Source organism: Enhydra lutris, unplaced genomic scaffold (genome assembly GCF_002288905.1).
Source record: "Enhydra lutris kenyoni isolate GAN:26980312 unplaced genomic scaffold, ASM228890v2 scaffoldscaffold10, whole genome shotgun sequence".
In the NCBI taxonomy this organism is placed as follows: domain Eukaryota; kingdom Metazoa; phylum Chordata; class Mammalia; order Carnivora; family Mustelidae; genus Enhydra; species Enhydra lutris.
In genome coordinates this window covers 7646977-7759371 of record NW_019154094.1, presented here as the reverse complement: position 1 = coordinate 7759371, position 112395 = coordinate 7646977, and the positions used below count along the sequence as shown (strand labels likewise).

At 45.9% G+C, this 112395-nt stretch overlaps 6 protein-coding genes across 13 annotated transcripts in view; 4 read left to right on the top strand and 2 right to left on the bottom strand.

Moving 5' to 3' along the window:
- The window catches only part of LOC111144250 (dystroglycan 1), a 66970-nt gene extending 60584 nt beyond the window's left edge, over window positions 1-6386 (bottom strand). The window contains exon 1 of one of the 3 annotated variants that reach the window (XM_022498470.1): window positions 6266-6386. The gene's annotated coding sequence lies outside the window, so the exon portion shown is untranslated. Of the gene's footprint in view, window positions 1-6083; window positions 6123-6265 lie in introns of those variants that run through there. The other 2 variants (XM_022498468.1, XM_022498469.1) reach the window with 2 other exon arrangements.
- A 31830-nt stretch (window positions 6387-38216) lies between these two features.
- LOC111144025 (nicolin 1) lies at window positions 38217-42260 on the top strand. 2 transcript variants are annotated; one of them, XM_022498092.1, is made up of 6 exons: window positions 38217-38698; window positions 39870-40046; window positions 40315-40428; window positions 40873-40944; window positions 41281-41385; window positions 41460-42260. In XM_022498092.1, exons 1-6 carry the CDS (start codon window positions 38567-38569, stop codon window positions 41499-41501), a joined length of 642 nt encoding a protein of 213 aa, XP_022353800.1. In that variant the 5' UTR covers window positions 38217-38566; the 3' UTR covers window positions 41502-42260. The 2 variants fall into 2 exon arrangements, 1 of the variants encoding a protein (XP_022353800.1); XR_002640358.1 differs by having other exon boundaries at window positions 38508-38698; window positions 41291-41385.
- Window positions 42261-42658: 398 nt separating this feature from the next.
- On the top strand, window positions 42659-48103 carry LOC111144024 (aminomethyltransferase). Of its 3 annotated transcripts, XM_022498089.1 has the most exons (9): window positions 42659-43438; window positions 43540-43707; window positions 44204-44284; window positions 45171-45302; window positions 45712-45790; window positions 46122-46267; window positions 46351-46531; window positions 46903-47058; window positions 47159-48069. In XM_022498089.1, exons 1-9 carry the CDS (start codon window positions 43349-43351, stop codon window positions 47335-47337), a joined length of 1212 nt encoding a protein of 403 aa, XP_022353797.1. In that variant the 5' UTR covers window positions 42659-43348; the 3' UTR covers window positions 47338-48069. The 3 variants fall into 3 exon arrangements, with proteins under 3 accessions (XP_022353797.1, XP_022353799.1, XP_022353798.1); XM_022498091.1 differs by lacking the exon at window positions 43540-43707 and having other exon boundaries at window positions 47159-48103; XM_022498090.1 differs by lacking the exon at window positions 45171-45302 and having other exon boundaries at window positions 47159-48103.
- A 319-nt stretch (window positions 48104-48422) lies between these two features.
- On the bottom strand, window positions 48423-51749 carry LOC111144028 (T-cell leukemia translocation altered). The gene is made up of 3 exons (XM_022498095.1): window positions 51324-51749; window positions 50945-50999; window positions 48423-49830 (listed from the first exon to the last, which is right to left on the bottom strand). Exons 1-3 carry the CDS (start codon window positions 51544-51546, stop codon window positions 49788-49790), a joined length of 321 nt encoding a protein of 106 aa, XP_022353803.1. The 5' UTR covers window positions 51547-51749; the 3' UTR covers window positions 48423-49787.
- Window positions 51750-51966: 217 nt separating this feature from the next.
- On the top strand, window positions 51967-103242 carry LOC111144026 (ras homolog family member A). 2 transcript variants are annotated; one of them, XM_022498093.1, is made up of 6 exons: window positions 51967-52154; window positions 56702-56779; window positions 92717-92873; window positions 95648-95768; window positions 100745-100875; window positions 101988-103242. In XM_022498093.1, the coding sequence occupies exons 3-6, from the start codon at window positions 92718-92720 to the stop codon at window positions 102159-102161; spliced, it is 582 nt and encodes a 193-aa protein (XP_022353801.1). In that variant the 5' UTR covers window positions 51967-52154; window positions 56702-56779; window position 92717; the 3' UTR covers window positions 102162-103242. The 2 variants fall into 2 exon arrangements, with proteins under 2 accessions (XP_022353801.1, XP_022353802.1); XM_022498094.1 differs by lacking the exons at window positions 51967-52154; window positions 56702-56779 and adding an exon at window positions 83817-83835 and having other exon boundaries at window positions 92799-92873.
- Window positions 103243-104282: 1040 nt separating this feature from the next.
- LOC111143890 (glutathione peroxidase 1) lies at window positions 104283-105444 on the top strand. 2 transcript variants are annotated; one of them, XM_022497932.1, is made up of 2 exons: window positions 104283-104607; window positions 104887-105444. In XM_022497932.1, exons 1-2 carry the CDS (start codon window positions 104356-104358, stop codon window positions 105244-105246), a joined length of 612 nt encoding a protein of 203 aa, XP_022353640.1. In that variant the 5' UTR covers window positions 104283-104355; the 3' UTR covers window positions 105247-105444. The 2 variants fall into 2 exon arrangements, with proteins under 2 accessions (XP_022353640.1, XP_022353641.1); XM_022497933.1 differs by having other exon boundaries at window positions 104294-104469.
- The last annotated feature ends 6951 nt before the right edge of the window (window positions 105445-112395 follow it).

Here is a 112395-nt window from a genome sequence, read left to right as displayed (position 1 = left end):
GAATGTTGAAAAAGAAAGCCAAAGTTGGTGGCATCACAATTCCAGACTTCAAGCTCTATTACAAAGCTGTCACCATCAAGACAGTATGGTACTGGCACAAAAACAGACACAGGGATCAATGGAACAGAATAGAGAGCCCAGAAATAGACCCTCAACTCTATGGTCAACTAATCTTCGACAAAGCAGGAAAGAATGTCCAAAGGAAAAAAGACAGTCTCTTTAACAAATGATTTTGGGAAAATTGGATAGCCACATGCAGAAGAATGAAACTGGACCGTTTCCTTATACCACACACAAAAGTAAGACTCAAAATGGATGAAAGACCTCAATGTAAATCCATCAAAATCCTTGAGGAGAACACAGGCAGCAACCTCTTAGACCTCAGCCACAGCAACTTTTTCTTAGACACGTCACCAAAGGCAAGGGAAGCAAGGGCAAAAATGAACTATTGGGACTTCATCAAGATCAAAAGTTTTTGCACAGCAAAGGAAACAGGCAACAAAACCAAAAGACAACGGACAGAATGGGAGAAGATATTCGCAAACAACATATCAGACAAAGGGCTAGTATCCAAAATCTATAAAGAACTTATCAAACTTAACACCCAAAGAACAGGGGCGCCTGTTTGGAGACCTTAAACTACCACCCTTTTAAAATATATATACCGGGGGCGCCTGGGTGGCTCAGTGGGTTAAGCCGCTGCCTTCGGCTCAGGTCATGATCTCAGGGTCCTGGGATCGAGTCCCGCCATCGGGCTCTCTGCTCAGCGGGGAGCCTGCTTCCCTCTCTCTCTCTCTCTCTCTGCCTGCCTCTCCATCTACATGTGATCTCTCTCTGTCAAGTAAATAAATAAAATCTTAAAAAAAAAAATTTAAAAATTTAAAAAAACACCCAAAGAACAAATAATCCAATCAAGAAATGGGCAGAGGACATGAACAGACACTTCTGCAAAGACGACATCCAGATGGCCAACAGACACATGAAAAAGTGCTCCACATCACCTGGCATCAGGGAAATACAAATCAAAACCACAATGAGATATCACCTCACACCAGTCAGAATGGCTAAAATTAACAAGTCAGGAAACGACAGATGTTGGAGAGGATGCGGAGAAAGGGGAACCCTCCTACACTGTTGGTGGGAATGCAAGCTGGTGCAGCCACTCTGGAAAACAGTATGGCGGTTCCTCAAAAAGTTGAAAATAGAGCTACCCTACAACCCAGCAATTGCACTACTGGGTATTTACCCTAAAGATCCAAATGCAGTGATCCAAAGGGGCACGTGCACCCGAATGTATATAGCAGCAATGTCCACTATGGAAAGAACCTAGATGTCTATCAACAGATGAATGGATAAAGTAGATGTGGTGTGTATATATATACAATGGAATATTATGCAGCCATCAAAAGAAATAAAATCTTGGCATTTGCAACTACGTGCATGGAACTAGAGGGTATTATGCTGAGCGAAATAAGTCAATCAGAGAAAGACAATTATCATGTGATCTCCCTGATATGAGGAATCTGGGAGGCAGGGTGGAAGGTTTGCAGGGTAGGGAAGGAAAAAAATGAAACAAGATGGGATCCAGAGGGAGGCAAACCATGAGAGACTCTTTAATCTCAAAAAACAAACTGAGAAAAAAAAAAAAAAAAAAACGGGGGGTTGGGGGGGGGGGTGGGGGGGTAGGGACAGGGTGGTTGGGTTATGGACACTGGGGAGGGTATGTGATATGGTGAGTGCTGTGAAATGTGTAAGCCTGATGATTCAAAGACCTGTACCCCTGGGGCAAATAATACATTATATATTAATAAAAATAATTTTTTAAAAAAGGTCAGACACTTAAGCAACTGAGCCACCCAGGCACCCCCAATTTTTTTAATTCTTTTTTTTTTTATTAAGTAGGCCCCACGCCCAGCATGGAGCTCAATGCAGGACTGGAACTCATGCCCCTGAGATCTAAACTGCAGACATTTTAAAACACACTAGTTCTCTACCCACCAAGTGGGTCAACAAATCATGGCTTCTCCTCCTGAGTACATCCCTTTCTTGCCATCTCTTTCAACCACCCTTTCTACTACCTTCTTTATACCTCTACCTTCTACCTCCTTCAACTGCACTCCTGCAAGACTCAAAACTAGGGCACAAGCACTATCCCACTCAGAACTTCCAGGGACACCCCACTGGCCCAGCTCAGTCTTCAGGTCAGACTTTTGCCCCACCTTCCCCAAGGGACACTTCCTTTGGCTTTACTCCTTGGTCCTCAGGCATGGCCTGATCTTTCGCTCCTCCACCTTCTTCGGGTCACCTAAGGACAGCCCCTCATCTTGCCTGCCTGCCACAGACTCAGCCTTCCCCCCATTTTGCTGTCTAGGCGCCCCGTTTATTCCAAGTCTCTCAAGTCCTCACCAGTATTTGGCTGATGCTGCCTTATATTCCACTGCCCCCTCCTGCCCCTTCGATTCCATGGTAGATCCCTGATGATACCAGCACCATTCAGGCGCCTAATATCTGCTGAACAGTCTCATCTTGAACCTTCCTTCTCTCTCCTCACTCCCCTGTTGAACACTGTCCTTGTTTAGATCACCTACCTCCTTACTAGACCACAGCAGTAACCAACTTGCCTCCAGTCCAGTCTCCATACTCATAATAGGGGCTTTTTTTAAATATATATTTTTTAAATGTTTTTAAATAAACCCTATGATATGCCCAGCATGGGGATCGAACATACAACCTCAAAAGCAAGAGTCCCACATTCCACTGACTGAGCAAGAGGCACCCCAAAGTCACTTCTTAAAACCACCACAGCTGGGTGCCTGGGTGGCTCAGTTGGTTAATCAACTGCTTTCATCGCAAGTCATGATCCTGGAGTCCCAGGATCAAGTCACAGATTGGGGGGGGGGGGTCCCCTGCTCAGCAGGGAGTCTGCTACTCCCTCTGACCTTCTCCCCTCTCATGCTCTTTCTCTCTCTCTCTCTCAAATAAATAAAATCTTAAAAAAAAAAGTGGTTAAAAAAAAGAAAAACAACCACCACAGCTGTGCTCCAAGTTCCTTCTGGTTCCAACCCAACCTTCTAGAACATATAGAAAAGGTGCCCAGTCTTTTCTCTCACCCCTTGCCTCTGCTCACTTTTTTTCCTTCCAGAGTTGAGACCTTCCTGCCATCAACTCCTTCACCAATCAAACCACTACCCTTTCCTGAAGGTCCAGCTCAACTGAAGTCCCACCCTAAAGCCTGCCCTCCGTACTTAGCCTAGGACCCAGGCTCCTCGGCTTACTTCAGTATGGTGCCCAGAGCACCAGTAGAGGCCCCAAGAAGGCTCAGATAAACCCTAGTTTCTGAGAATGGTCCCTCACAGCATGTTCCTGGAATTCTGCGTGGAGTCCCTGATCACTTCTCCCATACTGCCCTAGCATTGTGCCCACCACCAAACACCTGGGCTTGGTCTTCACCAGAGAAGCACCCAACCAAGGCTACCAACATCAGTCTGATGCAACACAAACTTAGGAGGGCACAGTCAAATGTTCAACCTGTATCCAAATCCAGACTCTGCCACATGATGACAAGTTGTGTGACCTTGGGAACATTCCCTCATCTAGGACTCTGCTTCTTCAGTCAACATAAAGGATTCTCATAACCACTAGCAATAGTGCACACAGAACAGAAACAGAAAGCCCATGACTGTGGCTGACGTAGTCTATCACATCTCTGACCTAGAAAGCAAGAAAGGCCAGAACAACTGTAAGGTAAAGGATTGTACATACTCTCATCTGCATCGAGAATGAACACACCTGTTAAAAAAAAAAAAATGAACACACCCGTACTCTGAGACCAATACAACAGCCCTGCCCAACAGGAAATGCAATGCCTCAAGTTCAAGAGATAAGATTTTTAACAATCATATGCCATGCCTCTTCTTTCCTGAACAATTTCAGTCCAAGTGGCTCCAGGATCCCCCTCTTACTGCACCATTCTCAGTGTTTTAACAGACACCAGCGAACTCACGCAAGATAGAGTTAAATCCTTGGTCATGTTACTCTTCTGACCCACACATTCCTGAATACAGACTTCTTCTCCTTGTCCCCAACCCCCCCCCCCCACAACCCCAGCTTGACATTCCCTCTGCTCAACGTTTTCAGACTCTCAGCTGGCTCCTCCTCCCACCTCAGCTCTCCTCTCTACTGGCAGACCTCACAGCCGGAGGTCCTGAACCCCTCCCCCTCCCTGACACTACCTATGTGGTCACCAGCAAGATCTTTCTAAACACAGGTCTGGACCATGCCACTCCAGTAATTTAAAAGCCTTCTCAGGCTTCTGCACCCTGAGAATAAAGTATGAACTACCCAGCACAATGGGCCTAGAGAAAGGCCTAGAAAGGCCTAGAGATCCCACTGGCCAAGCTGGAGGACTCACAGGTGCTATTTTAGGAGCTCATGTACATGTGGTTCCCTGCAGCCAGACCTTGCTGTCCCCCAACTAATTCCTGCTGGCCCTGCAAGCCTCAGCTTAGGAATTCCCTTTCCTCAGGCTCCCAAAGCACCATGTGAGCACACTTACTGGGCAGATACTATCAATCACAGGTTCCCTAATTCCCACTGTCCCTGAAACTTCGTTCCTTAAGGCAGAACCAGCCTCTTTTACATGAGTCCCCTGAACCTACCACAAAATTAGGCAAGGAGTGATGCCAAATATTCATTAAATGAATGAATGTACTTTGTCATACCAACTTTTCCAAAACAGTAAAGACTTGCTCTCTTCCTCTTTCAACCAAGGCTCGTATCAACAAGAGCTTTCATATTCCAGCCGGGTGTTTGCTGCCTGTACAGTACTGCTTACTCTTCCTTTCATACAGTATCCCACAGGCTTTGAACAGGCTCACACTATGCACCTTCATCTCTCCTCAAATCTGCTTTCTCCAAGAAATGGCTCCTCAGCCTCCTTTAAACATGCAGACCATGAGCTCTTATTCCTTGGCTCTACAGCAAACAAAGTTCAATTCAACTTCTCTAAGGAGTCCAACTAGAGATTTGTATGCCTCCAAGGTTGAATCTTTTTAAAAACAGGGACATTCCAAAATTATCATGTCTCTAAACACTCACCATAGAACAACCTGATAAAGTTACAGTATCCCATCTACAGCAGACTCAAAAACACCTGGTAGCAAATCCAACTCTTTATCTGGGCTCACGTCCTATAAACACCACCCTCCCTGCGCTGAGTCTGGGTTCCATGCCAGGAAACGCTTCTCTTCGCTTATTTAGGGAAATAGCAGGCCCGGCTCTTAAGTTAGAACTTCAGGCTATAAACGTGCTGTCCCAGGCTCTAGCTTCCACCAAGGCAAAAACTTCATGCTCATCATTAAAACTAATTCTGAAGTAAGTCAGTTTACAAACCTAAGAGCCTCACATGTCATAGAAATTAAAATATGCATTTTTAATTAGCACTTAAGTTTGTATGAAATTAACTTGGAATTTTTGGCAGGATTCTAAGCAGAGAGAGCATTTTCTCCAGAGACACTTTACAAATACACCCGCTGGTGAATCCGGTTTTCCAAACACCAAGTAAAAAGGTGAAAAGGCAGGAGGCTTCCAAAGAAGCTCGAGTTGGGGGGTGGGAGGGTGACCCCAAGGCTCTCTGAGCAGCTCAGGTCCCAGCGCCTGCGGCGCCCTTCCCCGCCTCCTGCGGGGGGTCAGTACCCCATCCTCCGGCTTCTGTCCAACTGGGCCGCGCGACGACCCTCTTTGCAAGCCCAGGGGGAGGCCCCAAGGCCGTATAAGCCTGTGGCCAGCGCGCAGGCCCCGCGTTCCCCGGAGCGCGGGCCGGGCTGAGGCCTGGCCCATCGCCGCGGCGCGGAGCCCGGGCCCGGCCGCGGAACGCCCTAAGCCTTCGCCTGAGGGGCCGCGATGAGGGGGGCAACTCTCCCCGGGCCGTGCCGCTACCTCACCCGCAAGGACGTCCGCAACCGTGTCCCCACCCCGGGCCAAACCGCGAGCAGCAGCAGGTGTTCCTCGGGAGGCTCGACCGGCCACGGGGATGGGGGCCTGGGCTGCTAGGCTTGGCGGCAGGGGACGGGCGGCGCACTCACCGAGCGCCGGCGGGCGGGCCGCGGCAGGTGCTTGCTCCTCCCGGCCGCAAGATGCCACGCCGCCGCCGCCGCTCCCTGGGGACTCGGCGCCAAGCTGCCGTCGCCGCCGTCGCCGCCGCCGCCGCCGCCACCGAGCCCGAGGACCGCGAGCGCCGCACCGCAGCCTCCGCGCGAGCACGTACCGGGCGGTGAGAGGGCGCCGAGCGCGAGGGCGGGGCGCGCGGCCGGAGCCTAGCAACCGCCTGACACGCGAGTGCCGCAGCCAATCCCGCCGCCAGCTCCGCGCGGCACCGACCAGCAGTCCGCGCGACGCCCGCTTCTGCCTGCGTCCGCCGCCCCGCAGCGCGCCGCACCCGCGCGCAGGCCCCGCCTCCACCCGCGCCGCTTTGCTCATTGGCCCGCCACGCCCCCGCCCGAAAAGACACGCCCCTCCCTGGAAGCCCCGCCCCACGGACGGCCGGGTCCGTCCCCCGAACACGCCCCGGCCGGTAAGGGTTGCCCCTAGTCCTCTGGCCTGGCCGTGGGGGAGGGGCACCCCACCCAACCTCAGGCCTTCCGGCTGTGAGACTCGTCCAAGGCACCCAGGGTGGTCGGGCTCGGGAATTGGCTCTGCCACAGAAGGCCACCTATCGTTTGGCTCTCCTGATTTCTCTCGAATGCAAATCAAGAGGTATTTCTAAGCCATGAAAACGATCAGGAAGCCTCCTCTGAATCGCTAAGGATGACTACCCTCTTGCTTGGCCCTTACACGGATCGGGAAACTGAGGCGAGGGCCGGAAGAGCGGGAAGCTGGCCTCTCTCCAAAGGCCTAGCCCCTAGCAGGCGAGGTCGTCCGGGAAGCGCCTCAGGCCTGACCCTGTCCCCTTCCCCTGCCCCCAACTCCGGAATCCGATGCCTCCTCTGGCGCTAGAAATAGCTCTGACCCGCTGGCGCTGGTCACTCACTACTTGTAGCCTGCATTCTTTCAGGGGGTGGGGGAGTAAGGAGCGGAGGTTACTGCTGAGGTCCTTCTCCCTTCAAGGGGAGGGTCCTAAAGGGGCTCTCGCTCGTCCCAGGGCTTACCTATGGCCTCCAACCGCAAATGCCCCAGAGACCTGAAAAATCAGTGGATTTTTCCACTGGGGATGGGATCCATGATGGACTCTGCTCCCTTTCGCTCCCAAATCCTGCTCAGGATGTGTCCATTCCCTCCTGGGCCTGTGTCCAGGTTGGAATTCCAACACAGAACCTTTGTCAGAGAGCACATTCTTTTTTTTTTTTTTTTTTTTTTGTCAGAGAGAGCGAGCGAGCACAGGCAGACAGGCAGGCAGAGTCAGAGGGAGAAGCAGGCTCCCTGCCGAGCAAGGAGCCCGATGTGGGACTCGATCCCAGGACGCTGGGACCATTACCTGAACCGAAGCCAGCTGCTTAACCAACTGAGCCATCCAGGCGTCCCCAGAGAGCACATTCTGAACACAGAGCTGGCTGCTGCCTGTTGGGCTGTCCTCCCTGAATCCATACAGGTGTGAGTCTCCCCTACCTTCTCCCCACTCCTTAAGGAGTGTCCTGGAGAAACAAATTTCAGAGAGCCAGGAGGAAAGTCATCTTCCAAATGCACATAGCTGTTTGTGATTTTTTTTTTTATTAAGATTTTTGAAATGTATTTGACAGAGAGAGAAAGCACAAGAAAGGGGAGTGGAAGAGGGAGAAGCAGACTGCCTGCTGAGCAGAAAGCCCCAGGAGGAGCTCTATACTAGGACCCTGGGATCATGACCTGAGCCAAAGGCAGACACTTAACCAACTGAGCCACCCAGGTGCCCCTTGATTTTTTTTTTTTTTTTTTTTTAAGTAATCTCTACATCCAACATGGGGCTCGAACTCACAAGCCTGGGGTCAAGAGGCTCATGCTCTACCAACTTCGCCAGTCAGATGCCCCTTGATTTTTTATACTTAAATGCATAGGCTCCAAACTTCATTCACACAGACTAGAAAAGGAACTGAAATCCAGGGAAAGGGCCCCAAACCATCTTTCAGATGTTAAAACTAAAAAAATTATTGGCCTCTCAAATCCAAATTTAAAATTCTGCTGCTTTGAAAAGGCTAAGAATGTGAAAACTTACTTGGGTTTCTAAATAAAATATATTTTCTCATTCACTCCTTTATTAAGTTTCCTTACACACCCCACCCCCAACCCAACATACACCAGGCACTGCTTTGCGACCCCCAGGTTCTGCGGGGTATTTTAGTGCCTGACTGTATAGTTATATACATATGTTTTTCCAAAACAAAAGATATCAGTGGGTACTGGCCTCCTAAAGTACTTCCCTCCTACCATCTACACAGAAGCTGCTGGCTACTTCTAGTCCTCACTGATCATCCATGGGTCCCAGAGTAACTTCCCTTCTTCCTTTTTAGCACTGGTCTTCCTAGATGAAGCACCAGGCCTCATTCTGGCCTCCAGAGTCCCAGTGCCCCATGCCTAAGCAGCCCCCAGATTTCCGACCAAGGAAGGGGCCTCAACTAGTTGGTTCCAGAAGATGGGGTAGTCCTGGAAGGAGGGAACAACAACCAGAGTGTGCCTGAAGCCCTTACAGCCAAATCCTTTCCAGTCCTTGCTTCTCTAGGTTTGGGGCTCCTTTGGAGGCACTGTGGCCCCCAGGCTGGCCCTAATGTTCTCCCCTTCCCTACTCCTTCACTCCTGACAGATCTCACATGTTTTCTTCCCCCCAGCCCAGAATGGCTCTAACCTCTGGATGTCATTACAGGCTTTTTTCATTTTTGTTTGGAGTTGGAGTTCTCTCCATCCTCCCTATTCCAGGCCTAGAAGGACGAAGGACTGGCTGGCCAGAATTGACCAGCCTTCTGGGGCCTAATTAGCCCCAGCTGGAGCCCAAGCAGCTCCCACGGAGCCCATAGGTAAGTAAAGAAGGAGGTGGACAGCCATCTTCATGGGCCCTTAAGTTAACCAGGGGCTATAAAGGGAAAGGCCTGTTATTCTCTATAGTCCACGAAGTCAAAGCCTTTCTCCTCCCACTGCATAACCCAACCTAGTGCTCAGCACGAGATCCCCAATGACTCACCCTTGGGGGCTATTCTAGAATACCAGGAGGGCCTAGGCCACCTGGGATGGTGATCACAGCCAGTTGGAGGGAATAGCCACAAGCAAGGCCCAGAAAACACCCAAGAGGAGCTGCCTATGGGGCCCACATGGTATGGGCTGGGGGAGAAACTGAGAATAGGACTCTTTAGACCTACAGCCTTCAACTCTCCAGGCCCTTCAGCCTCCAAAGCTTCCTCCACTTAAACCCCAAGCCAGAGGCTCCAGAACAATGATCTGATCTGGGTTTGTCTCCCCCACTGGAGCATAAGCCCTTGAGGCCAGAGACCAGTCTGCTTGACCCCATATTACAACCACCACCTAACTGCCTGCACATCGTAGAGGCTCCATTTCTGTTTGAGAAGGAAAGAATGAGATGTTGCCTGCCTCACTTCCTGGTTGGTAGTCACCACAAATGTTCCAAGCCCTGTGCAAAGCCGAAGGCAAATGCCTCAGTGTTTACCTGGGGCTAAAGCCTTGGTTCCAGCTCAGATAAAATCCAGCAGATACCAACATGGACCAAACTTTCCTCTGGTCCTAGGATTGATTCCAGGACTTTTTACTCTGGCATATTCCCAATGAATTGAAGGCTAAGGGCTGGTGCCCAGCTTCAGACTCTTCCAAGGGAAAGGAGGTTCCTGCCGCTGCTGCTCCCCCGGGCCCAAGGAAGAGGGGCAAGGGGCAGGGCTAGCTGAGGATGGAGGCTCCTGACCCAAATGCCCAAGCAGGGCCAGCCAAGTCAGGGCAAGGGAGGGGTCCCTTTTGTCTGGATTTAACAGAAGGAGGATTGTCTGGTAGCTCTGGCAGAAAGAAAGGGCTGATAAGTTCATCCGGGAGAAACTGCCAGTAGGCGTGTTTGCGGGTCACCACCAGCCTTCCCAGAAGCCAGTTCATTCTCTTGCGGGGCCCTCCACTCCAGTACTTCCACTAGACCCCTTTCTACATGTCTGGCACAGGCCCTTCCTCCAGTCAGCCAGCAGGTTCCACACCTGTCCAGCTACAGGTATCCAGTCCCCTGGGGTCAGAAACCCCACAGCAAGAATAAGTGTTGAGTGAATGAATAAAAATCACCTCTCCCCCCTGGGTGGACACTAATGTCTCGGCCACTTTCCACTCCCTGCTGGCTCTGAGATAAGACAGTCCTCCAAGGCTGACTTTGGGCGACGGCTCCTAAAACACAGAGCTTACGGCCTTGAACACTGGACTAAACACCAGATTATGTCTGGTCTCGGCCTGGCAGCCGGTGAAAGCCAGTAAACTGAGGGTTCTGTTTGTTCATTCTCTTCAGTCACTGACCAGCTAGCCCCAACCCAGCAGTGGGAGAAGTTACCCATACCGTTCTGGTTCAACCAGATTGGCAGTCCCTCTCTGCTCTCAGTCGTAAGTCTGGTTCTGGCTCGGGGATCCCCCACTGACTTCTCTAGTACAGAAACACCTCTTCCTCTCAGAGCAGGCCTAAGATCTGGGCCTGTTTGTTTCATCAGCCTGGGTTCCCCTTAGTGTCCCTTTAGTCAAGAGACATAAATGGGTTTCCCAACAATCACTGATTCTCATTCTGTTATCATGGCTGTTGGGGAAGCCCTCGGAACACTAGAATGTGTTGGACCCAAACAGACAGTCTTTATCCTAGGCTGAGTGCTGACAGAAACAGGCAGAGCCTCTAGGAGCCCTAAACTGTGGTCTGATACTCCCCAACATTTCTGGGAGCCAATTTGAGGGAAGCTACTAAAAAGACAAAGAGTGAATATTAGCCCCTCAGCCAAGCTTCCCATTGTGTCCACATGAAGAATAAGTCCCCGCTGGGACCAAGAGCCAAGTTCACTGTGTGATCTTTCATAAGCTGTTTGCCTTCTCTGAGCCTCTTGGTCAACCCACCATCAAGTGACCCCATGTGTGTGGGCTTCAGACCTGCCTGCTCACTGAGAGTGACAGAAGACCACTTTATGTGGCTGAGTCCGGACCAGGATGAAACACCCACCACGTGTTGTCAGTCCACAGATATTTACTGAGTCTGTTGTGCGCTGGACACAGGGAGGGATGAAAGGAACAAGCACTGCTGTTGTGGAGCCCAAATTCAAGTGTAACCAGATAGAGACTAAATAAGTAGGTCAACCAGGGGCTGGGATCAGTAGGGAGTCAGTCAGTCCCCTCGATCAGGGGATGGGAGGGCAGGACAGGAGCTGCTCTGTGATCCAGTTCATCAAGGAAGTAAGTCCTGCAGGAGGTGAAGGACGGAGCCCTGGGGTTTTCAAGGGAAGGAATAGCACAAGCCTAGGGAATGGCCGTGGTAAAACAGAGGAAGGAGTGGGCAGGCAGATCTGAGGAACCTCAGAGCTAACCATGGCCTGAGTAGTGAATGGAAGAGTGAACAAAGGACAAAGAACGACTAGTGTGAGGATAGGCGCCAGAGCTGGATTTAACCGGGCTGGGGTTTGCCAGCACAGGATCCCAAAAGCAAGGGGCATGGAAGCTGAAGGCTGTGAGCAACCAGGAGGGGAGTGGGAATGGTGCCCTCGGGCCTCCTGGAAGGAATGTGGTGGGGTGAGGAATGAGGGGGCAGCAGCCTGGCCCCAGCCCTGGAGCTCCCCTGCCTCTGGTAGGTGGGGAAAGAGAGTGAGAGAGCAAGCAGGGGTAGGGACAGAGATGGGGTCTTGTGTGGGAGGGACAGCAGGCACCACAGAAGTCAAGTCAGAACAAGCATTTAGAGACAACATTTCTCAGTTTCTTTGCCTCCACCTTCCCCTGGAATGCAGAGAAGTGGCACCCCTCCTCCCAGCTCCAGAGGAGGAAGGAGAAGGGGAGGGAATATCCATTCCCTTGGGCTTGGGCAGCTCCTAGTAGGTGTTACAGGTTGGGGCTTAGGAGAGACCCTGCAGAACCCACCGGAGAACAGAGCACCTACCACCAGCTCCTGGTTGGAAGGAAATCCATGGGCTGGGCCAAGGTGGAGGTGGGAGAGAGTAGGGGGATAGTGATAAGTGTGGAGTAGGTGGAGGGTCCTGCCCAAGACAGGGTCCAGGGCAGTCCCCTACCCAATTCCCCTGAGGCTGCTGCCAGACAGAGGTGCAAAGAAGGCAGGTAGGGTGATAGGTAGGGTGTCATCTGGTAGGCAAGGGAGGCCTTGGTCAGCTGATCCGTCCATCTCCCTCCTGCTTACTGCTCAAGGCCAGTGACCTTCAAAGGTCCCTCCCTGCAGTTGCCATTTACCCAAGCTGGACTGAGGTCCTTGGCTGGGGTCACCTATGAATGAGCAGGAGAGGGTCTATGTCCATCAGTAGGCTGAAACTGACAAGGGACCCCAGAGACCAAGAAGGCCTGGAATGGGGAGCACTGGAGGTTGGGTACAGTATGGACACTTGAGGTAAGAGAGACCCCAGCTCGAAGCCAGAGCTCTGAACTTCTGGGTGTGGGCATGGCTGGCAGCAAGCATGGTGATGGCTCCATGCAGAAGCATTGACATGCCCCATACAAAAAGATGATGGGTAGAGAGTTTTTCCAGAAAAGGTGAAAACATTTCCTTCCTTCCTTCCTTCCTTCCTTTATTTTTTTAAGAAACGTTTCATCTCTGCCTCCCCCAGCCCCATCCCCATGTCCCCAGGCACATAAGTGAATGTGGCAGCTGGCATAATACAAAGGTGGGGACATGGGGGTGGAGGGAAGGCTGCTTCTGAAAGGGATATCCTGGACCTCAGAGCCAGGGCCCAGCAGCTGCTCGTTTCATGTTGGAGGGGCCCCAGGAAAGAAGGCTGGCCTCAGCTGACCCTCTACCTTCCTTCTGCCTAAAACTTCCTTGTATCCTGCTTCCTGGGACCCTCAGGGATTAATTCAATGTCAGCAGCCCTGCTGTTGAGGTAAGCAGAAAACTGGGCCTCTTTACAGGCTTCTTTGCTGCACCCACAAATAATAGGACCAAGCTCACCCCCACTGAGTCCCCTCAGATCACAGGAGGCAGGGCCTGGGGGTACCCCAGGCTTCCTTGCACTTAAGGTGGGTGGGTACTAGTGGGAAGTCCAGGGTTGAGGCCCTGAAGGCTGGGTGCACACAGGCAGGAGCCCTGGCTCCTGCCTCTGACTGACTGGGCACTTGGGCAAGCCCCTTTCCCTCTCCAGACCCTTTCCCTTTCTGACCCTTGTGGTCCAAAGTTTTACAAAAGGCCCATAGTTGTTTCCTCCCCTTCCTAGAAGGGCCTGAACACAAGAGCATATGAGGAGCTGAGGAGGAGAAGAGAGGGAAAAAGTAACCCAGGGACTTGTGTGGGCTGGGGCTCCAGAGGGGTCCCATGGGAGACAATGCACCCCTTGGAGGAGGATGGACTTTGGGAGAACCTCTGGAAGGGATAGGAGAGCAGTTGGCTTCCTCCCAAGCTCCCTTCTCTATCCTAGCATTTCCTTCCCTGAGGAATTCCAGTTGCATCGAAGGGGCAAGCAGATGCTCCCCTTCCCTTCTCCCCCCCCACCCCACCAACTCTTCACTGGCTGTCATTCTCCATTCCCACGGCCCAGCAACCAGGGAGCTTCCTCACCTGTTGCTGCCCTGCCTGCCTCCCTCTTCCGGGCCCGCAGCTGTTCCCTGACAGCTGGACCGCTGTGAGGCTCTGCCTCAGGCTGAACTGCCAGGACCTTCTCCTCCCCTGTCTTGATGGCCCCAAGGCCCACCCACAACCCTGCCTTTCAAATGTCCCTGACCCCTGGTCCTGGAGACCCACCACAGCTGTGGGCCATCTGCACCTTTGCAGAAGCAACAGCTGCCTTTTCTCCCAGGCTCCTCCAGGGCCAAGGTCCCCTTGACTCCTGTCAGCCTGAGGGTGAGGTGCCTGGCCCCTATCCTGCATATCTCCCTTGTCTTCTCAGGCCTTGGTCTTCTGAGGATCTTCTTCCATAAAACAATGAGAGGGGGCTTCGGGGAGAAAGGACTGTGGGGCCCCATCCTCCGCTGGAGGCTGCCTTTACACTACCCACTGAGCCAGTCCTCATGTGGGAGCAGCCAGAGCCGACTTGCAGACCAACCTACCTGTCCTACTTGGGACGCTGCCTGACTTCCTACTGCTGGAGGACACAGACTTTCCCCCTCCCCTAACATCCCTCTCCCCTACCCAGCTTGACTGCTCCCGTCTAATACCTTACCTCCCACCTCTCCACCCTGTATCCTCCCCATACATCTCCACTTCCGCTTCTCTCAATACCTACTCCCAGTTCTTTTGCACCCCAGTTTTTATTTTTATTTCTTAAGTAAGCTCTATGTCCAGGGGTGCCTGGCTGGCTCAGTCAGTAGAGCTGGGGACTCTTGATCTCAAGGTGGCAAGTTCACGCCCCACACTGGGCATAGAACCTACTTTTTTTGGTAATATATATTTATTTAAGTAATCTCTGCACCCAGTGTGGGCCGTAAACTCACCACCCTGAGATCAAGAGTCCCCTGCTCTACTGACTGAACGAGCCAGGCACCCCATACCCCAGTTTTTCCTTTGCGCGTGACCCGGGTGACAGGGAACCTCTTTCAGTTGCTACAAACACGCCAGGCATCTGCCAGCTCCTCTGGAGCCCTCCCACTTGCAACCCTTCACCCGCAGCATTCTTTTTCCACTTAGCCTACCTCATTCCTACTCATCGCGGTCTCAGTTTCTGGCCTGGGCAGGTGTCCCTGCTCTGGATCCCTGCTGAGCCCACCATATTATTATGTCAGATTTAAAGTTTATCCCTAGCACAGACCGGATGATCTGTGTCAGTCTACACCCCTCCCCCCCCAACCAACCCCTCCATCCCAGGAACCTCTCCAACTTGAGGCAGGGCCTGGCACTTAAAATGTACCTAATAACATTGGAATGAATGAATGAACATTTGATTGGAAATAAAGTCTCCTGGAGCCTTCTGGAGAAACTTCCCCACGAGTCCAATTGGCATTTCAGAGCCCAAACTCCAGAAGCCAACCCACCTTCAGGATTTCCAGCCACCTGCAGAATAAATTTAAGCCCCACCCTATACCACCGAGGGCTGTCGGAACCTGCCTTACGCTAGTTGAAACCCACCAGTCTCAACCCTTCTTCCCAACTCTGGGCAGAATACCACCTGTAAGGGTCCCTCTTCTTCCACCTACCCAAGTCCTGCTTATCCTACTCAAGAACAACACCCACAAGCCTTCCCAGCATCTGACTTCCCATCGTCTCCAGGAGACCCCAAGCTACTAGAGGGCAAAGACAGCCCTTGATAATAACATCTACCTTCACCGGGTTCTGTTCTCACCCCTGGACACACAAAATTTCTCCATGCCCCCAGACAACGTTGCATGGCAGTTACTGGCCCCATGTTGCAGATGAGGAAACTGAGGCCCAAGATTTAAGTCACTTACCAAAGATTATGTAACGCAGGAAGTGGCCAAGCTGTGGCTCTGTGTTCACTTTTACAGCCTTCACTGTGCCTGCCCCAGGGTAAGGGACTCCACTGGCACTTGCTGAATGAGGGAACAAATAGATACAGTTACATCGAAACTTCAAGTAGCAGGACCCAGGAGCCCAGAACACAGAGGCTTGGACTCAGGAGAGGGGCTTCCAGACATGGAATAAACATGACCTCATCCCTGACTTCCCTCCCCACTTCTGCACATAGCCAGTGGCCACTCGGCCTCTCCTTGACAGAGTCTTGACACTGTTGATCTGTGAGAGTAAGTCAGGAACCAGTAGGGGAGGGAAGAGGTTGCAGGATAACTTCAGTAGGGAAGAAAAGGCAGAGGCCTCCAGGTCAGCCAGCCTATTTCAAAGAGCAGCAAAAAGGCCTGGGGGCCAGTGGTTGGACAAAGGTATTCTCAGGATAGCCCAATTATAAATTTCTGCAGGATTATTAGATTACGAAGTTCTGGCATGTAATCCAAGTTCACTTCAGTACTGAACTGGAAAAGGGTAAGAAACTGGGTGGAGGGCAGGGAAGTGGGCAAGTCAAATCACAAAGCCCTTTCTTTACTGAGCATCTACTCCATCCCCAGACATGCAAGAAGGCTCAAAGCAGAAAAGTATAAGTCACAGCTGGGAAACTAAGAAGCTTGTGTTTCAGCTCTGCAGGGGGGAATGCTGCACATAGGAATCAAGGTGTGTGGAGGGGAGTCAAGCAGCCTGCTTGGGCTGAGGCGGCCACCTGGAGGAGGGGTCCCTGCAGCTGAGTCTCTGGGGAGGGGAGCCGCTGAGTTTCCTGTTGGCTTGCTAAATTCCCAGGAGGGTTTCAGCAGTAGCCGAGTCTGTCTAGGCCTGCCCAGATGGACAAGAATCGGGCAAAGGTGACTGCCCAAGCAGGCCCTGACCAGGCCTCTTAGACTTTGCTGGAACTTGCCTGGCTCTGAGCAGAACGACCTAGAGTGAGGGCCAAGTAGGGGGAGCCCAGGGAAGGAGATAGGGGCACTAACAAGATAGGCAGCTGGACTTGCATTGCCCAACACTAGAGTCATCTGTTCCAGATTCCTTTCATAATGGGATAAAATGTACCAACAGTGAGGCCCAGAGTGGGGCCTGGTAGAGCCCAGTGACTACAGTGGCAGGACAATTGCGTCCCAGGAAAGCCAGGGAAGCACACACATTCCTTGGCTTCCTGTCCCCAGCAGCTGCAGGAAGCTGTTCCAAACTCCCAGCTGTGCCCAGCAGCCCCCATGGACAGGAGAAAGTCTTGTTTCTTGCCATGCCTCTGATTGGACACAGAGAGTCTGGGATGGTGTGGCTGAGTACCCAACAGCAGGCCTCAAGGGAGAAGGTGGGGCTGCCAGTCAACATTTGGAGAGGCAGCTTGGGTCCTGTCTGGGACCGAGCCTGGGAAGGGGGTACCATGGATTTCATTCCCCATGGCCAGGGTCCCCAACCTTCCTTACCTCCATAATCTGAAAAAGCTATCAACACTTTCCCAAACACTCCTCCCACACACAATCTTGCCTATAATTTAAAAGGGTCCTGGGGCACCTGAGTGGCTCGGTGGGTTAAGCCTCTGCCTTCGGCTCAGATCACGGTCTCATGGTCTCAGGGTCCTAGGATCGAGCCCCGCATCAGGCTTTCTGCTCAGCGGGGAGCCTGCTTCTCCTTCTGTCTCTGCCTGCCTCTCTGCCTACTTGTGATCTCTGTCTGTCAAATAAATAAATAAAATTTAAAAAATAAAATAAAATAAAAGAGTCCTAAACATCTGGCAGCGCTCGGAAGGACTCCAAGCTAGGAGCCCCTGGAGTGTGCTGAAAGTCGGTGAAATTCCAGTCTGTTTCTGCCTCTGCTGGCTGTGAGTCGTGGGCCACCTCCTGGCCATCTTGACTTGCACTGCCCTCTAGAGCCTGAGGAGTTGACTAGGGGAGCCTCAAGGGGCCCCCCAGCTCTGCCATCTCCTTGGAGCTATTTCAACCCATCCTACTGGAGACTATAAAAGAAAGAACAGCTTTAAAACCAGCTGAGAATCAGGGAAATACAAATCAAAACCACAATGAGATACCACCTCACACCAGTCAGAATGGCTAAAATTAACAAGTCAGGAAATGACAGATGCTGGCGAGGATGCGGAGAAAGGGGAACCCTCCTACACTGTTGGTGGGAATGCAAGCTGGTGCAACCACTCTGGAAAACAGTATGGAGGTTCCTCAAAATGTTGAAAATAGAACTCCCCTATGACCCAGCAATTGCACTGCTGGGTATTTACCCTAAAGATACAAACGTAGTGATCCGAAGGGGCACGTGCACCCGAATGTTTATAGCAGCAATGTCTACAATAGCCAAACTATGGAAAGAACCTAGATGTCCATCAACAGACGAATGGATAAAGAAGATGTGGTATATATACACAATGGAATACTATGCAGCCATCAAAAGAAATGAAATCTTGCCATTTGCGACGACGTGGATGGAACTAGAGGGTATCATGCTTAGCGAAATAAGTCAATCGGAGAAAGACAACTATCATATGATCTCCCTGATATGAGGGAGAGGAGATGCAACATGGGGGGTTAAGGGGGTAGGAGAAGAATAAATGAAACAAGATGGGATTGGGAGGGAGACAAACCATAAGTGACTCTTAATCTCACAAAACAAACTGAGGGTTAATGGGGGGAGGGGGTTGGGGGGGTGGGATTATGGACATTGGGGAGGGTATGTTCTATGGTGAGTGCTGTGAAGTGTGTAAACCTGGCGATTCACAGACCTGTACCCCTGGGGATAAAAAGATATTATATGTTTAAAAAAAAAATAAAATTATAAAGAGAAAAAAAAAAAAAAAAACCCAGCTGAGAATCTAGACCTGCACTCATCAGAGGTGGGCTGTCCCACTCACACTAGGCTTCACCAGATCCCCAAGAGTGTCTGCCGCCCGCCTACCTTCTACCCATGCAGATGAGTCTGGAGGCCAATAGGTGGGCCTCTGGGAGCTTTTGACGTTCTGGGGTTTCATTCACATATACACTTGAAGGTGTGTTGATAAGTGTATATGGGAATAAGAAAAGAAAAAAAAACCCTGTCATTCACCACATTTACCAAGCACCTACTGTGTATCAGGCCTCGGGCTCCAGGAGGCACAAGTCCAAATCATGCCCATACTTCTAGGTCCTGCCTGAATCGCATGTCCTCCCAACCTTTGACCCTACCCTCCACTTCCCCAGTGCAGCCTTCCCAATTGGTTTCATCTCGAAACGAAGTCTTTCTTTCACTAATGTGGGGCTTTAGTAAGCTATCCAGGTGTGGCCACCTCTAGGCAGAGCCTGCCCTTTTTATTCATTTCTTATTATCTCCTGCTGCCAACTGGCAACTTTGAATCCATAATAGGAAGTAAGGAAAGAACTCCCGTTTGCCCTAGGATCCAGGGGACCTTTAACAAAGTACCCTGGCTGAATCCTGGCAAGAGTATGTTGGATGTGGGGTGCCTGGTTGGCTCAGTTGGTTAAGTGGCTGCCTTCGGCTTAGGTCATGATCCCAGGGTCCTGGGATTGAGTCCCATATCGGGCTCCTTGCTCAGCGGGGAGCCTGCTTCTCCCTCTGTCTGCCTCTACCCCTGCTTGTGCACGTGTGCGCTCTCTCTCTGACAAATAAATACATAAAAATCTTTTTAAAAATGTATAGGGGTGCCTGGGTGGCTCAGTGGGTTGAACCCTCTGCCTTCGGCTCAGATCATGATCCCAGGGTCCTGGGATCAAGCCCCGTGTCTGGCTCTCTGCTCAGCGGGGAGCCTGCTTCTCCCTCTCTCTCTCTCTGCCTGCCTCTCTACCTACTTGTGATCTCAGTCTGTCAAATAAATAAATAAAATCTTTTAAAATTTCAAAAAAAAATAAAAATAATTAAAAAGAGTATGTTGGATATGTCTCTTGCCATTTTGTTCAGAGTGCTTATCACTACTAGACATTATATGTAAACTGCTTTATTTGTCTTATCTTCTCTACTAGAATGAAAACTCTATGAGGGCAAAGATTGTTTACTGCTGTATATTTCTGTGAAAAAAAATGCTCAGTTGGGGAGCCTGGGTGACTCAGTCAGTTAAGCATCTGCCTTTGGCTTGGGTCACGATCCCAGGGTTCTGGGATCCAGTCCCGCATGGGGCTCCCTACTCAGCGGGGAGTCTGCTTCTCCCTCTCCCTCTCCCTGCAGCTCTGCTGCTTGAGCTCTTTCTCTCTCTCTTTCTGTCCAATAAATAAATAAAATCTTATTTTGGGGCGCCTGGGTGGCTCAGTGGGTTAAAGCCTCTGCCTTCAGCTCAGGTCACGATCCCAGGGTCCTGGGATCGAGCCCTGCATCGGGCTCTCTGCTTAGCAGGAGCCTGCTTCCTCCTCTCTCTCTGCCTGTCTCTCCGCCTACTTGTGATCTCTGTCTGTCAAATAAATAAATAAAATCTTTTAAAAAATACTCAGCTAGTATTTGCTAAGTAAGAAAGTTCATAAGGTTGAGACCAGATTCTATATACAACATGGTATACTTCTGCCAGACTTGAACCCCAGTACAGCAACTCACTGACAGTATGGCCTTGGGCAAGTTCTTTACCTTTCCACTGAGTTTTCTTTTTTTTTCTTTTTTTTAAGATTTTTATTTATTATTTGAGAGCAAGAAAGAGAGCATGAGTGGAGGAAGGGGCAGAGGGAGAGGGAGAAGCAGGCAGCCTGATGCAGGACTTGATCCCCAGACCCTGGGATCATGACCTGAGCTAAACGAAGGCAGTTGCTTAACTGAGCCACTCAGGTGCCCTCCACTCAGTTTTCTTCCTGCAATCTGAGAGTACTTCTGATTTCTACCTTAAAGGGGAGTGGGTGGAGTGAAGAACACGAGCATCAAGAGAACAGTGCTTGGCACATAGTAAATGCTAAGTAAGTGCCAGTGATTATTATTATCATCGTTACTATTCTTTTTTCTTTTTTTTAAGATTTTGTTTATTTATTTGACAGAGATCACAAGTAGGCAGAGAGGCAGGCAGAGGGGCAGGGGGAAAGCAGGTTTCTTGCTGAGCAGAGAGCCCAATGCGGGGCTCGATCCCAGGATCCTGAGATCATGACCTGAGCTGAAAGCAGAGGCTTAACCCACTGAGCCACTCAGGAGCCCATCTTCGTTACTATTCTTATCCTGATTTGTTCGTTCAACATTGCCAGGAGCTTTCCCCACCTGGATCAGAAAGTTGATTGCTATCAGAGACCCACTATGCTGTTGGACTGCGGGGCCATTCACTCAGGACAAGTTTATACAGACTCTTTCTGAATCCCCAAACATTACAAGCAAGAACAACTTGTATATGGGAGAGAGAGAGAGAGAAAGAGTGAGTGTGTGTGTGTGTGTGTGCAGATATACACACACACAGCACAGTCTTGGAGGAGGTTGGCTTTCAGCAGGTTCTCAAAAGGCCTAAGTTGAACAGAAGTTTAGAAGGACTGGACAGAAAGTTGGCTTGCAGGAGACTCTTCCCAGCAGCTATTTCCAGAGTTCAGGTATGGATTATGCAGTGAGAAGCCCATCATGGTCTTGTTTCTGATTATCCATGAGATTCTCAATACCATAGTTGTGTTGGGGGACACCTGGCTGGCTCAGTCAGAGAGGATGAGACTCTTGATCTCGGGGTTGTGAGTCTGAGCCCCACATTCGGTGTAGAGATTACTAAAAAAAAAAAAAAAAAAAAAAGTTTTAAAAAAATAGCTGCTGTGGTGATACTGACAATGTCTAGAAAAGACCTTTGGCAAGTTGAAGGTCCAAGGCTCTAGTGAAGAATACCATTTTGGGCATCCAGAACCCAGCTCCAGCTTGTGCCAGTCCCACCAGCCTGGATGGAGGGAGCCTGATTCTAATGGAAGCGAGACTCACTTCCCAGCAGGTGGCGCTGCTGTCCTGTGTGTAAGGGTTGCAAGCTTGGCGCTGTTCTCATAAGGTTGGTACCTACACCAGGCACAGAAGACAGTGCCAAGGAGGGCAAAGCCATTTCATTCTCTCATTAATTCAGCAAACACTAATTTAAAAAAAAAGATTTTATTTATTTATTTGCGAGCGAGAGAGTGAGCACAAGATGGGCAGAGGCAGATGGGGATAGGGGACTTCCTGCTGAGCAAGGAGCTGGACACCACCAGGCTCCATCCCATGACCCTGAGATCACAACCTGAGCCAAAGGCAGACACAACCGACTGAGCCACCCAGGCGCCCCTCTTTTTTTTTTTTTTTGAAGACTTTATTTTTAAGTAATCTCGAGCCCGCATGGGGCTTGAACTCATGACCCTGAGTTTAGAGTCACATGTGTCACCGACTGAGCTAGCACTGCTCCCCAGCATTATATTTCTAGTGAACAGACACCCTCTGTCCCAGAGTGAATCAGACAACATACAAACTAATAAACGTGCAACACGGTGTCAGATTGGGAGCTATTGGGGCTGAAAAGTGACAAATGAGCAGACAAACAGGTGGGAATAAACACGTGAGCCTGGGGACTATGTGGAGGCCAGTGTGGTCAGAGTAGGGGATTGAGGAGTATAAGGAGAAGAGGGCCAGTGGTACAGTGTGAAAGATCATTGCTGGGTCACCTGGGTGACTTGGTTGATTAAGCGTCCGATTGTTGATTTTGGCTCAGGTTGTGATCTCAGACTGGTAAGACCAGCTGAGCCCCACCTCAGGCTTGGTGCTCAGCAGGGAGCCTGCTAGACATCCTCTCTCCTCTCTCTGTTCCTTTCCCCCCAGCTCTCTCTCTCTCAAATCAATAAAAATCTTTTTTTTAAAAAGGGGTGCTTGGGGGCACCTGGGTGGCTCAGTGGGTTAAAGCCTCTGCCTTTGGCTCAGGTCATGACCCCAGCGTCCTGGAATTGAGCCCCACATCTGGCTCTCTGCTCAGCAGGGAGCCTACTTCCCTTCCTCTCTCTCTGCCTGCCTCTCTGCCTACTTGTGATCTCCATCTGTCAAATAAATAAATAAAATCTTAAAAAAGAAAAAAAAGAAACTACTTAAAAAAATAAAATAAAAATAAAAAAGGGGTGCTTGGGTGGCTCAGTCAGTTAAGCGTCTGCCTTTGGCTCGGGTCATGATCCCAGGGTCTTGGGGTCAAACCCTGCATCAGGCTCCCTGCTCAGTGAGGAGCCTGCTTCTCCCTCGCCCTCTGCTTGCCTCTCCCTCTGCTTGTGCTCTCTCTCTCTCTATGTCAAATAAATAAATAAAATCTTTTTAAAAAAATCTTTAAAAAATTAAGGATATGCATTCTCCTATAAGCATAATACAGCAATCAGAAATAAACCCTAGAGGGGCACCTGGTTGTCTTGGAGGAACATGTGGCTTTTGATCTTAGGGTCCTGAGTTCAAGCCTCATGTTGGGTGTAGAAATTACTTAAATAGGTAAATAAACAAATAAATAAATACTTTTTAAAAGGTTTTTATTTATGGGGCGCCTGGGTGGCTCAGTGGGTTGAGCCTCTGCCTTTGGCTCGGGTCGTGATCTCGGGGTCCTGGGATCTAGCCCCACGTCAGGCTCTCTGCTCGGCGGGGAGCCTGCTTCCCCCTCTCTCTCTGCCTGCCTCTCTGCTTACTTGTGGTCTCTCTCTCTCTGTCAAATAAATAAATAAAATCTTTTTTTAAAAAGTTTTTATTTATTTATTTGATTTGTTAAATTTATTTGACAAAGAGAGAGAGAGAGTACAATTAGGCAGAGCAAGAGGGAGAATCAGGCACCCCACCAAGCAGAGAGCCCAATGTGTGGCTCGATACCAGGACCCTGGGATCGTGACCTGAACCAAAGGCACATGCTTAATTGAGGCACCCAGGCACCCCATAAATAAAAAAATTTTTTTAAAAAGGAAATAAACCCTAGAATAGTGAGTCTCAACGTTTTTAATCACAAAACAACATTACACTCTTAAAATTACTGAGGCTTAGAAGGGATTTTATGTGAGTGATATCTATGGATGTTTATAATAGGAATTAGAACGGAGAAAATTTAAACCATTTGCTTATTTATTTTTATTTTATTATAATTAAATTAAATTCAAATAATTTAATTTAATTTTCTTAAAGTGTACACTCATTCTCTCTCTAAAAATAAAATAAATTAAAAAAAAATAACACTTGGGGCGCCTGGGTGGCTCAGTCGTTAAGCGTCCGCTTTCAGCCCAGGTCATGATCCCATGGTCCTGGGATCGAGCCCCATATTGGGCTCCCTGCTCAGTGGGGAGTCTGCTTCTCCCTCTCCCTCTCCCACTCCCACTGCTTGTATTCCTTCTCTCTCTGTCTCTGTCAAATAAATAAATAAAATCCTTAAAAAAATAAAATCAAAATTAAAAAAAAAAACACTTGTAAAGGTAATTCAATAAGTATGAAAGCCAGCATCATTGTATTTTTAGTTTAGTCTTTAACTTCTCTTTTTTTTTCTTCTCTTTTTTCTATATGATTTAAAAGGCAGAGCTGCCTCTGCCTTCAGCTCAGGTCATGATCTCAGGGTCCTGGGATCAAACCCCGCATCGGGCTCTCTGCTCAGCGCAGAGCCCGCTTCCCTCCCTCTCTCTCTCTTTGCCTGCCTCACTGCCTACTTGTGATCTCTCTCTCTGTCAAATAAATAAATAAAATCTTTAAAAAAAAAAAAAAGAGGCAGGGCTGCTTTGGTCAACTCATTTTTGATAAAGCAAGAGAGAATGTCCAGTGAAAAAAAGACAGTCTCTTCAACAAATGGTTTTGGGAAAACTGGACAGCCACATGCAGAAGAACAAAACTGGACCATTTCCTCACACCACACACAAAAATAGACTCAAAATGGATGAAAGACCTAAATGTGACACAGGAAACCATCAAAATCCTAGAGGAGAACACAGGCAGTGACCTCTTTGACCTTGGCCACTGCAACTTCTTACTAGATACATCTCCAGTGGCGAGGGAAACAAAAGCAAAAATGAACTGTTGGGACTTCATCAAGATAAAAAGCTTCTGCACAGGGAAGAAAACAATCAACAAAACTAAAAGGCAGCCTATGGGATGGAGAAGATATTTGCAAATGATAATATGGGATAAAGGGCTGGTATCCAAAATCTACAAAGAACTTACTAAACTCAACACCCAAAAAAACAAATAATCCAGTCAAGAAATGGGCAGAAGACATGAACAGACATTTCTCCAAGGACATATAAATGGCCAACAGACACGTGAAAAAATGCTCAACGTGATTCATCATCAGAGAAATACAAATCAAAACCACAGTGAGGGGGCACCTGGGTGGTTCAGTGGGTTAAAGCCTCTGCCTTCGGCTCGGGTCATGATCCCGGAGTCCTGGGATTGAGCCCTGCATCGGGCTCTCTGCTCAGCATGGAGCCTGCTTCCCTCTCTCTCTCTGCCTGCCTCTCTGCCTGCTTGTGACCTCCGTCTGTCAAATAAATAAATAAACTCTTAAAAAAAAAACACACAGTGAGATACCACTTCACACCAGTCAGAAGGGCTAAAATTAACAAGTCAGGAAACAACAGATGTTGGTGAGGATTTGGAGAAAGGGAAAACCTCTCACACTGTTGGTGGGAATGCAAGCTGGTGCAGCCACTCTGGAAAACAGCATGGGGTTTCCTCAAAAAGTTAAAAATAGAACTATAACCCAGCAATTACACTACTGATTCAAAGGGACACATACATCTCAATGTTTATAGCAACACTATCGACAATAGCCAAATTATGAAAAGAGCTCAAATGCCCATCAACTGACAAATGGACAAAGAAGATGTGGTATATATATATATATATATATATATATATATATATATATAATGGGGTATTACTCAGCCATCAAATGAATGAAACCTTGCAATTTGCAATGACATAGATAGAACTAGAAGGTATTATGTTAATTTATTAAACAAATAATATTAAAATAGTATTATTTTATAATATGTTATTTTATAAATAATATATAACACATCATTTTCTTAAATGTCATTATTAATAAAATATTAAGTTTAATATTAAATAATATTAAAATATTGTTTTTGTCAGAGAAAGGCAAATACCATATGATTCCACTCATATGTGGAATTTAAGAAAGAAAGCAGATGGACATAGGGGAAGGGAAGGAAAATTAAGATAAAAACCGAGAGGGAGACAAACCATAAGAGACTCTTAACTTATAAAAAAAGAGAGAGAGAGACTCTTAACTACAGAGGACAGGGTGCCTAGGTTGCTCAGTCGTTAAGCATCTGCCTTCCACTCAGGTCATGATCCCAGGGTCCTGGGATCGAGCCCTGCATCTGGCTCCCTGCTTCTCCCTCTCCCACTTCCCCTGCTTGTGTTCCCTCTCTCACTGTGTCTCTCTTTGTCAAATAAATGGATTAAAAATATTTTTTAAAAATTATAGAGGACAAGCTGAGGATTGCTGGAGGAGAGGTGGGGAGGAGGGGCTAAATGGGTGATGGGCATTAAGGAAGCACTTGTGATGAGGACTGGGTGTTATATGTAAGCGATGAATCGTTAAATTCTACTCCTAAAACCAATACTACGCTACGTGTTAACTAACTTGAATTTAAATAAAAACTTGGAAGATAAACATATAAATAAATAAATAAATAAATAGCAGGGCCCTGGCGGGCTCAGTTGGTAGAGCATGCAACTCTGAATCTAAGGGTTATGAGTTTAAGCCCCACATTGGGTTTAATAGTTTACTTAAAAATAAAATCTTGGGGCGTCTGGGTGGCTCGGTTGGTTAGGGATCCCACACGTGATTTCAGCTCAGGTCATGATCTCATAGGTCGTAAGATTGAGCCCAGGGTTGACTCTACACTCAAGGCAGAATCTGCTTGAGATTCTCTTTCTTTGTCCCTCCACCCAACTCACATTTGTGCACGTGCTCTCTCTCAAATAAATAAATCTTTTAAAAATAAAATATTTTTAGGGCGCCTGGGTGGCTCAGTGGGTTAAAGCCTCTGCCTTTGGCTCAGGTCATGATCCCAGGGTCCTGGATTGAGTCCCACGTCGGGCTCTCTGCTCAGTGGGGAGCCTGCTTCTCTCTCTCTCTCTGCCTGACTCTCTGCCTACTTGTGATCTGTCTTTCAAATAAATAAATAAAATCTTTTTAAAAAATAAAATATTTTTAAAAGAACAAATGCATAAAACAATTATAAATTTATGTCAGCAGTCATAAAGCATATAAAGATATTATTTTCGATAATAACAATATAAAGAACAGAGGGGTAGGAACAGAGATGTATAGGAGTAGATTGCTTATAAATTTGTTGGAACTAAGTTGGTATTATTTATTCATGTTTTAAGATTTTATTTATTTATTTGACAGACAGAGATCATAAGTAGGCAGAGAGGCAGGCAGAGAGAGAAGGAGAATCAGGCTCCCTGTTGAGCACAGAGCCCAATGCAGGGCTCGATCCCAGGACTCTGGGATCATGACCTGAGCCAAAGGCAGAGGCTTTAACCCACTGAGCCACCCAGGCGCCCCTAAGTTGGTATTATTTGAATGAACTTGTTATAAATTTAAGATGTCAATTATAATCCCAAGTTAGCTATCAAGAAAGTAGTTTAAAAATATACAAGGGGCGCCTGGCTCGCTCAGTTGATAGAGCATGATACTTGATCTTGTGGTCATGAGTTCAAGCCCCACAGTGGGTGTAGAGCTTACATAAAACAAAACAAATATACAAAAAAGAAAATAAATACAAAAAAGGAAAGAAGGAAAACAAAGTAGTACACTACAAAAAATTTTAACTAAATTTTAAAAAGCCGGAAAGGAAGGAATTAAGGAACAACAACAATAAACATACAGAATACATACAGCTAAACTAAATGTCACAAGTAAATCCTTTATCAGGAATCACATCAAATGTAAATGAATTAAACTTTACTAGTAAAAGTTTAGAAGATTGGAATTTAAAAGCCCAGATCTATCTATGTGCTATCTATAAGAGACTCATTTTAGATAGAAGGACCCAGAGAGGTTGAAAGTAAAAGCGTAGAAAAATATACTCCATGCAAATAGTAACCAAAAGAAAGTTGGGCGGCTATGTTATTATAAGACAAAATAGACTTATGTCAAAACAGCTTATAAGGGACAAAGAAATATATTTTAATATTTATGTATTTAAGTAATCTCTACTTAAATCTCTACCTTAATCTTAACGTCTACCCAACATGGGGCTTGAAATCACAACCCCAAGATCGAGCCACATGCTCAGGGTGCCTGGGTGGCTGAGTTGGTTAAGTGTCTGCCTTAAATTCGGGTCATAATCTCAGGGTTCTGATATGGAGCTTGGTGACTGGCTTCCTGCTCAGTGGGGAGTCTGCTTCTCTCTCTCTCTCTTTCTCTCTCTCTTTCTCTTCTCTCAAATGATTAAATAAAATCTTAAAAAAAAAAAAGTCACAAGCTCTACAGACTGAGTCTGTAAGGGCCCATTTATCTAGAGAGATTCCATCTTGGATTAAATAGTCATTTTGTTGTTTATGCAGTAAACTTAAACTGTCCCTGCACCCCTTCCCCCCAGGGGACTTACTTAAAAACAAGTCCCGGAAACCAGTCCAAGGTAACAAAGCCCAAATACAAGGGTGGGTCAGGTCAAGTGGAGACATCCAATCAGTGGGGGGGCACAGTATGTCTCCCTAGCTACCAAGGAGTATGGGCCCACCTTTAGGGCGCCAGTTCTAACCAAGGTGATAGGCTAGTTCAAATGTCTACTAGGGTAAATTGTTATTCAATTGGTCATTTATGTGTGACCTAGCATGACGGTGCAGCTTTCTCTGTGTGTTATAATCTCATTGGCCACCGGTGCATGGCCAGGCCCAACCACATGGCCTTTGCCCTTAAAAGCTAGTCTGTAGGGGCGCCTGGGTGGCTCAGTGGGTTAAAGCCTCTGCCTTCGGCTCAGGTCATGATCCCAAGGTCCTGGAATCGAGCCCCACATCGGGCTCTCTACTCTGCGGGGAGCCTGCTTCCTCCTCTCTCTCTGCCTGCCTCTCTGCCTACTTGTGATCTCTGTCAAATAAATTAAAAAAAAAAAAATCTTTAAAAAAAATTAAAAAAAAAATTAAAAAAAAAATTAAAAAAAAAAAAAAAAGCTAGTCTGTAAGGCAGAGAGGGGTCGCCCTCTCTGTTAGAGGCACGGCCCCTGCTGGTCTGTTTGATTCTTGATGCTTGGCGTGAAGTAAAGCTTTGCTTGACCTTCGCTTTGTATCAGTCTCACTCCTTTAATCACGGACCCAACATTGGGGGACCTTTCAAGCCAACCGAGCAACCCAAAGGAAGAAATAATATATTTTTTAAAGATTTCATTTATTTATTTGACAGAGATCACAAGCAGGCAGAGAGAGAGGAGGAAGCAGGCTCCCTGCAGAGCAGAGAGCCCAATGTGGGGCTCGATCCCAGGACCCTGAGATCATGACCTGAGCTGAAGGCAGAGGCTTAACATATTGAGCCATCCAGGTGCCCCAGGAAGAAATAATATTGATAAAAGGGACAACACAGCAAGAGGATACAATTATAAACATATACACATCTAACAACAAGGCCCGAAAATACATGAAACAAAAATTGACAGAATTGGATGGAAAAGTAGATAGTTCTACAATAATAACTGGCAGCTCCAATACTTCACTTTCAATAATGGCTAGAACAACCAGACAGAGATCAACAAGGAAATAGAGGATTTAAACAATGCTGTAGACCAAAGTAGACCTAACGGTGTGAAGATTATGTAAAAATAAAATCTTAAGGGAGCCTGGGTGGTGGCTCAGTCAGTTAAGTGTCTGACTCTTGATCTCCCTTCAGGTCTTGGTCTGGGAGGCGTGACATCATCCCCTATTGGACTCCATGCTGGGGGTGGAGTCTATTTAGAAAATAATAACAATAAATTTTAAAAATAACAAAACCTTAACAAACAAATAAACAAAATACTCTGTGATGGTTAATTTTTATGTGGGCCACAGAATATCTAGACATTTAGCTAAATATTATTCTGGGTGAGTGTGTTTGTGAGGGTGTTTCTGGGTGAGATTAATATTCAAATAGACCGAATAAAGCACATTTCCCTCCCTAATATGGATGGGCTTCATCCAATCAACTGAAAAACTGAAAAGAACAGAAAAGTTTAGTAAGAGGAAACTCCTCCTGCTTGATTGAGCTGAAACATTGGTGTTCTCCAGCCTTTGGACTGGGACTGAAATATCAGCTTTTCTTGGGTCTCGGTCCTGCTGGCTTTGGACTAGAATTTATGAGATCAACTTTCCTGGTTCTTGGGCTTTCAGACTTGAACTTGAACTGCACATTGGCTCTTCTGGTTTTCCAGGTTGCCACCTGCAGATCTTGGGGAGGTCTCAGCCTCCCAAACAGCATAAGCCAATTCCTTATTCTCTTTCTCTCTCTCTCTCCATCTACATATAATACAACATGCTCAGAAAACAAAAACAAACCATGGGGTGCCTCACTTGCTCAGTCGGTAGAATATATGACTCTTGAACTCAGAGTTGAAAGTTCTAGCCCCACATTACATAAAAATAAAATCTTTAAAAATGCTCCTCATTTCTCTTTAACTTTTAATTTTTTATTTACTTTGTTTTTTAAAGATCTTATTTATTGATTTGACAGGAGACCCAGAGAGAGAGGGAACACAAGCAGGGGGAGTGGGAGAGGGTGAAGCAGGCTCCCTGCCCAGCAGAGAGCCCGATGTGGGCTGGATCCCAAGATCCCAGGACCATGACCTGAGCCGAAAGCAGATGCTTAACAACTGAGCCACCCAGGCGCCCCAACTTTTCATTTTTTTTTTCCAATTTTAATTCCAGTGCAGTTAACATATGGTGTTATATTTGATGTAGGAAACAAAGGCAGGGGGCACAGGGCGGGGGTTGCTCAGTTAGTTAAGCATCTGCCTTTGGCTTGGGTCATAATCCCACGGTCCTGAGATCAAGTTCCGCATAGGGCTCCCTGCTCAGCCAGAGGCTTCTACCACTATCCCTGCTTGTGTTTGTGCACTCTCTGACAGAAAAATGCATAAAATCTTTTTTTTTAAGATTTTATTTATTTATCTGACAGTCAGAGATTACAAGTAGGCAGAGAGAGAGGAAGGGAAGCAGGCTCCCTGCTGAGCAGAGAGCCTGATGTGGGGCTCCATCCCAGGACCCTGGGATCATGACCTGAGCCGAAGGCAGAGGCTTTAACCCACTGAGCCACCCAGGTGCCCCAATGCATAAAATCTTTAAAAAAAAAAAGGAGGGGGGATACTTGGGTGGCTCAGTTGAGTGAGCATCTGCCTTCAGCTCAAGTCATGATCCCAGAACCCTCGGATGGACTGAGTCCCACACTGGGCTCCTTGCTTAGCTGGGAGCCTGCTTCTCCCCCTGCCTGCTGCCCACTCCCCATCCCCACCGTTTGTGTTTATTCTCTCTCTCTCTCTGGCAAGTAAATAAATAAAATGTTTTTTTTTTAAAGATTTTATTTATTTATTTGACAGAGAGAGATCACAAGTAGGCAGAGAGAGAGGAGAGGAAGCAGGCTCCCTGCTGAGAAGAGAGCCCGATGCGGGGCTCGATCCCAGGACCCTGAGATCATGACCTGAGCCGAAGGCAGCGGCTTAACCCACTGAGCCAGCCAGGCGCCCCAATAAATAAAATCTTAAAAAAAAAAAAAAGTGCTCTTGGAACTTCCTTTATCTTTACTTCTCCCAACCCCAGGGTATATAATCACTTGCTCATCACAATCTCCGGGCATCAGGGAGCAGTAGTCAGCAACAGGCAGAAACTCTGCCTCTGGGTCCTGTCCCCGTGCTTTAATAAAACCATTTTGCACCGAAGAGGTCTCAAGAATATTTCCTTGGCCATGGGCTCCAAACTCACCAACACAACACAGCAATGTCCAAAAAAACTAAATTCATATTGTCTTCCTCTTTCTTGAACATTAATATTGTCTTCCACTTGTCTCCCATTTCATAGGGAATATCATGTTCGAGTTTTAATGTCCTTGTCTATTAACTCTAGAATTGATTATTTCTGGGTCTGTTTCTCTTGTTTGATTTTTCTTTCCATTATAGGTCATTTTTTTGCTGCTTTACATGATTGGTAATTATAATTTTTATAATTTTTTAAGTAGGCTCCACATCCAATGTTGGGCTTGAACTCCCAACCCTGAGATCAAAAGTCAGATGCTCTATCAACTGATCCAGCCAGGTGCTCTGTGACTGGTAATATTTAATTGGATGCCAGACTTTGCAAGTTTTACCTTTTTAAGTGCTGATACTATTGTGTTCCTATAAATATTTGTGACCTTTGTTCTTGGATACATTTAGGCATTTTGATCATTTTGAGGCTCGATTTTAAGCTCTTGTTAGGTGGTGTCTGAGCAGATTTTAGTCTAGGGCAAATTTTTATGCACAACTGAAGCAATTTCTAGGCACTGTGCACAATGAATTAGTGATGGAGGCAGACTGGGTCTGAAGACCCAGAAGGGGTCCTGAAGGACTAGCTAAGAGGGTCTTGGCTTCATGAAGGATGGAAAGCAGAGTTTATTGAAGATATACGTATATAGAATCATACGGACAGGGTGCCCAGGAGACTTGGAAAGAACATGAGTTTCATTTTTGCTTGGGGCCTGGGGTTTTTATTGGAGATTATGGTCTGGTGCATGTGTCCTTTTAAGCATCAGGAACTGGTCAGAACAAGGAGAAGATCCAGATGCTCTTCAGAAGTCATTTATTTCCTGAAGTTAAGCGTCTTGGTGTCAAGGTGTTGGGAGTCAGTGGTCTTGGAGAATGTTTATGATGACCCTGCCCCATCACTCCTTAGATGCGATCTATTGCGCTAGAAGACTCTGAAGATATCACTATCTCTCTATCCCTTACAAGGAAGACATATGCTATTTGAATTACTAGGTATGTGTAGAGTAGGGTGAGGTGCTCATTCTAGTAACAACAGAAGCCAGAGCAGAGGTCCAAAAGATACAAATGTAGTGATCCACAAGGAAACCAGCACCCCAATGTTTATAGCAACAATGTCCACAATAGCCAAACTATGGAAAGAGCCCAGATGTCCATTGACAGATGAATGGATAAACAATATGTAATAACACACACACACACACACACACACACACACACACACAGGAATATTACACAGTCATCAAAAATGAAATTTGCCATTTGCGGTAACATGAATGGAGCTACAGAGTACTATGCTAAGTGAAATAAGTCAATCAGAGAAAGACAATTATCATATGATTTCACTGATGTGTGGAATTTAACAAATCAGAGGATCATAGGGGAAGAGAAGAAAAAATGAAACAAGATGAAACCAGAGAGGGAGACAAACTATAAGAGACTCTTAATCTTGGGAAACAAACTGAGGGTTGCTGGGGGGGTGTGGTAACTGGGTGATGGACATTGGGGAGGGTATGTGCTATAATGAACACTGGGTGTTATATAAGACTGATGAATCACCGACCTGTGACCCTGAAACACGTAATACATGTATGTTAATTAATTGAATTTTTTAAAAAAGGAAGCTAAAGCAAAGGAAAAAAATGGCTATTTTTATGGGGTCCCTTCAGCTTCCCTGTCTCATTAGCATTTTATTTTTGTTTGGTTGGTTTTTTTAACTAATGGTTGATGGGAACACAAACTTTCTGGGTCAAAATAAGATTTGGTGTTATCACCTTTTAATTCTTTTGGGTAGTTCTTTGTCTGGCCTTGGGTAGTTTCCTCACGTGCATGTGCTGATCATATTAAGCTGAAACCTCAAGGGGATCCCCCCTAGGGATCTCTGGAGTCATCTCTCTCTGCAGCTCTGTCCTGTCTAGCTTCTAGCCATCTTTGCCTCTCCAAACTCCCAGTTTTGTCTCCTCAACTCAGGGAGTCTGACAGACTCCGTCTCAGTTCCTCCTCATTATATTTGGAAATTCTTTCCAGACAGTAAACTGGGATAATCATTGAGTGTTTTTTTGTTGTTGTTTCTCCTCTTTTAGGGATCACTGTTCTGTGGTGTCTGATGGACAGTGTCTAAAAATGATTGTTTCACATATTTTGTCTGCTTCTTTAGTTGGCTCAGGTTGGCAAGGGGGTAAATCTTTTCCCAATTCCTCCATTTTAGCTGGAAGTAGAAGTCCCTAAAATTGAACAATTTGTTCATTTGGATTGTATTTATTGAGCACCATCTATGCCCAGCATGATGCTAGGAGATGTGGGATACAAGGCAACAGAATAAATTCCTGCTCTCCTACCTCATGTAGCCCAGTGTGGGAGACAGGCTTTGGGGGGATGATTACAATAAAATGTGGAAAGCCTCTGACAATGTACAAGATATAACTGAGTCCAAGAGATCAAGAAAGTACTCTTTAAAAAATCAAAATCTAAAGCAGGAATTGAAGGGTAGATAGGTGATTGGTGGTAGGGCAGAAGTGATCTAAAGAATGTTCTGTGAACAGGCTAGAAGGAAAAGAGAGGGCACCATGTGGGAGGAACTCAAATGAAGGTAGCAGCGTTGGGGAAGGTTTTCTTTTTTTAAGTTATTTTTGTTTTATTTGTTTGTTTTGTGATCTCTATGTCCAACTTGAGGCTCAAATTTACAACCCAAGGTGGAGAGTCATGTGCTCTTCTGAATGAGCCAGCTAGGTGCCCCCAGGGAGCAGGTTTTGAGTAGCCTGTGGTGGGGGCCATTCATGCCTTGAACTCATGGACTTACCAAAGAGCTTTTGGATTTGACCTTGAAGCAGAAGGATTCCAGGAGGATTTCATACTGAAAAGGTTGTCTTGCCACAGAGTAGGTAATGGATTGGAGGAGCTGGAGTGGAGGTGGCTATCTACCAGGGAGATATGAGGCAAGACCCATCTGCAGGGAAGGACCACACAGGTCTGTGTCTGCTATTGTAACTGAATAACATGAATTTGCTCCTTGATGAGTCACAGAAACTACACCGGGAGGAGTTGTTACACAAAGGAAATGTTATGTGCAGCAAAGAAGGAGATCACAGGAAATAACTTCCAACCTTGACTCCCAGAGAAAGGGTGAATAGGTTCCCTTAATTAGGGTTAGGATGAATATTTATATACTGACTTATTTTATATCTTTTTAAGATTTTATTTTTAAGTAATCTCTACACACACTGTGGGGTTCAAACACACGACCCCGAGATCAAGAGCCAGATGCTTTTCTGACTGAGCCAACCAGGTGCCCCCTCGGGTTAGGATGGATAGAAATAGGAGCCTTGGGGTACTGGCTGGCTTAGTCAGAAGAGCATGTGACTTTTGATCTCAGGGTCTTGTGTTTGAGCCCCACAGCAGGTGTAGAGATTACTAAAAATAAGTAAATAAATAAACTTTAAAAAAAAAAGAATAAGAAATGGGAGCCATGTCATTGGATGGAGAAGTAGGCATAAGATCATGTATGTGCCTTAAGGAAACAAGCCTATCCATACCTTACATGTTATGTAAATGAGGCTTGTGCTTCGCCTTGGATGGAGACTTCAGTATTATGAAGAGGTAAAGGTACCTGTCGGTGACTCCATGGGTAACTCCAAGGTCCATCCGCCCAGGCATGAGTCAGGGGTTCAGCTCAAACCAGTCTGGGATATCTGGGCTGCCGGAGCTCTTTATCCAAGCAGGCATTATTGCTTGAGGGGTAGTTTTGGTTTCCATCACAGCACATTGTGTCCCTGGGGTCCTTTGCCTGAGTTAAGAGATAAGCTGGAAAGGAGAGCTTAGGGAAAAATGTGGGACAAAATTTGGTGGGTACTAATAGGCGAGTAGTAATTTAAGTCTTGGGGTCTAGCTGGTGACACTGGGCCTATGCTTTCAGAGTTGAGTCCTAGAGCCCAGAGCTTGTAAATATCCTCCTGATTTCCAGGGGGCCTGTTATCTTCCGGGATTTGGGAAAGCTTCTCTTGACCATGGGATGGTCTTCAGAAAGAGGAAACTCTCAGGAACTGGAGGGACCCAGGGAGTGAATCATTAGTCTGAGTCCAAATGGAGACAGTGATGGCCAGTCCAGGAGACCCACAGATACAAATTATTTTCCCCTGGGGGTGCCTGGATGGCTAGTCATTAAGCGTCTGCCTTGATCACGTGGTCCTAGAATGGAGCCCCATATCAGGCTCACTGGAGCCTGCTTCTCCCTCTCCCTCTTCCTGCTGCACCCCTACTTGTGCTCTCTCTCTCTCTCTGTCTCTCTCTCTGTCAAATAAATAAAATCTTTAAAAAAATTATTTTCCCTTGACAACAGCTAATGAGAAGACGAGAAGACAGGGAATGTTTTCTGTCCCTGGAAGTCTCTGGGGGCACCTGGACTAGGAAGGCACAAGTCTTCCAGGCTGTTCCTTGGGCGGGCCTGGAATCCTGGTTTTGTGTCTGTCTGGTATCCCACTTTGAGAGCACTATGGGTTACACTGGGCCTGTGTCTTCGGGTTCCTCAACAGGCCCGAGTCACCAAAGCTGACTATTACCTGGAAGGTTCTGACCTGTGAGGAAGGAGCCCAAAAGAGTAGAGCCCCAGCTCTACTTTGTACTGCTTTATTGGCTTGGGAAATCACTGGAACACTTCCGGCCTCAGCTTTGTTATCAATAAAACAGGCTTACCTAATGATATCTGAGGCACTGTTTCTACAAGTGCCTAGAAGGATGGTGATGATGATAAACATAATGGTTAACATTCATTTTTTGCTTTGCTTTTTTTTTCTTTTAAAATCATGTTTATTGAGGTATAATATAGATGCAGTAAAAATGCACAAAAATTGGGGCACCTAGCTGGCTCAGTCTGTAGAACATGTGATTCTTGATCATGGGGTTGTGAGTTTGAGCACCAGGTTGGGTGCAGAGATTACTTAAAAGTAAAATCTTTAAGGCATCTGGGTGGCTCAGTTGGTTGGGCGAAGACTGCCTTCAGCTTAGGTCATGACCTTGGAGGCCCTGGATCCAGTCCCACATTGGGCTCCATGTCCAGCAAGGAGTCTGCTTCTCCCTCTGACCCTTCCTCCTATTTATTTATTTACTAATAAATAAATAAAATCTTTTTAAAAATAAAAAATAAAATATTTTTAAAAATTCATAAATCTTAAGCATTCAATTTAATAAGTTTTTAAAATTGTCTATACAAATGTAACTATCACCACAATCAAGTTTTGAATGCCTGGGTGGCTCATTCACTAAGCATCTGCCTTCAGCTCAGGTCATGATCCCAGGGTCTTAGGATCAAGTCCTGCATAGGGCTCCTTGCTCAGCAGGGTGTCTGCTTCTCCCTCTGCCTGCTGCTCCCCTTGCTGTGCTCTCTGACAAATAAATAAATAAAATCTTTTTAAAAAATTACAAATCACCAAAATCAAGTTATAGAACCTTTCCATTACCCCGAAGTATTCCCTTGTATTTCTTCATAGTCAATCCCTTCCCTCCTCTTTCTGCCCCAGGAAAAACTGTTCTGATTTATATTACTATATATTAGCTTTGCCTTTTTTACAATTTCATGTAAGTGGTATCATATACAATGTACTCTTTTGGGTCTGACTTTTTTTTTTTTTTTTTTTAAGGATTTTCTTCATTCATTTGAGAGAAGGAGAGAGAGCAAGCATGACCTGGGTAAAGGGCAGAAGGAGAAGCAGACTCACACCAAGCAGGGAGCCTAATGAGGGACTTGATCCCAGGACTCCAGGATCATTATCTGAACCAAAGGCAGACGCTTAACCAACTGAGCCACCCAGTTGCCCTTGGGCCTGATTTTTTGGCTTAACATAGTACACTTGAAATTTAATGGTGCTAGTGTGCATACTAGTTGTTTACTTCCTTTAAAAAAAAAAAACTTGGTATTCATAATATTTACCATTTTACTCATTTTAAGTGTATAAATCAGTGGCATTAAGTATATTCATAGTGTTGTATAATCAACACCACTATATCCAGAATTTTGTTTATCATCCTTAACAGAAACTTTGTACCTATTAAACAATAAACTTGTTTCCCCTTGCATCCTTGGCAACTCTGTTTTACTTTTTGTATGAATTTGCCTATTCTAAGTACTCATGTAAGTGGTATCATAATATAATATTTGTCCTTCATGTCTATCACTTAACATGATGTTTTCCAAGTTCACACTAAAGCATTTATCAGTTTCATTCATCTTTAAGGTTGTGTAATTTCATTGTATCTATATACCACAATTTGTTTACCCATTCCTATGTTGATAGATACTTGAATTTGTTAATTTCTTTTTGTTGCTAACCAGTGTTCCATTGCATGGATACACCACAATTAGTTATCCATTCATCTCATGGACATTTGGATTATTTCCTATTTCTGGCTATTAAGAACAGTCCTCGGGCGGGCCTATGCAGCAGTCACTTCTCTTGGGTAAATATTTAAGAGTACAATGGCTGGATCATATTGTAGTCATGAATTTAGTTTTTAAAGAAATGCCAAACTTTTTCGAAATGGCTGGAAATTATCAAGGGATTAAGGTCCAAGCACTCCAAATTCTTGCCAGTCTTTAATTTTAACCTGTTCGGTGGGGTTGTGGGAGTTCTGATTAGAACGTCCCTGATGAATAATCGTATCAAGCATCTTTTCATGTGTTTTTTCGCTATTTATATTCTTTTGTGAATTATCTGTTCAAATCCTTTGTCCATTAAAAAGGGGGAGGAGTGTTCACACTATTTTTGCGATCAATGTCTGCCGGGCCCTATGCTCATTAGTGCTCTTATATGCTTTAACCAACCACCGCCCTGCACAAAGGTACTAACGGAGCAAGATTTGGCCCGCGGAGACCGGCCAGGATCTCTTCCATTCGGCTAGTCTCAGAAGTTTCTGGGCAGGGCTCACCGCTCTCGAAGGCTCGCGCCATGATTGGCTGAAGGAGCACTTCCTCAAGCACTTCCGACTCCCGGCCGGCCCAGAGCATCAGTAATTGGCTGGGCTGACTCAGCGCGAGTCTCTCCGGGAGTTGTAGTTCTTGCGGGCTCTGCTGGGGACGCCGGGAAGGGCCAGTTACTGCGGGGGCCAGGAGCGGCAGTTGGGCTTGGTCAAGGCAGCTGAAACTATGTCCCGCGTGTCGGTGCCCTGCCATGTGAAAGGCACCGTGGCCCTGCAGGTGGGCGACGTGCGAACCTCCCAAGGCCGGCCTGGTGTGCTGGTCATCGATGTCACCTTCCCCAGCGTCGCGCCCTTCGAGGTGAGCAAGCCCTGTGGGCGCGACCGGGGCTCCTGGGCGGGGCTAACCTGGGAACTCGGGCGTGTTCCAGGCATTTAATTTTTTACCGAAAGCCTCTGCAGTGTCCTGGCCCTTGCAAATCAGTTAACCATTTATTTATTACTTCAGTTAACACATATTTACGAGACTGCCGTTTTCTGTCCTGTTCTCTTCAACATCTCTTCCCCATGTCCAGAACAGGGCAAGCGTAGAAGTGCCAAGGAAGTAGGATGATGGTGGAAATGCAATTGTGAACCAGGGAGAGGTGAAAGATCATTTTGTTCCTGGTCACTGGGGTGGGGATCATTAGACAATGCGTTACCCCAAAACCTGCCTCTTGCGCGTTCCCTACAGTCCCTGCTGGAGGTCAAGTAAAGCGCATTCCTCATCGGGATCATCCCAATGGCTCCAGTTTCCAGTCTCCAGTTGCCGGTCCACATCTGCTGGCTGACACTACGAGAGTGACTGACACTACAAGACCTCAGCACAGAGGACAAAGTCCACTTTCTAATGGCTTGGCATTTGGAGCCATTTGTGCCCTGCCTGCCTTTTGACCCCATGCACTTTGTCCTGTGTGTGTGGTCCTCTTCCAAGCTGTTCTTTACCATAAGCTGCGAAACTTCACTATAGGGCTCAACCCTGTAAATATTGATTCAGTAGGTCTGGGGTGGAGCCTGTACATCTATAGTAAAAACAACAACTTCTCTGGGTGACTCTGATGAATGTGCAGTGATGAGGATTGCTGTAGTCAGGCTGAATCACTGTGGTTTCAAGAGTGGGCCAGGTTTCCTCAACCTTTGGTGCCCCTTTGCTTATGTTACTTTTACACTCTCTCTTTTCCGGTCCACTTGGTGAACTCCTCCTTCCTGAGGCCTCATCTGTACGTTTTTCTGCCTCCTCCAGAGTTAGGGTTCTGGCAGCATCTTAGACCTGTGAGAAGATTTACGGTCATTGATTATTTGCATGACCTGCTCCTTTGGACTGTGAGCTCTTCTAGGAGAGTGCAATTGTCTTTGGGCCCCAGTGGATGCTTGTTGAAATTGTTAGATTGGTGGAAGAATACATTCCCAAGGGGAGGAGAAGATGGTATGTTTGAGCCTCTCAGGCCCTGGGCCTGGGTCTGATTTGTCATGGTGGGTTGTGTGCGCTCTAGTTACAGGAGATCATGTTTAAGAATTACTACACAGCCTTTCTGAGCATCCGTGTTCGCCAGCACACCTCAACGCTCACCCCACCCAAATGGGTGACCTGCCTGCGGGACTACTGCCTCATGCCAGACCCACACAGTGAGGAGGGAGCCCAGGAGTATATATCATTGTTTAAGCACCAGGTCAGCTGGGACTCAGCGTGGCTGGGGAAGTCCAGAGGAGGGCTCACAGGGGGATTGGGGATTGGGCCAGGATACCTGGAGGGAAGAAGGGAGGCAGGTCTGGCCTGGGCTTGCACCTTGGAGGGATTACTCGTTTTTTTTTTTTTTCCTTCCTAAAGGCCTGGGGAGGCAGCATCTTGGCTCATTGCTGGTTGGGAGGCTCTTGGGCAGTGAGCTCGGGCCTTGCTGGGTCCTTGTGTGTGTGTGTGTGTGTGTGTATCTATGTCAGATGCTGTGTGACATGGCCAGAGTACTGGAGCTGCGCCTGATTCTTCGACAGCCATCACCACTGTGGGTGTCTTTCACAGTGGAGGAACTGCAGATTTACCAGCAGGGACCAAAGGTAAGTGACTAGCTCATAGCTGTTGGTTGGCCCTTTCCCTAGAAGGCTCTTAGCTATGGCTAGGAGAGCTGGGTGTGGGGTCGGGAGTGGACAACAAGACTCAGAAGGAAATTAGCCAGGAGGGAATACTGGAAGCTAAGGGTGAGAGGAGAGGTCATGTCCTCATACCCCTGAACTTTTGAGGCTACCTACCTCTCTCAGAGCTGAGCCTTCAGGTACTGGGAGATACTTCTGTTCCTGGGGCCTTCTGCATTGCAGAAAAGCTTAAGTAGTCTCTAAGCTCTTAGGTAGTCTGATGGCCCCTTGGACTTCATGGACCTCTGAACAGGGTTTTCTGAGTATCTGAGGCTCAGGTGCCCTTCTGTCTTCTCTGAGGACCAGGGAATCTGGTCTTTGGGCTTTTCCACTCTGTCTCCTTTAGGGGAGTATGCCTTTGCTTTGCAGAGCCCCTCCATGACCTTCCCCAAGTGGCTCTCCCACCCAGTGCCTTGTGAGCAGCCTACTCCCCTCATTGAGGTAAGCCCTCATCGTGGGTCAGAACCATGTGTGCAAAGCACTCGTGTCCAGCACGGGCTCAGGTGGGCCTCTTTCTACAAGAATCTGAGTCTGGACCCAGGGCCCTTCATTCACTCTGTGCCATCTTCCTCTTGGGTGGTCCATGGGCTTTGAGGCATCTCTCAGTGGGGCTGGGCAGCCTCCCGCACATTGGGCCCCAACCTCATGTTTCACAAGTCATCTGGGAATGGTTCTGGTCTCCCTTGGTGGGCCGCATAGCCCAACTTGGCCTCTCTGGAGCTTTAAGGGCACTGCTGGGGAGAGACCCATGGCCACTGACCCCTCCTTCTGGAGCAGGGTCTCCCAGACCCCAGCAGGGTATCCTCCGAGGTGCAGCAGATGTGGGCGTTGACAGAGATGATCCGGGCCAGTCACACCTCCACAAGGATCGGCCGCTTTGATGTGAGTGATCGCTTCCCTCTGCTTCGTTCCCATTGCTCTGAGCGGGTCAGATCTCATGGTCTTTTGTGTTGCAGGTGGATGGCTGTTACGACCTGAACTTGCTCTCCTACACTTGAACCGTGGCTATTAGCCAAGACGTTGGCCTTCCGTGCCCACCCAGACCCAGTTTGGGCCACCAGAGGCTGAAGTGATTTCTCTGTGCATTCCGAGTGTTGCCTGCATGTCCACTGGGTCTGGGCCATGTTCACAGATTCAAGATTCCTGGGGGCTCACTGTGTTGCTTCAGCATGAGCTCTTGGCAGAGGTGTACCCTGTCCTTATCCGACTGCAACCCGAAACTCCTTTTACTACCCTAAAAACACTTCAGTTCTACTTACTAAGATTCTCCTTGTGTCCTCTGCTCCTCCGGCCAACATGCACACTCCAGTCTCCTGCCTGCTGCTTCACCCTGAGTGCACTGGGTTGGGGTGATCTACTAAGCGTGCTGTCACTATTGCTGGAAGGCTGCTACAGCCTTTACACTCACTTTGCAAACGAGGGAAAAAACAGGAGCCCATTTCTTCTTTCTGCGCCCTCTAGTGGTCTTCTTTCCCTTTGTGTTATGCCCCTAAGAAGAAATTTCTGGTCTTCACTCCTGCCCACCTAGGGAGCAAAGCTGGAGATTTGGGCAGCCTGAACCCCTTGGTCTCTGAGCTGGCTCCTCGATGTGTGTCCAAATGGGTCTGCCTATCCAAGCTGGGCAGATGCCTCCGGCAAGGCTGAAGTCTGAGAATGAGTTCTGTGACCTTTGTGCCCAAAGCACATCCTTGTCCATTCTCCCAGCTACCCCCTTCCAGGAATCATTCTCTATGATAAAAGAGAGGTGTGGGTCCAGGTGAGCGCTGTCCCTGGTGTCTTTTAAGAGGCTGAGTTCTGCTACAACCCCATGCCTGCTGCTGAACAAGGCAGGCTGCCCTTACGAGAAAAACTGCCTTTTCCATTTTTTCCTGTCTTTGCCCCCAGGGGCTATGATGCAGCAGTACTGTTACTTGTGCTAGACCTGGAAAGTTGGACATTTGTGTGGCTCAACAGCTTTCTGGAGGAAGATCAGACCCCTTCTGGTGGCCACTCTCTGCTCTTACCAGAATTCTTGCAGGTGTTGCCTGCAGCGTGATTTACTTAGCCCTGTTCAGCTTTTGCTAAGAGGGTAATGACCACAATCCTGTGCTCAGGGAGTAGCAGCCCTCAGAGAGAGTGCATGTGTGAGATTGAGAGAATGTGTGTGTGTGTGTGTGTCTGTGTGTGTGTGTGTGTCTCTAAGAGAGAGTGGGGGGGGGAGGTCCCTAGGGATATAGTGTGTAAGAGTGTGGGGAGGTCCCTGGGGTTGGTGGCAGGGACTGCACTTCATTGATACCCAGCATAGGCCCTAATGTGCAGCAAGATCAATAAATACTTGTGGAATGCGTGACTGCTGGCTGCCTGTGTCTTCCCAGTGGGAAAGCTGGAGACCCTCACTAGAGGCGGGATTGCTGAGGTGCTCAGCCTGCCAGGCTAGCTCCACCCTCCTGTGTCCTCTCCACCCCCTCCCCTCCTCCCATGTGACCCTACACTCCTCTTGTCCTGAATATGCAATTCAGGCCTTTTGGCCCTTGATAGAACTTTGACCTTTTGGAGGCAGGGCTGTCCGCAAGGGGAGGCCTAGCCCCCAGCTCTGTCTCTGAGCTGCTTAACTGGTTTGGACAGCCTAATCGGCCCTGGAAGATCAACTAGAAGTGCCTGGGGCTCTTTCCCTACAGCTTTGAGTCCCTGCGCACTGCCCTAAAGCCCCGCCTGCCCTTGGGGCGGCCTGCCTTTGGGGCTGCCCGTCCCTTCTGATCCCCTTTGTGGGAGAGAGACCTGTCCAAGCAGAGCTGGGACTACATCTCCCAGCGTGCCTGGCAGCGTGGTGGCCTCTGTGTGCCGGCTGCACCAGTTGCGGGCAACAATGCAGCGGGCAGTGAGCATGGTGGCCTATCTGGGCTTGCGGCTGCAGGCGCTCCCATCGGCCCTGGGCCGTCCGTTCAGTTGCGCACAGGTGGGATCGAGGGTGCCGGGGGAGGGTGCCAGTTTTGGAGGTGGGGGAGGGAGGAGGGTGGAGGTCGGGACACTGGTGGCCCTTAACCCAGCCACCCGCAGGACATACTCCGCAGGACACCACTCTATGACTTCCACCTGGCTCATGGCGGGAAGATGGTGGCGTTTGCAGGCTGGAGTCTGCCTGTGCAATACCGGGACAGTCACGTTGACTCACACCTGCACACACGCCGGCATTGCTCGCTCTTTGATGTGTCCCACATGCTGCAGGTGAGCCAGGGGAGCACGCCGGCTGCCCAGTCAGGGCTTCCTCCCCATCTACAGTGGAGCAACCCTCGGCTTTTGTGGGGAGCCGGATTCCAAGGGCCACCATCCTCGGAGAAGAGGTGGAGGTCTCCGGTGTCCTAGACTGTGGCCCCCAGGAAATTAACTCAGCGGGTCTCTTGGTTGTCTTTTCTTTAATCTCTTCAGCCTGCTCCCACTCAGAGGTGTGACTCTGTGTCCTGGGTTCCCCAGGGCTGGCACCCATTCCCATCAACTCTCCTGGGTGTTGGTTTGGAAAAAGGGTAATTCAGGGTGGTTCTGGACCTTTTCAAGTTCCCTAACCTCCTCCATTGCACCCTCTCCTGTGTTGGGGGACGTAGGGGAGTCAGGTGGGGCTCTGCCACCTGCAGAGTCAAAGGACTGCTCAGGCATTTTGGCTGGGTTGGACGGGACTGTGGGCAGTCCTTGCCCAGTGGCATGAGGCTTTTGATCTTTTTCCCAGACCAAGATACTTGGTTGTGACCGAGTGAAGCTAATGGAGAGTCTAGTGGTTGGAGATATTGCAGAGTTAAAGCCAAACCAGGTGGGCCCCTCTTCTCTTGTATTTCTGCTCAGTGGGTGTTCTTAGTCTTGAGCCAGCAAATGGGAGGGGTGGGGGTGCAGCAGTGGCTCAGACACAGCTTCCCCGGGCTTGTGGTCTTGGGCGATGGGGTCCCTGGGTATGTCCAGACGTCCAGTTATCTGCCGGGAGGGGGCTTATTCCATCCTTACCAGATCAGGCTGGGAAGCCAGAAACCCAGGTTTATGCCCTGGTTTGTGGCCTTCCATGCTGTCAAACGCCTTGCAATGCAAAGGTAGCCCCTAAATTAGCAGCCTCGCCATCACCAAGAGTTTTTAGGAATACACTCAGGCCCTGCTCCAGACCTGCTGAATCAGAACCTGTGTTTTAACAAGATTCCCAGGTGATTCATGTGATCTCTCAACCTCAGGCTCCATCCATCCAGTGGGGCGGCTTGTGAGGCCAGCCTCACAGTATTTTGGCATATTGCTGTGGCACTCATGGTATCATCAAGATGGACTTTGAAGTCTCCGTGTTGGGGTTTGGGGCATGGACTGAGTTGTCTCAGGTCTGGGTGGGATGAAGCAGCGAGTCTTAGATGCCCTGGATTAAGTGTGAAATGGGGCTCTCAGTACTGAGTGGGGAGAAGTGCAGAGGCCCCACCAGATCAGGGAGGTCTCCCAAGATGGGGAAGGGGTAAAAAACTTTGTTGGTGCATGAGGATCCAAATCCTGGGCTGGGCAAGGGCCTGGGCTTACCTAGCCTTCCTCCTTGCCCCTCCTCCCCTCCCAGCCCTTTGCCTGAGGGTTCATGAATTGGTGGTGGCTGTGTGTGCCCAGGAGTGAGTGTGACTCATACTTGACCTGGGCCTCCTGAACCTGGAGGCAAAGATGTTCCACTTTGGCACTAGGGGACACTGTCGCTGTTTACCAATGAGGCTGGAGGCATTTTAGATGACTTGATTGTGACCAGCACCTCTGAGGGCTACCTGTATGTGGTGTCCAACGCTGGCTGCTGGGACAAGGACTTGGCTCTCATGCAGGTACAGCCCCTCTGTTTCTAGGTACCCTGTCTTCTTTGCTCACAGAGCAGCATCCTTGCTGTCCAGAACAGATCTGGCAGGGACAAGGGGCTTAGATCATACCTCTTTGAGTGAGTGAATAGCAGGCCAGAGTGGGCCCTCCATGGAGAATGCCAGGTTTCAGTGATGGGGGAGTAGAGCAGGGAAGACTGGCCACGGCTCCCAGGCGAGCATCCTCCGGTGAAGGTGGAAGCCAGAGCCCAATGTGAACATGGACAGACCCGGGCTTGGGTCATTCCTACCACTTAGTTATATAACTTTGTAAGATGGGAACCAGCTTACTCTGCCCAGCTTTTCAGCTCCCAGCCTGCCGTAGGTGCTCAGTAAGCGGTTCCAGAAGCTGATGCGGTGTTTGTGTCTTTCCTTTCAGGACAAGGTCAGGGAGTTTCAGAACGTGGGCAGGGACGTAAGCCTGGAGGTGGTGGAGAATGCCTTACTAGCCCTGCAAGGTGAGCAGGCCAGGCTGGGGTTGGAGCCGACCTTTGCCTCACTGGCTTTTTTGACTGCTCAGCACAGGGGCCATTCCAGAAGGAATAGCAGGCCAGGTGGGCCCTAGGTATGGATGGTGTGCTATTTGTGGGCCATAATTCTAAGTTTGGAATTAGGCCTTCCCTCCACGTGCTGTGGGCCTCAGGGGCTGTGGGCAGGAGCATCTTCTCCCACCTTGAGCCCTTAGTAGGACTTGCTCAGGTCTTATTCTGGCCCCTGAGTAAAGGCTGTGGTCCAGCTTTGAGGGGAAACGGGGACCTGGACTCTGGGTCACTGGTTCCCTGGGCCCAGGCCCCACAGCGGTGCAGGTGTTGCAGGCCGGCGTAGCAGAGGATCTGAGGAAATTGCCCTTCATGACCAGTGCTGTGATGGAGGTGTTTGGTGTGTCCGACTGCCGTGTAACCCGCTGTGGCTACACAGGAGAGGATGGTGTGGAGGTAGGTCAAGAAGTGGGTGTAGGGTATTGCAGGGGACAGGACTGTGGAGCCCTTGCCCACCTGCTCTGTGGTGTCTCATGCAGATCTCGGTGCCGGCGGTGGCGGCAGTCCGCCTGGCAACAGCTCTGCTGGAAAACCCAGAGGTGAAGCTGGCGGGACTGGCGGCCCGGGACAGCCTGCGCCTGGAGGCAGGCCTCTGCCTGTATGGGAATGACATCGATGACCACACCACGCCTGTGGAAGGCAGCCTCAGCTGGACATTGGGTGAGTTGGGCTGGCACTCAGGGATAGAATCCTGGAGGCTGGTGTGGCCAGCCCATGACTGCTCCCAAGGCTGTGTACCCTGGAGCCCGTGACTCAGTCTCCCTAAGCCTCCTTTCCCTGAAGGTGCCACTACACCTTTGCCCATTACACGCTGAGGATCTTCAGCCGGCTGAGGTGGGCAGTATAGCCTCTAAGATCTGGGGACAGGACGTGGGTGGCTGACTGCATGGCAGGGAGGAATTGGGCTTTGGGGAGCCTGAGCAAAGGGGTCTCACTGCTGGCTGGATGTTACTTTGGGGTCCCTGTCAGGAAGACCTCCTGTGGCCAGGGGTCTATGGACTGTGGCTTAATCCCGGTGTGTCATGCTTCAGGGAAGCGCCGCCGAGCCGCCATGGACTTCCCTGGAGCCTCGGTCATTGTTGCTCAGCTGAAGGGCAAGGTGCAGAGGAGACGTGTGGGGTTAATGTGCGAGGGGGCACCAATGCGGGCGCACAGCCCCATCCTGAATACGGAGGGCACTGTGATTGGTAGGTGGACCAGGGAAGTTGGAGAGCCCTTGTTCCTTCCCCAGGAGGGTGGGCATTGGACTGGCATGGTGATGCTGACATACAGCCTCTGCTCACACAGGTACTGTGACCAGTGGCTGCCCCTCTCCCTGCCTGAAGAAGAATGTGGCCATGGGTTTTGTGCCCAGTGAGTATAGCCGGCCAGGGACCCCGTTGCTGGTAGAGGTGCGGCGGAAGCAGCAAGTGGCCGTGGTCAGCAAGATGCCCTTTGTGACCACAAATTACTATACCCTCAAGTGAAAGTGGCTTGGGGCAGGGCCTCTCCCATCTAGGAGCCTGGACCTAGAGGACATTCTGTAAGGGTTAGTCACAAAACTGAGGCTGAATACACTGGGACGGAGGTTGATTCTAGTTGTCTGGTTGAGGGGAGCCCATCCCACCAATCCTACCCCCTCATGTGCCTCTCCAACTTCGAGACCCCATTTCTGAGCAAGGGACCAGCTCATGCAATGTTAGCCTGTGCCCCCACCGACCCCATTCTTGTCTGCCTCCCGGAGGGTTACGAGAAGCTTTCTGGCATCTCTCCCTTCCACTCTGCCAGGTGCTGGCTGTGGAGCAGAGGCTGACATTTAGGGAGGGGATAGAGCCTGCCCAGCCTACCTCACCATGGTTTCTCACGCTGCAGAGGGGTTATTACATTGGGTAGTGCCAGCCATCTTGTTCAGTTTACTTTCCATGAATGCAAACCTCTGCCTCACCCTGGGTAGGAATGATTCCTGACTCACCAAGGGTTGGCCCTGTAGGGCTGCTGTGCCTGTGTAAACTCGGGGACAGCTGAGGAGGCACAGACTCACTCTTCCACATTCCCAAGTTAGCCCAGCCTGCTGCCCAGTAGCAAACCATGCCGGGCTCACCACCTGTCCTGAGCCCCAGGGCTGTTGTAGGACAGGCAGGGCCTCCTCCTAGACTTGACTTACCCTGGCTGACCTTTGCCCCCGGGGCCCATTCTGGACTTTGCTGACTTCTAAAAAACAAAAACAAAACCAACACATTAAATGAGCTTCGTCCTCTTCTTGCTTGCTAGTCTCTAGCTTCATTGTCCTTTGGCTACATGGTTCCTGGGGTGCCAGCCCAGTGCCTGCTTACCTGGCCTCTGAGGCAGGCTCAGAGTGGGTTCCCCCTGAGAGGGGCGGGTCTAGAAAAATTAGTGAGGATAGTGCCGCTCCCTGTCAGGCACTCACCACCGCTCCTCCAGGGAGCTGAGCCTCTCCACCTCTGCAAATCGTTGCATCCTGGGTGCTGAGGGGCAGTAGCCCCCACTGTTCCCGCTCCAGTTTCCCCTGTGCATGCGCACCCTTGTCCTGTCTGAATAATCACACAGCCAGTGTACTTCCATGTTTAATAAGCCACAACCTCAGTGAAACCGGGGGTGAAATGTGAGGCCCTGATTCTGTGAGGTGGTGTCAATGGGTAGGGCTGGGGCTGCAAAACGGTCATCCTAACCAGCCAGGAGGTAGCTCCTGAGTAGGTCCACGTATACCAGTTCAGTGTGGGCCTACGTCCAGTGCACCTCTGCTGCCAAAGTGGCCTAGCCAAAGACTGCCGGATAGAAATGTGACCTCTAATAGAGAAAGCAGGCGGCGGGACACTGAGGTAGCTGGTGGCCCAGCAGAAGCAGGTTGGGAGTGTGGCCTTCAGGAAAGGAGGCAGTTCTAGCAATACGCTGCTTTCAGAAACTTCATTGTGCCACCCACACCTTTGGAAGCTCCCGTGGTCCACTGCGTAGGTGGCAGGCCTGTGGCTCTTTCCGGTTGAGGGTTCTTGGGAGCTGAGATGGTGCTTATGGAGAGGAGTTGAGCCTGTGGCTTCTTAGAATGGAGCTCCTTTAACTCCAGGTCAAGATGGGAAGCAATGAAGCTGCGGGGCACAGTGGCGCAGGATCACTCCTCCTTAACTGCTCAGTATCTCCCTGGGAGGGGGCAGGGTATGACCCCATGGGCACTTCAAGCAGTGGGGGTGGAAGGTCACCCCTCGAGGCTCAACCTCTTTCAGGCACCCAGCTTGCCAACAAGGATTGAGAGGACTATGAATGAGTTCATATCCAGGAAGAGACCATTTCCATAGCCTGACTCATCTGGAAAGCTCTGGATGGGCCAGGGAGGTGCATGTTTGGTGCCTCCAAGTCCGGGCAGCGCCAACTCTCCCTGCCTTACACTGGAATGGCCAGCTAAGTAACGACAGAGGATAAGGCCATGTCTAGTCCAGAACTCCTTGGCTCCCTGCCAACAAAGCAAAAACAAATTCAAGAAACCTAGAGCTTAGGGGAAAACAGGCTTCCCTTAACAAATTCCAGAGCTGGTCAATCTCAGGTTTCCTCTCAGGACGAATTTCTATGGGGTCACATCCCGGGGGATGGGAAGGGACAAGAACAAGCCACAGCAGAAAATGGACTATTGGCCTCCCCAACCCAGACGCTTCTCCTGAGCTGACCCCTGAGAGAGGAGGGAGGAGCATGCCTTCTCCTTAAGGCACCCAGATCAGGGTAGAGGCAAACTTTACTGGCCCAATGCCTGGGCCTGCTGGAGGCAAGGCCAAGGGCAGTGGAGGCCCAGGCCTGTAAGCACTGGGGTACTCCCTGCCCCCAACCCTTATCTCCCTGCCGTTGTCTCTTGGGTCTGGGTAGCAGCAGAACCCAGTGTGGGAACCAGCAGACCCAGCGATGTCCCTGGAGATCCCTCTGCTGCCTTCCCTTATTCTCTGTGGGTTTTGAGAGGTTCATTTGCTGTTGTTTCCCTAAAAATGATGGAGAGAAGAGAGGGGTTATTCCACAGGCAGCCCGACAGTCCCTAATTGGCTCTTTCTAGCCCTTTAGTGGCTGAGGGGGGCTCAATAAGGCCACACTACAACCTAGACCACTCTACTGAGTTCCCATATCCCACACTGGGTCCCCCACCTTTCTCCTCTGACACGTTCTTCCTCCTAGTTCCTTGCCTTATCATGGTGTTCCTGTCTTTTTCCCCAGTTGCCCAGGACCTGGGAAGTGGCAGGCTTCTTAACTAGACTCATGCCTTCTCTATTGGACCCCATTTATTGGCATTTATAAAGACAGATTTGATCAGGCCATAGCCTTCTGAGTCCTTCAGTAGCTTCCCGAGATTTAGGATAGGGTTTCATGGTCCCTTCACGTCTGACTACAGTGTCCCAGCCTTGTCTAGTCTTCCAGTATGACACGCTTGTTCTTGTCCTGCCTCTTGTGCTATCCATTCTTGGCCTGGTACACTTAACCACTCCCCAGCCTTTGCCCTCAGCTTAGCTGTCTGTTTTGGAAGAAAACTCTGACTGGCCTCACCCCTTGCTCTTCTGCCCTTCCCTTTTATTTTTTATTATTTATTAATTTTTTTTGCTGCCCTCCCTTTTAAATCTCTGGCTCCCCCTGTAAACAAGGCCTGGGTTGTCCTTGTTCTTTGGACCTAGTGTGGCTGCTGTCATATGGTAGGAGCTCAGAGATTAGTTGAATGAATGCTCTGATTAGTGATTTGATATTTTACAGATGACAAGGCTGACCCTGATGAGGCCAGTCAGTGCAATAAGGATAACGCAATAAGGACAGAGGCTCCTATCTTCCTAATTGAGGGGCCTGCAGCAGAGTGGAACCCAACAGACTTGCCACTTCATCTCTGAGATCACTACCAGTCTCACAGGTTGCCGAACAGCCTACTGATGGGCTGTTCACAAACTGGTGTCGCTCAAAGCCTGAGCTCTACTTGCAGGCCTTGGAGCTTGCTGTAAAAGCCACTAAACTGGTGGACTCCTGCTCTGAGAACTTCCTGCCCCTGTCCCTGTTCCCAGCACAGGTGTGTCCTCTGCCTGCCAAGCATGGGGTTGCCATGGGCACATATGTACTCACCACGAAGTGAAATGCGTGGAGCCATCAGGTGTGGATCCGTTCTGGCCGCCCAGACCTGGGGGCAGGAACACATCCAGAGCTGCAGCAGGCAGGGGGTGGGGATCTGAGCAGGTATCAGCCCAGGTGAGGTTAGAGGCCAGTGGTGTTGTCTGGTGGAGTCTCGTGGAGGCCCTAAAGGGACTAGGAGTATTGTCTGATGGCGGTTCAAGGGAACAGTTACAATGTGATGGGTGTACCGCGGTTTCTGGCATGGAATGGCATGTTGGCAATGGGTCAGGGTACAGCGTTAAGTTGTGATAAGGTTCTTAGGGGACCAGTGGTAGTCTAGGGGGTTCTGGGGAGCCCAATGGTAAGGTCCGGTGGGGGTGGGGAGCCTCACCTGGGCGGTGATACAGCCCTGTCACCGTGCTCCCGTAGAACCCCCACGCCAGCTGGATACCCAGGAGACTTAACACCAACCACAGTAGCAGCAGCTTGAAGAGAGTCACGCGCATGTCCTGCGCCTCCCACTCCCGCAGGAACTCGCTGCCCAGGGTGCCCAGCGCGCCCAGCACAGTGGTCGGCAGAGCCTGCAAGGACTCCCCAGACCAAGGCTCCGCCATGACTGGCCCATGCCCCACCCGGCGACTGTCATTGTAGCCCCCACTGCGCAGGCGTCTGGTCTTCCGGGGCCAGGCCCGTTAGTGCGCACGCGTAAAGCAGGCAAGGGGAGCCTACTTCGCTTGCGCGAAGAGTTGGCAGTTTGGGGAGGAGTACTAAAACCGCGCACGCGCACCAGCCCCACCCTGCTTACTTAAAAGATGAGTGAGTCGGAGAGCATAAAATAGCAACCAGGTCTTTTATAGCCCCGGAGTTCCCGTGATGCCCCACGTGGCTGCAGTGATTGGTTAAGCGCCTTGCTTTTAGGGCGTGGACGCGCTCCTGAGCAATCGTAGCTGAGCTGTGAGTGCGCGCGCGTGCGCGAGGCCGCGACTGGGCCTGGCTCGAGCCCGCTGGCACGCGGGGGCGCGCACGTCGCTTCCCCGCCCTCCCGCCGCCGACCGCCCTCGCTCGCTCGCGCTCCCTGCTCCCCGCCCGCCGCCCGCCGTCCTCCGTCGGTTCTCTCGTTAGTGTGCTGCCGTCTCCTTAGCCACCCGCCCGTCTCCGAGCTTGCGACTCGCGGACAGGCGTCCTCGGCGCAGAGAGACCGGACTGCGAGTCGTCGCCTAAGGTGAGCGAGAGGGTTCCCTCCTGGCGCCGCGGAGCCCCGGGCCCGCCCGGCACTCTTCCGGCCGCCCGCCCGCCACCCAGCCGAGGCCGCGCCCCACCTGCTGCTCTCAGCCGGCTGCCCCAGGGCCCCAGCCCCTGCCCCGGCCCGGGTCCGGGCCCCGCTCCCCAAAGCGGCGGCCCCGCCCGCGCAGTCCCCGGAAGCGCGCCCCGCGGCCTCCCGCGCCCCTTCCCCCGCCCGGCCAGGCCTGGTGGAGCCCTAGCCACCCGCCCGCGGTCCCGGCTCTTCCTCTCTCAAGGCTGTGCCGGCCAGGGCGGGGGCTTCGAGCCGGGCCCGGAGACCGCGCCGTGCTGCCGGCCCTGGCGAAGCGCGCGTGGCTGTCGGGAGTTGAAATGGGAAAGAAACTCTTTACAACTCCATCTTGGCTTTTTACATTGAATATGAAACATGAATCACCGTTTTATACAGGGTGAAGTCCGGTTATATTTTGGGTAGATTTTCTTTTTAAATGAAGTATTCCCGGAGAGAGGTAAGTAAGGTAGTGTTGAGATCTTTCGGGTTAGGATTCTGGGGTATTGAAAAGGGAATTTTCCAGTTGAAAACATTTTTTTTTTTTCATGATTTAAACTGGGCTACATCGAAATAGAGTATTAATTTGCAGTTTTGCTTAGTATTAAGTTAGTACCTTGATAGGAATCACCTAAACAGCTGTCCGTAGTTACCGATTGAACCCAGTTACAAGCCGTCTTTATTAAATAGCACTGTTTGCGCTCAAATCGATTTGGTCAAAACAGTGTTTAATAGTTTATGGTGGAAAATTGGCTTTTTTTTTGGCCTCAGAGTTGGTTTCACTTGTGTTTTTTAGTGGTCCTGATTTAAAATTTTTACCAATATTGGTGACTTGTTTCCTTCTCTTTGTGTTTTTAAGTTTGTCTTTGAAGTAAATGTTTCTTGCAGGTGTGCAGTCAGATCATCGTGCTCTCTGCCAGATCTGAAGGGAAAAAATACTTTAAAATTTTTCTTTAAAATGTTACATGTGGCGAGAGTTTTTCATTTAGTGTCAGATACCCGAATGTGTAATGTTTATGTACCATTTCATGATTATCACTTTAGATATGGCTAAGTTGATGGAGATACTGGTATGAGCATTGGGTACAAGTGACATTGCTTGGCCTGGAAGTACAAGACTAATTTCTTATTGTGAAGGATAACTTATTTAAAGATCTCTTTTGATAAATTGGAGAGTAGTTCGATCTACTTTTGTAGAGCAGTGGTGGCTCTTGGGGACATAACAAAATAGAAGAAAACTTGCTTTAAGTCAGACTAGTCCTAGAGTTATGGCTTCTGTTCTCATAAAAATTGGTACTGGAGGGAAGAAGAGAATAGGAATCTACCAACTTTTTCATAGATCCAGAATTTTAGACCCAAAAGGAATTTTCAGGGCTTATGTGGCGCAGCCCCATTTGCAGATGAGGAAGTTGAGTCCCAGAGACTTAGTAAATTACCTAAGATCGTTTGTCTAGTCAGGTGTAGGTCAGAACTATTTTCTCTTTAAGATATTCTCTTTGTACTCTCAAACAGCTTGCTTAGAGTTAGGTAAAATTCAGGACTTAACTTATTTCTAGTGTTTTTTTCTTTTATGTATTACTGATTTTATATTTGTTGTGAGAGTCTGAAAAATTCATTTTCTAAACAAATTTCAGTTCTTTAGCGTCACAACATTCTCCTCCCTGAAACTGGATGGTCCTGCAGCAGTTGATTGAAATACATAAATGAATATGTAGGGTCCTTGGTTGCCTAGTTGTAGCTTTAGGTGTTTGGTTTTTTGTTTTGTTTTAAAATTTGTTTATCCATTTGAGAGAGAGTGAGTGTGAGTGTGGGGAAGGGTTGAGGGAGAGAGAAGCCTAGCAGACTCCTCCCTGAGCTCAGGGCCAACTTGGGGCTTGATCCCAGGACCCCAAGATCATGATCCGAGCTGAAACCAAGGATCTGATGTGTAACTGACTGCACCAGCCAGGGGCCCCTGGGTGTTTGGGTCTTCTTGAGGGAACAACTTCTTCCAACGGGAGGCCCAGACTCCCCTGTTCCAAATCCAACTAATTAGGTCAGGCCAAGATGTTATCATGTAACTGAGGGTTCTTTTGCCTGTTGATTTGAGGTGGGATGGAGAGAAACTGCACATATCAAGTAAGTAGTTTTCCTGTGCGTGTGGTGGTAGTTTGTTGGAGTGTTCTCATAGTCTGATTCTTATTAGGAGAGTGAAAACAGGTAGATCTTGAGGTGTTTCCTGTCCATGGAGTAGAGTATAGTTCAAGCAGTGACAGGAGGAGTTGCTGCTTTGGGACTTCTTAGTTGTCTAGAGCTGAGAGATTTATGTTAACTCTGTCAGAAGACAGACTGATACTTCAACTTCTAAAGAGAACTAATTTGGGCATGCTGAGCTTGTATGGACAGCACTTTGGGTTTAATTGCACTAGTGATAATGATAAATGGTACGTAATCACTGGATTTTAATCACATACATTTGTACTTGTAAAAGGTACTTAAAAGTTATTTTACCTTCACGTACCACTCAGTTTATCCTTTATCTTTGGCCAGTGGAACTTAGTTAGCCTGCACCTACACTTTAATGTAACTACATTTTAAACATGTGTTAATATATTTTACTATACTGTGCTCTTTGGGAATATGCTCACTGTTAAGTATTTATGAGATTAATAAATTAAAATTTCCAAGATAGTTTAAAGTTAGTAATTACTGTGAAATTCCTATTTCAAGTGTTTCTATTTCAAATGACTCATTTTTCATCTGTGGTGCTATAATATTAAGTGAAGGCCTTATATACTCATAATTATGGTAGTTGTGACAGAAAATCAGATAGGCATTGAAGCTGCTCATTCTGGGTGTTGGTCTGAATTTATTGACGCTTCCTCCAGATGATCCTAGTTAACATTTTATAGTTAATAATGGTCAAAATATGAGATAAACTCTGTTATATTGTAGCCAGTTTATCCCAGATTGAGTTTTTTTTTTTTCCTTTAATGAAGAGGGTGGATAAAGGAAATATGTTTAAGCATGTTTATAATAGTGTCTCACTATTCAAGTGAAGGGAAAGAGGAGAACATAAACAACTGAAACATTTGGAGTGGAGTAAATGGAGAAGTGGAAGGTAAAATGAAATTAGAGAGGTGGGTAGGGACCAGATCCTGCGGGGCCTTTAGGATATGGGAAGTTCTTTGGGTTTATTCTGAAAGGTGAAATCATTGTTTGTTCTTTCTTTTCTTTTCTTTTAAGATTTTATTTATTTGAGAGAGTACAGAAGCAGGGGGCGTGGCAGGGAGAGGGAGAAGCAGGCTCCCGGCTGAGCAGAGAGCCCGGTTTGATGCAGGGCTTGATCCCAGGACCCTGGGATCATGACTTGAGCCAAGCCGAAGGCAGATATTTAACCAACTGAGCCACCCAGGCACCCCTCATTAGATGTTCATTAGCAGAAGAATGATAGGATCTGATATTAAATAACTAGAATCACTCTCCAAGAGTAGGAGTAGATCTGAGTCCAATCTGACTTGAGAGAGTAAACTAATATATATATTTTTAAAATACTAATTTGTCAGAGACAGAGAGAGCACAAGCAGGGGGGAGTGTTAGGCAGAGCAGTCAAGGGGAGAAGCAGTCTCTCTCCGCTGAGCAAGGGGCGTGATGTGGTGATCTGGGATCATGACCTGAGCCTAAGGCAGACGCTTAACTGAGCCACCCAGGCGTCCCAGCACTAAACTAATATTGATCATTTCTGACAACGATATTAAAAAATTATTTTTCTTGACCTAATGACTTTACCCTGATTTTTTTTTTTTTTACCCTGATTTTTTGAAGCCATTGATTTTCTGACAGTTGTCTTTCAGCCTGTAATTTCTCTGTAATGCTTTATTAAGAAGAATGTGTAATAAGATAAAACAAGTATTCAGGGGTGCCTGCGTGGCTCAAGCCTCTGCCTTCGGCTCAGGTCATGATCTCAGGGTTCTGGGATCGAGCCCCGAGAATCAGGCTCTCTGCTCGGCAGGGAGCCTGCTTCCCCATCTCTTTCTGCCTGCCTCTCTGCCTACTTGTGATCTCTGTCAAATAAATAAATAAAATCTTAAAAAAAAAAAGATAAAACAAGTTATTCAAATGTTCATGGTAGTCTAGGAGATAGGATTAGATGTGTTCATTTTAAGATTCTTTTAACTTTGCTATGTGTTTGAAAATTATATGTTGGAAAATTAATTTACATAGGATTCATTTGCTTTTGATTTTTGCTTTTAAAAGGGCAGTATTATGATATTCACAAGATAATGTTGATTGTGAGCATTTTATTAACTGAGGGAAGCTACGACTTGTATAAATGTGATTATTTGGTGGTATATCAATCAAAAATTAAATTCTACACTTTTTCTCCTGGATTCTAAGTTACTTCACAGAACTTTGGGCAAGCCTATTTATGCCCTGTGTTTTGTTTTTTTTCCCTTGTCAAATGAACAGACATAATTACTGATATTTTTATATTTTTATAGTGCCTTTCATCTGAGAAGTTCAAGGCACTTGTAGAACTTCTGCCGCACAGGCCGTGGGTCTTGCAGCACATTTGTAAGGTATGTAAATAGACACTTCTTCTTTTACTCCCTTTTTCCCATGGAAGACAGATTACTATATAAACGTTAAGTTCTAGGGAAATGTGATTGAATTACTGCTAATGATTCTCTTCACCAATCTTGAATTCTTTATCTTATTCCATACCTTTTCTCTCTGGTCTTATTTTTTTCTCTCCATACGGTACTCTTCTAACTTCCCTTTTTAATTCTGAGTGATATTTCTTTCTTTCTTATTTAAGATGGGGGGGGAGGAAGGGCATAGGGAGAGAGAAAACCCCAAGCAGGCTTCATGCCCAGCACAGAGCCTAACACGGGTTTTGATCCCACAACCCCAAGACCTGAGCTGAAACCAGGAGTCAGACCTCAACTAACTGAGCACCCAGGCACCCTAAGATACTTCTTTTTTTCTTATTTATTTATTAAAAGATTATTTTGTCAGGGAGGGGCGCCTGGGTGCCTCTGGGTTAAAGCCTCTGCCTTCGGCTCAGGTCGTGATCTCAGGGTCCTGGGATCGAGTCCTGTGTCTGGCTCTCTGCTCGGCGGGGAGCCTGCTTCCTCCTCTCTCTCTCTCTCTCTGCCTGCCTCTCTGCCTACTTGTGATCTGTCAAATAAATAAAGATCTTAAAAAAAAAAAAAAAGATTATTTTGTCAGGGAGAGAGCGCGAGCACAGGCAGGGGGAGTGGCAGGCAGAGGGAGATGTAGGCTCCCCAATGAGCAAGGAGCCCAATGTGGGACTTGATCCCGGAGCCCTGGAATCATAACCTAAGCTGAAGATAGATGCTTAACCTACTGAGCCACCCAGGCCTCCCAAGATATTTCTTTCTTAGATGAAGATGTATTTCCTGAGGAGATGGACTCGTGTGTTATACACATACTCTTTTACTTCTGGGCCATTCCCATTTTACTCCTTCTGTTTTTCATTTTTAAGTTTTCATTTTTTCTATAGTCTGGTTATCATACAGTTTATCCAGAGCTTGTGCTCAGGTTTATCTGATAATAGCAGTTAGCTAGCTAGAGAATGAAGGTTAGAGGACAATCTTCCCTCTTAACAGGGGTCAGAGACATATTGGCTTAGTTGGGAGCAATGTTAACAGCTGGTATAAAAGCCCATCCAGGGGTTGTGTAGATATTTAAACTAATCACAAATAAAGGACATAGGAGTGTCTTTTTAAAAAATTTATTATTTTTTTAAGATTTTGTTTGTCAGAGATTGAGAGAGAGAGAGAGCAGGGGGACAGCAGGTAGAGGAAGAAGCAGGCTCCCTGCTGAGCAAGGAGCCCAATGCAGAACTCCATCCTAGGACCCCAGGATCATGACCTGACCCAAAGACAGACACTTAACCAGCCACCCGGAAATCAAAGTATCTTAATTGATACCATGATAAATATCTTGGCCGAGTACTTTTTGATTAGCTTTCCTTGTTCTCTTTGGGTCTGAGGGAACTCTATGTATGGAGAAGTCAGCTGTGAAAGGGATGAGTATGTTTTGGTGAGGTAGGCTACTGGCCAGTGAAGGCATATAATGGTAGTAGTTTTGGTTGGCTTTGAAATCCTCCTTGGCATGGTAAGAAGAATGGCCAAGCTAGGTTGTGGTTTTGTCATTCATTTGTTGAACAAGTAGTTATTGAATTGAATAGCTATTATATATATATGTCAGACGCTGTTCTGGGACACATCTGAGGAAAACAAAGAGGATTCTTGCTCTCTGGGTGCCTGGCTGGCTCAGTTGGTAGATGCAACTCTTGATCTTGGGGTCATGAATTTAAGCCCCACTTTGGGCATAGAGCTTACTTAAGAAAATAAACTGTTTCACATTTAAAAAAAAAAAAAAAGGTCCCAATCCTCAAGAAGGTTTTTGTTTATTTGTTTTACGTATCTTTATTCCTAAAAAATATGATGAACGGTTGGTTTGGAACTAAAAAGTCTATTGGTTTTGAATCTTACCTACTTTTCTCAATATCATTGGCAAGTAGAAAGCACATCAGGTGTTAGTAATCATAAAAATATTAATAGTCCTGCTTTTGGAATTACTGCTCTAGTAGGGAAGTCTGGTGGTAGGTAAGGGTTGGGCTTACCTTTTTTAGGGAACAGCAAGAAAACTTGACTGGCCGGAGCCTAAAGAGCAAGTGGGAAGAGTGGGAAGAAATAAACTTTTACCGATAGGCAGGGGCCAGATCTTGTAGGAACTGGGAATTTAGAGTTTATTCAGATTGTGTTGGAAAGCTATTAAAGGGTTTTTATGGGAATGGTAATAATATCTGATTTTATATTTCTAGCTGATGTATGGAGAGTAGACTGTAGGGTGGCAAAAATGGAAGCAGGGAGACCTATTGGAAGCTATTTATTTGAGAGAGAGTGCATTCAAGTGTGGAGAGGGAGAGAGAATCTCAAGCAGATTTTGTACTGAACTCAGTATGGGGGGGAGAGGGGTGTCTCACGACCCTGAGATCATAACCTGAGTTGAAACCAAGAGTCAGATGCTTAACTGACTGTGCCACCCGAGCCACCCCTATTGGGAGCTTTTTAAATCCAGTGACAGAGGATAGGGGCTTGGACAAGGATGGTAACAGTGGAAGTGGAGGGATTCACAATATATTGTAGAGGAGTGCTCATAGGCTTTGCTAATAAATTCGAAGATGTGGCTTCCTAATCTCTTGATCCATGGCAAGATTAGCTCACCGCAGTTACTGGGCATAGGAAGACAACTAGCCCAGGACCCCTGGGTATGTACTCTATTGTTGTCCACAAGGCTTGATTTCTCCTTTAAGTACTTTGTGTAATCCATTAGAGTGGTTTGATTGATGGCCTCCCCTATAAAGGGGGAGACTATGTTTCAAAGTTTTCTTAATTGTATATTTCTTTTTTTTTTTTTTTAAGATTTTATTTATTTATTTGTAAGAGAGAGAGAGAGGGAGAGAGAGCAAGCACAGGCAGACAGAATGGCAGGCAGAGGCAGAGGGAGAAGCAGGCTCCCCGCCGAGCAAGGAGCCCGATGCAGGACCCGATCCCAGGACGCCGGGATCATGACCCGAGCCGAAGGCAGCTGCGCAACCAACTGAGCCACCCAGGCGTCCCCTTAATTGTATATTTCTACATCATTGTATTTATATAGTGAACATATGCTTTCAGAGTGAAAAGGATTTTATTGGTAGGAAGCAAAAAGTTACATGAATTTCTTTACTGCCACCTGACTGAATTAGGATAAACACAACGTGTTTGGTGTTTGCATTTTCTTTTTGTTTAACTGTAGGAGTTAGTATGTTGGGACTTATATCGTAAGATTTTTGCCATCAATTTTTTTTAAGATGCATCATTTTTATAAATGTTGCTTAACATTATAAATAGTAGTTTGATAATATGAGACAATATAAATCACAAATTGTCTTGATTCATTCTTGGGTTATAGTAAGGACTCTGCCTTTATTTGATTCTGGGGTCATTTAGTTCCACTCTTAAGCAACGGTAAATAGTAAATAGTAGTGGCAGAGATGCAAAGGTGGACAGAAAAGTAGATGGTGGGGTGAAGATTTTCTGCTGAGATTACTTTTTTTAACTTAAAGTGTTCTTGGACAATTTCTAACCCATGCTGCCTCTCATGTACACTAGTGTGTTGAATGGGTTTAAGAGGGTTCAGTCATGAAGCCAGAAGCATGTACTTTCATGTACTTGCTATATGCACACTTCATTTATCTTTTAGAATAAAAGATTATTATTTATAAGTTTATAATTCTTTAGAAGTTACAGCTTTCATTAATTAAATTTTCCAATTTTACTGCTGTTTGGAGGGGTAGAGGGGCAGAGAGAGAAGCAGACTCACTGCTGACCCAGAAGCCCAATGTGGGGCTCGATCCAAAGGCAGACACTTAACTGAGCCACCCAGGCGCCCCAAGATTACTTTAAAATTTTTTTATATTTTAATTAGCTTATTTCGTTTAGATTTTATGTATTCGGGCTGCATGGGTGGCTCAGTCATTAAGCGTCTGCCTTCGGCTCAGGTCCCAGGGTCCTGGGATCCAGTCCTGCATCGGGCTCCCTGCTCAACAGGAAGCCTGCTTCTCCCTCTGCCATTCCCCCTGCTTGTGTTCCCTCTCTCGCTGTGTCTCTCTCTGTCAAATAAATTAATAAAAATAAAATCTTAAAAAAGATTTTATTTAAGAGAGAGAATATGTGGGAGAGAGAGCACACAAGCAAGTGGGAGAGGAGAAGAAGGCTCCCTGCTGAGCTAAGAGCCGGACTTGATCCCAGGACGCTGGTACCATGACCTGAGCTGAAGGCAGGCGCTTAACCACCTGAGCCACCCAGGCGCCCCTAGAAAAACTTTTTAAAATACATTATTTTGGAGCAAGGAAGTTGATGAAGCATGTATGTGAAACAGTACAAAAGGGGTGGGCATGAAAAGTAAGCCTTTCTCCCATTTCAGCCTCCCCAAATCCTCCTTTAGAGAGAACCTTCTGTTTCTTGTGTGTCCTTCTAGAGATACTGTGTATGTATGTTACATATTTTTCCTTTTTTTAGGTGCACACTATTTCACATCACAGCATTAGAGATCTTATTCTTTCTCCTTAGCAGTAGGTCTGGGTGATTATATGGCAAGATACTTAATAGGATACACTGTGGAAAATAGTTCGGCAGTTCCTCATATAGTTTGTTTGTTTGAAGATTTTCTTTGTCAGAGAGGGAGGGAGGGAGAGCACACATGCAGGGAGAGCAGCAGGCAGAGGGAGAAGCAGACTCCCCACTGAGCAAGGAGTCTGATGCAGGGCTCAATCCCAGGACCCTGGGATCATGACCTGAGCTGAAGGCAGATGCTTAGGGACAGAGCCACCCAGGTGTCCCTGGCAATTCCTCATATAGTTATATAGAGTTAACATACAACCTAGTAATTCCATTCCTAGATCTGTATCCAGAGGATTTGAAAACAGGTACTCAGACATGAGTTGTACATAAATGTTCGTAGCATCACTATTCATATAGCCAAAAGATGGAAACAATCCAAATGTCCACCAGCAGATGAGTGGATAAATAAATGTGGTTCTGTACAGATGATGAAGTACTAATACCTGCCAGAAAATGGATGAACCTTTAAAGTATTGTGCTAGGGGCGCCTCGTGGCTCAGGAGGTTAAGCATCTGCCTTAAGCTCAGGTCATGATCCCAGGATCCTGGGATTGAGCCCCGCACCTGGTCAGCGGGGGGGCCTGCTCCGTCTCTCCCTGCCTGCTGCTCCCCCTGCTTGTGCTCTCTCTCTGGCAAATAAATAAGTAAAAGCTTAAAAAAAAATGCTAAATGAAAGAAGCCAAACACAGAAGGTCATATGTTATAAGATTTCATTTATATGAAATATCTAGAATAGCAAATCTATAGAGACACAAAGCAATTTCGTGGTTGCCGGGTGCTAGGAGAGGGGGACCTAGAGAGGGACTGCTTAATAGGTATGCGGCTTTCTTTTGTGGTAATGCAAATGTTTTGGAACTGGATAGACTTGGTTGTTGTACAACATTGTGAATGTGCTAAGTATCACTGAACTGTTCACTTTAAGAAGGTGAACTTTATATTGTGTATATTTCACCTCGATTTTAGAAAAAAAGTTTTAAATAGATATAAGCCTCACCCTGAAGAGTTTTCATCTGCTAATCGTATAGCGATAGAGGAATAGAGATGTCTGTGCCAGAATGCAGGGTGTGTATTGTCATTGCTGAAACCCCTAGGCAGCTGGGCTACCTTCTTGGTTTATTCTTCTCTGTATGGCAGGTCTCCAGACAGGCATTGTCTTGTAGGCAATGTGAGTGGAGGATTAGGCTGCACAAGTCAAATCCTGATTCTGCCCATCCATTTAAGGTTGGGTATTAAGGTATATCCTGGAATATATACATTTTGAGGTGAATGGTAAGATGTGTTACTTAGGAAGCCAGAAGGGAGTGTTTCTTTCCTCCAGCCCCAAAGAAGAATTTAAATCTTGCGTTGTTCTCATTTGGCCATATATTACAGGCTTGGGGGGGGGTTTTCCTCTGCTTGCCTTTATGTGCCTTAGGCCTGGTGCCCTTCATCTCTAAAGGCCTTTGAACTGACATCAACCCTTGACAACTGCTTGATCAAGGTGACAAAACAGCGACAGTACCAGGCTCAAGGGCATTATGAAATGGACAGATGGTTTGAGCCTTTTTGCCAGAAGTCTCCTGTGTTGTCTGCAGATAAAATAAATGGCTTTATGTTTTCAATTTAATTTCCCAGTGTTTAATGGTGTGGGTAAACCTGAAGTTGATAGGACAGGTTTCTACTCAGCGCTGTGAAACAGTTTCAATGTAGTGATTTTCTCTGACTTAATGAAGTGGTATGTATTCTGTTCATTTTAGATGTGTTTTTTTTTTTTTCCAAGATTTTATTTATTTATTTGACAGAGATCATAAGTATGCAGAGAGGCAGAGAGAGAGAGGAGTAAGCAAGCTCCCCGCTGAGCAGAGAGCCCGATGTGGGGCTTGATCCCAGGACCCTGGGATCATGACCTGAATCGAAGGCAGAGGCTTTAACCCACTGAGCCACCCAGGTGCCCCTTAGATGTGTATTTTAACAAAGGACAAAAACAGTAGAATGTAAGGTATTGGAGAAGGGAGCACCTGTGAAAATCTGCATTTGAAGCCAGGTTTATTGTTTGAACAAAAATTAGATTTCTAATTTGGTTGTTACTTTTAGGACTGTCTGGAGAAGAGTCTGTGTTTTGACCTTTATTTTCACTTTCATAATTTTAATAGCTTTGCTTCCAGAGAATGCACTGTAGGGCATCTTTTAAGCTTTAATGGGATTCATGTGTGTTTAGGTACAGTATGGGTCTTGTGGGAAAGTTGAGATCTTAAACCGCTGAAATTGTATCATTGTGTTCTAAATAACTGAAGCTTGCTTTCTTAAGCTTTAAATTTCATTTTATTTCTGGTTTTTTTTCCCCTTCTTGCAGTATCTGGGACTTAAGCTTTGCTGTGTAATAATTGAGGTCTTTCCTTCTAAGGGAAAGAGTTTTTGAGTTCTGTCCTTGGAGTGTGTTGGCCTGCTTTAGGACTGGCCAGATTGGCACTTCTTTCGCTCCCCATTTTATACTTCTGAGTCTGATTTACAGGGTTTTCTGTCTCCTATGTCCTGTCATAGGCTGCACCTCTTTCTCACCCAAGCATGCGTTTTTCTAACTGCTGTGAATACAGCTACTGGCCAGTTAGACTTACAGAGTTATTTATAAAATAAGAGCAGTTGAGTTCATAGGGAAGACCTGAGTTTTAACATTCCTGTTACAGATAATTTAAATTTCTGATTTATAAGAGGGTTTTCTTTAATTCTCTGAGGGCAAATTCTTGAACTACTAAAACAAGTGTCCTAGGAGATAACCTTACCACTAGTGTATACAGCTGATGTGGTAACTGTTTTTTGTTTTGTTTTTACTGTTTTCTTTTTTAAAATCTGTATTCAGCAAATTGGTTTTATAAAGCTTCTTTGCTCCTGGAAATGTATTTTTTCGGATTTTTTATTTGAACACATAACCACTGTGTGCTTGTACCTATGCTTATCTGACAATGGTGAACAAGACAGATATGATTCTTATATTAATAGTTTGGGAGGAAGAAACTTTGGAGGTATGTGGTGAGGCAGAGAGAAATATTTGGTGCTGGGGGAGTATCCGAGGGGCCTGATGTAAGTTGGGAGCTCAGAGAATCCCCTGAGAGCTAGTGACTTAGCCTAAATTTGAGTTATCTAAGTGGAGGAAGGGTAGGTGGGGTGCATTCAGGGCAAAGGAGAGAAGGAAGAAATCATGGCTTAATAGCTTGAGTTATAAGATATATTGTTTTGGCTAAGGGTGGTTGTATTCTTTGGGTCTTATAATTTCATAAAACAGTGTCTTGGGATTTACATATTTTCTTACTGCAGTATGACATTTTGTGTCCAGGTTTCACCCAAAGTGTTTTTTGCATAGTTTGCATTGATACGACACCCTCTTGCAGAAACTGACATTGACAAAACCTGGGATTGGGAGGAAGCTTTTTTTTTTTTTTTTAAATATTTTATTTATTTATTTGACAGAGATCACAAGTAGGCAGAGAGGCAGGTAGAGAGGAGGAAGCAGGCTCCCCGCCAAGCAGAGTGCCCAATGTGGGGGGGGGGTGCAGCTTGATCCCAGGACTCTGGGATCATGACCTGGGCCGAAGGCAGAGGCTTTAACCCACTGAACCACCCAGGCACCCCCTGGGAGGACGCTTTTAATGTACATAAGGATCATCATTCTTTTTTGTTTGTTTTGTTGTTTTTTAAAGATTTTATTTATTTGACAGAGATCACAAGTAGGCAGAGAGGCAGGCAGAAAGAGAGGAAGGGAAGCACTCCCTGCTGAGCAGAAAGCCCGATGCCATGCGGGGCTCCATCCCAGGACCCTGGGATCATGACCTGAGCTGAAGGCAGAGGCTTTAACCCACTGAGCCACCCAGGCGCCCTGTAGGATCATAATTCTTCTATGTGAAGTTCACAGGATTAAGTTTAAGACTGTACAACTTTTGCGTTTGTAATAGTCATCTGTACAGTATTGATTCATACCGACTTATTTAGAGAAATAAAACATACTAGTTTTTCTTACCCACAGTTTCTGTTACCAGTATTCAACTGTGGTCTGGAAGTACTGATCCTCTTTCTGACATCTCTCAGAAAGTCAGTGGTAGCCTAATCCTGCATCACAGTGCCTACATCATTCACATCACTTCATCTCGTCACATAGGCACTTTATCATCTCACATCATCACACAAAGGGTATTATGAGGGGGTGGGGAAATATTATAGTCACATAACTTATTACAGTATATTATAATTATTCTATTTTAGTTATTTAGTCTCTCACTGTGCATAATTTATAAGTTAAATTTTATTATAGGTATGTATATAAGGGAAAAGCATGGTATGTAGAGTTTGGTACCATGTGTGGTTTCAGGCATCCACTGGGGGTCTTGGAATTTATCCTTTGCAGAGAAGGGGTTATCACAGGATATAAAATTTCAAACTGGATTATATAATTGAGGCATATGGATATTAAAAATGTAAGTTTTATGACTTTAACTTCTAATCTATTGTGTCCACTGTTTAAAGTAACAAGTACAGTAAAAAAAAATAAAATAAAAGTAAAGATTAAGTTATGTCCAAAGCTGTGCTGTATTAAATGCTTTTATTTCTTGGGTCATTGAGAAATGGTAGAGAGCTTGCTGTAATCATCACTGCTTCTTTTGCATAATTAGTTCCTTTGAAGAATTATGAGGTAAAATTATAATTATCTTAAGTATGCTAAATTAATCATTTTAAAGCTGTGATTATTTTATCTGCATAGAAATTTATTCATTATCTTTCCAAAATATTGCAAAGATCTTGATCCAGCAGAAGCATAGTTACGCAGTTGAATTATTTCTACTTCTATTTCTTGGCTGGAGAACTGTTTTGTGCCTGCCTATAATGAATGTTTGGCTAATAACATAGAATACATGCATTGTAACCTAGTAGCACCATCTGAAGCATCTTTGGTGGTTTCTTAAATGCCAAAAATAAGCTAAAACTTAAGCACAGAGGCAGATTTACTGTGAATCTAAGAAAATAAGTATTACAAAATGTGTAGTCCCTGAACAAGTTACTGAAATTATTCAGCTAATTTAGCTTTTAGAAGTCAAATTACTGTCAGCCCTGAAGTTTGGTTTAAATGAACACGACACCCAGTCTCCAATTTACCTAATTTAAAGCCTATTTTGTTATAATTTCCCAAGAGAAAAAGCAGGAGGGGTCCAGTCCATTTCTCTGAGGTAATAGCATGGTTGTTAGTCAAGGAAAATCAGACTTGAGGGCATTAGAAAAGGTGCTTTAAAAGTGAGAAGACTCTGATTGTGTGTGTATATTTAAAACAAATTGGCGTTGGAGTAAGGTTTTTTTTTTTGTTTTTTTTTTGTTTTTTTTTTTTTTTAAGATTTTATTTGCCGGAGAGAGAGAATGAGCACACAAGCAGAAGAGAGGGTCAGAGGGAGAGGGACCCTGGGATCCTGACCTGAACCAAAGGCAGACACTTAACTGACTGAGCCACTCAGGCACCTCAAGGATTTTTTTTTAAAGATTATATTTATTTATATGAGAGAGCATGCACAGTGCACAAGCAAAGGGGGAGGGGCAGAAGGCGAGGGAAAAGCAGATTCCTCTCGGAGCAGGGAGCCTGACATGGGGCTCCATCCCAGGACCCTGGGATCATGACCTGAGCTGAAGGCAGATGCTTAAGTGACTGAGCCACCCAGGCTTGCTAGGTTAAGGATTTCCATAGCCACCTTTTGGAAAGTTATGAAAACCACAAACTCATTTGATGGCGAAACCTGAACTGATGAGAGGTTGTTTAGGCTTTTTCCTTCTTATTATAAATGTTCATTTATTTTACTGAAGTATTAACACACTGGGTGTGTTAGGGAGTATTTTGCATTTGCACAGCATATTATCTTTCTAAAACCTGAGAAATTCTGAGTTTGGAAACATCTTGTCCCAAGGCTTTAGATGAAGCATTGTGGGCTTGTAATTCCAGACAGCGAGAGATAAACTAAATAATAATATTACTTTTATCAGTAGGAAAGAAGAGGGTGGGTTAAGGTATGGATGTGATATGTACTTTGGGAAAACTAATTACAGTTGACTTTTGAACAAATGGGAGTGTAGCTGAAGATCCAAGTATAACTTGACTCCCTGAAAATGAAACAACTAGTAGCCTACTATTGATTGGAAGCCTTAGTGATAACATAAACAGTCAGTTAAGACATACTGAGTATGTTAATACAGTATTATATACTGTATTCTTAGAGTAAAGTAAGCTAGAGGATAAAAGGACACTAAAAAAATCATGAGGAAGAGGAAATACATTTAGTACTCTAAATCTGCATGTAAGTGGACCAGTGCAGTTCAAACTCATGTTGTTCATGGGTTAACTATATTTGTTAGGTAGAAAAATTTAGGAAATTTTAGGAAGAACAACATTCTTTTCAGGTCAGGTCATAGTACAAGCCGCTCTTCACGTTCTGGACAGTTGGAATTTGGAGGGAGTTGCCATTTATCCAAAATAAGACCTAAATAATAATGAGAAACATTTGTTGAACACTGACCTATTTTCAGTAGGTAATCTGTTTTTGTCTGATTTAATCTTCATACAAACCCTTTTTAGAAGATTTCATTCTCCACTTGACACATAAGGAAACTCGTAATGGGACACAAAGCTAATAAGTGATAGAGCCTGGATTAACTCTTAGGTAGTATAGCTTCTTTACCACTACTGTTAACTGGCTATTATCCAATAACTATTGCTGTCTATAACTGAAATTAATTTCTAGAAGAATCTTTTCATATGGCTTGTCTGGGACCTGTCCATATAATGAATATTTCCTTTTTTTTTTTTTTTTTTTTTTTTTTTTTGTAATGAATATTTCTGATTTTACTGAGTGGTGCATTTGGTAGATGCTGTATGTTTATTAGACACACATAGGATGGGACTCAGATTTTGAAACCCAAATACACTTTTTGGTCAAGTAAGGTTTTTGGTAGTGTTTTGGGTGGGGATGGGAGGTGGGTAAGAATCATCTGGAACTTTGAGAACATGTGTTGGGTGGCCCCTCCTAGAATGTGTGGTTTGGGTAGGGATTGGAGTACATGTGATGATCACATCTTCCTCCAACTATAGAAAAGAGTCAAGCTTATTCATTTACAAGTTAAGATACAGTGATTGTAATGCACAGTTTCCAGGCCTTTTCTCTGCTTCTTGGGGACACGTCCTCGAATACAAGAAAGGAATCCTAAAAGGCCTTAAAAACACTTGTCCTTAGAGTTGCGTGGGTGGCCCCGTCCATTAGTGTCTACCTTCAGCTCAGGTCAGGATCTCAGGGTCCTGGGATTGAGCCCCAAGTCTAACTCTGTGCTCAGCAGAAACTCTGCTTCTCCATTTCCTCCCCTTTTCCCACTTGGAGCTCACTCGCAAATAAATCAGTAAAATCTTTAAAAAGAAAGAACACCTGTCATTAAATAGTTATTTGCTAGATTGGGAAACGTTTCAGTTTTGAAAAAAACACCACTGTATTCAGGTAACCTTGAATTTGCTCTAATCTGCAGTGCTTTAGCTGTTAATATATTATTTTTGAACTTCCATAATGAATCTCTTCAACAGTTGGAATTGCTGCTCTACAGTATTCTAAGAATGGGGCACCTGGCTAGCTCGGTCTGTAGAACGGGTGACTCTTTTTTTTTTTTTTACCTCCCCAAGATTTATTTTATTTGTCAGAGAGCACAAGCAGAGGGAACAGCAGGCAGAGGGAGAAGCAAGCCCCCTGCTGAGCAAGGAGCCTGGTGTGGGACTCAGTCCCAGGACCCTGGGATCATGACCTCAGCTGAAGGCAGATGGGCCCCTGTCTTCAGCACTTTTTGCCATATCTAAGATGATAAGGCAGATATTTAGTCGTCTTTTTCCCCCCTCACCTTTATTTTGTTTCATATATGAACTTACGGGCTAGGGAGTTTTATATGCAGTAGTTTATTACTTGTAAGTCTTGTTTGAAAAGAAGTAACTTCCTACTTAAACAATGAGACTTAAGGCCAATTTTGAAAAGAAGGGAAGTGCTTAGAGGAAGTAAATTTGAAGGCTAATGTCTAATCTTAGTAACTTGAGATTTTGAAAGTTTTCTTTCAAAAAGTTAAATTAACTCTTTCTTATACCAATGCATTTTTTTCAAAAGTTTATTTATTTTTAGTAATCTCTACACCCAGCAAAAGGCTCAGGCTCATGACCATGAGGTCAGAAATTTCATGTTCTTCTGACTGAGCCAGCCAGGTGCCCCTACACCGGTGCAGTTTTCTTTTTTCTTTTTTCTTTTTTTTTTAAGATTTTATATATTTGACAGAGATCACAAGTAGGCAGAGAGACAGGCAGAGAGAGAGGAAGGGAAGCAGGCTCCTGGCCAAACAGAGAGCCCAACTTGGGGCTCGATCCCAGGACCCTGGGACCATGACCTGAGCTGAAGGCAGAGGCTTTAACCGACTGAGCCACCCAGGCGCCCACCAGTGCAGTTTTTAATCCATGAACTTAGGAAGGCTAGGTTTCTTATCCTTGATTCAGTCAACAAACACTTCTGTTCGGTGCTGGTTTTGACTTTGTCAGGTGTTATAGGGAATATAAAAATGAAGATACAGTTGTTGTTGTTGTTGTTGTTTTTAAAGATTTTATTTGTTCATTTGACAGAGATCACAAGTAGGCAGAGAGAGAGAGAGTGGGAAGCAGGCTCCCCGCCAAGCAGAGAACCCGATGCAGGACTTGATCCCAGGACCCCGGGACCATGAACCGAGTGAAGGCAGAGTCTCAACCCACTGAGCCACCCAGGCGCCCCGAAGATACAGTCTTTTTTACTGGAATTTACAGATGATAGATGCCAACAGTTAAAACAATAGCTGTTGGGCACCTGGGTGGCTCAGTGGGTTAAAGCTTCTGTCTTCGGCTCAGGTCATGATCCCAGGGTCCTGGGATCAAGCCCCGCATAGAACTCTGCTCAGCAGGGGGCCTGCTTCCCTTCCTCTCTATGCCTGCATGTCTGCCTACTTGTGATCTCTGTATGTCAAATAAATAAATAAATAATCTTAAAAAAAAAAGAAATTAAAACTTGAAAATTAAAAGAAAATAAAGATTAGCTGTTACATGCTAAGTATTGTTTTTTCTAAGCCCTTTCCTCTGTTAACTCATTCAATAATTACCACTATTGGTGATGGTAGGAACCATTATTTTTCCCATTAGTACGGATCAGGAAGTAGAGGTACAAGGGTTAAGTAATTTGCCCAAAGATTCACAGCTGCTCTGAATACTAGTACCTGGCTTCAGAGCCTTCTTTCTGCCATTGCAAAGAGAATATCAAGTGATGTAGGCTTACAAAATCATTTGGGAAGCAGCACCTAGTAGACCAAGTGCTGTAGGAGTTCAGGGATAAGGAAGAATGAGTAGGTGGGGATGCCTCTGCAGGAGGTTATAACTCTTGGCGTAAAAGGAGATAAAGTATTATGAGTACTGGGAATCAGTTGTTGGCAGTGTTATATGCTGTACTTGAACAGATAATCATGTTTTGTTTTGTTGTTTTTTGTTTTTGTTTTTAAAGATTTAAGGTACCAGGATGGCTCAGGCAGTTAAGCATCTGCCTTCGGGTCTGGTCATGATCTCAGGGTCCTGGGATTGAGCCCCCACATCGGGCTCCCTGCTTGGTGGGAGGCCTGCTTTCCCTCTTCCTCCTGCTTGTGCACTCACGAGCGCGCGTGCTCGCTCGTTCTCTCTCTCTCTCACCTCCTCCCCGTGTCAAATAAATAAGTAGAATCTTTTAAAAAGAATTTTATTTATTTGAGACAGAGAGAGACAAGAGCCGGGGCGGGGTTGGGGGTGAGTAACAGAGGGAGAGAATCTCAACCAGACTCTCTGCTGAGTGTGGAGCTATGGGGCTGGATCTCAACCTTGAAATGATCTGAGCTGAAATCAAGAGGCCTGTGCTTAACCAGCTGAGCCACCCAGGTGCCCCTCTCCTGTTTTTAGGTAGTACCACCACCTTTAGCTCAAACTTTGTTTCCTTTCCCCAGCTTTGCTGTCAAATGATGATCTTGCTTTTTATTTAATTGAGAAAATGGAAGCAGTTAGAAGGGTCTGCCGCTACATCTACTCACTTGCCTATGTTTGGCTCTTGTGGTCTTCTTCCTCCTGTTACAGTGGAGCGGTCCCTTAGGAGTCCATAGTTCATATCTAGGGTCATCGCCACCAGTTGTGTGCTAGATGTGTTCCCCTTAATCTCAATACTTTGCTGTAGCAGTTCTTCCCTCTTCTGCCCCAATTCGGCATATAGTCCACTGGCCAGATCTTAATGACCTCACCTAGCTGTATCAGAGGTCAGGAAATGTAGTTTTTCTCATTAGCAGCCATGTGACCAAAAAGGAGCGTGATAGATAATGAGGCAGACAACAGGCAGCCTCTGCCACACGTTCCAGACCATTTTTTTTTCTTAATTAAAAAAAAACTTTGCTGATAAGTTTTATGAGGTATAATTTACATACCATACACTTCACCCATTTAACGTGTATAATTCAATGGGTTTTAGTATATTCACAGAGTTGTGTAATCAATTTTAGAACATTTTCATCACCTCAGAAAAAAACTTTATAGCTGTCATTCCTTGGTCTCTCCATCACTACCCCCAGCCTTAGGCAACCATTAATCTTCCTGTCTTTGCAGATTTGCCTAGTCTGGACATTTCGTATAATGCAGCCACATGATATTTGGGCTTTTGTGACTGGCTTCTTTTACTTAGCATAAAGTTTCCAAGGTTCATCCATGTTGTAGCAAGTTGTAACATGTAGCATGACTTTTTGAAAGAGCATTTTATACCACCTTCTTGCAACCCTCATCTCCTCAATCCAGCACAGTCCGCTACTCTTTCCTCATGGCCAGCTGAACACTTTTCCCCTGTGCTGCTGGAGGCCTTTAGTTGCTATGTCTGTGCCCTTTTACTAGCCATGGAATATGAACCCATTCCTTGAAATGTCTTCATCCTTTCTCTTCGTGCTGGTTGTCCTCAGAGCTTCCTGACTGTAATCTCTGGCTTCTTGATGCCTACCCTTCTCGCTTTTCTAGTAGTCTCTATAGATAGATCACTTCTTCTCCTTCCATACATTTGAGGACTATGCAGTTTTTACCTGTAATAACAACTTAACTTGGGCTATGATCTTTCAGCTGGTTGGGGAGTGGGGGATATGTCTGGGGTTAGGGAAAAGCCTGTAGATTGTACTCCTTCCACCTCACCCTTTCATTAGGCTTCACTCTCCTCCAGGGCGCACTCATACCCTCACCACGGTCTTCTCCTCCCTATCCAGTTTGCCTCCTAGCCATCTGTCATGCGGCTGCCGAGGGTGTCTTTGTAAATTACAATCTGATTGTGCTATTTCATTGGCCTTCCCTTGCTTACAGAATAGAATACAGGTTGCTATGCATGACATTCCAGATCCTCCAGTCCAACCATCACTCATATTTCTTTTTTTTTTTTTTTTTTTAAGATTTTATTTATTTGACAGAGAGAGATCACAAGCAGGCAGAGAGGCAGGCAGAGAGAGAGGAGGAAGCAGGCCCCCTGCTGAGCAGAGAGCCCGATGCGGGGCTCTATCCCAGGACCCTGAAATCCTGACCCGAGCCGAAGGCAGTGGCTTAACCCACTGAGCCACCCAGGTGCCCCCATCACTCATATTTCTAGCTTCATTTTCTAATAGTCTCCTCTCTGAATTTTTTTTTTTTTTTTTAAAGATTGTATTTATTTATTTGACAGAGAGACAGCAAGAGGGGGGATACAAGCAGGAGGAGTGGGAGAGGGAGAATCAGGCTTCCTGCTGAGCAGGGAGCCTGATGTGAGGCCTGATCCTAGGAATCATGACCTAAGCCAAAGTGATTGAGCCATCCAGGTGCCCCTCCTCTCTGAATTATTGTATTAAGGGTCATTGAGGTTATTTGCTTGGGCTGCTCCTCGCGTTAGGAAGTATTCCTAAGCTGCTGTTACACTTCTCAACTCCTTTCAGAGTACTTGATCTCATTCCTCAAGGTCTAGGTCAGATGTTACCTTCTCTGAAGCCCTCTGCAGAATTGCTTACTTTTTTCTTTATTCATACCAGAGAGGACAAATTTCTGTTGTAGCACTTAATTACATTGTATTTTTTTCTCTAAGACTGTCTTCCAGATAAGGCTGCTCTTTAGCACCTAGAACAGAGAGTGGCCCATAGAATACCCATGGTTTGTGTTAGGCTGATCCAAGTGTAAGGGAATTGAGACAAGGCCACTGGACCTGGCAAGGAGGTGACTGCCATTGGACTGAAGTAGTGGGTGGAAGAGAGACTTGGAAGATACATGAGGGATGGGTGGAAGTGCCCGCCAGAATTTATCTTTAAGTGAGCTGATAAAATGTGTTCTCAAAAATCTATAGAATGAAAATTATGAGTATGTTTCCTTCGGCAGATCCTTGTAGCATGCCAAAAAAAAAAAAATTTATTTATTTATTTATTATTATTATTATTTTTTTTAAATAAGAATTCCACGTCTGCCAAACAGCCTTGGGAGAATTGTTTAGAAGAGTGCTGTACCGGGAGACTGTGACAGTGGACCTGTTCAGTATCTGCCCTGTCCAGTACTAAAGTCCCGTGTGTCCGTGGACCATTTGAAATATGGCCATTGGGCCCAAGGAAGTAAATTTCAAAATTTCAACTAATTTAAATATTAATTAAGAAATAGTCACATGTGACTAATGGCTACTATGTTGGGCAGTGAAACTGTGACAGTACCATCTTTGGGAGTGAATGCAGTTCAAACATTCTGTCTCTTGTGTTCAAGTGCTTCAGACAATGACTCTCCTCCCCATATATGTTTTTTTTTTTTTTTTCTCACTTTTTTTATATTCCAGTTTGTAACTATCATAGAAGTCTTCGGCTTCCTCTGCACTTATGTATGATTCAGATATGAGGGAAGTCTTCACAGTGTTGAGGAGAGCTTCTCAACACTTCCTTTGAAAGGTGGATCGAAGTTAAAATTTTATTTCTGTATATAGCAGCCACTGGTAGATTACACAGTGGTTTTTTGTTTGTTTCTGGTTTTGTTTTGTTTTTGTTTTTTCCATTCAGCAAACACATGTAGATAGCCTAATGGTGTCTGGCATTGGTAGTGTAAAGATGAATAATATTACCCTTGTCCTAAATCAGCTTTCAATCTAGTAAAGAGAGTCTTGATTAAGTATGAATGATAAATAAGTGTGAAAATATTTATGAAGTAAGTTGCGTGGGTTGGGAAAAGGAAATGGAAGTTATCAGGAAAGAAATGACTTGTCATTTTGAAAAGTAAATATTTACTAGATAGACAAGAGGTGGAGAGGTTTCCTAGGCAGAAAGAAGATGTATGTAGGACCAAATATACCTTAATTTTATAAAATTGTATTGTGATGATAACAGAATACAGTGAATTGGACCTTTTACCTGGAGACTTGGAGGTGACTTTAAACTTCAGAGAACTTTGTTGGAAAACATTGATTCTGGGGCGCCTGGGTGGCTCAGTCGGTTAAAGCCTCTGCCTTTGGCTTGGGTTGGGATCGAGCCCTGGGTCGGCTCTCTGCTCGGCGGGGAGCCTGCTTCCCTCTCCCTCTCTGCCTGCCTCTCTGCCTACTTGTGATCTCTGTCAAAGAAAGAAAGAAAGAAAACGTTGATTCTGTAGTGCAGTCCTTAAAATGCAGAAGGTGTCTTTGTGATTCAGGTTTAAATTAAATTTCTGATCTTTGATCCTTGACCTTATTTTTCTATCTGACTGCCTTTTTTTTTTAAACGTCTTTTGTTTTATTTAAGACTTTTATTTATTTACTTGACAGAGCACAAGCAGGGGGAGTAGCAGACCGAGGGAAAGGGAGAAGCAAGCTCCCTGCTGAGCAGGGAGCCTGATATGGGGTTGGATCTCAGGACCCTAGGATCATGACCTGACCTGAAGGCAGATGCTTAACCGACTGAGCCACCCAGGCACCGCCCTCCCCTGACCATCTTTCTTACCTAACTCTAGGTGAAGTTCTTGTTTGTTACACTAGCTTCATTGCTTGGTAAAGTCAACTTTGTTGGCAGTTATTAGGGGGTTTTTTTGTTTTGTTTTCAGATTTTATTTATTTATTTACTTACTTATTTTTAAGGATTTTATTTATTTGACAGAGAGAGACACAGCAAGAGAGGGAACACAAGCAGGGGGAGTGGGAGAGGGAGAAGCAGGCTCCCCGCTGAGCAGGGAGCCCAATGTGGGGCTCAATCCCAGGATCCTGGGATCATGACCTGAGTCAAAGGCAGATGCTTAATGACTGAGCCACCCAGGCGCCCCTCAGATTTTATTTTTAAGTAATATCTACACCCAGCATGGTGCTCAAACCCATAACCCTGAGATGAAGAATCACATGCTCTACTGACTTAAGCCAGCCTGACACCCCAGCAGTTACATAGTTATTAATGATAGGTGTATAAACATACAGGAGCAGGTACTTTGCATTTTCTGTCATTGAAATGGCTCAGGTAGCCTGCAGGTTCCTAACTTTGAGCAGCTTTTGTTCATCTTTGTTCCAGTTAAATTGTAATTAAAGTATGCTTTTTAAACCCCAAATTGCAGCAGTATTTGCAGCAACTTGGTATCTGCACTTGTCACTCTGGGCTCTTTGAAGATGTAAATCTTTTGCTTTGATTCCATTTTCCCCTTTGATTGTCTGTTCTTTCATATTAGTAACCATGTTTCTTTTTCTTTTTTTTTAAGATTTTATTTATTTATTTGACAGATAGAGTGCACAAGTAGGCAGAGGCAGGCAGAGGGAGAGGGGGAAGCAGGCTCTCTACTGAGCAGGGAGTCGGATGTAGGGCTCCATCCCAGGACCCTGGGATCATGAACTGAGCCAAAGGCAGCTGCTTAACCAACTGAGCCATCCAGGTGCCACCTTTTTATTTTATTTTATTTTATTTATTTATTATTATTATTTTTTTTAAAGATTTTATTTATTTGACAGACAGAGATCACAAGTAGGCAGAGAGGCAGACAGAGAGAGAGGAGGAAGCAGGCTCCCCGCTGAGCAGAGAGCCTGATGCGGGGCTCGATCCCAGGACCCTGGGATCATGACCCGAGCCGAAGGCAGAGGCTTTAACCCACTGAGCCACCCAGGTGCCCCCAGTCAGCAGTTTTTAATTTCCAGTCCAATTAAGCTAGGAAGACTAGTATGCTGTGTACTAAACTCTAGGCTAAATGGACAATTCAGAAAACCCTCAAGAAGCTATTTAGACAAATACGAGTCTACATAATGGTCACAGAAACATGAGAAAATCACCAAAGACTGCTGTGTGAAGTGGAGAGGACTGAATGTTAATGCATGTTTGTGGTTTACCTGTTCGAGTGCAGGAAGCAACCCCTCTTAACTGCCGAAAATGTCTGATGGACAGACCACTCCCACACTGCAACTAGATGAGCAAGGCAAGTAGGAGTGCAAATAGGCTGTAGTTAGACTATGGGAAATCATTAGACTTGTAAAAAGAGGTGTAGGGTGCGCCTGGGTGGCTCAGTGGGTTGGGGCCTCTGCCTTCAGTTCAGGTCATGATCCCAGCCAGAGGCCTGGGATCAGGCCCCACATCGGGCTCTTTGCTCAGCAGGGAGCCTGCTTCCCCTCCTCTCTCTGCCTGCCTCTGCCTACTTGTGATCTCTGTCAAATAAATAAATAAAATCTTAAAAAAAATAAAAGAGGTGTAAAAGGGTTGGCCACCACTTACCAGTCTTAACGGTAGGAGAGTTTCCTGCAGTGGAGAAAGCCACAACCCTTCCTTGACATCATCTGTTCCCCAGTGAGAGTAAATAAACTTGAGACACTAGAGCCAAGAGTTGCTAACTTCATAGCAGCTCAAATATACTTTTGATATTTGGCAACCCTGTCTTCCTCTTTTTATGTAAATGACATTCTTTTTTTTTTTTTTTTTTTTTTTTAAAGATTTTTATTTATTTATTTGACAGAGAGAGATCACAAGCAGACAAAGAGGCAGGCAGAGAGAGAGAGAGGGAAGCAGGCTCCCCGCTGAGCAGAGCCCGATGTGGGACTCGATCCCAGGACCCTGAGATCATGACCTGAGCCGAAGGCAGTGGCTTAACCCACTGAGCCACCCAGGCGCCCTGTAAATGACATTCTAAAAAGAATTTGCAAAAACAAAAAAATCACAAAAGGCTAGAAAACTGCCTGGGAAATGCCAAATATATGTAACATAGTTTTAAAATCCGAAGACTTTTTCTTTTCTTTTCTTTTCTTTTTTTTAAGTAATCTTTGGGCACTTGGTTGGCTCAGTCAGTTAATCGTCTGCCTTCGGCTCAGGTCATGATCTTAGGATCCTGGGATGGAGCCCCCTCTTTGTGATCTCCCTCTCCCTCTGTGCCTCCCTCTCACTCTCTCAAATCAATAAATAAAATCTTTTTTAAAAAAGGATTGTTAAAAAAAAATCTCTAATCTCTGTCCGCAATGTGGGGCTTGAACTCAAGACCCTGACATCAAGAGTCTCATGCTTTACCAACTGAGTCAGCCACGTTTCCCCCCAAACCACAAGGCTTTTGATCAAAGACATCAAAACCTCAAGAAGAAATAATTGAGAGTAATCAGTCACCTTCAGTTACATATTAATTGATTGACTCTTTCACATTGTCACCAAGGTTTACTTGGGTAACAAAGGCAAAAAGAACACTCTAAGCTCTGTGATTGCTTCTTGACAATTGGGGGAGAGGAAGGAGGGTAAGAAAGTGGAGTGTTTAGGAATAGGGGCTCTGGAACAGATTGCTTATTAGTTCAGTGCCCAGTTCTGCCCCTTACTAGCTAGCTGTGTGACCTTTCGGTACTTCAGTTTCCATATCTGGAAATGAGAACACTAGGCTCTATCTCATTGGGCAGTTATGAGGATTAAACATGTTAATAAAAAGTTTGTTAACAGCATTTTTTTTTAAGATTTTATTTATTTATTAGAGAGAGAGAGAGAGGGAACACAAGCAGGGGGAGTGAGAGAGGGAGAAGCAGGTTTCCCACCTAGCAGGGAGCCTGATGTGGGCCTCGATCCCAGGACCCTGTGATCATGATCTGAGCCGAAGGCAGCCGCTTAACAACTGAGCCACCAGGCACCCTGTTAACAGCATTATTAAAGTGTTTACTATTTCTGGCAATTCCCACAAAGTGGTAAAAGACAGATTTCTCCACCTTCAGCTAAATGCCTATGGGTGTAGGTATAAGTAGGAAAAAAATGAAGTTGTGGAGGAGAAGGATGAAAAAAACAAATGACCTAAATAAATAGAAAGGCATCTTGTCTTCATGGATCAGAAACTTAATACTGTAAAGGTGTTAGTAATCCTCAAATTGATCTATAGATGCAGTGCAGTCCTTACTAAAAATCTCAGTTGCCTTCTTTGCAGAAATCGACAGGCTGCTCCTAAAATTTCATTTGGTAATCCAGGGGACCTGGAATAGCCAAAACAGTCTTGAAACAGAGCACAGTTGGAGGACTCACTTCCTGATTTCAAAAGTACAACAGTAATCAGGATAGTGTGTGGTACTGGCATAAAGACAGACATACAGATCAATGGAATAAAATTGAGAATCAAAAAATAAGTCCTCACATTTAGGGTCAACTGATAACTCATTATGGTTACCAACACCATTCAGTGGAGGAAAGAACAGTGTTCTTAATGCTGGGATGACTAGATTTCCACATGACAAGGTAATGAATTTGGACTCCTACTTCATATCATGTATAAAGATTAACCTAAAATAGATAAAAAGCCTAAATGTAAGATTTCCCATGACCTTGGATTTGGCAGTGGGTTTTTTGTTTTGTTTTGTTTTTTTGACAGAGATCACAAGTAGGCAGAGAGGCAGGCAGAGAGAGAGGGGGAAGCAAGCCACCCCTGAACAGAGAGCCTGATGTGTGGTGCTTGATCCCAGGACCCTGGGATCACAACCTGAGCCGAAGGCAGAGTCTTAACCGACTGAGCCACCCAGGTGCCGCTTGGCAGTGGTTTCTTAGATATGACACGAATTGACAGCATCCAAGGAGAATATTAGATAAAATTGGGACTTCATCAAGTGTGCTTCAAAGGACACCATCAGGAAAGTAGAAGCAACCCAGTTCAAAAATGGGCAGTGGATTTGAACAGACATTTTTCCCAAAGAAATATACAAATGGCCAATAAACACATGAAAAGATGCTCAGCATTATTAATCATTAGGAAAGTGAAAATCAAAACCATAGGAGATGCCACTTCACACCCAAATGGCAATGGTTAAAATAGTCTTGGCAAGGATGTGAAGTAATTGGAACCTTTGTACATTGCTAATGGGGATGTAAAATGGTACAGCTGCTGTAGGAAACATTTTGGCAGTTTTTTTTTTTTTTTTTAATTTGACAGAGATCACAAGCAGAGAGGCAGGCAGAGAGAGAGGGGGAAGCAGGCTCCCTGCTGAGCAGAGAGCCCGATGCGGGGCTCAATCCCAGGACCCTGAGACCACGACCTGAGCCGAAGGCAGCAGCTTAACCCACTGAGCCACCCAGGCGCCCCCATTTTGGCAGTTCTTTAAGAAACAAAACATATAATTGCTTAATTATATAACAGTACTAGGGGTGTGTGGGTGTGTGTGTAGCTGTGTACTTAAAGGAGTTGAAAGCAGACTTGGGCAGTACTCCTAGGATGCCAGTGTTCATTGCAGCATTAGTACAGTAGCCACAAGGGGAAAGTAACGCCAAGCATCCACCAGCAGGTAAATGGACAAACCAAATGTGGTATATCCACACCATGGAATATAGTACGGCCATAAAAAGGAATGAAATTTGATACATGCTACAACATAGATGAACTTTTTTTTTTTTTTTTAAAGATTTTATGTATTTACTGAAGAAAGTGAATGAGAGAGAGAGAGAACATGAGCAGGGAGCCCGAAAGGGGCTCAATCCCAGAACTCTGGGATCATAACCTGAGCTGAAGGCAGGTCCTTAACTGACTGAGCCATCCAGGCACCCCATCATAGATGAACATTAAATGTTATGGTGTGTGAAGTTAGGCACAAAATGACAAATATTGTATGATTTCATTTATATGAGATAACTAGAATAGGCAAATTTCTAAAGATTAGAGGGGTTTTTATCAGGGGCTAAGGGAAGAGAAGAATGAGGAGTTACTGCTTAATGGTTACAAGTTTCTCTTTGGGGTAGTGAGAAAGCTTTGAAAATAGTGGCAGTGCTTGCACAACATTGTGAATGTAATTATTCCCACTGAATTGTTATAAAGGAAGAAACATCTCCTGTTTGTATCCTTTACTCTCAATACTCCTCTACACTACCTTCTGCTTCTCACACTTTTGGTGTGTGAAGTAGTGTGGCGGGGGGGGGGCGGGGGCTGTTCCCAAACCAGGCAGTTCTGCAACACTGACTGTGATTCAATTCAGTTCTGACACTGTCTCCCTGAAGTTAGCATCAAATCCTACAGGTTAAACACTTAGTCCCACAAGTCTGCTCCACAGCCTCTGACTTCAGACCTCAATAGCAAGTCCAGGTTATTTATTACCTGTGCTTCTGACTGACTGGATCCCAGGATCCCACAGTCTCCTTCTGGAGTTCAGTTAATTTTTAAGAGCAGCTCACAGAACTCAGGAAAATATTTTACTCACTAGATTACCAGTTTATTATAAAAAGATGTAACCCAGAACAGCCAGATACATAGGATATGTGGAAAGGGATATGGAGCTAGCTTGCCTGCCCACCCCAGATATTCCATTTTTTCAGTACCTGTACATGTCCACCACCGTGGAAGGTCTTTGAAGCCTGCCCTTTTAGTTTTTTGGAGGCTTTAAGTAGGCATGATTGATTAAATCATTGGCCTTTGGTGATTAGTTCAACCTCCTTCCCTCTTCCCTACCCTAGGTTGGCAGGAAGGGGCTGAAAGTTGCAATCACCTGGTTGGTTCCCCTGGCAACCAGCCCCCCCATCTTTAAGGGATTTTCCAAAGTCCCCTTGTTTACATAAACTCAGGTGTGGTTGAAAGAGGGTTAGTTATGAATAACAAGATACTCCTTTCACTTTGATCAATCATGCCAGATCTATTTCAGGAACTGGAGCTGTTTGAGAACAGAAGATCAAACATAAAAAGTTCTTCCATTGTTCATGTAATTTAGGAAATTACATCGGTTTTAGGAGCCTTGTGTCAGGAACAGGGACTAAGACCAAATATATATAAGTCACAGTATCACAGTTGAATACTTGAAAAAAAATGGCAAGTTTTGTTACATATTATCACAACTTCTAAAAATAATGTAATATACTAAAACCTATTGAAATGTATACTGTTTTCTCTACTGAGATAAAGTTGACGTAAGACATTTTGTAAGTTAATGGTATACGAAGTGTTGATTTGATACATTAGCTAACACCTGCATCAGGTCACATAATTACCATGTCTTTTTTGTGGTGAGATCATTTAAGATTTACTCCTTAGCAACTTTTAAGTATGTAATACAGTATTAACTGTAATCACTGTGCTATACATGAGACCCCCAGAATTGTATACTTTAAATTTGTAAATTGTAAGGTATGTGAATTATATTTCAATAAAGCTATTTTTAAGAAACTTGTTGTATACCACACTTTAGTAGAATAGCTTCTTTTCACATGTCTCCAAACCTAACCCCTTGTGACCAGTTAGGTATTCTTCCACAACATGTTTGCTGAGTAGTCCTGGCCTAGTTTATCTGTTGACTGGCAGAAATATAGGCTAATAGAGTTTAAGGATGATTGACTTGCACGCCTCTTTGGCAGTGAGTAAATCCTTTGTTGTCTGTCCCAGCTGCACAAGTTAGATTTCAGCAACATCTCTAAAAACAGATGGGAAACTGTGTGCCTTATGCCAGAATGGTTTTTCAGTTTGAAAATTAATGTGTTTTTTTTTTAAATATTTTTATATTTATTTGATAGAGATCACAAGTAGGCAGAGAGGTGGGCGGGTGGGGGCGGGGAGCAGGTTCCCTGCTGAGCATAGAGCCCATGTGGAGCTCATACCCAGGACCCTGAGACCATGACCTGAGCTGAAGGCAGAGGCTTAACCCACTGAGTCACCCAGGCACCCCTAAATGTGTTTTAATATATTGGCCTTACACTCAGTAAATTCTAGTCACTAAGCTTCCTTCCCTGTTGGTAAAATAGGAATGAATGATAATTATACCTGTCTCTGGCTAAAAAGTTCAGGATCAAGTAAGTTCCTGTCAAACGTATGGAAAGGGCATGAGATACACTAGGGTGTAGGTATCATGGTCACTCATGAAGGTCCACACAGTTTGTTAGGATCTGTTGTAGCAGTTTTTGGAACTTCTGACACCATTTGTATTAAAGAGAACATCAGGAGACTGGTTAGTATAGTGTGGTTTTGTTTTGTTTTTTTTCTTAAAGAAGTTGTATGTCAGGGAATGGGCAGAAATGGAGTCAAGAGCCGCAGCCAGCCTAGGATTAGTGGTAGGCATCACTATCAGACATGGCAGTGAAGTGTATCTTGTGGTTGCTGTGCTCGTCCCTCTGATGGGGCCAGTGAGGTATATGCTTTGGAAAGTGCTAAATCAGCAGTGGCACCAGAGGAGTCACCCTGAAAAACGAACGAGGCATTACTCCCAAGTACTTTTTTTTTTTTAAATATTTTGTTCATTTATTTGAGAGAGAGCACAAGCGAGAGAGTGAATGAGGGTGAAAGCAGAGGGTGAATGAGAAGTGGACTCGCCACTGAGCAGGGAGCCCCGTATGGGGCTCGATCCCAAGACCCTGAGACATGAGCTGACGGCAGCCATTTAACCAATTGAGCCACCCGGGCACCCCAAATCCTGAGTACTTGTGACCATGTCAACCAGGATTTGCACATCACAAAAAAGATGTTCTTACCCTCTGTCCTCACTGTTGTTCAGGGGAGAATGTTTATGTCCAGACAGCACTTATTTCCTCTTGTGAAAGGAAAACACAAGAGCATCATCTTGCCATTCATTCCCACAGCACTGTGCACCTCAGCAGCAGGGCCAGTCCTGTCCTTTTGAATTCCAAGTAAGAGTCCATCTTTGATAAGTTTCAAGTCTTTGGGGACGCCTAGGTGGCTCAGTGGGTTAAAGCCTCTGCCTTTGGCTCAGGTCGTGATCTCAGGGTCCTGGGATCGAGTCCCGCGTCTGGCTCGCTGCTCAGCGGGAAGCCTGGTTCCACCTCTCTCTCTCTCTCTCTGTCTGCCTCTCTGTCCACTTGTGATCTATGCCTGTCAAATAAAATTTTTAAAAAAATCTTTAAAAAAGAAAGAAAGGAATAGGCTTTGGAACAGAGGGAAAAACTTTGGATGGACAAATGAAGTGTTATTTTCTGGAGGAAGGGAGAAAAATGTTCAAATAAGGCATTGCTTTGAGCTGAGGTGGGAGAGTTTTACAAGTCCAGTTAGTGGAATTAGATGTGTGATAAGGAATGGAGAGAAGATGGGAAGAGAAAATTAGAATTTTAGAGGACCCTAGGGGTAAGGCTGAGACGTCTTGACCTGATCTGGCGTTGAGGACCTTTTTTTTTTAAAGAGTTTATTTATTTATTTGACAGACAATGAGAGAGGGAACACAAGCAGGGGTAGTGGAGAGGGTCAAGCAGGCTTCCTGCTGAACAGGGAGCTTGATGCCGGGCTCCATCCCAGCACTCTGGGATCATGACCTGAGCCAAAGGCAGATGCTTAAAGACTAAGCCACCCAGGCACCCCAGCATTGAGGACGTTCTGAAGGCCTTTGAGCAAAGGCCTTATGGGGTAAAGCCCAGGCAGGTACAGGAATAGAGAAGTTGGCTGCAGCACGCAGGGCAGAAGGGAGGTGAGAGCAGTTGGATTTTTGCTTTTTTCCAGGTAGGCTTTACTGAGGACTGAGGACTTAAACTGGAACAGTGATTATGGGAAGCCAAAGGTGTGGGTAGTGGTAGTAGTGGAAGGGAGAGCCATGAAGGGGCAGAATTCCCCAGAAAAGAGAATTGTGTAACCACAGGGTTTCTTTTCTTTTCTCTTTTCTTTCCTTCTTTATTAGAGGGGGAGGGGCAGAGGGAGAGAGAATCTTAAGCCTGCTCCACACCCAGTGCAGAGCCAGACTTGTGGCTCCATCTCACAACCCCGAGATCATGACCTGAGTCAGTTCAAGAGTTGGATGCTTAACCATCTGAGCCACCCAGGTACCCCAAACCACAGAGCTTCTGCAGTGAGTTTTTAGGAGTGTAATTTTGTTTTCTTCACGAGGATTGAGGTAGCTGGGAAGAGATGATTGGACAGAGGTTGGGATGATGTCTAAAAGAGGTTGAATTTGGGATGCAGGTAGAGCATAGAATTGAGGTGCATCAGAAGTTTTAGAACAGGGACTGGGTCAGAGAGAGATGTGGAAATGACATTCATAGAAGTGTTTTTTGAAGAATGTAGATGCCCAGAGATAGGTTGAGTATTAGGAGAATGAGGGGGAAACCCAGCCTTACTGGGAGTGATTAGGTGTGGAGGCTGTAGCTGATGAGACAGATAACACATCAGCATATTTTGTGAGGGAGATAAGTTACAACAAAAAATATCAAGGAGAATATGGACTGTATTTTGTGAAGGGAGGCCACTGATGATTTCTGAGAAAGTTTTGGTAGTTTGGACAGAAGGCAGGTTGGAGGGAGTTTAAGCAAGCCAGAAGGTATGAAGCAGCAGAAATGTGTACCTTTTCTTTGAAACAGGCCAGAGAGAGAACAGTAACCAGAAGAAAATGTGAACGTGGGAAGATTTATTATTTTAAAGTAGGGACACTCTGCACTTTGTTGTAGACTGAGAGAAGGAAGCCGTTAGAGCGGGAGCGATGAAGGAGGTGTGGGATACCACATGTGGCAATACTGTATGAATTGAAAGGTGCTAGAGGACATAAGGTTAGGCCTAGCTGGAGGGAGAGACCGCATTAGGAGGAGCTGCTATTCACTGAGTGCCTTTTCTGATGCCAGACCTCATAAGAGATGCTTGCTGAGAGGCTGCAGCCCCTGAAGAGGAGTGCTCTTCTGGAGGCCTATGATGCAGGTTCCTCAGTGCTGCAGTGAGCAGTCTGCTCTTGTGTCTGTTGAGTATGAAGCACAGGATGACATGGGACACTACATGCGGCCCCTGTATTGCTTTTCTTGGGCATCCATTTCTATTTGCATGTGGGTGGGACATATATTACAATATTGGTTGTCTTCGTTAGCAGTAACTGCTTCATGTAATTTGCCAAAGTTTGTTCCATAGCCAGGATACACCATTTTTTGAGATTGTGGGGAAAGACTGATCTTGTGATAGCAGATAACATTAATTGGAGTAGGTATTTTCTGTGCCTTCTTAGCACCATGGGAGATCTCCTTTCAACCTTTCTTCTTCCTTTCAACTTTTGTGAGGATGGCACAGTACCTTATATAAAGGTTCTGAACTGAGGAAGGAAATTTACAGCCATTTACATACTGTTACAGATGACTTAAATATGTCATAACTGACTTTTATTGGACAAATAAACCTCCTCAAAGCTCTTAAGAATTGAAACTATTCAGCCTAGAAAATGACACATCTGGCAGAGAGACTGCAGAGAACTCATTGTGGTCTCCTTTCTCAAGCTTTGGAAAGTCATGTACTTGAAAAAGATGCTGGATTTATAGTAAAGTTAAAGGAAAAGACGAGATAACATTTTCCTGGGTCATTTTAGGAAATGACTTGATGTTTGTACTTTTCACTTCTTGTCAGCAACTCTGGTTCGTATGGCCAGACTCCCAGAAATCAACTTGTAATTCTAGGCTTTCATTTTCATTTTGTCCCATAATCACTTGTAATTTCTGTCTTTCTCACCAGTACAGGCTGATGGGTTTTACACTTTTTCTGGGCCAAATGCTCCCCAAGGAAAATTTTCCAAAGCCTTTTTGATTGCTCCCTGGCATTTTCATTTTGTGCATCTTTAACCACATTAGATTGAGAGAAATTATTTTTTGAGAATTGAGTACCTTCTAGGAATGAGGTATTCAAAGCTGGCAGCCCTTTTTTTGAACCAGGGTTTTCCTGATGAATTTTGTTTGCATCTGGTGAGGTCCTGGTTGTTTGATTTTTTTGAGCACAAACCCATATAAGTTAGGCCCGAAGAGATGTGAATATATAAAATCTTGAAGTGAATTTCAGAGTGTGAGAAAAACAGTAAATGATTTACAAATCCTATCAAGATGTTAGCAGTCAGACTGAACCTAGAGGAATGATTTTTAAGAGGTAAATCCATTAGTATCTGTGCCTTGGATTCTGAATGAGGTAATCTGTCTCCTTCTCATTTAAAAAATGTTTTTTGGTTTTGGGTTTTCTTGTATTTATTTAATATCTACTACATTCATGCCCACTAAAGTACCTAACTGCATAAGGCTGCGAAGAAACTTAAGATACGTTCTTTGCTCTTAGGTGATATGCAGTCCGGTTCAAGACAAAACACAAGTGAAACAATTACAGGACCTTGAGACAGATCCCATATCCATTAGGAATCCAAAGCAAAAAAGGAAAACGGAGCTGAAGGGGTGGCCAGAGTATTGGGCTATAGTTTAAAGGCTGATCTCAATACAGTACTGTTTTGATTCCATGCTCCTGTCTGTTTGTTTGTTTGTTTGTTTAAAGTAGGCTCCAAGCCCAACATGGGGCTTGGACTTAGTACCCTGAGATAAGAATCACATGCTTACCACTGACTGAGTCAGGCACGCAACCCTGCATCCTCCTTCTATTTAAAGAATGATATCAAATACATTTCCAGTTTATACTTATTACTGTACCTTCATTACTAGCATTATCCTTGATCTAATGCCTTTGTGCAAAAAATAAAAGACCTTTAAAAATCACAAGATCACTTTTGGGTTTGGTTAAAAGTTCATAAAGCCTGTGTATATACTTAGCTAGGCACAGACTGCCATACGTTAAGCATCTTGAGAACTCACAAATGCATGATGGCAACACTGTGAGCCCTTCCCATTATGGGATCTTCTGCTTAGGAGTTTATGCAGTTAAACTTTTAAGTCTAAATTCCTTAGGTTTTCTGGACTTTAAAAATGTGTTTCTTGTGTTTCTTTCATATACCCCAGTGAATTACCATACGTGCTCCAGTTTGGGAAGCTTTCCCTTCAGATAGTCTGGTTTTGTGAGTAGGTGTTGTTGAGGATTAGTTTAACTACGTAACAAAGACCTCAAAAATATCTTAAACGAGACACTTATTTTTCACATAAAGGAATGTAGACGTGTAGGCAGTGTGGGGCTGAGATGGCGGCTCCCAAGAGCAGCTAAGATCCAGGCTCTTTCTACATTTTTTTTCCTTCAGCTCCAGAGTGTGGCACTTACATACTTCATACACACATCCACATCCTCACATTCCAGGATGGCTGTTCAGAAAGCAGCCTTGGCTCCAGGTTTAAGCACCAGGAAGGAGGAAGGGAATGGGGAAGGGCATGGGACTTTAAGGAAGACTTGACTTCACTCTAAGGAAGACTTCCTGGAAGTCCCACAGGCATTGCTGATTACACTTCATGGGCTAGAACTTTGTGCGTAGCCATACCTAAAGTAAGGGAGGCTAAGAAATGTAATTTTTTTTTTTTTTAAGATTTTATTTATTTATTTGACACAGAGAGCACAAGTAGGCAGAACGGCAGGCAGAGGGAGAGGGAAAAGCAGGCTCTCCACTGAGCAGGGAGCCCAATGCAGGGCTCAATCCCAGGACTCTGGGACCATGACCTGAGCCAAAGGCAGCAGCTTAACTGACAGAGCCACCCAGGCGCCCCAGAAATGTAATCTTTTAACTAGGCAACAAAGTACACAGCTAAAAATTGGAGTGTTATTCTAAGAGGGAATGGTGAAAATTGGGAATTGGGGTAGTTGACCATTAAGTTAGTCTCTAACAAATGGAAGGATTCTGGGGTACAAGGTCCTGGTTTGTTTTGTTTTGGTAACAGCTTTATTTAAATACACTCCACATACCTTACAGTTTACCCATATGAATATATAATTCAGTGCCTTATAGTCATACTGTATAGTATATTCATAGAGGCGTGGCTGTGCATCCATCTCATGACAGTTTCATCATCCCCAAAAGAAACCCCACTAAATCATTTTCTTTGCTCCCTCCTTCAGCTCCCTTAGGCAACCACCAACCTACTTTCTGTCTCTGTATTTTCCTACTCTGAACATTTTATATATATACACATACATACTTACATGCACATATTGTTTGTTTGTTTTTTAATTTTAGGGGTGCCTGGATGGCTCAGTCTTTAAGCATCTGCCTTCAGCTCAGATCATGATCCCAGGGTTCTGGGATCGACCGCCACATTGGACTCCCTGCTTATCAGCTCCCCCTGCTTGTGTTCCCTCTCTCACTGTGTCTCTCTCTGTCAAATAAATAAATAAAATCTTAAAAGAAAAATAAAATAAAATTTTAATGTGGGGCTTGAATTCATGACCCTGAGATACGAATCCCATGCTCTACCAACTGAGTCAGCCAGGTTACCCTGGAAATTTTATTCAAATGGAGACACTCAGTTATGTGGTTCTTTGTGGCTAGCTTCTTTCATATACGTAATGTTTTCCAGTTTCATTCAAACTGTAGTATGTATCAGCACTATTTCTTTACTGCTGAACATTATTCTATTGTATGGTTATATATACCACTTTTTATCCATTCATTAGTCGGATGTTTGGTTTGTTTCTGCTTTTTAGAAAAAAAAAAAAACACAAGGTTTTATTGGGGTGCCTGGGTGGCTCAGTTGGTTAAGTATCTGTGTTCAGCTCAGATCATGATCCTGGGGTCCTGGGATCAAGCCCCATATCTGGCTCCCTGCTTGGTTGGGGATGGGGTCTGCTTCTCCCTCTGCCTGCCGTTCTCCCTGCTTATTCTCTCTGTCAAATAAATAAAATCTTAAAAAGGGAAAAGAAGATTTTACTTTATGTAGAGAGTGCACGAGCAGGGGAAGGGGCAGAGGGAGGGGGAGAATCTTCAAGCTGACTCCTCTGAGTGTTGAGCCCAGCATAGGGGCTTGATCTCATGACCGGAGCTGAAGGCAAGAGTTGGATGCTTAACTGACTGAGCCACCCAGGTTCCCCAACTATGATGAATATTTTAATGCTGCTGTGAATATTTGTGTAAGTATTTGTGTGAACATAGGTTTTCATTTTTCTCAGATGTATGTCTGGGAATGGAATTGCTGGGTCATATCTATTCAGATCCTTTGCCCCCCCCCCCTTTTAAGATTTAATTTTTTTTAGAGAATGCATGAGCACAGAGGAAGGAACAGCGGGTGAGGAGGAAGAAGGGGGAAAGAAGCTCAAGCAGATTCTACACTGAATATGGAGCCTGACATGGGGTTTGATCTCACCACCTTGAGATCAGGACCTGAGCCGAAACCAAGAGTCAAATGCTTAACTGACTGAGCCACCCACGGCACCCCCCCCCCAAAGCAACATCTTTATTGCAGTCTTATGAGAGACCCCGAGACAGACCGTCCACTTAAGCTGCTTTTTTAAGGGTTTTTAATGTATTCTAGATACAGATCCCTTATTAGGTATATTATCTGCAAACATTTGCTCCTGTTCGGTGGGTTGTCTTGTTATTTTCTTTTTTCTTTTCTTTTTTTAACATAGGCTCCACACCCAGTGTGAGGCTTTAACTCAGGACTCTGAGATCAAAACTCATATGCTGAGCCAGCCAGGTTCCCCATGTCTTCTCATTTTCTAGATGGTACCTCTTGACAAAAGTATTAAAAATTTTGGGTGCCTGGGTGGCTCAGTCGGTTAAGCAACTGCCTTTGGCTCAGGTCATGATCCTGGAGTCCCACAATTGAGTCCTGCATTGGGCTCCCTGCTCAGTGGAGAGTCTGCCTCTCTCTCTGACATCTCCCCTCTTGTGCTCATAAAATCTTTTTTTAAAAAAGTTATAAAAATTTTGATGAAAGTCCCAGTTACCTATTTTTTCTTTGGTGGCTAGGGATAAATATATCCTTTTTTTTTTTTTTTTTTTTAATTTATTAGAGAGCAGGCGAGCATGTATGGAGGCATGGGCCAGAGGGAGAAGGGGAGAGAGGCTCAAGCAGATGCCGTATTGGGCATGGAGCCTTAATTAGCGCTTGATCTCAGGACCCCAGTACCCTGAGACTACAACCCGAGCTGAAACCAAGAGTTGAACACCCAACCAACCATGCCACTGAGGTGTCCCCAATATATTCTTAAATATCTTGTTCACAGTGGCTAAGAGGTGGAGGCTACCCTGTGTCTATCATTGGATCGATGGATAAACAATGTAGTATATATGCATACAATGGAATGTTACTTAGTTTTAAAAAGGAAGGAAATTCTGATACATGCTACAACATGTATGAACCTTGAAAACATTATGCTGTGTGAAATAAGCCCGTCCCAAAAGGGCAAATGCTGCTTGACTCCACATCCTTCCATATGAAGTAACTAGTGGTAAAATTCATAGAGACAGAAAGTAGAATGGTGGTTGTCAGGGCTAAGTGGGGAGAAAAGGGGGATAAGGAGTTAAATGTTTTATGATTTTAGCTCTTACATTTGGGCCTATAATCCATCTTTTTAAAAGATTTTATTTATTCGAGATAGAGCAAGCAAGAGAGCAGGAGCGGGGCAGAGGAAGAGGGAGAAGTAGGTTCTCCACCGAGCAGGGAGCCTTTTGCAGGTCTTGATCTCAGGACCCTGGGATTACCCCAGCCAAAGGCATACATTTAACTGACTGAGCCACCCAGTACCCCTGGGCCTACAATCCATCTTGAGTTAATTTTTGTGTATGATTTGAGGGGTAGCTTTCTAACTTCATTCTTTTTTTTTTTTTTTTTTAATTTTTCTTCATTTATTTGACAGAGATCACAAGTAGACAGAGAGGCAGGCAGAGAGAGAGGGGGAAGCAGACTCCCTGCTGAGCAGGGAGCCCAACATGGGGCTCGATCCCAGGACCCTGAGATCATGACCTGAGCCAAAGGCAGAGGCTTAACCCATTGAGCCACCCAGGCACCCCTCTAACTTTATTCTTTTGTGTGGATCTATTCAGTTGTCTCAGAACCGTTTGTTGAAAAGACTTTTTCCTCCATCAGATTGTCTTGGCATCCTTGTTGAGAATCATTTGACCCTAAATGTGGGCTTATTTCTGGATTCTCAATTCAAGAAGCCAGCTGGTATCTTGATAGGGATTGTCTTGAATCTGTAGTACAATTTGGAGGATGTTGCCATTTAACAGGTATTATCTTCCAATCCAGAAACATGAATATCTTTTCATTCATTTACATCTTTCTTTCAACAATGTTTTGGAGTTTTCAGAGTATGTGTTTTGTACTTTTGTTAAACGTATCCCTGTTCTTTTTTTTTTTTTTAAGATTTTATTTATTTGATAGAGACACAGCGAGAGAGGGAACACAAGTAGAGGGAATGGGAGAGGGAGAAGTAGGCTTCCTGCCCAGCGGGAGTGCCGGATGCGGGACTTGGATCCCAGGACCCTGGGGTCATGACCTGAGCCAAAGGCAGATGCTTAATGACTGAGCCACCCAGGCGCCCTGTCCCTATCTTTTTGAAGCTGTTGTAAATGAAATTGTACTCTTAATTTCATTTTCACTTTGTTCATTGCTAGGTTATAGAAGTACAATTGATTTTTGTATGTTCATCTTGTATCTTGCAACCTTACTGAATTTGTTCTAATGATTTTTAGTGGATTCCTTAGGATTTTCCATATATATGTGTGTGTCATCTGCAAATTAAGATAGTTCTCCTCCTTCCTCTTCAATCTGAATGTGTTAATTCATTTTATTGCTTAATTACTCTGGCTAGAATTGCCATTATCATGTTGGATAGAAGTAGCAGAAATAGCCATTCTTGTCTTGTTCCTAATCTTGAGGAAAAACTTTCAGTCTTTTTACCATTAACTATAACCATTAGTTTGGGGCTCCTGGATGGTGGTCAGTTAAGCATCAATTCTTGGTTTCGGGTCAGGTTATGATCTAATGGTCCTGGGATAGAGCCCTGCATCAGGCTTCACACCCATCATGGAGTCTGCTTAAAGATTCTCCCTCCCTCCCCCTCACTCCACTCTCTGTCCCTCTGTCCCTCTCTCAAGTAAATAAATAAATCTTAAAAAGAGAAAAGTTAAAGTATAACCATTAGTTGTGGAGTTTTGATGTCAAGTGGAAAGTTGTACTAGCATTTTGTATTTGGATGTGGCTTGTGCCTCATGGTCAGAAAATTGTGTGTCATAGCCTGAGGCTATTAATAGCTTCTTTTGCTTCTAGATAACACCTTTGTCTCATGTTTCAGCATGGCTGCCATCCGGAAGAAACTGGTGATTGTTGGTGATGGAGCCTGTGGCAAGACTTGTTTGCTCATCGTCTTTAGCAAGGACCAGTTCCCAGAGGTGTATGTACCCACAGTGTTTGAGAACTATGTGGCAGATATCGAAGTTGATGGAAAGCAGGTGAGTACACCTAACAGCTGCTTTCATTTTGCATCTTCGGCAAAGATGTTCTTAGAGCCTGTAGAGAATTAGGCCATTTTGTCTCTTTAGTATACAGTATAATAACAACAGACGTGTGAATGCAAAATCGATTCTGTTTCTGCCATCATAGCCCAGATTTGTTCATTTTTAACTGCTGTCATCTAGACTTTACTCACATCCCTGTTTTATTTTACATGGGGAAGCCTTTTTATAGCTTTATGTTTGAAATTTAGTTTGTTGCCAGATAGTTAATGCTAAAATGAATCTTTTCGTATGGATGAACATTCCCCCCCCCCAGTTCTGTCATGATATTTTCACTCAGCACTGAAGTAAGATTACTAGGTCACGAGGTCATTTTACGGGTCCTAAAGGGATATTCTGATCTACACCAGTCACCAGTGTGACATTTAAGTAACATCCTCATATTTAATATTTTTTAACGGTTTTTTACTCTAACTTAAATAGGCTGCCACCATTGCTTCAGTTGACCTGTCACTGGCAACAAAGACAATATTTCTTCATGTCTGTCCTAAAAAGTCCACTGGCAAGACTGGAGCAAAACTCTGCTGGAATTAGAGTTTACTATATATATCTTTATTTTTTTTTTAATTTTTTTTTTTTTAAGATTTTATTTATTTGTCAGAGAGAGAGCCACAAGTAGACAGAGCAGCAGGCAGACGAGAGGGAGAAGCAGGCTGTCCACTGAGCAGGGAGCCCGATGTGGGGCTCAATCCCAGGACCCTGGGATCATGACCTGAGCCAAAGGCAGCCGTTTAACCACTGAGCCACCCAGGCGCCTCTAGATTTTAGAATATATTTTTCAATTTTCTGTTCCCTTTTGTTATCAAAATAATGTCTTACCCAGCTCCTGTACAACTTTTGAAGAAGCATGAAATTCCCACTGCAGGTAGGTCAGCTGAAAAGAAAACTAGAACAAGGCCTCTTCTCCAATATATTCAGTCCTCTTGGGTATTTAGTCACATGTCTCATGCTGCTAGCACCTAATGTATTGGCCCTCATAATCCCATGTCCTTTCTTCCTTCTCATTTTTCCTGCTTTACCTGTTACCCTTTTCTGTCCCAGTGCTACCTAGCTTCAGTTTGTGGTACCATGTATGGAAAGCACATTAAGCCAACTATTCAGAATTCTAGGGTCCTTGAAATAAAAGTGCTTGATAGCAATTCAGTAGCCTCCAAGTTGAGAGTGTGCTGCCTAGGAATGTTCATTTAAGAGTGTACTGTGATAGCCTAGGAAACCATCCAAGATTCGAGGTGATTGTGGTCCCAGGAACAGACCTACTAAAGATGGAAAGTCCTTTCCGAGAGACAGGGCCAACACCCTGAAGCATTTATCAGGAGATAGTCAGGATTGGATGTGTCTGACTAAGCACACATGAAGCATGGAGGGGCCAAGTAGTGCGATTTGGTAGAGTGAATGAGCTGTACCATTCTGAGGTCCGTTTTGTTGTGAGGCTTGGGTATCAGTGTATTAGAAATTCATATACCTTGGGGCACCTGGGTGGCTCAGTCGTTAAGCATCTGCCTTCGGCTCAGGTCATGAGGGCTCAAGCCCCACATTGGCCTCACTGCTTGGTGGGAAGCCTGCTTCTCCCTCTCCCACTCTCCCTGCTTATGTTTCTTCTCTTACTGTGTCTGTCTCTGTCAAATAAATAAACAAAAATTTTTTTTGAGATTTTATTTATTTACTTGACAGAGACAGCGAGAGAGGGAACACAAGCAGGGGGAGTGGGAGAGGGAAAAGAAGCAGGCTTCCTGCTGAGCAGGGTACCCAATGCGGGGCTCGATCCCAGGACTCTGGGATCACAACCTGAGCGGAAGACAGATGCTAAACTGACTGAGCCACCCAGGCGCCCCTCAAATACAGTGTCTCCGTGTTTAAACATTGCAGCAGAATGATAAGACCAAATAAGGAAACAGTTGAATTAGAATGTATTGGGGGGGCGCCTGGATGGCTCAGTGGGTTAAAGCCTCTGCCTTCGGCTCAGGTCATGATCCCAGCGTCCTGGGATCGAGCCCCACATCGGGCTTTCTGCTCCGCAGGGAGCCTGCTTCCTCCTCTCTCTCTGCCTGCCTCTCTGTCTACTTGTGATCTCTGTCTGTCAAATAAATAAATAAAATCTTAAAAAAAAAAAAAAGAATGTATTGGGAAAAGTTACTCAGGTCTGGTGTTTCCCTGTTATGTTTTGTACACCTGGTAGAATGTTGTTTACACTTCGACTTTCCTTGTTCATCTGCTTTTCTATTAGAATGTTGTTTATAATTAAATACTGTGCTTCTTACGAATTATATTTTTTACTTGATATTTTATTTATTTATTTTTAAATATTTATTTATGTATGTTTGTATTATTTGACAAAGAGAGAGAGAGACAGGGAAAGAGCAAGCACAGGCAGGGGAGAAGCAGGCTCCCCGCTGAGCAAGCAGCCTGATGTGGGGCTGGATCCCAGCACCTGGGATCACAGCCCAAGCCGACGGCAGCTGCTTAACTGAGTCACCCAGGCACCCCTGACTTGATATTTTAAATTATGTACTCATTATGTACTTGATTATGTACTTCATGTACTCCAGTCTTCTGAGAAATTTCAACCTAAAACAATTTGAATACACTCCACCTCAGGCTTCTTTTACTATTTTGGACATTTTGCCATTTGAATGTTCTTTGGTGACTACCACTTCTTTTGGAAAGTTGGGAGGATTAACCTTGCATTCTTGTGTTTATTTTTCCTATCACAGGTAGAGTTGGCTTTGTGGGATACAGCTGGGCAGGAAGATTATGACCGCTTGAGGCCTCTCTCCTATCCGGACACTGATGTTATACTGATGTGTTTCTCCATTGACAGCCCTGATAGTTTAGGTGAGTAACTCTGCAGCCGGATGTTTGTCACTGTGTGTGTGTCTGGCTGACACCTGCTTTCTCAGGTCCTCTCTGTGCATGAAGTGGTTGAAAAGCAAACATGAACTTAATAAAAGGAATCATCAGTGACCAGAGTCCTAGAGCCTTGGGACTATAAAGCCTGGGCCCTGGATCACTTTTCAGCCAAGGTCTTTTAGTAGGCAGGTTCTAAATACAGCCATCTTTTCAACTGTGTTTTGGGGAAGGCTTTTTTGGGTGCTCACACCTTTTTTTCAGTACCTCATATTGAGTGTGTTACTTTGCCATATCTAGACTGATTTGCTATTTCCTCGTAGTGTGTGTGTTTGTTTAAAGGTTTATTTATGGGGCGCCTGGGTGGCTCAGTGGGTTGAGCCTCTGCCTTCGGCTCAGGTCATGATCTCAGGTCCTAGGATCAAGCCCCTCATCGGGCTCTCTGCTCAGCAGGGAGCCTGTTTCCCCTCTCTCTCTGCCTACCTCTCTATCTACTTGTGGTCTATGTCTGTCAAATAAGTAAATAAATAATCTTAAAAGAAAAAAATAAATAAAAGTTTATTATTGCAGGGAGGGTAAGAGGGAGAGGGAAAGAAGCAGAATCCCCTGAGATCAACAGTTGGATACTTAGCCAGCTGAGCCACCCAGCGCCCCTCCTGGTAGTATTTTTAAAGCCCCATTTTAGTGCTTTTCTAAAGTATCTTAACTAGTAAAGAGAGACTTAAACATGACCATTTCACTGTCTCAGTTGGTCACATATCTGAGAAGCCACCTTCCTTCAGAAAAAGACTGAATAACACTGACCTTACACTCTGTGAAGCAAGGTACCAAGGCCTGAAACAGAACTTACTTTCAGTTTGTCCCTTAGAGGATAAAGTGTCTCTCTCAGTGATGTAGTGCTCTGTCTTTACAAGGTAGCAGTTGGGCGAAAAACACTGTCATCATCAACACAAACAACCTTGGAGAGCCTGCTGGTGGTGTGGGCTTGCGCTGGCCAGTTAGGGTTATATGACCTTTTTTTTCTTGGTCATGGTTGTACCCATTTTAATGACAGTACTTGGGTGCCCCAAGATTTTGAACCGCTTGACTAAGGTTATCCCTCCCAAGGCATTAAGCTGAGACTGAGCCCTCTGTGCAGTGACTCCCAAGACAAAGCAGTTACTCTCTGCCCTTGGTTCACTTTGGTCATTTTCAACAGTTGTTTCAGTATTGGTTTCTTAAACGAACCTGGCTTCCCTTTTTTTTCTCCCGCCCTAAGATTTTTTATTTATTTATCTGACAGAGAGAAAGATTGATTGATTACAAGTAGGCAGAGAGGCAGGCAGAGGGGGAGGGAGAAGCAGGCCCCCTGTGGAGCAGAGAGCCCAGTTTTGGGGCTCGATCCCAGGACCCTGAGATCTTGACCCGAGCTGAAGGCAGAGGCTCAACCCACTGAGCCACCCAGGTGCCCCTAAACTTTGTTTAACTTGATTGGATGTTATTAGACTATGGCCCCACCTGTAGGTATAGGATAATAAGTTTGATTAGGAATCAGAATGTTGGTGTGAAAGTTTCAGCTCTGCTGCCAGCCAACCCTGTGATAATTTTACTTTTTGAGCCTCTGCTGTCTGGACTGGTAGTTGGTCTAGAGTCTATATTCTGGTTGAGACCTGGGGTAGCAAACTTGTAAAAGACCAAATAGTAAATATTTTAGGCTTTGCTGGCCATATGTTGTACTGAACTTTGCCACAACTAGTCAGTTCTGCTGTTGTATCACAAAAGCAGCCACAGAATATATATATAATGAATGAGCTTGGCTATGTTCCAGTAAAACTTTTTTTTTTTTTTTTTTTAAAGATACTACTTATTTTACGGGCACCTGGGTGGCTTAGTGGGTAAAGCCTCTGCCTTTGGCTCAGGTCATGGTCTCAGGGTCCTGGGATCAAGCCCTGCATCAGGCTCTCTGCTTGGCGGGCAGCCTGCTTCCCCCTCTCCCTCTGCCTTCCTCTCTAACTGCTTCTGATCTCTCTCTCTCTCTCTCTGTGTCAAAAAAATAAAAACTTTTTTAGGAAAAATATTTTATTTATTTTAGAGAAAGAGTGTTAGCAAGCAGGGGTAGGGGGAGCAGAGGAGGAGGGAACAAGAATCTGAAGCAGTCTCTGTACTCAGCACCAAGCCAGACACAGGGCTCAGTCCCACCACTGGGATATCATGACCTCACCCAAAACCAACAGTCGGATGCTTAGCTGCCTGAGCCACTCGGGCATCCTGAAGATTCTTTTTATTTATTTGAGAGAGAGAGCGCACACACATGCGCACACAAGCAGGGGACTCGGAGTGGCAGAGGGAGAGGGAGAAGCAGGGAGCCCAATGTGGGACTCAATCCCAGCACCCTGGGTTTTTGACCTGAGCCGAAGGCAGATGCTTAACTGACTGAGCCACCCAGGCACCCCTTATTTTTATAAGTATTTTTTAAAAGTAGACTCCAGACAAGATTTTATTTGCTGACCTCTGATCTAGATGATAAGGATTCCTTCTCTCTAGTTTTCTGGAATTCCCAAAGGCCCTCCTGCGACCCCACTGTAAATCCATGCAACGTGATATTCCTCAGTGTGATCAGATTATTTTGGGGTGGGAGATACTGTAGGTGATTGCCATCACTGAATTAAAAAATAAAGTTTTAGGGGTGCCTGGCTGGCTCAGTAAAGCATGAGACTCTTGCTCAGGGCTGTGAGTTTAAGCCTTATGTTGGGCATGGAGCCTACTTTAAAAGGGGGGGGGGTTAACTTGTTTTTGTTTTTTTAAGATTTTATTTATTTGACAGAGCAAGAGAGCACAGCAGGGGAGCAGTAGAAGGAGAGGGAGGAGCAGGCTCCCCACCAAGCAGGCAGGGAGCCCAATTGCGGGGCTTGATCCCAGGACCCTGGGATCATGACCCAAGGAGAAGACAGACACTTAGTCATCCAAGCCACCCAGCTGCCGCCCCCCCCCCCCCCCCCCCCCCCCCCCCCCCGCCAAAATTAAGTTTTAATGTTATTCATGAAAAGAGAAGGCAAGACAGAGGCAATTCATTTTATGTGTCCTGAGTTCCAGGGAGTGGGGAGACTATTGAAGTAATAATTTCATATATTCAGGAAATACTACTGAGCATCTATTTATGGAAGAAACTTCTAGATTAAAGGAGACAGAAGAGTTAAAAAAAAAAAAAGTTAAAAAAAAAAACAGTAAATCTGATAGCAAGAAATTTTACAAATAACATTCTTAGGAGGTGGGTATGGAATGGGCCATGATAGTATTCTGTTTTAGAGGATGACCATAGGATGGTCAGCAGCCCTACTGAAAAGGTGACTTCTGGGAGAGACTTAAGGGATCTGAAGGAAGCCAATACAGATATCTAACAAAAGAACCTTCCACGTAGGGGGAACAGGAGATGCAAAGTCACCAAGGTGGGAAGAGGAAGGCTGGAATCCAGTTGTAGCATTAGAAGAGATGGGAGTGAGAGTTGTAAAGCGATATGGTTAATGGTGTGGATTTTTCCCTTCATCATGAGTAAGATGGGAGCTCTTGGAAGGTTTGAGTAAGGGAGGGGTGTCTCATTTACCTTTTGAAGTGACCACTGTCACACCTGAACTGAAAGTGACCACATGTGCAAAGGTGAGAGCAAGGTTTGGGCTGAGGCTGTTTGACTCTTATTAGATGGGTTGGATCTTTTCACTGTATTACTCTGTATTGTTCTGAGGACTGGAAACACTGTACTTCTTTGGGAAGCTCTTGGTTTCAGAATAAAACTTTTGAGTTTTAAGTTGTTACATTAGTGATACAGTTGACTCTTTTGTTGCTATAGCAAAAGAAGATGGACAGTCAAGTGTCCATTTTATGTGCTGAAGAGTAGAGCATTAAATTAATGTTTCTTGACCTCACTTATATAGCTTCTTTATCTGATGTAGTCTTTCAGCCAGAAGACAGAGCATCTTTCCATAGTCTATAAGTAACTCTTATCTTTTGGTAATTTGTACTGAAGTCAAAGAATGAACAGTTTTTTTGTTTTTTGTTTTTTTTTTTAAGATTTTATGTATTTATGAGGGAGAGAGCATGCACAAACAGAGCTGCAGGGAGAGAGAGAAGCAAACTCCCCACTGAGCAGAGAGCCCAACATGGGGCTCCATCCCAGGACCCTGGGATCATGACCCACGTTGAAGGCAGATGCTTAACTGACTGAGCCACCCAGGGCACCCCTGAACAGTTTACTTCCAAAATATAGCCTCAGATTACAAGCAGATCATTTAAATGATCGTCATTATTAAGTACTTTGTATGCATTGACTCAGAATAACCCTGTGTAAGGTACATAATACTGTTTCCCCATTTTATAAAATCACGCCTGACACTGAGGTGCCCAAGACCATGGTTGTGGGCAGTTGAACGTGGGCCACTTACACACCATGATGTATGTCCAACCTTTGTAAATTAGTGCAGTATTGGCAAGAAGCTGGTTATCACTCATTTTCAGAAGTCATTCTTGAGCCATTTGAAATACCAGTAACCTACATGATGGGGTGCTGAAGGTATAGAGAGAACATGGGGACCCTGAGCCAGCCGTAGCACGAGAATGGAGACCCTTTCTGTAAGATGTGGTCACAGTTACTAGCTAGCAATGACAGAAGTGGTCCATGGATATCTTCCCTCCTTGGGTCAGGTTGCGTCATGGTGGAGCCATCCTGTGTTCTGGATTCTTTGCTCCTCCAGAGGCTTTAACTGGGCCCCACTTCCATAGGCGCTGAGCTCCTTAGTGGGGACTGAGGAAAAAGCTGGTGATTCTGTGCTTAATGGAAGGGGGTTAGATTTTGCCTCTTTTTTGGTTTTGAAACTAGTGAGACTCCCATTAAATGTGGAGCATACTTTTAAGTAGTTCCCTTGCAGTTTAACTGGGGCTCTTGGACATTTTTCAAAATAGAATTGTGCATCTCAAGATTTTGCTTCTTTCAGAAAATATCCCAGAAAAATGGACCCCGGAAGTCAAGCACTTCTGTCCCAACGTGCCCATCATCCTGGTTGGGAACAAGAAGGATCTTCGGAATGATGAGCACACAAGGCGGGAGCTAGCCAAGATGAAGCAGGTATGATCTGGGGCAGGCCTCTGTTTTCCTGTACCATTCTTTTTAAGATTTTATTTATTTGACAAAGAGAGACAGCGAGAGCAGGAACACAAGCAGGGGGAGTAGGAGAGGGAAAAGCAGGCTTTCCGCTGAGCAGGGAGCCCAGTGCAGGGCTTGATCCCAGGACCCTGAGATCATGGCCCAAGCCGAAGGCAGACACTTAAATGATTGAGCCACCCAGGCGCCCCTCCTGTAGCATTCTTAAACCCAGGGCCCAAGGTTGGATAGTGAGGGAGCCCAACAGAAACTCTAATAAACCAGGCTATTTCAAAGAGTCCCAGAAGGTTCTCTTTCTCCATCTGTGCCTCATTCACTGGGCCTACTCAGAGGGTCCTTAAGACCTCTTTATAAAAGGAGATGGGATCCTGTCCTGTGAGGTAGTGCTGTGCTTCCCGGGATTGCCTGCCTGAGAAGGGAACATCAGCAGTACTCAGTGCTCCAAATGTAGGAACTTTTTATCAGGCTCTTGATTTCCCTCTCCTGTTATTACGTTGGTATATGTGAGGCCAAAAATTAAATTGGTGGCAGCTAAAGGATCAGGAAATCCTGAGGACAGGGAGTCCAGAGAGCCCTGATGTCTTTATGAAAGTGGTGATGGAGTTTGCATCTTTGCTTCTGAGAAGCCAGCTGGCCCAATGGCAGGTCTTCCCCAGTGCAGAACAGGAGCCTTGAGGTCTTCGGCCCAGGTTCTTCCACTGAGCTGTCTCTCTGAATGTTAAGGTCAGGATCTGTTTCCTTCCAGAGGCATTTAATCCTCTGTGAAGCTAACTACAGGAAAACCCAAGTGCTTACCATGGACTGAAAGCTTGAATCATTTTGCCCTTGATTCCTTCCCTAACCCGCGGGGCTTCTCTGGCCTCTTCCTTCTTTCTCTCTCAAGTCCCAGAGAAGAGCTTGTTTGATAGGGATTTTATATTGGGGTAGGAAGGATAACTGCATATGAATTTCATAAGACAGAACTCAAATCTGGTTTTGGCAGCTTTTAAAAGAAGTCTTTTAAGCTGAATTTGAGTACTTTGTACTTACTTCATATATGAGACACTTAACTGAAAGTGCTCTTTTCTCTCCGCTAGGAGCCGGTGAAACCTGAAGAAGGCAGAGATATGGCAAACAGGATTGGCGCTTTTGGGTACATGGAGTGTTCAGCAAAGACCAAAGATGGAGTGAGGGAGGTTTTTGAAATGGCCACGAGAGCTGCTCTGCAAGCCAGACGTGGGAAGAAAAAATCTGGGTGCCTTGTCTTGTGAAACCCTGCTGCAAGCACAGCCCTCATGCGGTTAATTTTGAAGTGCTGTTTATTAATCTTAGTGTATGATTACTGGCCTTTTTCATTTATCTATAATTTACCTAAGATTACAAATCAGAAGTCATCTTGCTACCAGTATTTAGAAGCCAACCGTGATTATTAATGATGTCCAACCCACCTGACCACCGGGGTCCTTCTGACACCGCTCTAACAGCCCTCCTCTGCACTCCCACCTGACACACCAGGCGCTAATTCAAGGAATTTCTTAACTTCTTGCTTCTTTCTAGAAAGAGAAACAGTTGGTAACTTTTGTGAATTAGGCTGTAACTACTTTATAACTAACATGTCCTGCCTGTCATCTGTCAGCTGCAAGGTACTCTAGTGAGTCCCTACTTCAGAGCTTTACTCCTTAACAGATTTTATTGGCATAGCTCTGTGATGGGCATCCGGTTTTTTGAAAATGCTCATCCAGAAAGGCCCAAGTCTGTGCAGCTGTGGCAGAGTTACAGTTCTGTGGTTTCATGTTAGTTACCTTATAGTTACTGTGTAATTAGTGCCACTTAATGTATGTTACCAAAAAATAAATATATCTACCCCAGACTAGATGTAGTATTTTTTGTATAATTGGATTTCCTAATACTGATATTTGTCATCCCTGCAGAAAGTGTATTGGTTTTTTAAAAAAGAAAGTGTATTTGAAAATAAAGTCAGATGGAAAATTCATTTTTAAAATTCCCGTTTTGTCAGTTTCTCTGATAAAAGATGGCCCATATCACCTGTTTTCGGCCCCACATATCCCAGTACCCCCTTCCCCAGAGCTGGGCTAAATAAATAGGAATTTGGTTTCATGCCTGAGGCACTTAGACACTTCAGAAGGTGGCATGACCTGTCTCACCTGGACTGCAGGGTCTGGCTCTAGTTCACAGTGCTCCTTTTCCTCACTGTATCCAGGTTCCCTCCCAGAGGAGCCGCCCGTTCTGTTGGGTGGCACTCACTTTCTCCTCTCCAGCTGACTAAACTTTTTTTCTGTACCAGTTAATTTTTCCAACTACTAATAGAATAAAGGCAGTTTTCTAAACTTCCTGTATCCTGGTGTTTGTGTTGCTCTCTCCAGGGCTGGGAGTGGGAGGATATATCCAGCCTAGCTCTCCTTGGCAGTATCCTTCAGAGTGTGAAATACCAGCTTGTTCCCAATTCTGAACCCCCCCACCCCCAGTTTGGCACTAACCTGGCTCCTCCTAAGAAGGTGGAAATGATGGTTTTGTGGCCTAGTGTGGGATTGCAATGTTCAGAGGACACATAAGGGGTGCTCCAAGCAGTCATTCCGCTGGAGGAATCTCGGGAGTGTGACATTTGTTCTCTTCCTGTCCATTTTCTGTGTCTTTAACTTACAGGCCTGAGCCTCAGTTTAGGTTGATTAGGTATGGAGGAGGGCCTGAAATTGGCTGGGGCCACTCCAGAAGCCAGGGAGGTGGCTGGGCCTCAGTGGCTCCTTGGGAAAACCAGTGTTAAGGACAGTGCCACACTGGAGATACAAAAGGAGAAAGGAGATCAGAGGCCTGGATGAGAAGACACGCCAGGCAGCCCCAGAATGCTGGGAAAGGAGTTAGAGCTGGATTTTGGAGCCTGAGCCCTGGCTTCCCTTGGCAATGAACAGTTCCTCCAACTTAACCTTCCTAGAGCCACAGGGCCTCGTCGCAGAGAGAACTTACCTTGGCAGCCACGGCCAACTGCACCACCACCCCACCACCGCGAGTCACAACTTGCTCTGGGCACCTGGCGACAGTAGGGCACAGACTGCAAGAGGAGTAATATGGCTTAGCCTGGGAGGGCTGTGTGGCCACGTGCGGCACGCGCTGCTGTTGCTGCCCAGTCTCCTTGGACCCTTCCCCATCCCTTAACTAAAAACCTTTGAGAAGGAATCGGAGCCCTCTTGGGCCCAAGCCCTGGGCTGGGTAACTCGGGAAAGCCACCAGCGCGGCGGCGGTGGCTAGACGGTGCGTCTCCGCACCGCCTGGGCGGTGCCCGCATCCGGCCAGGCCGCACCCTCCCACCCGGCTGCAGGGAGGGCGGAGGCCGGATGAGGCGGGGCCGAGGGGGGTGGGGAGAGCGGCCGGGAAAGTCTCTGCGCCACGTGACCCCATAGTCCTAGCAGTTCCCCGCCGCAGTTCAGCACGGTAGTCGGGAAGCCAGCCATGTGTGCTGCTCCGCTCGCCGTTGCAACGGCGGCCTCGCGCTCCGTGTATGCTTTCTCCGCGCGCCCGCTGGGCGGCGGGGAGCCCCTGAGCCTGGGTTCCCTGCGGGGTAAGGTGCTGCTCATCGAGAATGTGGCATCGCTCTGAGGCACAACGGTCCGGGATTACACCGAGATGAACGAGCTGCAGCGGCGCCTCGGGCCCCGGGGCTTGGTTGTGCTCGGCTTCCCGTGCAACCAGTTCGGGCATCAGGTGCGCTCTGGGGGCAGAGCGGGGGCGGAGTGGCGGGGCCGGCGGGCGTGCACCTGGGGCTGGGAGCGCAGACGGGGCGCCCGCCAGGCTAGACAGGCGCAGGTCCTGGCTGCGGAGAGGCGGGCCGCCTGCGCTCCTCCCGGCTGGGGTTCAAGTCTGTCTCGGAGTAGTACGGAAAGGGCAAGAGCCTGATGACTCATCGAGAAACTTCTCGTTTGCGGTCCGAACGTTTCCCCTCCCCTTGAGGCCCCGGGTTCCAGCTTCTTTTCCCTCCCGCAGGAGAACGCTAAGAACGAAGAGATCCTGAATTCCCTCAAGTACGTCCGACCCGGCGGCGGGTTCGAGCCCAACTTCACGCTTTTTGAGAAGTGCGAGGTGAACGGTGCGCAGGCGCACCCTCTCTTCGCCTTCCTGCGGGAGGCTCTGCCTGCCCCCAGTGACGATGCCACTGCGCTCATGACCGACCCCAAGTTCATCATCTGGTCTCCCGTGTGCCGCAACGACATCGCCTGGAACTTCGAGAAGTTCCTGGTAGGCCCAGATGGTGTGCCTGTACGCCGGTACAGCCGCCGCTTTCCAACCATCGATATCGAGCCTGACATCGAAGCCCTGCTGTCCCAGGGGCCAGGCCGTGTCTAGGCAACCCTCCTGTCCCTGCTGCTTGGCTGTCACAGCGCTGCCCTCTGGGGATTTCGTCCATGACGGTGTTGCCTCGAAATCTGCATGGAGGAACACCTGATTTCCAGGAAAATCCTTTGAGCTGGGCGCTTCTTGTCCATCCCAGCACTCCCTCCCTAACAAGGCTCCTCAGTAATAAAGTGTTGGGTGTCAGCAGAACTGTGTGTGTGTCCTGTGTCAGTTAGGGACATCTTCCCTAGGAACCTCATTGTCACACGGCAGTGAGCTTAAGCCCCTACCCCTTGGTCTTTGTTTTAGTCAAGCCTGAACTTCCTGCTGTTTTGTCTGCAGTGTCTGGAATCCACTCTTTCCTGTGTGGAAAGCCTAACTCCTGTCCCAGTGTTTTTCCCTCTGCCAGGATATTTTGTAGAGCCATCCCAAGGTCCTGTTAAAAGGGAAGTTCAGATTCCAAAAAGAGGAAGACAAGTCAAGAGCCAATTGCCTAATCCCAGCGGTAGGCCTCCTTTCTAAGTATTGGGCTAGGCAGGAAATGACATTCGGAAAAGAGAACACCATGGGTTCCCACTTACATTCAGAGTCTGTGGCTTCTCTAAGTGCCAGGCCCACCTACTTTACAGGGTCGTAAGCCCATGCAATTTTGCAATTTTTTTCCCATTACTTTGTTAGATCTTTGCATGTTGCCACCCAGGCTTATTTCTGTCTGCTCCCATGCTGCCCTTAACTGCTTGTTGCCTCTCATGTATTCAGAGTGAGAAGAGTATACAACTGGGCCTTCTGACCACGCCCTGCTTGGCACTTAACGGTTGCAATTACCGCCAGGCCCACGGTAGGGGCTTATCTTGGAAGCCAGCTGCTGCCTCTCAGGTGCGGTTTGAATCTAACTTCTCTCCCTCTCTTGTGTCCGCTGCCTATCTTCTGAGACAGACCTGCAGCCACTTCCTATCACAGCCCAGGGGGTCTCTGGGCGGCTTGGATGCAGCTGTGCTGGGGCAGACAAGGGTGCGAAAACAAGTTAGCAGTGTCTCCCAGTCCAGAATGTGGGTTCATCATTTGGTCCTGTGTCATGCATCCCGCTGGCTGCCAGGAATGCAGTCCTCGGGAAGGCAGAATGAGTATATAGTTAACTAAAAGCATGTGCAGTTCTAAGGTAGTACAGGGTACTTAGAGAATAAGAGAGCCTGGCCCAGTAGGAAGGATCATGCTTCCCTCCTGGAGGAAATGGCACTGAAGCTGAAGCGAAGTCAAGAAGCTCTCAGCGGCGGAATGAACTGACAGAGGAGGGTGGACAGGCTGGGAGTGCAGAATGCAAGGGTCGGAGGTGGGAAGGGGACATCGCCGACTGAGTTGGACAACGCAAGGACAAGCAGGTTTGCGGAGAAGAGTGTTGAGATTCAGACATCTTGCATGAGACGTCCAGTTGGGGTATCTGGAGCAGGTAGTTACAAGAGGCTCCAAAAAGGAGCGTGGGCGGGAGACAAAGATCTAGACAGGGGACAGTAAGTAGCCACTGGAGAGTATGAGATCACCTGGGGAGAGTGACAAGAAATAAACCAGTGGGTGCTTAGGCTGGAGGCCTATGGATTCACAATCCTGGGTCAGCTAACAGGAACAGCTGGGGGAACGAGGATGGAGTCAAGGGGCCGTGAGAAGGGATATTTCATAACCGTTGCTGGGGCAAGTGCTTGTGGACTGAGTGTCCCTCATTCCTCAGCAAGTACAAGTTTCGGGGGGTGGGGGCAGCTGGAGCTGAAGCCACATAACCAAGTGTCCGAGATGTGTCAGGTCTTCTTCTGGGGGGCTAAGCGTAGAGCCTGCAGGAATCACCAGGATACTTGTTAAAACTTATGTTCCATGGCCCTCACCCAGAGATGCTGCTTTGGAAATTCTGGGGACTTAGGATCCTACTCAGCTACCTACCTGCTGAATGTGAGGATAGACTTTCTGCTCCAACTCTCCCCTTTCCTGTAAAGGGTCAGCACGGCCCAGGCCATATTGTCTGGTTAGGCTCTAAATGGGAACCCAGGGCTTTCCGAACTGACTTCAATCAACCTCTTCCCTCCCAAGCTGCCTGGTGACTCACTCTTACTCGCCCACTTTTTTTTCCTGTCAGTTTACGCCTGGGGTTGCAAAAGAAGGGAACTTAGGAGTTCCCAATGTGGCTGCCCCTGGCTGGCGTATCTTCCTAAGACTTCAAGCGGCCTGCCTCCCTTAACTTAAAGTCATTTCCAACTCCCTCCTTCAGGAAAAATCAGAGTAAAGCCAGTTAACACTACCCCTTCCTCCCCAAGAAACTGGACATTTCCCCCCCAACACAGACAAACACACACTCCTACACATACACATTCCTTATCATTCAGCCCTGAAAACGCTGCTGGCTCTGACCTGCACCTGCCCCACCCCATCGTGAATCAGCAGTTCAAGTGGCAAGTAAGAGCGGAGGAATCCCCGTGAGCCCGCCTGAGGTCCCCATGTTCTGTTAAAGCGGCTGCTGGGCATTGCTTGATTCTGGGAGCAGCAACAGCATTCAGGCCGCAGGCCTTCCGAAAAGGAAATGGGCCCTCAGGTTCGGAAGCTTTCGTTTTTGGAGTTCTTCCAGAAATTCTGGGTTCTCTTTTTGTTTTTAAAACATTAAATCTCATAAAATTATGTAGAAGTCCATCAAATTACCATTATGTACACTTTAAATATTTTACAGTTTTATTGGTCAATTAACCCTCAATAAAACTGAAAAAAAATCTGATAAAATACCGACACTTCTTACAGTTAGCTCTTTATCAGATGACTTCCTCATTCTGTCTCAATGTAGTTCCGCAAACAACATTTAAACCTTTTTTTTTTTTTTTTTTTAATTAAAAATAGGGGCGCCTTCAGGCACCTGGTGGCTCAGCCATTAAGCAGCTGCCTTCAGCTCAGGTTATAATCCCAGGGTCCTCAGATCAAGCCCCATGTCAGGCTCCACATTCACTGGGAGTCTGCTTCTCTCTCTTTTCTTCTCCCTCTGCCCCTCCCCCTGCTCATGCTCTCTCTCTCTCAAATAAATACATAAAATCTTTTTTAAAATTTTTAAAAATAAATGAATGTATAAATAAAACAAGTTGATTTTCTCAAAAGTATTCCTGACTCTATCAGTTCAATAAATTGCTTTATATCTTTTTTTTTTTTTTTTTTTTTTTTAAGAGAGAGAGGCAGAGAGAGCATGTGCACAAAGGAAGGGTGGGGGGAAGAGGGAGAGGGAGAGGGAGAGGTAGAGAGAATCCCAAGCAGGCTCCATGCCCATTACAGAGCCTGACACAGGATTTGATCCCAGGACCCTGAGATCATGATCCAAGTGGAAATCAAGAGTCAGATGCTCAACTGACTGAGCCACCCAGGCACCCCAGTTCAATAAATCTCTCTCTATCCAAAAGTTTAAACTTTTGGATAATACTAAGTAAAAATGCTGCCTAAAGATTTCCGTAAGAGAACGCAGCATGGATCTATATAGAATGGACAGTGAACCCTGAAGATGGTAGGTTTTTATTATATTGACAATCAACAAATAGGCTGGAAGGACATGCTTCCACACACGGAGGTGTGGCAAAGCTGGGATGGCGCTAAAAATAAAGCCTCGCTCCAGCTAGTCCCACAAGTTACCAGACACTTGCTTTGCATCAGGCACTGTTGGGCTGAACTGGTAGCTGGGAGCACAAACAAGAGAAGTTCTTTTTTTTTTTTTTTTTTTTAAGATTTAAAACAATTTTTTAAAATTTATTTGACAGACAGAGATCACAAGTAGGCAGAGAGGCAGGCAGAGAGAGGGGGTAGGCAGGCTCCCTGCCAAGCAGAGAGCCCGATGAGGGGCTCTATCCCAGGACCCTGGGATCATGACCTGAGCCGAAGGCAGAGGCTTTAACCCACTGAGCCACCCAGGCACCCCACAAGAGAAGTTCTTGCCTAAGGAGTAAGGGCTCATGGGTTTGGAGCCTAATCCTGCGAGTAGCAGAGAAGCAGACTCTGAGCCCCAACATCCTTCAGCTTTGACCTCATCAATAACTCAACTCCAGGGGTGCCTGGGTAGCTCAGCAGCTGAGCATCTGCCTTCAGCTCAGGACTGAGCCCCTACTTGTGCTCTCTCTCTGTCAAATAAATAAATAAAATCTTAAAAAAAAAAAAGCTCAACTTCAGATATGTCATGTGGGAAAGCAAAACAAAAATCACCAACTGTTAGTTGCCTCCAGAGGCACTGAGACTGACCTGATATGACAGTGCTGTGCTAGGCAGAGGTCCAGCAGCCTTTCCATCATCATCTCTCAGACAGAACACCTCGTCCCCAATGCCCTCCTCCCCAGGCCTAGTTTAATTACAGCCAGAAAGGCCAGAGTAAGAGACCACAAAACAGGCCCACTTCATCCAAGTGCCTAGAGTCCGAGCAGTATCCAGGGGAATGTGTAGCCTGCCTTGAGGGTGTCTTACGATCCTACAGGCTACCTGGTTCCACAGGGAGGCATCTGAGTCTTCCTGCAGAGGAAGCACTTGTTACCCTAGCCTCCTCTGTCCCCAGCACATAACTATGCCTGTGTCCATGAGTATGTGAATCCAAAGACACCCTGGTCCCCTGAGCATCCCTTGCAGACTCATCATACGTGCCCAAAAGCCCAGGGGGAATGTTAGCACATCTTGGTTCCCTATACCAGTTGCTTAGGTTTCCTTCCCAGCAAAGTGATTTGCAACATCACCCTCTATGTTCCTGGAGCACTTTGTCACACAACACACCAACTATAATTACTTGTGAAAACATCTTCCCCAACCATACTGGCTGTGAATCTCAGGAGGGTAGGGACTGTGAGTACCAGTATGTAATAGATTACCAGTCAAATGAACAAATGACTAGTAACTGGTATTCTTATATTCATGCATCTGAGAAATGCCTGTTGAGAATTTGCTCTGTTCAAAGGGCAACCAACAAAATTAAAAGCTAAATACTTGTGTATTGGGGAGACATCGATGGTAACAGAATTAGAGGAGGAAGACATTGGCCACACCGAGGCCCAGGAACTCACACACTCTCTGCCCAATCACGGCTGGCCACCAACAGTGGCATTACCAGAATGGAATCTGTCCAACAGCAGGAGTCTTCCTGAAGGTGATCCCACTTCCTCTCAGAGATTTCTTCCGGTCTTTGCCTGTCACCTTCCCCAGTCATCTAACCCTTCTATAACAGAGGTGATAATCTCACTGATAAGATGTTTATTTAATTCTTCTGAAATGTACTTCTAGAGCCTTTTACTTTTTCATAGTCCCCTGGCTGGGTTAAAGGAGCACAGACAAGAAGGAAATAACAATAATTCTCCCCCGAAGAGAGTTGTAATCAAAAGGTGCCCAATATTTGAGAACACTGCCACATGTGCTCTGTCACTGCTGGCCTAGTGTGGACCACTGCTGACCTTGGAGGGGCCAACTGCAGTCAGGTGTAGAGCAAGCCACAGTGCCAGCCAAGGCAAGAAGTTTATGATTTGGAACCAAATAAAGCATAAAGTTCACACACCCAGACATTACAAACTCTCAGTTAGGTCATCACAGTCCAAGATCAAGCAGTATGTGACCAATCAGTCAAACCTGTTTCCTGTAGCTCCCTTCATGCTTTCCTTCCTGTTCTTGTGGCCCAAGCTACCATGGCTTGTTCAGTTCTGGGGTTTGGTTATGAGGCCAAGTGAGTGCCCTACTAGGCCTACACCTCTCCCTAGGGTAAAAGGCCCAACAGAGAACATGGCCCTTGTGCAAGGATGTCTCCTGAGCTGAATCCCCATTTCCTCCCAAACCCACAGGTCACCCACAACAGCAGGAACACACAGGCAGAGGTTCATTGTTTCCAGTTCCCAATCTTTAACATTTTAATGAAACTCACTAAAAGCATTCTATTTTTTAATTTAAGATTTCTATTTATTTAAGTCTTCTCTGTACCCAACATGGGGGTCAAATTCATGACCCTGAGATCAAGAGTCACATGCATCTTGCAACTGAGCTAGCCAGGCGCCCCATTAAACATGTTTTAATCCTTTTGAAAAGATTTTTTGATTATGAAGTTTCACCTTATTCCTCGCATTTTAACTCTTGGCACTTTGTGATCTTAATATACATTTTTTAGGAACTACCTATAATTAGAGCAAGATTTTTTACAGCCATTTAATAGCTGAAGAGATCCTGCCTTAAAAAGGTTTTCCAAAGTCGTCTTATTTATAATTAGGTTTTGTCCCCTTTTCTAGTGGTGCTGAGGATTTGTCCTACTTCCTTAAGACTCTGACCCATGCCATAAATGGTATAGGAGAAATTGTTAAAAAAAGAAGAGAGTAGACACCATCGAATGTAGGTTCTGCAGTCATGTCGATAACCCAGCTTTCTTTTTCCATAAATAATAGGACTAAAGGTAGTGTTTCTCACTTCACAACATTTTTAACACTTTCAGATAACTTTCACAGAAAGGCACTCAGATTGTCAGGGTTGGCTTCTCAGATGTAGAATTAATTACCATGTGGTGGTAACTCTTGTCTGCGGAGGATTAACAGCTATAAGCTATAAGGTTATTCAGTTATTCAAGGCAGTTTTAATTCCTTTTCCTTTCATTTTCTTCTCCTATCTACCCAACTGCCAAGAGGCCCTGTGTTACCAGATGGTGCCTGAGGGGTGTCCCAGGCAGTGCAAATTCGATTCATGTTAATTTCAATTAGCTAAAACCCCACATGAAAATAGTAAATCTGCTCAAATGACCTACCACGCTTTAACCTAGTTAGTGCTCCCTCCTCCATCCCCAACACTGATGTTTCTCCTCTCCTCCCTCATTGCCATCTTTCCAGTTAAAGGTTCTTAATAGGTCTCTCCTGGGCTTCACCACTGTGGGTATGAAGCACCCTCAGCCATTTTGTCTCTGCTCCAAAACCTTTTACAGTATCTGTGGGCAGAATATGTGACCCTTCTGGCCTCTGTTTTAGCTTTAGATGGAAGGTTCTTTCCAGTAGTCTGTGCCCAGGTTAATTGGTCTAACCCTCACTCTTTGATTCTGCCCTTCTTGTTCCAGAAACTGATCCTGTAATTTCCCTTCCTGTAGCATGCACCACCATTTATTTCTGTTTCTTTAAAACCACGCTCAAATGCTACCAAGTCAAAGTCTGCCTT

Bases quoted from the DNA above. Each gene is read 5' to 3' on its own strand.
- LOC111144024 (XM_022498089.1), top strand. From the start codon at position 43,349: ATGCAGCGGGCAGTGAGCATGGTGGCCTATCTGGGCTTGCGGCTGCAG. The intron at 44,285-45,170 runs GTGGGCCCCTCT...CTTTGGCACTAG, and splicing joins CAGAGTTAAAGCCAAACCAG to GGGACACTGTCGCTGTTTAC. The intron at 45,303-45,711 runs GTACAGCCCCTC...CTTTCCTTTCAG, and splicing joins AGGACTTGGCTCTCATGCAG to GACAAGGTCAGGGAGTTTCA.
- LOC111143890 (XM_022497933.1), top strand. From the start codon at position 104,356: ATGTGTGCTGCTCCGCTCGCCGTTGCAACGGCGGCCTCGCGCTCCGTG. The intron at 104,470-104,886 runs GTGCTGCTCATC...TCCCTCCCGCAG, and splicing joins TGGGTTCCCTGCGGGGTAAG to GAGAACGCTAAGAACGAAGA.
- LOC111144026 (XM_022498093.1), top strand. From the start codon at position 92,718: ATGGCTGCCATCCGGAAGAAACTGGTGATTGTTGGTGATGGAGCCTGT. The intron at 92,874-95,647 runs GTGAGTACACCT...TTCCTATCACAG, and splicing joins TCGAAGTTGATGGAAAGCAG to GTAGAGTTGGCTTTGTGGGA. The intron at 100,876-101,987 runs GTATGATCTGGG...TCTCTCCGCTAG, and splicing joins AGCTAGCCAAGATGAAGCAG to GAGCCGGTGAAACCTGAAGA.
- LOC111144028 (XM_022498095.1), bottom strand. From the start codon at position 51,546: ATGGCGGAGCCTTGGTCTGGGGAGTCCTTGCAGGCTCTGCCGACCACT. The intron at 51,000-51,323 runs GTGAGGCTCCCC...TCCTGCCCCCAG, and splicing joins AGGGCTGTATCACCGCCCAG to GTCTGGGCGGCCAGAACGGA. The intron at 49,831-50,944 runs GTGAGTACATAT...CATCATTTTTAG, and splicing joins TCCACGCATTTCACTTCGTG to GGAAACAACAGCAAATGAAC.
- LOC111144025 (XM_022498092.1), top strand. From the start codon at position 38,567: ATGTCCCGCGTGTCGGTGCCCTGCCATGTGAAAGGCACCGTGGCCCTG. The intron at 38,699-39,869 runs GTGAGCAAGCCC...TGTGCGCTCTAG, and splicing joins CCAGCGTCGCGCCCTTCGAG to TTACAGGAGATCATGTTTAA. The intron at 40,945-41,280 runs GTAAGCCCTCAT...CTTCTGGAGCAG, and splicing joins AGCCTACTCCCCTCATTGAG to GGTCTCCCAGACCCCAGCAG.